The sequence below is a fragment of the Carya illinoinensis genome, chromosome 3 (genome assembly GCF_018687715.1).
Source record: "Carya illinoinensis cultivar Pawnee chromosome 3, C.illinoinensisPawnee_v1, whole genome shotgun sequence".
Taxonomy (NCBI): domain Eukaryota; kingdom Viridiplantae; phylum Streptophyta; class Magnoliopsida; order Fagales; family Juglandaceae; genus Carya; species Carya illinoinensis.
The window spans coordinates 48673278-48817456 of record NC_056754.1 but is presented as its reverse complement, the minus strand read 5'-3'; the positions used below and the strand labels follow the sequence as shown (position 1 = coordinate 48817456).

Here is a 144179-nt window from a genome sequence, read left to right as displayed (position 1 = left end):
GAAATTTACAGCAGTTTTCGAAAATGGTCCTGCATGAGCGCATAAATTAATTTAAACGTACACCTTTTTTTTGGGGGGTAAAATTTCTGAATGAATATAAAATTTCACCAAAAATTAAGAGAAAAAGATCGAATAAGTATGTATAATAATTTCACACCAGTTGTCAAGTAGCATGAAGTGAAAGACCCAACAATGTTCATCAAGCCAAAGGCTATCATCTCCTTATTCCCATCAACTTGTTCATTGTTCATAATGGCAAAGCTTCTTCCAATTGCTATTCCTTCCTGCATGAATTATTTTTACTTATATATATATACCCTTAAATGAAATTATATTAATTTATAGAAGAGATCAGAGTACTTACGGCCATAGCTATAAGGCCAGTTGTGATCCCCGCTTTTATTAACGCTGGTAGATATTTAGAATCAAAGTTTAGCAAATTGATTGAAGGAGGGTTTATTCCTTTCTTCAAATGTCCCACCTAACATATAAAGAAGTAAAAGGTAAAAATTAAAAAAAAAAATCATATATATATATATATATAGAGAGAGAGAGAGAGAGAGAGAGAGAGAGAGAGAGAGAGAGAGAGAGAGAGAGAGAGAGAGAGAGAGAGAGAGAGACTCTAACTGTATCACTGAAAGGATAATCTTAAAACAAAAAAAATAGAGTTGATAAATTAAAAATAAGAAAAAGTAGGGCCCTTACAATTTGAATACCATGGTCCTCCGCATGAGCGAAATAAGCAAACAAACATCCAATCACAACGGTCACCATTGGAGCTATGGCCGACACCCAAAAAAGCTTTGGGTTCTTTTTTCTCTGCAAATTTATGCTTGAACGTCAATGCTATATATTACAAAGTCTCTTTTGTGTGTGTGTGTCACACAGAGAGAGAGAGAGAGAGAGAGAGAGAGAGAGAGAGAGAGAGAGAGAGAGAGAGAGAGCAATACCACATATCTAGTTGTTTGAAGGAAACAAAGGAAAGTCACACCGACCACTGCACTCTGCCATCTCCACTGTCGATGATGAAAAATAACCATCATCATCATTTTTTATAAGACGACTAACTCATGTTTATTAATGGCGCTCGTGTTTAATTCTTCATTTTTTCCAAAAGAACATCATGATGTTTCATTAATAGTATGGAACATGGCTAGGGCTGTCAGAGATCGAGATCGATATCCAACTACAACGACAAAATAATTCCAAATCCTTTTATTATTTATAACATTTCTCTAATGATATTACAACATCAGAAACAGTAAAATTAAAATATCATAGAAATTAGAGCTGTAGTAGTACTTTAGCCGCCTTAGATAGATCACAACTATAAGATATAGTTTAATTCATTACCTTTTATATTTATGGATCATTGACTCAAATGATAACAGATTAGAAACACAAGATAAATAAAATATTACAAAAAACTCACCATCTAAGGTATTTAATTTATGAAATCTAGTACTTATAAAGACCTAATTTTCTTTTACAAAAAAAAAATATATATATATATATATATAACGGATCCGGATTCCTTCAATATTTCTTGAGCATTTAATCTTATCCGAAAAACTCATATGAACAACAAGTTATACAAATGCTACGTACAGGATTCATTTTATGTATCTAATTCTCTAGTACACCTTTCAAAAAGAATTTTTCCAATAACGATCGACATGCAACTTTGTGTTACACATGGCTTATATCTAAGAGAATTTTCACGTGATCTATATGAAAACCTTATTTTAAGAAAAGCTAGCTATCTAGAATTCCTTATTGGAAATACTGTATGCTTATTTATTATTGTCATTTCGGGTAACAAACCACTACATGAATTCATGAGTTCATGCGCGTGGAATCCAACCAGATACAAGGCCCTCAAGCCCTGTTTGGATGATGGGAAAAAAACAGACAAGATTAATTCTTTTACTTTTGTTTTTTTTGTTTTTGTTTTTTTGTTTTTTGTTTTTTTTTTTGCGTACAAACCTCATTTCTGTTCTTGAAGATTGCATGCACTACAGATATGACGTCTGTTTTAGTCGTGAAATGATGCATTCCAAAAAATCCCTTTAACTGTTGCAGGCAGATAATTATCGCCGTTCCTCCCATAAAACCAGTTATCGTCGAATGCGATAAAAAATCCACTAGAATTCCCAACCTGCAGAAATCATCTTTAACTTGTTATCAACGGCCAACATCTAGGTAATTATAATATATATATTTTTCTGTACAGACTTGAAATAGTCCTTAAAAAAAACCTTGAAACAGTCCCTCTTCGATCTTCTCTCTATTCTTACCTCAGAAAACCTAGAGCTGTCTGAAAGATACCAGTGATGAAAGTTGTTGTAAAAAATAAGTGGATATACAATGCCGGATCATCTTTTGGCGATACCACATCTGAAATGGTCGACTGCAGGAGCAATGAGCATGCAGCTACGGTTCCCACTGCAATATGCTTCGAGTTCCCGAAAATAGCGTATATGAGAGGCGGAACAAAGCTAGAATCTACAAAAAATTAATAGCCAAAATCTATCAGTTTTTTTTTTTAATGAGAAGAACTAAATTAATTTCCACTGCATGATCTTGAACCAGTTAAACAAATATATAAATATATATATATAGGTCTTACGTACAGAGGCCAATGATGGGAGGAAGGGATGCGAGTTTGGCGTAGCTGATTCCTTGAGGGATGGCAAGGCTAGTAATGGTGATGCCCGCCAGAATATCATATCGAAGCAAACGTAAATTATATTTGGGAAGCCATTCGAAGATCGGGAGGAAGTATCGTATGGCTTTTTTGGCACAGCGAGAGGGTGTTTCATTTTTGAATTGCTGGAACGGATCGTCGGGGAAGAAAGTTTCTTTCAGATCCGATTTCAAGACGGTGGAAAGGCCTCTAGGTGGAGCAAAGCTTACCGGGTGTTCAGGCTCGTTAGGAGTGCCCATAGTGGCCACAAGCAAAATTGTTAAGTGGAGAGAGAGATCAGAGAGAGAGAGAGAGATAAGAGGGGATTGGCGAGAGTAAAGGATGCATTTGTTATGCATTTATAGGCAAATATAGTGGAGAATGATACAACTGTGACGAATGGATAAGGAAAATTTGACAAACTAGCTAAAATGACGCAGATAATATTAATTTCAATTAAGTCTTTTTCTTTGTTTTCGTTTAAGCGTACTCCAGGAAAGGAAAAGCCGTAGAAACTAAAAATACCTTTCACAAGTCCATGCATATATAGTTATTCAAGTGGAATTATTCGAAAACAGATCGAAGAAGCCATGCATTTGTCTCGAGGAATTAGAGGAAACAAAAAGATAATGAAAAAATATATATATATATTAATAGAGGGAACATCTTTCACCCAACTTTCCTTTCTTCTGAGATATATATATATATATTATATATATTTATATAATATTGTTTCGGAGGAAGGAATGGATCGAAAGAGATGGAACAGATAAAAAAATAATTTATTTGGAAAATTAAATTCTGTCTTATATATTTGGGACTTTATATGTCGAAAAATGCATCCATGGAATGGCAATATTATTACCAGTCATGATAGCCTTCCATGATGGAATTACTTTTCCCCTTCATATCACAAGCTGTAGAGGAATTGAAAAAGAGTTGTTTATAAAATACTCGATCGTCGTCTGTAGAATCATGACGGTTTCGAATAATTTCGAGCTAGATTTCTAATTAATAATGGCAAAGATTTCAGTGGTACAATTTTCCGAAGCCAAACTATTTGGATAATGCGGACCCGTTTTTCATGCTGGCCAGAATAAGCAATATTACATGATATTAATGATTATATATATATATATATATATATTTCAGATTAACCTTGAAGTTTATTGTTTAATTACATGCCGGAGTCAGTTATTAATGACAGCCACATCGGTTTCACGAATAAGATCAGCTAGAACAAGACATGAAATTCTAAGTCCTACGTCGTTTCGTACTCGTTTGGATTTAAAAAATGTTTGATCAAATCTCATCTTATTATTAAATATAATAAATAATTTAATTTTTTTAAATTCTAAAACAATAATAATATTAAAAAAAATTCTAACAATATTTTATTCAATTTTTAACTTTCATATGAAATCATCTTATTTCATTTCTAAATCCAAACCAGATCTTAAAAACGACTGCCTCAAAGATCATGCACGTTCATGTGCTCTATATAAATAAGCAGATCAAGAATATAAATATATATATATGTATAGTTGTTTTTATTTTTAATCCAATTAAACAAATTAAAGGAAAAAAAGAAAAGAAAAAAAAAAGAAGAGGAGATATATAAATGCTGATCATGAGTTTTCTTTCATCTTGGTGCTGGGAAAGGAAAAATAAATCAAGATGATCAGCACTCTGCAGCTGCTAATTTCTAATTCTAGTTGTCTTTTAGTTTATTTTTCTTTTTGGTTAACTTGGCGTGACTTCATTAACGGGCCATTCATCTATCATATTGCATCTCTGCAATCTGCAATCTGCATCATGGAATATGGTTTTATATATGAAACTTAATAACATGCTAGCTAGGTGACAGAACAGCTAGCAGCCGATGAAGATTGATTTATCTGGAATCTTAAAATTCTTTCACAAAAATGAGGAATCCCATCTTAATCTCGCAAAACTCATGATTCTAGTGGTGGGTTCAACCTGGCCCTTCCTGCATGCACCCCCCGCCAAAAAATAAAAAAGGGGGTTACAAAGATACATGACATCATGAGCTAGTATACGTAATTGGTTAATAATGAAGCAATAACGTCGACAGTGATGTATATATGTATATATCATGATCACGGTAAATAAAACTTTGCCAATTCATCGTAAGGTGTAAAAAAAAAAAGAAAAATAAAAAACTTGCATATTATAAATATATATATATATATATATTCATGCATGGATATTAGTACGAATACGTATGGCCGCCCATACTGGATGCATTTGCCTGTAGTACAAGTACTTGCTCTGATCTATAGGTCTGGCAAATAATTTGTTTGAAAAATGCATGCTTATCCGATCGATGGTTCACCCCAGCGATTAAGTTTTTTGTTTATTATTATTATTATTATTTATAATTTTAATTTAATAATTAAGTAAGTGGTTTTTAATAAATTTATAAATTTTAATTTTTTAAAAAATATTTAATGAGTTTTAAAAAATGTTTGAAAAAAAAACACAAAAAAAGGTAAAAAATTTTACCTGTGATTCTCTCGATGGCCTGGTCCCTTTGTGAAAGTAGCACCACCCAATTTGTTTTAGAAGCACTATATTTACCGAAAAAGTGTCCTGAATTTGTGTCCCGGTTTCATTTTTTTTTTTTTTTAACTTAACGATTAAGAAATTTTTTTAAAATAATATTGTGATTTTTTTAAGTATTTATGATGATTAAAAAAATGTATAAAAAAATAAAAATAAAATGCATTGTTCGGGAGCTTTATTCGGGATGGCTTTCTGTGAGTGTAGAAGTACTCAATTTGTTTATATCACAATCACTGTTTTTCAATTCAATTATGCCACATCAATATTTACTATTTATAAATGTATCATCTTAAATTCATTATATATAATATGTTTTATATATATATATATATATATATAAATTTAAATGTGATAAAATATTGTTAGTATTTTTTCACCATAGATCGATACGACCAACAATAATATTGTTGAAGATGCAAATTTATCGTGTTATCAAACTTGTAAATGTGGATGGTACGTACACATGCATATATATATATATATATATTAAGCCTTGAATTAACTAATTAAGCAAATTAATGAAGTTGCACTTAGGTTGGCAAATTAAGGCCGAGCAGGTTGGCAATGATCATTATATATATATATATATATATATATATCTCTCTCTCTCTCTCTCTCTATATATATATTATAGTTATTCGTGTCAGTAACATTTGACGTTATGCATGCATGCAGACCCACATATATACATATATATATATATATACACACACATGCTGCATTTAGTTAGCCGCGCGCATCATGCACAGTATTTATTTATATATTAATTGTCTATAATTATTTATTATAAGATCTTTATTATTATTCTTTAATTGCTAGCTAGCTAACATGCAGATCATAAAATCTTGATAAATAGTACATGATACATGAATTGGCGCTATCTACACGTTCCTTGTTGATCAATATATATGTGGCGTCTCCATCGATCCTTCTATGATTTGTTCACCACAGATTTGGGTGTAGTTGAAGCCGCCATGCAATATTATTGATTTTGTCACTGCCCCAGCACACCATCCCCCACCCAAAAGAAGTACTAATATTTTCAATGCACACCATCGAAGATATTTGAATAAAATGGAGGTACGTAAATATATCATGGCTTTTGTAGTTTTGACTCTTGTAGCTAATATTCTACATTAGTAGTACTTTTGACCCTAATACCTATGATCAAACAACTCAGGAGAGGAAGGATTTAACAGCGATTGTGGATTGAATAATTAAAAAAAAAAAGGATTTTCTAATAATATAAATATATCTCTCTCAGCTCATAGATAACCTTGCAATATTTAGGGATGATTGCCTTAATTTGCCTAGTGTCCCTCGTACTGGCCGGGAAATATATATTGGCTATAATATATTGACCCATATATGGTCTCGTATGATGTGTCCAATGGGCGAGTAGCTAGCTGTCTCCCTTGATTGATTAGCTTGTGGATTTTGACTGGTCTCAACAGTTTTTAGATACAGAGGACCCCCATATATCCGACAAAAAACTAATAAGATGGATTGAATGATCATCTCAACTTCTGGGTATCGATCGTGGTCATGAAATTATCGATCGTAAACAAGTTGTCAGGCAGAATCAATGGATTGAAATCATGCATGCATGGGTACCCACTTACCAAATTAAAAGTCAAAATGTAAAATGTCGCTTCCTCAAATCCTCCAAATTAAAGGAACGTCGGTTTATAGAGTTCAAATTGATGAGGTGTCTCTACTTTCATATAAAACCTCCCTCAGTTAGCATTCGTGCCGCCAAGAAGAGGGAGACAGCATTACGCGTCACGCATGTATAATTGGGACTGTATGTTGGTTTGTTCTGAGCTACAACATGCGGCAATATTAGACCCTGTAAGCTACGAAACGAAAAGAAGAATTCTTATTTTCACCCTACAGAAGTATAAGCTTGCAAATATGAGTCTTAGAATATTTATTTCAGAAAAGAAAGGGCCATTGGTTATTAATTATTTGGCTGCCGCGCCAAGTGTGCTCGTACAATTGGCCGCAATTCGCTTAATTAATTATGGATTTTACTTACAGTAAGAACTCTAGATCAGTCTATTGGACTGATCATATACATACATTCGATTGACAAAAGATATTGAATCGATTGATCTCTACTAGTACTTCAGTAGTTATCATGATAATGAAAATTATTACAAGCAACTTCAAAGACAGAATCAATGGAAAATGAAAGGTAAGAAAATAAAAGAACGAACATTTGTGAATTTGGGTACCCACTTTCTAAAAAACAAGTATATAGCTAGCTAAAAAACAACTTACTTCCACAAAACTTCCAAAATGGAGTGTTCAAATCAGAGTATGCGACTACACTACTGCCATATGAACCTCCCTCAGTTAGCTAGCTAATTTGGAGATCAGGGCTTGCCGGGGGAGGCATTACCTAAGCTAGCTACTTCGAATGTGTGATCATGGTCATGCTGTGCAACACATCAAAAAGATAAATCTGTTCAAATTTGAAACGTAATCACTTATTGGGTTCTGTAGTTTGGTGGTTAATCATGCACCAGCCTTTTCAGTCATTTCAGTGGCGGCCTCAATCATTGCATGCCTTGCCAAATAATTCAAATCTGGATGACAAAATATGGAAAAAAAATGTACATAACAATAGAATAAAAAAAAAAAAACTTAAAAAAATAAATTCTAGTGATCATGGATGACATACCAGCTAGCCTCATGTCCAACCCTTATTTGGAGAAAGCTCCTAGAAGATGTTTGAAACATGCAGGCCGGGGATATTGATCATGTATCAGCGCGCGCGGGAGCTTTTCAAGATTGGTTAAATTACAAAAGTATCATTAATTCACACTGAAATAGTTGGCTCATAATCTCATTCTTCCTGCTCTATATGATGGGGCGGGCTTTGCTTGATTAGAATTGAACTCCATTCACACATATAAAACAAATTAACCCAGTTTGGGTCAATTGATCTTAGACTAGTGGTAGTACTTCTCTTGTTACTTGAAAATAGAAATGACCACACAACTTGTTGTAATTATAATGCAAAGAAATAAAATATTTCCTTCGATGTCGAGGCGGCTAGACATATTGTTCCTTATTACATTTCCAATAACTAGTTTCCTATTTAGGTTCGCTGTATTATTAAATCAGTAATGTTTTTTATCATCTTTTTAAACATCATCATCTCATCATTTTCTAATATGCCAACAATTTATTAATGAACTTTTGCCTTCTTATATATTAGGGTACTGCGGTGGCCAAAGAATGATGGTTAAAATTATGATAATGAATATATACAAATTTTCTTATTGCATTTAGAAGAAAATTCAGTGGATTGATCCTACTTCCTAGTCATTTGAAAACTTTGCATGGCCTGCGCAGCATATTTGACAACCAATAGTGTCTTAATCAAGCTGATTAATTAACATGGTCGACCGGGCAATAGTTATCAAACTATTGATCATGTGGTGCCCTCATCAGCCGATTGATCGACTTTATATGTGACACCTACAAATTAAATAGTTTATTTGTAGAGAAATGATATTTACAGTTATAAAGTGCATAAACGTTGCACAATACTTTTGAAAAAAAAAATGAGTATATAAAGGACCAATCACATTAAAAAAATAATTTTTTAATAGTTAATCCACTCTTTTTTGAAATGATTGCGTGATATTTGTGCACTTTACGACTGTATATAACAATATTATTCTTCTTTGTAAACAGTTGCGTCTCATTCCTTCCTTTTATTTTTTTTTTTGGATTTTCCCTCTATTTTTTCAAGGTAAACTTAAAAAATTGCACTAAATGGAAAATAAAAAATATGACACGTTATAAGTTATTTTTCAAATTCTATTTATATATTTATATTAGAGCCAGACTTTTAAGATAAATTTAGTTACTGGGATTAAATTAATTTTGAGTAAATTATTTAACCCAAACTTAAATTTATTAATTAATTTTTAAACAAATGGTTATATAATTTTTTTCTTCAAAAAAGATTATTTAGGTTCAGTTTAGTAATAGAGAATTTTGAAATGAGAATTTTAAATTTTAAGATGAAATATTATTATTATTTTAAGATTTAAAAAAGTTAAAAAAAATTAAATTATTTATTATATTTTATATAAAAATTTGAAAAATTTTTTATAATAAAATAAAAATTTTTATTTAAATTTAAATTTTAAATAAAAATTTTTATGTGCCAAACTCAATCTTAAAGGGTTCTCAGTTTTTTGTTGGGTGATGGCCTGCCGTTTATTTGATCCACCTGTACTTCTCGATCTCCATGATTTTTTTATTTTATTATTATTGTGATTAATTGATGAAGTACCTTTGAGTCAAAACATCCTTCGAATCATCTCTTTCCACTTATTCCTTGTCAAGACCATTTTCCAAAATACTGTTGCTTCAACTGCACACATTAATTAAATACAATATATTATATATGACATAATGCAATTCAAGTCCAACAAATCCACCTGCATATACATACTTTAATAATGCCAGATTAATTAGTCCCTAAAATGGGAACACACGTGGCCTCCATTACCTGGGTTTGGCTTGAATCCGGTGCCAAAAGAACAGGACAATCTCCTGTTAAAGAATTAATAGTCATAATTATTTGTTAGTAATCCAGCTACTTAATAATTTTCATTTTTTAGATGTGCAACACATTTCATCCCCTTTAAATATTTATTCGTTAAACATATTTATTCATTAAGCATAAAGATTTAGTTTGCATATTTAATCATTAACATACAGGAGACAAGCCAGACGTGAATATAATAACTTGTATCAAATATATTTATATTTTTCAATTTTATAATATTTATAATAAATTATATATTATATACCGGCACTTAGTAAATAATCTAATAAATGCAAGTGCATTCTCATTGGTATTTTTAAACTTATTTTTAAGAAAATTTGGACAAAACTGAGTAATGTTAAGTATATTTTAGAGTGTATAAATTTTACATATTTCTTTTTGTTAAAAATGAGTTTTAAAATTAAAAATATAATATTTTAAATAAATCTCAAATTTATCTTTTATTTTTTCAAAAAAAATGCAAAATTTGCAGGTCTCAAAATTAAAAAGAGATTAAATATGTTGAGTATTTCATATATGAAAGTTATTAAATGATAAAATAAAAGATTTTGATTTGACTGAAATGAATGCAAGTGCATACTCAGAGAAAAGAAAATAGAAAAAAATTTGGTTGGTTAAGATTGTTTGTTGGTAGCCAACCATGCCTATTAATTCTTTAACAGAAGATTTCCTGTTCTATTTGCACAGGAGGCAAGCCAGAACCTTAATCAACATAGATACACTGATATCATGTGGAAGATTTTGCAACCACCAATATCCAATCCACCGTCCAAAAAAGTCAGACTTCAACAAAGCATTTCTTTGAGGCCGCAGAAAATGCCATATAATTAAGCTGGTGAGAGTTAGGGATTGTTTGGCAGCAAACCTGTGAAAAAAGTACTTACTGAGAATATTTAAATGTAGCATTTGTTTTTGGTAGAGGGCCAAGGCATCAAAACTGAACTGAATCGAATCGGACCGATTATATCTCTAGCCATGATCAATCTTCTGTACGTGTTATTATATTTTATTTTGATATCTAATTTTAAATTTTAAGATTATATGTATTTTCAGGTATCTAGATGTAATGATATTCACAATTTTTCTCTATCATAAGTTTGGATATTAAATAAAATTAAAATATCATTATCTAAAAAAAATAAAAAAAGATCAGCCTTGCATATTGGAGCAAGGAAGATCATAATTAGATGATCGAGAAACCATTTCTCAAATTCTTTTCTAAAATTGACAGTCTCATGTAAGAAAGATAATCACGATAAAAAATAGATCTAACAATTTAATATTTATTATTGTCAAAGCGTAAATTTCTCAAGGTCAAACTTAATTTGTATGTTTGTTTCTTTCTCGCTTGAAGCTAGGATCTTGATCCAGATTTGTGGACATTGTAACGAAACAAGTGAAATTACCAGTTTTTTAGGAGCAAAATATTCTGAAAGCTATGCAAGCTTTAAGTTGGTTCCAAACTCGCCCTTGTACGCATCTGACCTTTGGATGCTTTTCTCGAATTCGACCTTTGGTGGGCTGGAAAGTCAAAACTCTTTTTGAGGTGTGCTAGAAAACAGTAGATTCAAAACCGGCTTCTGAAGTCCTACGCCTCAAGCTGAGAAAGCCAACACCAAAAAGAACTCATGTCCTACGTACATATATGCGCGCACCCGTTTCATATGATCAATGGCAACCAGTACATGAGCCACCACGTAATAATCCATTTTGTCTTGCATTCAGAAGCATGGCATGTAAAGCGGCTAAAGCCAAAGTCCATAATATCATGAATGGCAGGCTTTAGTAATCGACGTACGACTCTGCCTTATGTTCTGAAACAAACTCTCAAGCAAGGTCAATAGGCAAATTGAGGGCGTTACCCAATTGTGATGTGATTAATGAGTTTTGCTATTTATAAGTCGGTTAGTAAATACATCATGTTTGTAATTGAGATCGCATTAGCCATAAAAATATCCAAAACATCAATATTCTTTTATGCTAAATAAAGTGGCCGTTTCTATATAGCGATGAGTTAAGTATTGTGTCAATAAATAAACTTGTAAATATTTATTTAAAAATAAATTTATTAACACGCCTCTTTAATATTGATGCACCAAATATAAAGTAAGTTTGCCACATTAGTTTAGATTAAAAAAGAAAAAAGGGAGTAATACTACTACATATAATTTTAGAGTGTACAAATATTATGGAATCGTTTTAAAATAAAGTAAAGTCCATTAATTTAAAAAAAAAAAGTAGAGTTTTACTATATAAAAGTCTGGTACTTGACACACTACTTTACTATAAGATCTATCCAATTATATTCATAACACGCCAAACATGTTGTTTATGTGCATCAACTTACATAAACAAGTATAATACCTTTATTGTTAACAGACATCATCTTATATAAATAAATTTAGAACTTTAAGATTCTTTTTTTTATGGATGTAAGTGATATTATGTTTACAAACAAAGAAACTTACAAATAAATCTGTTCTTGACAACATGTTTCCTAAAACACTGTTTGCTCGAACTTCGGCCCAGCAGAATCAATCAATTCTGGCCCAGTTAAGACTCTATATATATGATAATGGATCGAAAAACGAGATTTTTTTAGGTAAAAACTTGCTGATAACAGTTAAAAAAGGCTTATCAATCTGGACATGTTGCGTTGCATGAAATATTCGGCTTCTCATGCCATTATCAACGAGGGAAATGTTACTAATAATTGTAGAGTAAATAAGGATTATACAGTTATTTTGAAAAAAAATAAAATTTTTTATTAAAAAATTATTTTTTATAAGTTTTATATTTATTTATTTTTAAATAATTATGTAATATTTGCACACTTATAATTGTGAGTTTTATTTCTCTATTAACATTTAAAAAAATATGAGAGGAATGTTACATATAATTGTAGAGTAAATAAGGATTATAAAGTTATTTTAAAAAAATTTATTATTAAAAAATTAAGTTTTTTATAAGTTTTATATTTATTTTATTTTAAATGATTATGTAATACTTGCACACTTATAATTGGAGAGTTTTATTTCTCTATCAACATAAAAAAAATAAAAAAAATTTCATTTTAAAATGAATAAATAAGCTTTTCTTATGAGTTGTATTATTTTTTAACACCGACATAGGCTTTTTTAAGAAGTTTGTGCTTTTTTTTTTTTTCTAAAAAAAAAATCTTTAAATTCAGATTAAATCGTAGACTTTCGTTTAAATATGTTTAGAACTTTAAAATTGAGATTAAATCCTAAAAATGATATTCAATTTAAATTAAACTTTTTTTAGAAGTTTTTTAATTTTTCAACGATTATTTTATTTTGTATTATTTATGTATATCATAATTTTTAAAATATGATATACAGGTGTCAAATATTTATTAGTATTGACTTGGAATTTTTAACAGATGACTAAGGGAATGGTACTTATGGAAGAATTAATTTGACCAAAACCAAAAGACAAATACTCTAGGTACAAAGCGATTACATAAAAATGAATATATAAATTGACGAGATTTAATGTAATATATCAAATTATAAAATTACTTTTAGTGTAAAGTAGATCAAACAAATCATATAAAGTCACATCAATTTATAAATTTACTTTTATGTAATTTATTTATATCTATAGCAGTTCAAAACTAAAAATATAAAGGGTCAAAAGATAAGAATAAAATTTAGGAACTAATTTTTCATAGAGACAAATCACAAGGACAATTTTAGTGAGCTCTTTTAGTAATTAACTCTGAAATAAAATATCGTAGTACAAAAAGTAACAAAATTTACAATTTTATTTTATAACTCTACTTAAAATAAAGTTATGTAAAATCATTTTTTTTAATGAAAAAACACAATTACATTGATTAATTTAAAATGAGTTGTAAAATAAATGGAAAAAAATAGTAGATGTATCATTATCTAAGACGCATTTCATATCTCCATCTTTCTACAAAGTTTTGACACAAAACTTGAATCCAATTTACTCAATAGTTGGACGAGCAATTACATACTTACATATGAATCGGCTGGGCAACCGGGCTAGATTTTTTTTTCGGCCCGATCCGGAATTTGGATAATCGGGTTTCGGTTACGGGCACTTGCCTGGAAAACACCCGGGCTGGTACCGGGTTTCTAAAACCCGGGTGCACCCGGGCTGGGTACCGGATTTAGTATCCGGGTTTTAAATCTGGTACCCGAGTTTTTTTAAAATCCAAACCCAGTGGCAAAACGACGTCGTTTTGACACTGGGTTATACAGCATCCGATTCCCCCCCCTCCCAATCTGACTCTCTCTCTCTCTCTCTCTCTCTCTCTCTCTCTCTGTGATGACCTGTTTTTATGTGTATTTTCACTGAAGGCACTTTTTAATTTATTTAACATAATAGTTCTTTTATTTTAAATTATTGTATTTTAAATTGATTTTAATTTATTTGATGTTGTGTTTAATTTATTTAGTCGTTTTACGGTTTTTAAAATCGTTTTCGACGGATCAGTTTTGATTTCCAGAGTGAGGACTGGACCTCATTTCTTTTCCTTAATCTTTTCTTTTTCTTTTTTCTTTTTCATTTTTCTTTTTTCTTTTTCCTTCTTTTTCTTTCTTTTTCTTTCTTTTCTTCTTCTTTCTTCTCCTTTCTCTCCCGCGTACGCCGAACAACCTCTTTTTCTCCTTTCCGTCGTCGCCCCTTTGACCACCCAGTTCTCCGCCGTCTGGCCACCGTTTAGTGCACCACCACCACCATTCTCTTCCCCTTCCACCATAGATCATCCCCACCAATTTTCAGAGCCATCGAACCAACTGTTAGCCACCGCGAGCCGCCGGAAGTCACTGCACCTGCTCTGTTTTGCCCCTGTCGCCGGTTGCTTTCTCAGCCTAGAACTGCCGCTCGCCGGCGGCGTGGCCTACACCACCCACCCAGTTTTCTTCCCCTCTCACCGGTGAACATTCCCACCAAGTTTCACCTCCATCCGAGCCACCGTTAGCCGCCACGAGCTCCTCCAAGCCATACGGTTTTTCACCTTTTCTGGCGCCGTCGCACCACCTCCGGCCACCATCTCTTCACAGCTTCTTCCCCTACCTCTTGCCGACCTAAACCACCCATTTCTGGCCTCGATCCGTTGCCGGAGCAGCTCCCACGAGTTCAACTTCGTTCAGCCCCTTTTTGGCCTTCGACCGCCGTTTCCACCACCATCCACGGCCAAAACTCATTTCCTTTAGCCTCATAAATATCTCAAGACCATTCCCTATCAATTTCATACCTTGGTTTGTCCCCGTTCGAAAGTGGGTAATTTATTACCCACGGCTACAGTGTAAATTACACTGTTACGTTGCTTTTCCTTCGCCGTTTACAACGCCGCGAGCTTTCAAAAAATACCATATAGCGCTGTAAGTATTTTCCAAACTCTACTTTTAGATTTAAATATATTTTGCTCATTCAATAATTAATTGTTGTTGATTGGCTGATTTCAGACTGAATCCAAGGAGTTCGGGGGTCGGATGGATTGAGAACGGAGTGCTTGGTTTTGCTTGTGTGCGATTGCTTGATTATTTGGGCCATGAGGCGTGAGTTGCATATTGTGTTTATGTGCATTTTATTTTAATCGCGAAAATCCCATTTTATTGGTGTAAATGGTTTTGGGTGCGTGTGTCTCACGAGCCCAAGCCGGGATGGGTTATTATCTCGGTGGAGCTCCTCTGGTCACTCGGGAGTGGATAATACTGAGTGACATCCCCTGGGTTGTCGCAGGGCGACGACCAGATCGCACGATACGGTAACGCTGTCGTGACGACTCCGTGGTCCCTAGAGTGGCGGGGACTAGAGGATGGCCTGGCCAGGTACGCGCGGGGCGCGAGTCTGGGTATTGCTTGTTTAGGTGTCACATGCGTAGTCGTTACCTGCGGTGTGGCACAGAGCCACGGTGTGCGGGTGATCCCTAGGGGAGATCATGGTGCATGCGTAACCGGATTGTTTTTATGGTTTTCGGATGTGGGCCATTTTCTGGGAAAATGACGATGTTTGGTTTTCGAGACTTTTGATCCATTTCTGGGAAAATGGTGGTTTGGGCCATTATCTGGGATAATGGCGAGGCTTGGTTTTAAGGATATGTTTTTGTGGGCCAAATGGGTTTTTGGCGTGCGTGGAAAAATATGATTTTATGGGTTTTGTGCATTGGCATCCTTTCATGCATATTGTTTGAGTTTTATATGTTTTTATCTAGGGGTGTTTGGAGTTTACTTACCTGCGGCACCATTTTTGGTACCGTAGATTTTGGTGCAGAAATCGAGGATGAGAAGGAGGAGGCTGAGCCCGAGGATGCGGCTCCGCCGGGATGTTGATGTTATGTTTTGTATTTATTTTAAAATTATATTTTTGTGTCTTGTAATATTTATTTATTTATGTTTTGAACAGCTTTGTATTAAACAAGAAAAATTTTGGTACTTAGTTATTGACTTGCTTTTTGCTGTGTATTTCTCGTGCACATTCGTCGCTTATACACACACTTGGCACACGTCGATAGGATGATGACCCGTGATGTCATCATCCGGACGTCTCAATTTTTCCGTGTTCGTGCGTGAGGATTTGGGGGTGTCACACACACACACACACACTCTCTCTCTCTCTCTTTCTCAACGAATTTTCCCGAAACCCTAGCCTCATCCAGTCGTCGCCGTCATCCACATTAGGCCTCCCGTCGATCATTTTTTTCATACATTCAAAGGAAACCGCAGCATCATTTAACGAGGCGGGAGAGTGAGGGGAGCTGAAGGGCGGTGCTAGAGATGAGGTCGATAAGCTGGCCTTTGGAGAAGAGCTCCAGGAGGTTGGGGAGGGAGTCAAAGTCAGAATCAGATCCGGAATCAGTGTTTAGGGATTGTTGTTGTGGTGGTGGTGGCCGGGGTTGGGGTTTTCGGGGCTTTTTGGTTTTGGGTTTTTTGTTGGAGGTGGAGGCGATATCGACCTCTTGTTGTAGATCGTCTTTCTTGAATTTTTTTACAAGCCTTCGCTTTTTGGTTTTGGGTGTCTTCGCCATTGGAGAGCGAGATGGAGTCTTGGAGATAAGCCTCTCAGGACCGAACAGAAACCGAGAGGTCAGGTGAGTAGAAGGTTAGGGTTTCAGTGGACCGAAATCGGCAAATCCAAGTAGCAAGTACAACTCATTATGTACTGCACCAGAAAAATTCTCTGATATTAGCCAGACATTTTTAGGTTTTGCCTAGCGATTGAACGGCGGTTTAAGATGGGCCATGAAGAAGCGGAGGAGGTGGTCATGGTGGTTGGGTTTATGGGTGTGGTGCGAAAGAGTGAGAATGGGGAGAGGGGTGAGAGAGTCCAATGGTGGTGAGAGAGTCCGGGTAGAGGCCAGAACCCGGATTTCTGGGTTGTAAAAACCCGGATCAATCTGGGTTCCAGCTCGGGTCATAACCCGGCTATATCCGGGCCAGATTCCGGCCCAGATTTGGAATCCGGGTTCCGGGCCGGGTATACCCGGATACCCGGTCCGGTACCCGGTTGCTCAGCCCTACATATGATCTTCAATGGAGTGGTTATGCCTGGCCACTGAGATTTCTCATATGAGAATTTTGAGTTTTAAGATTAAATATTAAAATATTATATTTTAATATTATTATTGTTTTGAGATTTGAAAAAGTAGAAACAATGTTAAATTGTTTATTATATTTTGTATGGAAATTTAGGAAAGTTATAATAATGAGATGAGAATTTTATGTTTGAGATGAAAATTCTACTTGGCCAAACAGTACCTAGTCAACATGACCATAAATTTATATCGAAATGATTGTCAGTCATTGCAAAGGTGGTACTATTGCACCATGTAATGAACGGTTAGGCATAAGAAATCCAAGCAACATATAAATCAAGAACAACATCTATGCATAAGGAGATATTTTCTACGGACAACATTAGGCGCAAGAGTGAATGGTTCGACCCAATCCTAGTTAGAGTTAACTATACTTCAAGATTTCTTTACTACAACTACGTTAAAAGAGTTATTAGCTCTGCTACCACCACTAATACCACCACAACCACCAAATCTAGTTCCACCACCCAACAATCCTCTTCCTCGTCAATGCCTCCTTCACGATCATCTATACTACCACCAAATCATCCTCATCCAACTCCATCAATCCCTCCTCCTTCACCACCACCAATGCCTCCTCCAAAACTTGCACCTCCTCCACCAATCCTGCCACCACTACTGCCACCTTTAACACTACTGCCACCACTTCCAATTCATTTCCCTCTTTCTCCAGCAAATCCATTACCAACCCTACCACCAATTACTCCACTGAATCATTTGCCAATCCCACCACTTACTCCTCCACCACCAATCCCTTTGCTAATACATTCGCCAACTCCTCACTAGCACCACCATCTCCCATTCCACATCTTGTTCCACCATCAATCCCTTTGCCAATACCTCCGCCACCTTCACCATCTCCACTAGATCCACCAACTCCTAATACTCCTCAAAACCCTTTCCAAATACTTTATGCCAACTCCAACTCCTTCACTTGAACCACCACATGTGCCTCCAATACCTCTTCCAACACCACCCCTACCACCAATCTCTCAACCAACACGATCACCTCCACTGCTTCCACAAATTCCAACACTACCATGATGAAGCTTTTTCTCTATTTTCTTATGTGGGTTTCCAACAGCACCACCAAGCCCATCACCACCACCACCACCAATGCTCATGCTATTGTCACCTCCATCACATTTTTCAAAGAAATCAACCTCTGTAAAAATAATGCTTGGTTTTTGAGAACCAAATCTGAAACTGTATCTCTTACCAAAACTAAATGAATGTCCGAAAGTAAAAACTTTTTGTCCTCACTAAAACCTTTGAAACCCCTTCCTCTTCCACCACTGTCATTGCCAATCCACACTAGGTTACTATTGAGGAATCTCCATCGGCATAAACATCTACCTTTTGCATAAGTCAAAAAATAATAGCACACTTTACTTTTCAAATATTTCAAACAAAAACATCTACCTTTTGCATAAGTCAAAAAATAAGTATCAATCACTTTTGAAAATATTCAAATAAAACATGCACATGTGAAAGATGACAATCAATCATCTTTCAAAATTTTCAAATTTAATTTTCAAAATATTCATGCACATGTGGAAAATGTATTTTAATGCTTTATGATAAAATATTAATTTTGAACCTTAATCCTAATTTCAAATTTTTAAGAGATTTAAAATATTACTCTATGACTTTAATGTGAACTTATTCCCTTATTGCTCATGCTTATTTTCTTGATGTGTTTGACTTCATTGTATAGACAACTTGAGCTTGAGACTTTTTTATTCTTTGAATTCATTTGTTATCATCAAAATCCATGTGTAGATATATAATTATACAAAACTTGAAACCTTGAGTTCAACAATCTCTCCCTTTTTGATGATGACAAATACTTAATAGAACCTGAAACCTGTATTAATACTTAAGCTCCCCTTGAGAATGTGCGTTAGTTTTTCAAGTAAAAGTATAAATATAATTCCAAGCATATATAATAAGTTTAGCAATTCAAACAATGTTAATGTTCTAGTCTAACACTTCTCCCCCTTTTGGCATCATTAAAAAGGATCCGCAACAAGTAAATGGACTAAAGAAAATGGTGCGTTAGTAAAAATTGTAGATAGTTGAAAAAATGGATCCGTCCATGACCCGACAAGTGTGGCTGGAGATTTGAAAAAATCGCCTGATGTTGTTGACAAACGAGATTGAAGGCTCCGAGTTTTTAAAAGAAATGTCATTTTCACCGATCGGAAAAAAAGTCACATTGCTCTTTAACTTAAATGATAGCTCGTTTTGTTCTTTATGCTATCTCTATAAAATTAGTCTTAAAGTTCATCCAATCCGCATCAAGTTTTCTTCTCATCTCTATAACTCATCTGCATTCTTTCAACATTCTCGTTTTAAGCCTTCTATTATTTTCTCAATGGCTCATTCTTCTAACATTTCTCTAGATCCATCCATGAGACATTTTGCACCTCAACCTCTTGTCTTTTCTGCAGCTGCCATTGGTGCCATGTTGCAGCAAGAAAATAATAATTTGGCTAATAAGTCAGATTCTGATGCTATCTATGACATGGTGAGTCTTGGAACTCACTACTCTTCCTCTATTGTTACTTTTTCCCAGCCGCTACAAGTCAGAAATCATGAAATTGAAAAGCTCAAAGAACAAATTGTTGTACTTCAACGAATTGTTTAAGAGTCTCACACAAGGGAATGAATCATTCGGCAGAAGAATAAACAGTTGAAATCTTTATTAGATTCTTCATTCCGCTTGTCGGTTCCCATGGATAAGAATGACATGATATTGTATGAAGAGAATGAGCGTCTCAAACATAAGGTTAAGAATCTCAAGTTTATGTAAAAGTATTTAAAAAATCTATCTCTATTTTTATTGACTATGGTCTATCTTTTAAGAGATATTTATAGCATGAATCATACCTATTTCTCTTTTGATCATACATAATTTATCTTCTAGTAAAAGTTTTGTGAAAATATCTGCTAACTGATCGTGTGTGTTTGTGAATTCTAGTACTATATCGCCTTTCTGCACATGATTTCGAAGAAAATGATATCTTATTTCAATATGCTTAGTTCTAGAATGTTGTATTGAGTTGTTTGAAAGATTTATAGCACTTGTATTATTACATTTGATTTGAATGTGATTATATATGAGTTTAAAATCTTCAAGTTGTTGCTCATCTTTAGCCATAAGATAAAAATTTGTTGATTCTCCATTGCTTACTTCACTATCTGAACTACTTGAATCATTATCCCATGTAACTTTCATTGATTTCTTGCCCTTGTTTCGATCTTTCTTTAGCAGAGGATAATCTGGCTTGATATGGTCAGGCTTATTGCATTTATAATAAATTAAAGTGTCATTTTTACCTGAATCTTTCTTGGAAAACTTTTTGAAGGATTTCATCAGAAGAGTTTTATTTTTCTTTAAAAACTTCTAAATTCTTCTTGTTATCATCGCAACTTCTTCATCTTTGTCTTCATTTTCCTCATCGTCATCACTTTCAGTTTCATGAGGAACAACTTTAAGTGCCAAACTCTTCTTTGGCTTTCCTTCTTCTTTTCATCTTTTCAATGTATGCTTTTGGGTGATAAGTGACCCGATGAATTCATTCACTTCCAGCTTCTTGAGGTCTCTAACTTCAAGAATCGCTGTCACTTTTGATTCCCAGCGTTTTGGTAGAGAGTTGAAAATTTTTCTTACTATCTCCACCTTGAAATAAACTTTGCCAAGAGCTGTCAAGTTATTTATGATATTAGTAAAATGAGTGTGCATACTAGAAATAAATTCATCATCATTCATCTTAAACATTTCATATTCATGAGTAAGAATATAAATTTTTGATTCATTGACTTGCGAAATTCTTTCATAAGTAACTTTCAAGTTATCCCAAATTTCTTTTCCCATAGCACAAGTCATTATTCTATTAAACTCATTTCCATTGAGAGCATTAAATAATAAATTCATAGCAGTTAAATTCAAAGTATAAAGTCTATCGTCTTCAAGATCAAATTCTTCTTCTTTCTTTTTGACCTTTACTCCATCAACCACTTTTGTTGGAATATAAGGTCCATTAACAATGCATTTCTAGATTTCTCAACCTTAAGCCTGAATTAATATTCTCATTCTAACTTTCCAGAATGAGTAATTATCTCCACAAAAGAGTGGAGGCCGACTGCTAGATTAACCTTCACCAAATGAAACTACAATGTTAGCTATAAGATCTTAACTCAAAAGATAGTTAATCTTATAATAGAGCTCTTAGTTCTGATATCAATTGTTGCCCAGATGACTAACACAAGAGGAGGGGTGAATTGAGTTGTATTTAAAAAAAATAACAATTATAAAATAAATATAAAATATAAAATATAAACAAAATACGAAACAGTAATAAATATAAAGAGTAAGGGTAAGAGAGAAACAAACTCAGTATGTTAATAAGGTTCGGCCCCACTGCCTATGTTCTCGCCTCAAGCTACCCCTTGAGGATCCCCAAATTTACTATTCAACCTCATTCAGGTGGAGATAGAAACCTATTACACCTTTGAACAACACTGCTACAAAGGATCCGTGTAGAACACCCTTTACACTTGCAATCACCTTACACGTGGTGATTCAACTATTCCCTATGTAGAACACTTTCTACATGCACAAGGGTTATACACACCCTTTTACTGATACAAGAGCTGATAGTGGGTAGGTTATCAGAAAACACTCATCAATGAATGAAATAAGAACAATACAGCGTAAACTATATCGCTCAAAATGAACAAGGATTAAGGCTCAATGCTTAGAGAAGATAGAATGAAAGCTTTGAATGAATGTTGTATACTCTTAGTGTTGTAAATGTGAACCTCTCAAATGATCTATTTATAGGCATATGAGACTTCATATTCAAATTTAAAAAGATTTACATGTCAAATACAACATCATTCATTTTTTCAAAAAATTCAAATAAAAGGTTCTTCTTTTTCAATTGTCAAAGACAACATCATTCATTTTTCAAAAACTTCAAACCTAATCTTTTACTTTTGACATGTGATAAAAGGAGCACACTTTACTTTTTAAAAAATTCAAACCTAATCTTTTACTTTTTGCATATGACAAAAATAGCACACTTTACTTTTCAAATATTTCAAACAAAAACATCTACCTTTTGCATAAGTCAAAAAATAAGTATCAATCACTTTTGAAAATATTCAAATAAAACATGTACATGTAAAAAATGACAATCAATCATCTTTCAAAATTTTCAAATTTAATTTTCAAAATATTCATGTACATGTGGAAAATGTATTTTAATGCTTTATGATAAAATATTAATTTTGAGCCTTAATCCTAATTTCGAATTTTTAAGAGATTTACAATATTACTCTATGACTTTAATGTGAACTTATTCCCTTCTTACTCATACTTATTTCTTTGATGTGCTTGACTTCATTGTGTAGACAACTTGAGTTGGAGACTTTTTTATTCTTTGAATTCATTTGTTATCATCAAAATCCATGTGTAGATAAATAATTATACAAAACTTGAAACCTTGGGTTCAATAATAGGTCAATCATAATATTGCTTCGCTGCTAGCTTTACAAATGCCATCCAACTTGATCATATTACCATCTACATGAATATTGGTTCATCTACGTTCATACCATCTACGTTGAATAAACTCTAGAATATCCAACTCCCTTTATCTCCCTAATTCTTATCTCTCAAGAAATTCAATTTTAAATGTCTGTTAAACTCATCTAATCACCGCAGGGTAGCCAATGATCAAGGCCACCCCTTGGGCGGCTTGATATATATGTTTGGTTTCTTGAAAAATTTATTCTCAATTTCTTGTTTGGGAAACATTTGATCATTTGATTTATTGAGAGTAATGATGAAGTGATATCTGTAAAAGATGAAGTTTGGAAGAAGGTAAGAATTCGGGTGCAAAAAATATTAATGCAAATGCTTATAATGCATGGTTTGATACAGTAAAATGAGTACTACTTGGAAGAAAGGTTATGGATGCCAATTTATTTGAGGAGTGCAAATTAAGATAGGTACAACATTTTTTAGGTTTTTTTATTGTAAAAGCTTTAGAACATTAAAATAGAATATTGCAAACCTTAAACTTAGATTATTCGAACCTATCTAAGTGGCATTACCCTATTTAGAATGTGAAGCATATCCCACAAGAATGCTCTATGTTATAAAGTGACTAATAAATTACCTTTTGGAAACCTAGCTAGGGATGATGCCTAAGAGGTTGAGTCGATGAAAATCTTATGGAAACCTAACTACACGGGAAAGTATTTTTCTATACTATTTCTTGTAAATAGTACTAGTAGTAATAGCTTTTTACATGTTCCCTGTTAGATTATCTCCTAAACAGGGTGAAGGGCAGCCTATATGCAAACAACCTTACATCATATCAACTCAATCATCTATAGATCATAATGGTCAACTACCAAGATCTTGAGTATCACCATAGTATAGCAAGTTATGTCTTTCCTTTCATCTTATATTCTACTACATGTTTGGTTTCCTTGAATAGTATTATATTGCAAATCCTAAGACAATATATTTCCATTACTTGTACTCTATACAGCTCTATATAATGATATACAATTCATGGTTTTGATCAAGTTGATAAACCATTATGGTATAAACTTTTTAATGGTATCAGAGCACAATCGGCCTCTCTCCACTCCTCTGCTATGCTCAAATGACATCTCATGCTCCTACTATTTTTCCCTCCTTTACATAGTTTTTTGGTTTAAAGTTCAATGGTTGCAACTATCTTTGGAGCAGGTCTCAGATGGTTCTAATTCTGAGAAATCACGACATGCTGGGCATTTTGGATAGTTCCAAGCCACACCCTTATCATTTTCTTACCGATGAACAGGCAAAGAGATCCTTAAGTCAACACATGCTGCTTGGGTGAAAAAGGTCCAACATTTAAAGAAACAACTTCAGTGTCTCTCTCAAGGTAGTAAATCTTGCTCTAAATATCTACAAGAAGCCAAGTCTCTTGCAAACCAGCTTGCAGCAATAAGGAAGCCTACTGATGATGAAGAACTTATTTCTTTCATCATTAGTGGCCTTCATACCTCATTCCATTCCTTTGTAACCTCATTCTCGTTAGCTACTCGAGACAACTCATTATCTTTTGCTGATTTCCAAGAGGAACTACTCAACCATGAAATGTTTCTACAGCAGCAACAGGTTGCAATGCAAGATCCCTCCAACTTTGCATTAATTGTGCAAAAACAAGATTTCTCTTCATCAAATAGGTATCTTCCTCGTGGCAACTCATAATTTTCACAATAAGGGACAAAAATATAGAACAACTCTCGATTTTCACCAAGAAATGGAAACTCCAAATCTTTTGGTAGCCCTTAACATTTGCAGTAGCATCTCCCAAACAGTAGTAACACCACCAAGGCCCCATCTCAGATTTGTGGTAGATCAAATCATCAAGCCTTGGACTGCTTTTACCGTTTGGACTATTCGTATCAAGGGCGCCATCCTCCTCTACAACTGGCTTCAATGGTAGGACAATCTAACCAAGAGTTTAATAGTCAGCCATGGTATGCCAATGCAACTTCAAAACCTCACCATTCAAAAGCCTTACCAATGTCATGAAACATTTTCTATTGGTAATAGAGCTGGTCTCAACATTCAAAACACTTCTTCCTCTACTCTCTACATTCCTCATTTCACAATGGGTTTTCCTGTGATTCTAGACAAATTGGAAAAAGTAAAAGGTTACCCTTCAAACAGTCCACATGAATTACATAATCTCCTGTAGAACTCATCCATACTGATCTCTGGACTTCTCCCATTACCTTCCTTGGAGGCTGCAAATAATATATTGTATTCATATATGACTTATCCTGTTATACTTGGTTGTATCGTCTTCAATTCAAAGCTGCAACTTATAAATATTTTATCAAATTCAAAACCCTTGTTGAAAACCAATTTTGCTAAAAAATCCATAAACTTCAATATGATGGTGGTGAGGGCATACTTACTTTCAGTTTCAATCCTTCTTGACTCACCACGGCATAGTTCATAGGAGGTCATGTCCTCACACCTCACAACAAAATGGTTTTTTTGAAAGACAATTTAGACGTGTAATTAAAATTGGTCTTACCCTCCTTGCTCACTCAGGTCTGTCCAATAAATACTGGGTTGATGTTTTCTTGACTTTAGTGTATGGTATCAACAGATTGTCCTCACTAGTCATTGACAAGCAAACTCTCTATCAAAAATTATTTCTCGAACCACCAGATTACTCGATATTGCATGTCTTTGGATGCAAGTGCTTCCCATTTCTTTAACCATATGCAGGTTATAAACTTGGCTATAGGTACAAAGCTTGCATTCTCTTAGGTGATATCTATACTGGTCACTGCTACCTTGATCCCACTACAACTAAAGTCCATCTGTCCCGACATGTTGTTTTTTATGAGAAGTCTTTTCCTGCTAAGGAACATGCATTGCTAACTTGCATGGCTAAACCTGTCTTCCAAGATCAATGCTACCTTTGATCGTACTTTCCTTTACTTAGTAACACTTCTTCTCTTCCTATGCCTGCACATGACCATTTACCTACTGCATATGTAGGTAGTCTTGAGCCCCTAGAACCCGACCTTACCTCCCCCACCTTTAAGCCTCCTGCCCCTAGCCCCTCACTATTCCCAACATCAACACTCTCCACCCATCTTTGTCGCTTCCTCATGATGCTCATACTCACATACCCTTGACTAATGTTACAAATGTTACCTCCACTACCTTGGCCCATGTACCCTCTCATCCTATGAAAATCGGGTCATATACAGGTTCACTTCGACCCAAAACCTTCCCTGATTATCATTTATATTATGCAACTTGCTATCCTCTCACTTGTCTCCATTCTAACCTCTCTGAAGTTGAGCCAACCAAGTTCTCTATGGCAATAATTGATTTTCATTGGTTGGTAGCCATGAAACAGGAGTTTGAGGCTCTCATCTCCAATGGAACTTGGAGCCTCTACCCTTGAACTCTTAATCAGAATATTATTTGCAACAAATGGGTTTATAAAATTAAACAATGATCTGATGATTCCATTGACAGGCTCAAAGCATGCTTGGTTGCCAAAGGTTTTGATCACAAAAGTGTGGCATTGATTACCATGACACCTTTAGTCTAGTAGTCAAAGCCTCCATTATTCGTATTATCCTTGACATGGCTATTCAATTTCAGTGAAAAATTCTGCAACTTGATTTCTTTAATGTCTTCTTATATGGAGCTTTTATGGAGGATGTTTTTATGGAACAACCACAAGAGTTTATTGATGGCTCTAAACTTGACTTTGTGTGCAAGTTTTATAAGTCCATATGTGGAAGTTGAGTTTCAAGCTTCTATGATTGAACTTCTTTGTTCACTTTCATTCAAGACAACGTTCAAATTTTTGTACTAATCTATGTGGATGATATACTTGTTACATGCTGTTGAACCGAAGGTTTCAAGATTTGTATAATTATATATCTACACATAGATTTTGATGATAACAAATGAATTCAAAGAATAAAGGAGTTTCAAGCTCAAGTTGTCTACACAATGGAGTCAAGCACATCAAGAAAACAAGCATGAGTAAGAAGGGAACAAGTTCACATTAAAATCAGAGTAATGTTGTAAATCTCTTAAAAATTCGAAATTAGGATTAAGACTCAAAATTAATATTTTATCATAAAACATTAAAATACATTTTCTACATGTGGATGAATATTTTGAAAATTAAAATTGAAAATTTTGAAAGATGATTGATTGTCATCTTTCACATGTGCATTACATGATTAAAAGTTTGAATTTTGAAAATATTAAAAATGATTGATTGTCATATTTCACATGTGCATGTTTTATTTGAATATTTTCAAAAGTGATTGATACTTTTTTTAACTTATGCAAAAGGTAGATGTTTTTGTTTGAAATATTTAAAAAGTAAAATGTACTCTTTTTGCCATATGCAAAAAGTAAAAATATTAGGTTTGAAAAATTTGAAAAGTAAAGTGTGCTCCTTTTGTCATATGCAAAAAGTAAAAAAATTAAGTTTGAAATATTTGAAAAGTAAAGTGTATTCCTTTTGTCATATGCCAAAAGTAAAAGATTAGGTTTAAAGTTTTTGAAAAATGAATGATGTTGTCGTTGACAATTGAAAAAGAAGAACCTTTTATTTGAATTTTTTTTAAAAGATGAATGATGTTATCTTTGATATGCGAATCTTTTTAAATTTGAATATGAATTCTCATATGCCTATAAATAGATCATTTGAGAGTTTCACATTTACAACATCCAGAGCATACAACATTCATTCAAAACTTTCATTCTCTCTTCTCTAAGCATTGAGTCTTAATCCTTGTTCATTCTAAGAGAGATATAGTTTACGCTGTATTGTTCTTATTTCACTCATTAAGAAGTGTTTTCTGATAACCTACCCACTATCAGCTCTTGTATCAGTAAAAGAGTATGTATAACCTTTGTACGTTTAGAAAATATTCTACACAGGAAATAGTAAATCACCACGTGTAAGGTGATTGCAAGTGTAAAGAGTATTCTACACGGATTCTTTGTAACGATATTGTTCAAATGTGTAATAGATTTCTATCTCCACCTGAAAGAGGTTGAATAGTGAATTTGGAAATCCTCAAGGGATAGCTCGAGGCGAGGACGTAGGCAATGGGGCCGAACTTCGTTAACATACTGAGTTTGTTTCTCTCTTACCCTTACTCTTTATATTTATTGTTATTTCATATTTTGTTTATATTGTATATTTGATTTATAATTGTTATTTTTTTTAATACAACTCAATTCACTCCCCTCTTGTGTTAGTCATCTGGGTAACAATTGGTATCAGAGTTAAGAGCTCTATTATAAGATTAATTATCTTTTGGCTAACATTGCAGCTTCATTTGGTGAAGGTCAATCTAGCAATCGGCCTCTACTCTTTTGTAGAGACAATTACTCATTCTGAAAAGTTAGAATGAGAATATTCATTCAGGTTCAAGGTAGAGAAATCTAGAAATACATTTTACATGGATCTTATATTCCAATAAAAGTAGTTGATTAAGTAAAGGTCAAAAAGGAAGAAGAATAGTTTGATCGTGAAGACGATAGATTTTATACTTTGAATTTAACTGCTATGAATTTATTATTTAATGCTCTCAATGGAAATAAATTTAATAGAATAATGATTTGCGTTACGGCAAAAGTAATTTAGAATAACTTAAAAGTTACTTATGAAAGAATTTTGCAAGTCAAGGAACCAAAAATTTATATTCTTACTCATAAATATGAAATGTTTAAGATGAATGATAATGAATCTATTTCTAATATGCACACTCATTTTACTAACATCATAAGCAGCTTGACAGCTATTGGCAAAGTTTATTCCAAGATGGAGATAGTAAGAAAAATTATCAACTCTCTACCAAAACGTTAGGAATCAAAAGTGACAGGAATTCTTAAAACTAGAGATCTCAAGAAGCTCGAAGTGAATGAACTCATCAGGTCACTTATCACCCATGAGTACACATTGAAAAGATGAGAAGAAGAAGGAAAGTCAAAGAAGAGTTTGGAACTTAAAGCTGTTCTTCATGAAAGTGAAAGTGATGAAGATGAGGAAAATGATGACAAAGATGAAGAAATTGCGATAATAACAAGAAGAATTCAGAGGTTCCTAAAGAAAAATAAAACTCTTCCGAGAAAATCCTTCAAAAAGTTTTCCAAGAAAGATTCAAGTAAAAATGACACTTTAATTTGTTATAAATGCAATAAGTCTGGTCATATCAAGTCAGATTATCCTCTACTAAAGAAAGATCGAAACAAGGGTAAGAAAACAATGAAAATTACATGGTATGATGATTCAAGTAGCTCAGATAGTGAAACAAGTAATGGAGAATCAGCAAATTTTTGTCTTATGGCTAAAGATGACATTGAGGTAACAAATCTTGATAATATTGAAGATCTTTCATATGAAGAATTGTAAAATATTTTAGAAGAGGTATATGAGGAACTTAAAAAATTGGGTATCAAGTATATTGTTTTGAAAAAGAACAATTTTTCTTTAACAAACGAAATTGATAGTTTAAGAAAAGAAAGCATCGTTTTGAAAGATGAAAATCTTGAGTTGAAGAAGAAGAAAACTGATTTAGAAAATATTGTTGAAAATTTTACGAACGCAAAAAGAAATTTTGAAAAATTTCTTAGTAGTCAAAGATATATTTTTGACAAGGTAGACTTAGGATATATACCAAAACAAAAATAAAAATCTTATAAAAGCTTCTTTGATAATCCTTCTACATCAAAGTCTAACATTCAAAATTTTTTTCATAAAAATAATTTTGTCAAAAAAAGATATTATTATAATTACTCAAGTTCTTCATATATGCCACATGCTATTTGCAATTTTTGTAATAGAAATTGTCATAATTATCATGCTTGTCCTATTAGAAGAAAGCATACAATGATTATTAGGGTCATATGGGTACTTAAAAGTCTTGTTTCTTCTAATACTAATAAATAAAAGACCCAAACAACTTGGGTACCAAGAAAAATTATTTTAATTATTTTTATAAGTATGCATGAAGTTTTCCACAAACAAAAACAAATGGTTTTTAGATAGTGGATGTTCAAGACATATGACGGGAGACAAGACTAAGTTTTTTGATCTTAGATCTAAAGAAGAATGACACGTGACATTTAGAGACAACTCGAAAGGGAAGATCGTGGGAATAGGTAAAATTGGTAATGAATCTTCTCTCATAATTGAAAATGTTCTACTTGTTGAAGGTCTGAAACATAATCTTTTGAGCATAAGTCAATTATGTGATAAAGGATTTACAGTTACTTTCAAAATGAATAAATGCATTGTTTTGAATAATCATGATTGTAATATTTGTTTTATTGCTTTTAGAAGTAACAATGTTTATATAATCGATTTTGAAGAAATTATCTCACAAGATGCAATTTGTTTTTCAGTTCAAAATGAAACTAATTGGTTATGGCATAAAAGACTAGGTCATAGCAACATGGAACTTATTTCCAAACTTTCAAAAAATGATCTTGTGAGAGGTTTACCAAAAACAAATTTTCTTAAAAAAAAAAATTGTGATGCATGCCAATTTGGTAAACAAACAAAATTTCTTTTAAAATTAAGAAACATATTTTCACTACTAGACTATTGTAACTGATACACATGGATCTTTTTGGACCAAATAGAGTTACAAGTTTAGGAGGAAAATATTATGCATTTTTTATTGTTGATGATTTCTCTAGATATACTTAGGTCATCTTTCTTACTCATAAAGATGAGGCACATAATGCATTTACCAAGTTATGCAAGAGAATTCAAAATGAAAAGGGTTATACTATTTCAAATATCTGAAGTGATAGGGGAAAAGAGTTTGTTAATAAAAATATTGAAACATTTTGTGATGAAAATGATTTTGTGTTTAATTTTTCTGCTCCTCGAACTCCTCAACAAGATGGGATAGTAGAGAGGAAAAATAGATCTCTTCAAGAGATGGCAAGAACAATGCTCAATGAAAACAACTTGCCTAGTTATTTTTGGGTCGAAGCGGTAAGTACTGCATGTTATGCTATAAATAGAGTTATGCTAAGGTCTAATTTAGATAAAACCCCCTATGAGCTTTGGAATGAGAAAAAGTCCAATATTGGTTACTTTCATGTATTTGGATGCAAATGTTTTATTTTGAATTATATGGATAATTTAGACAAGTTTAATGTAAAATCTAATGAATGTATCGTTTTTAGGTATTCTACTAATAGTAAAACTTATAGAGTATTCAATAAAAAAAACTTTAACTATACAAGAATCTATGCATGTAGTATTTGATGAATCTAATTATCAACTCTCCAAGAAATCTATTGATGAAGAAACAAGATGTATAAATAATACGGAAAGTCTCAATCTCAACAAAGAGAACACAATAGAGGAAGTTTAACATGCAACCATCATGAAAGATCATCAAAATTTAATACAAAATGCAACCAAACAATGAAAATTTATGAAAGATCATCCAGTAGAACAAATTTTGGGAGAACCTTCACGAGGTGTAAGTACTCGATCATCTCTTAGAAATATTTACAATCATATTGCTTTTCTATCTCAGATTGAACCCAAAAATATTGATGAAACACTTCTTGATGAATCTTGGATTCTAGCCATGCAAAAAGAGTTGAATCAATTTGAAAGAAATGATGTTTGGACACTTATTCCTAGACTCAAAAATCATACTATTATTGGAATAAAATGGGTTTTTATAAATAAAAAATTTGCTTCCAGAATCATTAATAGAAATAAGACTCGACTTGTAACTCAAGATTTCAATCAAGAAGAAGGAATTGATTATGATGAGACATATGCACCAGTCGCAAGATTAGAAACTATTCGAATGCTAATTGTATATGCTTGTTATAAAGATTTCAAATTTTTTCAAATGGATGTTAAAAGTGTTTTCTTAAATGGTTTTATAAATGAAGATGTATATGTTGAGCAATTTCCAGGTTTTGAAAATCATATTTTTCCAAATCATGTTTTCAAACTCACAAAAGCACTATATGGACTCAAACAAGTTCTTAGAGCTTGGTACGAAAGACTCAATAGTTTCTTGATTGAAAAAGGTTTTTCAAGAAGAAAAATCGATACAACTCTTTTCATTAAATATGAAAATGATGACATTCTTTTTATTCAGATTTATGTTGATGATATAATATTCGGTGCTACTAATGAAAATATGTGCCAAATTTTTGCTAAGACTATGCAAAAAGAATTTGAAATGAGCATAATGAGAGAAGTTACATTTTTTCTTGGATTGCAAATTAAGCAAGCAAAAAGTGAGACATTCATCAATCAATCAAAATATATTAAGGAATTACTGAAAAAGTTTGGGATGGAAGGTGCTAAGGAAATTGGAACACCAATGAGCCTATCAACTAAACTTGATAAAGATGAAACCGGTAAACTAGTTGACTCAAAAGTATATCGAGGTATGATTGGTAGCTTATTATATATAACAGCCAGTAGACCAAATATTTATGTTTAGTGTGTGCTTGTGTGCACGTTTTCAATCATCTCCAAAAGAATCACATTTAATTACAGTTAAGCGCATTCTTAGATATCTTAGTGGTACAATTAATTTAGGGTTATGGTACCCTAAGCACACATCTTTCAATCTAATCAGCTACACAGATGCAGATTATGCTGCCTATAAAATAGATCAAAAAAGCACTAGTGGAGCATGTCATTTCTTAGATCATGTACTAGTTTCCTGGTTTAGTAAAAAATAAAATTTTGTTGTACTATCTATTGCTGAGGTAGAATATGTTGCTGCGGGTAGTTGTGCTCAAGTTCTCTACATGAAGCAACAACTTGAAGATTTTAAACTTATATATAATCACATTCCAATCAAATGTGATAATACAAGTGCTATAAATCTTTCAAAGAACCCAATACAACATTCTAGAACTAATCATATTGAAATAAGATATCATTTTCTTCGAAATCATGTGCAGAATGGCGATATAGTACTAGAGTTCACAAACACACATGATCAGTTAGCAGATATTTTCACAAAACCTTTACCAGAAGATAGATTATGTATGATTAGAAGAGAAATAGGTATGATGCATGTTATGAATATCTCTTAAAAGATAGACCAGAGTCAATAAAAATAGAAAGATTTTTTAAATACTTTTACATAAATTTGAGATTCTTAACCTCATGTTTGAGAAGCTCATTCTCTTCATACAATATCATGTCATCCTTATCCATGGAATCTGGCAAGCGGAATGAAAAATCTAATAGAGATTTCAACTATTTATTCTTCTGCCGAATGATTCATTCCCTTATATGAGATTTTTGAACAATTCGCTGAAGTACAATAATTTATTCTTTAAGCTTTTCAACCTCATGGTTTCTGACTTGTAGCCACTGGAAAAAAAAAGCAACTATAAAGGAGGAGTAAGGAGTTTCAAGACTCACTGTAACAGCCCGCTAGAAATTCAATTGTGAAATTTTTATTAACTTTAGGAATCTCGTGAAAACCTCATAAGTTTTCACGAATCTATTAATCGTATAGGTTTTTGTCTAACTACATAGTTAGTGTTATTATTTATTATGGTATCAGAAGTGTATTTTTGATTATTGGAGATAGTTAGAAGTGTCAAAATGTATTATGATTTGTGCCATTAGACTCGGAGGGTTATTTAAAGTCTTATGGCGCAATAACATTTTTTCATATTTTCGGACAAAACGTCTGTTCAAAACTGTAGATATTATTGGATAAAAAGAAATATCTTGAAATAATTTTCGTGAATATTATTGGGTAAAAATATTTTGAGTTGATTTTTATAGATATTATTAGATAAAAATATCTTAAGTTGATTTTTGTAGATATTATTGGATAGAATATTATGAGATAATCTTTTATAGATATTTTGGGTAGGAGAAAACCACACTCAACTCTCAACTCCAGCCTTATCACCTCCCTTATCTCGTCCATAAATGTGTCCAGCCAGCACCCATGAACTTATCTTCAATTACACTTTCTAATAAAAGATTATCAAACACTCTCTCTCGGACAGATTTTAGGAGATCTTTTGCACTCCCATTTCGAAGCTGTTGTAAGTGTTTTATCATAAAGTCTCCTTCATATAAGTTGTTCCTTTTTTAGTCTAGTTTACATATATATATTATTTGCCCCATTTGAAGATCATTTGGTCAGTCAAATATTGTGTAAACTATAAAAAGGTCATTCTGGGAGATAAACTGGAGAATATGTTATAGTTTGGAGTTTTTGACCAAGCTAATGGATAGATATTGGTCCGAAATTTTTATGGAGTATTGTTAACATGTATATGTGACTATTGGTTGAGGATTTTTGCATGATTAAAGGTTTTGATGAAAGATTTTCTTAGATTTAGAAACTTAGAAACTGGAAGAAGAAAAACAGTTTCTGTTTTGAGAAAGTTTAACTCTTTGGTGGTCTAAACCTATTCTAATGAGTTTAATAATTTTATTGGAAGATCCTAAGTATCTTATATACATGTTATATTATTATTTTGAAGATATTTGATGTTAGTTTCAAAGATATGAAATTTTATGCAAAGAGATATTCAAATAAGCCAAAGTGTGGATATTCTTGGCTAAATTTATGTTTTGGTTCATTTCTAACCATGTGATCTTGAATTAGAAGCTTATATATGTTTTAGGACATCTTTTTAAATCATGTGATGGTTTGGTTTGAAGATCATATATTTATAAGTCATAGATCAAGAGATTTATCAAAACTAGTTGAGGAAAAAGTTTCTGTTTTTGGACTAAGTGTAAAACCAAAAACTCCAAATGTTATTTTGTGATTTTGGTGACTTTGGTTTGATGATTTAAAGCATGGTTGATGTTAGGATGATATTATGAATATGTTAGAAGTAAGATTTGATTTTTGAAACTCTTAGAGATGTTTTGATTTAAGGTCAAAACTTATGATTCAAGTGCTTGGATCTTTTTACAAAAAACGTTTGGTGTTGATTATTAGCTTTTTCTAAATGGATGTTTTAAGTATGGTTTTGAACTTAGGATTGGAAGATGTTTGTTGTAAAATTTTGGTTTAAGCATGAGTTTTGAAGTTGAAAAGAATTGCAACAAAAAAAAATAATAAAGGGAAATGGCCTATGGATGTTTCGGCCATAGTGTGTTTTCCATAGTTGTGTTTTGTTTTAAATTTTTCTGAGTTGATATTTAAGTTTAGGACAAAATTTACATGAGGAATGTAAATTTTGGAAACTTTTGGAGTTAGTATGCAAAATCCTTAAGTTATGGGTAAAACGGTCATTTTCCCACATGTAGAGAGTAAAATGAAAATTTTACTCTTTAAGTTAGTATTTTCCATATTTCAAATTATTAGTGATTTAGTTCTAACTTTTAGAATCACTAATTACAGTTCCTCGTGATCGCACTTGAAGTTTTATAAGAAACGCAGAGATCGAGGTAAGTTAGCTTTTAACTTACTAGCAGTCTACTGTGTATGTGTGCTAAGTAAAGGAACTATAGTGTATGTATGTATGTTATGATATATGTCATGCCATGCCAAGTTATCACGTAATTATCTATTATACAGAATTTATTCTGTCATCAATTTTTATCTGTTACATAATATATTCTGTCATGTATTACTGTACATTACAAGTATGTCATGTTAAATATGTTGTCTATTATATGTTATGCCATGTTACGAAATGTTTCTATCTCAAGTTGGTCATGTATTTCAACTTATGTTCAAATCACGTTATGTTACGTCAGGGCTCCAGTCCTTTAGTTTTCTAGTCACGTTTCATCTTGAGTACATTCAGTTTGTGTAGAATACATGGGGCCACAACAACTGTGGAGTATGTATTTAACAGCATTGTGATGTGTAGAATACATGGGGCCACAACAACTGTGGAGTATGTATTTACACGTAGAATACATGGGGCCACAACAACTGTGGAGTATGTATTTTTCATGTTAAGTCAAGTTTGCGTAGAATACATGGGGCCACAACAACTGTGGAGTATGTATCTACACGTAGAATACATGGGGCCACAACAACTGTGGAGTATGTATTTTTCATATTAATTCAAGTTTCAGAGTAAGTTCATACTAAGTCAAGTTTCAGATCAAGTTCATGTCAAGTTAAGTTCAGTTCATGTTTCAATTTAAGTTATGTCAATTATGCTATGTTGTACGCTAAGTTATGCTTTAATTATTTATGAATTTGATTATACATTTATGCTTTTACTGTCATCAATGCATCATTAGCATGTGTGGAAGCTTTTTGTTAACTTGCTGAGATTTGAAATCAAATCTCACTGTGGTAGTCCCAACTACCATTCCCCTCGAATGGTAGATCTTGTTACAGGACCTGAAGGAGGATCAGGAGCTGACCAACTAGACACAGTCGATTGAACGACGGTGCGTCGTTAATGTTAATATAGTAGTTAAATTACTACTTGTACGATGGAGTTGCATCTCCAGTACTTTTAGATCATAACTATTTTGGACTAGTGTTGTGATTTTAGTTGTTCAATAGGTTTTTATGTATGGAGTATGTTTTAAGCATTTGGGATATTTTCAATTTGGTGCATAGTATTGCTAAAGAAAAAAAAAATTATCCGCTGCGAATATTGCATATTGTTAGATGCATGTTAGGAACATTGCATCTTATATGTCATGAACGGGGGCAGGTAACCTTGTGTTGCATGTCTCGACGCTTCAAATTTCCGTTCGATCCCAAATGGAATTTGGGGGCGTCACAGGGTGGTATCAGAGCAATACGTCTCTGGGCAGTAAATCCACATGTCCTTAGGAAATGCACCAAATATTAGGTTTGAAATTTAGTTGTCATTAGGCTTGAATTTCTTAAAGGTATGAGATGTATTATATGATTGTAATATGTATACTCGTGTGTTACAGGAAGAGACAAATGACTCATGGTAGAATACCTCAAAACCCTGAAGGTGGTATCAATCAGGAGAATCATGATTCCCCGATGGATGGAGGATTAGCTGAAGCTGTGCGTATGCTGACTGACGTGCTTAGACATCAGCAACAGCAACAAGTGAACGCACCTAGACCCGAAGTTAGGGGTTGTCCATATGAGAAGTTTATGCTTTACCGTTACCCAAATTTTTTTGGTAATGAAGGACCACTGAGAGCCGAGAAATGGATTATAGATCTCGAGAGAACGTACGAGATTTGTGGATGTCTTGAGGACCAAAAGATTCTATATGCTGGATACCTATTCCAAGGAGAAGCTGGAATATGGTGGGATACACGTAGGCAACTTCTAGTTAGGGAACTAGGTAGTATGGCTGCATTGTCTTGGGAGAGGTTCAAGGAAGAGTTTGACAACAGATTCTTCCCAGACTCTGTCAAACAATTGAAAGCCCTGGAATTTGCGTCCTTAAAACAAGGTAGTTTGACTGTAGAGCAGTATGCCGCTAAATTCATGGCATTGGGAAGGTTTGCACCACACTTGATTTCAACTCAAAAGATGCAGGCACAAAAGTTTCAAGCAGGACTTCTGCCTAGAATCCGAAGTCAAGTAGCTTGCCTTAGAATAGAGAATTACCAAGAGTTGGTAAATGTAGCGACAATAGCAGAGGCTGAGCAGAAGGAATTGGCGATCCAGAACATGACCGATCGAAAGAGGGCCATGCCATTTACTACAAGCAGTAGTGTTGAGAAAAAGAGGCCTTTTTCTAGTCCGGAGAAAGGCAAGGGAATAATGATTGGAGGACAGAAGCCGTCCTTTTATTCACCATGCCCTAAGTGTGGTAAGCTTCATTCTGGAGAATGTTACAAAGGATATGGAGTCTGTTACCGATGTGGAAAACCAGGACATATGATTAGAGATTGTCCTAACGCCAAACAAGGTAGTGATGTTGGTGATCGCAAGCCAAGGCCCCACATCCCGGCACGAGTGTATGCAGTAACACCCGGTGATTTTGATGTTGACGCACCTGAAACTGATGAAGCTGGCGTCATGACTGGTATTTTTTTATTTTATATATTTTTTTCTTTCCTTTTAGTATTTATGATGTTACAGGTATTATGAATGTGTTAGAATTAGTATTAATATTGGTGTATATATTTTTTTTTAGGAAGGGTTAATTTGTTTAGGTTCTCGGCTTGTGCACTATTCGATTCAGGTGCGTCGCAGTCTTTTGTGTCTGCAGCGTTTGCACGAATTTGTAGTTTGCAGACTGAACTATTACCACGACGGGTTGTAGTATTAATTCTCGATGGGAATACAGTATCTTGTACCCGTTTAGTTAATGATTGTCCGTTAGAGCTAGAAGGAAGGACACTGAAGGCTAACTTGTTAGTATTCGGTCAGATGGAATTCAACCTGATTTTGGGGATGGACTGGCTTTTCAAGCACTACGCTAAGATAGACTGTCGGAAACGAGAGGTTGTGTTTGAACCTCCAACTGAAGACAGGATAAGTTACGCAGGAACATCAGTTAAGGCCACCCCACATTTAATCTCGGCGTTGCAAGCTAGGAAGTGTATCGATGATGGAGCCTCAACATTTCTATTGATAACTGTAGAGGAGACAACCAAAACTATAGGAATCCAAGGGATACCTGTGGTTGAAGACTTTCCTGAAGTTTTCGTTGATGAGTTACCTGGTTTACCACCAGATAGAGAAGTAGAATTCCAAATAGAGTTGGAGCCGGCAACAACTCCGACTCACAAGGCGCCATATCGTATGGCCCCTACCGAGTTGAAGGAGCTCAAGCTACAATTGGAAGAACTTTTGGAGAAGGGTTTTATCCGCCCTAGTTCTTCGCCATGGGGAGCACCTGTGTTATTTGTGAAGAAAAAAGATGGATCTATGAGGATGTGTATAGACTATAGAGAGTTGAATAAGGTGACGATTAAGAATAGATACCCATTACCCAGAATCGATGATTTGTTGGATCAATTGCAAGGAGCAGCAGTGTTTTCAAAGATTGACCTGAGATCCGGGTATCATCAGCTAAAAGTCAAGGATCAAGATGTGCTGAAAACTGCCTTTAGGACAAGGTATGGCCACTTCGAGTTTTTAGTGATGCCTTTTGGGTTAACCAATGCTCCAGCCGCATTCATGGACATGATGAACAAAATATTCAGATCTTATTTGGATAATTTTGTTGTCGTATTCATTGATGACATCTTAATCTACTCTAAGAACAAGGAGGAACACAGACATCATCTAAGCATGGCTTTAACTATACTTAAGGATCAGAAACTTTATGCCAAACTTAGTAAGTGTGAGTTCTGGCTGGAAGAAGTAAAATTTCTAGGTCATGTGATCTCTAGTAGAGGAGTAGCAGTAGACCCGAGCAAGATTGAAGCCGTAACGAACTGGCAGAGACCGACCAGTGTGCATGAGATCCGAAGTTTCTTAGGACTGGCTGGTTACTATAGGAGATTTGTGGAAGGATTCTCCCGTTTGTCTGGACCACTCACCACCCTGACTAAGAAAAATGTGAAATTTACTTGGAATGATAAGTGCGAAACAAGTTTTCTTGAGTTGAAGAAAAGATTTACCACCGCACCGGTACTTACACTGCCGGAACCTCTTAAATCTTTTGTGGTATATAGCGATGCATCTAAGGCAGGACTTGGATGTGTGCTAATGCAAGAAGGGAAAGTGGTTGCTTATGCTTCACGACAACTGAAGAATCACGAACAGAATTATCCTACTCATGATTTGGAATTAGCTGCAGTAGTTTTTGCTCTTAAGATTTGGAGACATTATTTGTATGGCGAGAAGTGTGAAGTCTTCACGGATCACAAAAGCCTAAAGTACCTGTTTGAGCAGAAGAATCTTAATATGAGGCAAAGAAGATGGCTGGAATTAATCAGCGACTATCAGTGCGACATCAAGTATCATCCTGGAAAGGCCAACGTGGTAGCTGATGCTTTAAGCCGCAAGAGCAGACAAGAAGCTTCATCAGTTCCTTCATCAGAAGTAAATTCCCTCTTATGTAGTATGAGAAAACTGTTGATTAGAAACCGTAGTCAGGAAACCATGTTGACTACAATCCAAGAATTCATTCCATTGGACTGGGAAGAACTGAAAGACCGTCAAAAGAAGGACAGTAAACTTGCGGAAGTTGTAAAAAAGATCGAAAAGTCAAAAGGACCAGTGGACTTTAGCCTCAGAGAGGATGAGACTCTGTATTACAAGGACCGAAGAGTCATTCCAGCAGATGAAGAGTTAAAGGAAAAAGTACTAAAGGAAGCTCATAACACACCTTACACTGCTCATCCTGGTAGTACAAAAATGTATCAGGATTTGAAACAGTCTTTTTGGTGGGAAGGAATGAAGAAGGACGTAGCAGAATTTGTGAACAAATGTTCTGTCTGTAGATTAGTAAAAGCAGAGGACCAAAAGCCAGCCGGTAAATTGCAGTCATTGCCAATCCCAGAATGGAAATGGGAGGATATTTCCATGGATTTTATAGTAGGCTTTCCAAGGACCTCAGCCGGAAATAATACTATCTGGGTAATAGTTGATCGTCTGACAAAAAGTGCTCACTTCATACCCATTAAGAATACAGATTCTCTAGAAAGATTGACGAGAATTTATATAGCAGAGATTGTCAGATTGCATGGAGTGCCTAAGACGATCGTATCAGATAGAGACTCTCGTTTTACGTCACGCTTCTGGAAAAGTTTACAAGAATCGATGGGCTCTAGTCTGAGGTTTAGTAGTGCATACCACCCACAAACAGATGGACAGACAGAAAGGACGATTCAAACTTTGGAAGATATACTAAGAGCTTGTGTTTTGGATTACGAAGGGAATTGAGAGAAACAATTACCTTTGGTAGAATTTGCTTATAACAATAGTTTCCAGGCCACTATTCAAATGGCACCATATGAAGCCTTATATGGTAGAAAGTGTAGATCACCTCTGTATTGGGATGAAGTAGGGGAAATGTGACGCCCCCAAATCCCCACGTCCGAACATGGGAAAATCGAGACGTCCGGATGGTGACAACCTGGGTCACCATCCCATCGACGGGTGCCAAGTGTGTGCAAAGGCAACAAATGTGCACGAAAGAACACGCAGCGGATAACGAAAGTCATAACTAAGTACCAGAATTTTTCTTAACGTAATACAAACTGTTAAAACGTACATAGATAAAATATTACAAAAAACACAAATACAGTTTTAAAAAAATATAAAGCATAGCATCAGCAACCCGGTGGAGCCGCATCCTCGGGCTCAGCCTCCTCCTCTTCGTCCTCCAACTCTGCACCAAAAGCTATGGAACCAAAAATGGTACCGCAGGTAAGTAAAACCCAAACACTACTAGATAAAAACACATATAGAACTCAAACAATATGCATGAAACATGCCCAATGCACAAAGCCCATAAAACATGATTTTCCACACACGCCAAAAAAACCATTTGGCCCAAAAACACACCCTTTCCGAAAAACACGCCAAAAGTCACATTTGGCCTTTAATCGTCTCAAACCATTATTCATTTTATCCGTATGCACCATGACCTCCCCTAGGGGTCATCCGCACACCTTGGCTCCAGTGCCACACCGCAGAGTACCACCACGCATGTGACACCTAACAAGCGATGCCCAGTTCCGTGCCCCGCACGTTCGTAGCCAAGCATCCTCTAGCCCTCACCAGCGAAGGGCCACGGAGTCGGTGCGTAGAGCGATGCCCGGTTCCGCGCCCGGCGCGTTCGTAGCCAAGCAACCCCTAGCCCCCGCTCCCGTCGTCTAGCGACAACTCATGGGACATCACTCAGTTTATTCCGCTCCCGAGTGACCAGAGGAGCTCCACCGGGATAATACCCCATCTCGGCTTGGGGTCGTGATACACACGCACCCGTAAGACCACTTACGCCAATACACAGGCTTTTCACACATAAACAAAATCACACGTGCATGCACCATGTAATGCCATATCAATGCATAATAAAATAATCCAACACCATAAAACAATAAAACAAGCAACTCCGTCCTCCATCCATCCGACCCCCAAACTCCTCGGACTCAGTCCGGAATCAACCAACCAGCAGAATTAATTAATTGAAAGAGCAATATATATTTAAATCTGAAAATAGGGTTTTGAAAATACTTACAGCGCTATATGGCAATTTTAGAAAACTCGCGGCGTTGCAAAAGGCGGCAAAAAAAGCAACGTCACAGTAAAAATTCACTGTGGCTGTGGGTTGTGAAAAACCCACTTTTGAACGGGGACAAGCTAGGGCTTGGGATTGATAGGGAATGGTCTAGGGATGGTTGTGAAGCTATTGGAAGTGGTGGTTGGCCGTGGGTGGCGGCGGAATCGCCGGAAAGAGGCCGGATTTCCCAAAAAGGAAAGTTAGCTCGTAGGAGCTGTTCCGGTGGTCGTTGGAGGCCAGAAATAGGTGGGTTAGGATGGCAAGGGACCGGTGATGAAGTGGTGAAGAAATGGTGGCCGGAGGTGGAGCGACGGCGGCGGATCGGGGCAAAATCCGTGCAGCCTTTGGAGAGCTTTTCCGGATGGGGGTGGAAATCGGTGGGGTGGTGCGCCGGAGGGAGACGAAGAGAATGGTGTCGGCGGTGAGCCACACGGTGGCCGGACGGCGGTACACCGGGGGTAAGAAGTTTCCAACGTGAGGGAGAGAGAAGAGAGAGAGAGAGACCGGGGGGGAGGGGGTCGACGCGGGGGAGAGGAGAAAAAAAAAAAAAGAAAGAAAAAAAAGAAAAGAAAGGAAAAAAGAAGGAATGAAAAAGAAAAAAAAAAAAGAAAAAGAAAAAAAGAAGAGAAAAAGGAAAAGAGATGTAGGGAAAAGATGAGGTCTAATCCTCATTCCGGGAAACGAAACTAAACCGCCAAAAAGAGATTAAAAACTATAAACAACCAAAAGAAATAAAACAAAACATTAATTAAATTAAAAGCAATTTTAAAACGCAAATAAATTAAAATAAATAACTAAAATATTAATTAAAATAAAAACAACTATTTCAGCGAAAATACACTCAAAAGCGGGTCATCACATCCTCCCTTCCTTAAAAACAAATTTCGTCCTCGAAATTTGCAGATCAACCACCAACTTAAAGCAAGCCACAAGAAAGCCCATAAACCAACTGTGATGACCCATACCTTCTCTATTCGAACAAATACGGGTACTGCTCCCTCATGTCCGCTACTCGCTCCCAAGAGAAGTCTTGAGCTAACGGATCTCCCCAAGCCACTTTAACCAAAGGTATCGTCTTGGACCTCAACTGTTGCTCCTTCCAATCCAAAATCTGCGACGGAACAACTTCATAAGTGAGATCTGGTTGCAACCGAATACCCGCTGGGTCGACGAAGCGTGGTTCTTGCTGTCCAAAGCTCTTCTTCAGGGATGATACGTGGAAGACATCATGAACATCCCCAAAATAATCTGGCAAAGCAACTCTATAGGCGACGGACCCTACTTTCTCCAGAATCTGAAAAGGGCCGACGTACCTCGGATCTAGCTTCCTTTTCTTACCAAAACGCTTAACACCTCTCATGGGAGAGACTTTAAAGTAAACCCAATCACCAACTTCAAACGACAACTCTCTCCTCCTGGTATCAGCGTAACTCTTCTGGCGACTCTAAGCTGCCGCCATTTTATCTCTGATGATCCGGACTTGGCTTTGCATCTCTTGAATTATTTCGGGTCCAATTATCCTACTCTCTCCAACTTCATCCCAACACAAGGGTGACCTGCACTTTCTCCCATAAAGAGCTTCATAGGGAGCCATCTGAATGGTCGCATGGAAGCTGTTATTGTATGCAAACTCGATGAGCGGCAAATGGTTTTCCCAACTTCCTTGGAATTCCATGACACATGCCCGCAACATGTCTTCCAGGGTCTGAATGGTGCGCTCTGACTGGCCGTCTGTCTGCGGGTGATAAGCAGTACTGAACTTCAACTTAGTACCCAAAGCTGCCTGCAAACTCTTCCAGAACTATGACGTAAACCTCGGGTCTCGATCCGACACTATACTCTTTGGTACGCCGTGTAGCCGCACTATCTCTCTGACATACAAACGGGTCAACTTACCCAAAGAGTCGGTGTTATTAACAGGCAGAAAATGAGCACTCTTCGTTAACCGATCCACAATCACCCAAACAGAATTCTTCCCACTAGGCGTTCTTGGCAAACCCACTACGAAGTTCATCGTGATGTCATCACACTTCCACTCAGGAATAGGGAGGGGTTGGAGCATGCCTGCAGGTCTCTGATGCTCGGCCTTCACCTGACGGCATGTGTGGCATTTCTCCACATATAAGGCAACGTCCTTCTTCATTCCATCCCACCAGTAATTTTTCTTCAAGTCTAGATACATCTTTGTACTGCAGGGATGAACTGAATACGGGGCCGCATGAGCTTCCGCCATGATCCGTTCTTTGAAATCTGAGTCCTTTGGGACCACTCTGCCATCTCGGAACCGAAGTATCCCATCATTATCCATGCTATAATGCAACGGCCCTCGAGATTTTCGGACTCTTTTCCTGATGTTCAGCAGCTTCGGATCCTTTCTTTGGAGAGTTTTCAATTCTTCAAAATCAGTTACCCGAATATCAAGAACTGAAGACAAAATCTCTACTTGCTGCGAACTCTCTATAAGGAGCCTTCTCATCCCACAAAGCAACGACTCCAATTCTGACGGCTCGGCTTCATCTTCCAAATGTGACTTCCGGCTCAAAGCATCAGCAACTATATTAGCCTTCCCCGGATGGTACTTGATCTCACACTGATAGTCACTGATTAGCTCCAGCCATCGCCTCTGCCTCATATTCAGATTTTTCTAGGAAAACAAATGCTTCAAACTCTTGTGATCGGTAAAAACCTCGCAAGCTTCCCCATACAAGAAGTGCCGCCAGATTTTGAGGGCAAAAACAATCGCAGCCAATTCTAGATCGTGCGTCGGATAATTCTTCTCATGGTCCTTTAGCTGACGAGATGCATAAGCTACAACCCGTCCTTCCTGCATAAGGACACAACCCAAACCAAACTTAGACACATCACTGAAGACTACGAATGGCTTATGCGGTTCTGGGAGCGCTAACACTGGTGCCGTCGTCAACCTGTTCTTTAATTCTTGGAAGCTTCTCTCACATTTCTCTGACCAAACAAATTTTGTATTCTTCCGAGTCAAAGCTGTGAGAGGTTCGGATAGGCGAGCAAAACCCTCTACAAATCTTCGATAGTAACCGGCGAGCCCCAAGAAACTCCTGACCTCGCGCACTGTTGTCGGGCGCTGCCATGACAAAATGGCTTCTACCTTACTAGGGTCAACAGCCACTCCGCCCCGGGAAATTACGTGCCCAAGAAATTTAACTTCTTCCAACCAGAATTCACACTTGCTGAGCTTGGCGTATAGCTGGTGTTCTCTCAATCTCTCAAGTACCAGACTAAGATGATACACATGCTCTTCAACATCTCGGGAATAAATCAGTATATCATCAATGAACACTACCACAAAGGAATCCAGATAAGGTTGAAACACTCGATTCATCAAATCCATGAAAGCTGCAGGGGCATTAGCTAACCCAAACGGCATCACCTTAAATTCATAATGCCCATACCTCGACCTGAAAGCAGTTTTAGGCACATCCTGGTCTCTGATTCTCAGCTGGTAGTATCCCGACCTCAGATCAATTTTTGAGAACACGGCTGCTCCTTGAAGCTGGTCAAATAAATCATCAATCTGCGGGAGAGGATATTTATTTTTGATGATCACCTTGTTCAATTCCCGATAATCAATGCACATACGGAGGGTTCCATCTTTCTTTTTAACAAATAAAACTGGTGCACTCCACGGCGACGTACTAGGCTGAATAAATCCCTTCTCTACCAGTTCTTGCAACTGAGTCTTCAACTCTTTCAATTCAGCCGGTGCCATGCGATAAGGAACTTTATGCACAGGAGCCGCTCCAGGTTCCAAGTTTATAACAAACTCCATCTCCCGAACAGGGGGTAGTCCGGGCAAGTCATCCACAAACATATCGGGGAACTCTTCCGCAACTGGAATGTCTGCTAAAGATTTCTTCTCAGACGGCGTGGACACCATCTGCACCAAGAATGCATCCGCTCCCCATGCAATCTCTCGTCTTGCCTGAATCGCCGATATAATTATCGGTTTTTCTTTTGATCTACTCCCCACAAATTCCAGACAATCACCATCTGGAAGCTGAAAACTAATTATCCGACTTCTGCAATTAATACTCGCGGAATATCGGTATAGCCAATCCATCCCGAGGATGATATCAAAGCCCAACAGCTTGAACACCACCAAATCAGCATCCAAGAACCTTCCCTCAAAATTTAACGGACATCCCAAAGCAACCTTGGAACACCACACCATCTCACCATCGGGTAGAGCCACTACCATAGACTTCAGTAATGGTTCCGTGACCAAATTACACACCCGAGCAAACGTGGAAGATACAAACGACCGTGAAGCACCGGAATCAAACAAAGTGCAAGCATAAAACTCATACAAACGGACTCTTCCTGAACCAATCACATCAACCCATGAAATCCAAAAAGCAAAGAATAAACCACATACACCAAGAATTAAATCCAACTTAAAATTAAATTAAACCATACCTGTAATTACTCCAGCATCATGGGTCGCTGGTGCCTCATCATCCACCTCTCCGGGTGTGACAGCATAAACCCGGGCTTGCACTGCTTGTCTCGGGTTGGTTCTTCCATCGTGTCTACCTCCACGGCTTCCTTGAACTCTGACGGAGCAATCCCGAGCGATATGTCCCACTTGGCCGCACCGGTAACACTGGGGTCCGCTACTCATCCGACACTCACCCTCATGAGCTCTATTACAAGCTCCACAAATATGCACCCGTCCTCCCATACGAACACCTGAGGACGTTGGAGGTCGAGTTCCGGTCTGCTGAACAAACTTCTGGGGCGAACCCGAGTTGCTTCCTTCACCAGAAAAACTCCGCCTCTTATGCCCTGGAGGGCAGCCCACACTCAGATTATTTTCCCGCTCCACGAGGGTGGCCACATCCACTAATTCCTGAAAAGTGGATATCCGATGGCTGACCACCATACGGCGTATGTCATGACGTAGCCCCTCCTGGAAACGATCTGCTCGCATCTCCTCAGTGGCGACAAGATGAGGAGCAAATCGCTCAAGTTCTATGAACCTCCGGGCGTACTGTTCCACTGTCGCGCCCCCTTGGACCAGATTGGAGAACTCTCTTGCCTTTTGCTTCCTTACCGATGCGGGAAAGAAGCGGTCATTGAACTCCTTCTTGAAACGCTGCCAGGTCACCGCAGCGAAAGATCCCAGTTCAGATTCCAACAGCACCCTCTTGGTATCCCACCAATCAGAAGCGGTACCTTGCAAGAGATAGTTGGCGTAGAGTACTTGCTGTGCCTCAGTGCATCCACACACCTCAAAAGTTTTCTCCAGATCTTTGATCCATTTTCTAGCCTGAAGTGGATCCTCATTTCCAGTGAAGTGTGGAGTCCTATGCGCCAGGAAGCGCTCATAGGTGCATCCGGCTTGCACCAAGCTACTGGACCCTCCTGGATACATCCAAGGCCCTCCCTGATATGGCCAAGGACCTCCTAGTTGTGGCCAAAACCCTCCTTGTTGCGGACAAGGCTCTCCTGACGGTGGATAAGGCCCTCCTGATGGTGGCCAAGGACCACCTGTGACCCCCCCAAATCCCCACGCCCGAACACGGGGAAATCGAGACGTCCGGATGGTGACAGGAAAGCAAAATAGTTGGACCAGAAGTCTTACAAGAGATTAAGGACCAAGTACACTTGATTAAAGAAATGATGAAAACAGCACAGAGTCGACAGAAGAGCTACGCTGATAATCGAAGGAGGAGCATAGATTTTAAAGTTGGAGATTGGGTCTATGTGAAGGTATCTCCTATGAGAGGAGTAAGTCATTTCGGAGTGAAAAACAAGTTAAGTCCGAGATATGTGGGATCCTATGAGATAGTGGAGAAAGTGGGAGTAGTTACATATCGTTTGGAATTGCCAACTGAGTTCCATGGAATTCATAATGTTTTCCACGTGTCTTCTTTAAAAAAGAGTTTTGGGAATCAGACACCAATGATAGTGGATCCCGATAGCATACCTTTACAACCCAACTTGACCTATGAAGAGAAGCCAATGCAAATTCTTGACTGGAAAGATAAAGAGTTGCGGAACCATAAGATCCCATTGGTCAAAGTACTTTGGCAAAATCATAATATTCAAGAGGCGACTTGGGAGAAGGAAGTTGATATGCGAGCCAAGTACCCCCAGTTGTTTGACATCTAAATTCAGTCTTGCAGAGTTGTTTTGGGCTTTTGCTTAATTGATACTTTGTGGTTCACTTGTACAGGACTGACAATATCAGACGTTGTACTTCGTTATTCGAATATCAATAAAGTATATGTGTTTCCTTAACTTTTGAATTGTTATTTCTTACTTACTTCAATTTTGAGGACGAAATCTTTTTTTTAGGAGGGGAGATTGTAACAGCCCGCTAGAAATTCAATTGTGAAATTTCTATTAACTTTAGGAATCTCGTGAAAACCCCATAAGTTTTCACGAATCCATTAATCGTATAGATTTTTGTCTAACTACATAGTTAGTGTTATTATTTACTATGGTATCATAAGTGTATTTTTGATTATTGGAGATAGTTAGAAGTGTCAAAATGTATTATAATTTGTGCCATTAGACTCGGAGGGTTATTTAAAGTCTTATGGCGCAATAACATTTTTTCATATTTTCGGACAAAACGTCTGTTCAAAATTGTAGATATTATTGGATAAAAAGAAATATCTTGAGGTAATTTTCGTGAATATTATTGGGTAAAAATATTTTGAGTTGATTTTTATAGATATTATTAGATAAAAATATCTTAAGTTGATTTTTGTAGATATTATTGAATAGAATATTATGAGATAATCTTTTATAGATATTTTGGGTAGGAGAAAACCACACTCAACTCTCAACTCCAGCCTTATCACCTCCCTTATCTCGTTCATAAATGTGTCCAGCCAGCACCCATGAACTTATCTTCAATTACATTTTCTAATAAAAGATTATCAAACACTCTCTCTCGGATAGATTTTAGGAGATCTTTTGCACGCCCATTTCGAAGCCGTTGTAAATATTTTATCATAAAGTCTCCTTCATATAAGTTGTTCCTTTTTTAGTCTAGTTTACATGAATATCTTATTTGCCCCATTTGAAAATCATTTGGTCAGTCAAATATTGTGTAAACTATAGAAAGGTCATTCTGGGAGATAAACTGGAGAATATGTTATAGTTTGGAGTTTTTGACCAAGCTAATGGATAGATATTGGTCCGAAATTTTTATGGAGTATTGTTAACATGTATATGTGACTATTGGTTGAGGATTTTTGCATGATTAAAGGTTTTGATGAAAGATTTTCTTAGATTTAGAAACTTAGAAACTGGAAGAAGAAAAACAGTTTCTGTTTTGAGAAAGTTTAACTCTTTGGTGGTCTAAACCTATTCTAATGACTTTAATAATTTTATTGGAAGATCCTAAGTATCTTATATACATGTTATATTATTATTTTGAAGATATTTGATGTTAGTTTCAAAGATATGAAATTTTATGCAAAGAGATATTCAAATAAGCCAAAGTGTGGATATTCTTGGCTAAATTTATGTTTTGGTTAATTTCTAACCATGTGATCTTGAATTAGAAGCTTATATATGTTTTAGGACATCTTTTTAAATCATGTGATGTTTTGGTTTGAAGATCATATATTTATAAGTCATAGATCAAGAGATTTATCAAAACTAGTTGAGGAAAAAGTTTCTGTTTTTGGACTAAGTGTAAAACCAAAAACTCCAAATGTTATTTTGTGATTTTGGTGACTTTGGTTTGATGATTTAAAGCATGGTTGATGTTAGGATGATATTATGAATATGTTAGAAGTAAGATTTGATTTTTGAAACTCTTGGAGATGTTTTGATTTAAGGTCAAAACTTATGATTCAAGTACTTGGATCTTTTTACAAAAAAAGTTTGGTGTTGATTATTAACTTTTTCTAAATGGATGTTTTAAGTATGGTTTTGAACTTAGGATTGGAAGATGTTTGTTGTAAAATTTTGGTTTAAGCATGAGTTTTGAAGTTGAAAAGAATTGCAACAAAAAAAATAAATAAATAAAGGGAAATGGCCTATGGATGTTTCGGCCATAGTGTGTTTTCCATAGTTGTGTTTTGTTTTAAATTTTTCTGAGTTGATATTTAAGTTTAGGACAAAATTTACATGAGGAATGTAAATTTTGGAAACTTTTGGAGTTAGTATGCAAAATCCTTAAGTTATGGGTAAAACGGTCATTTTCTCACATGTAGAGAGTAAAATGAAAATTTTACTCTTTAAGTTAGTATTTTCCATATTTCAAATTATTGGTGATTTAGTTCTAACTTTTAGAATCACTAATTACAGTTCATCGTGATCGCACTTGAAGTTTTATAAGAAACGCGGAGATCGAGGTAAGTTAGCTTTTAACTTACTAGCAGTCTACTGTGTATGTGTGCTAAGTAAAGGAACTATAGTGTATGTATGTATGTTATCATATATGTCATGCCATGCCAAGTTATCACGTAATTATCTATTATACAGAACTTATTCTGTCATCAATTTTTATCTGTTACATAATATATTCTGTCATGTATTACTGTACATTACAAGTATGTCATGTTAAATATGTTGTCTATTATATGTTATGCCATGTTACGAAATGTTTCTATCTCAAGTTGGTTATGTATTTCAACTCATGTTCAAATCACGTTATGTTACGTCAGGGCTCCAGTCCTTTAGTTTTCTAGTCACGTTTCATCTGGAGTACATTCAGTTTGTGTAGAATACATGGGGCCACAACAACTGTGGAGTATGTATTTAACAGCATTGTGATGTGTAGAATACATGGGGCCACAACAACTGTGGAGTATGTATTTACACGTAGAATACATGGGGCCACAACAACTGTGGAGTATGTATTTTTCATGTTAATTCAAGTTTCAGAGTAAGTTCATACTAAGTCAAGTTTCAGATCAAGTTCATGTCAAGTCAAGTTTAGTTCATGTTTCAATTTAAGTTATGTCAATTATGCTATGTTGTACGCTAAGTTATGCTTTAATTATTTATGAATTTGATTATACATTTATGCTTTTACTGCCATCCATGCATCATTAGCATGTGTGGAAGCTTTTTGTTAACTTGCTGAGATTTGAAATCAAATCTCACTGTGGTAGTCCCAACTACCATTCCCCTTGAATGGTAGATCTTGTTACAGGACCTGAAGGAGGATCAGGAGCTGACCAACTAGACACAGTCGATTGAACGACGGTGCGTCGTTAATGTTAATATAGTAGTTAAATTACTACTTGTACGATGGAGTTGCATCTCCAGTACTTTTAGATCATAACTATTTTGGACTAGTGTTGTGATTTTAGTTGTTCAATAGGTTTTTATGTATGGAGTATGTTTTAAACATTTGGGATATTTTCAATTTGGTGCATAGTATTGCTAAAGAAAAAAAAAATTATCCGCTGCGAATATTGCATATTGTTAGATGCATGTTAGGAACATTGCATCTCATATGTCATGAACGGGAGCAGGTAACCTTGTGTTGCATGTCTCGACGATTCAAATTTCCGTTCGATCCCAAATGGAATTTGAGGGCGTCACACTCACCAAGTCGTAGATAGTATTAGAATTTGACTTATTAGCCAAATTATTATTTTCTTGCTGCAACATGGCACCAATGGCAGCTACAGAAAGGGCAGGAGGTTGAGGTGCAGAATACCTCGTGGATAAATTTAAAGAAATGTTAGAAGAATGAGCCATTGAGAAAAAAATTGATGGATTAAAGCAAGGATGTTGAAGGAATGCAGATGAATTATAGAGATGAGAAGAAAATTTGATACGGATTAGATGAACTTTAAGACTGATTTTATAGAGATAGGATAAAGAATAAGACGAGCTATCATCCAAGTCAAAGAGCAATGTGATTTTTTTTTACCGATTGGTGAAAATGACATTTTTTTAGAAACTCGGAGCTCTTAATCTCGTTTGTCAACAATATCAAGCGATTTTTTCAAATCTCCAGCCACATTTGTCGGGTCACGGATGAATCTATTTTTTCAACTATTTACAGTTTCTACTAACGCACCGTTTTCTTCAATCCATTTACTTGTTGCGGATCCTTTTTAATGATGCCAAAAGGAGGATAAGTGTTAGTCTAGAACATTAATATTGTTTAAATTGCGAAACTTGTTATATATGCTTGGAATTATATTTATACTTTTACTTGAAAAACTAATGCACATTCTCAGTGGGAGCTTGAGTATTAATACAAGTTTCAGGTTCTATCAAGTATTTGTCGTCATCAAAAAGGGGGAGATTATTGAACTCAAGGTTTCAAACTTTGTGTAATTATATATCTACACATAGATTTTGATGATAACAAATGAATTCAAAGAATAAAGGAGTTTCAAGCTCAAGTTGTTTACACAATAGAGTCAAGCATATTAAGGAAACAAGCATGAGCAAGAAAGGAACAAGTTCACATTAAAATCATAGAGTAATATTGTAAATCTCTTAAAAATTTAAAATTAGGATTAAGACTCAAAATTAATATTTTATCATAAAGCATTAAAATACATTTTCCACATGTGCATGAATATTTTGAAAATTAAAATTGAAAATTTTGAAAGATGATTGATTGTCATATTTCACATGCATTACATGATTAAAGGTTTGAACTTTAAAAATATTAAAGATGATTGATTGTCATCTTTCACGTGTGTATGTTTTATTTGAATATTTTCAAAAGTAATTGATGTTTTTTTTTACTTATGCAAAAGGTAGATGTTTTTATTTGAAATATTTAAAAAGTAAAGTGTGTTCCTTTTATCATATGCAAAAAGTAAAAATATTATGTTTGAAAATTTTGAAAAGTAAAGTGTGCTCTTTTTATCATATGCCAAAAGTAAAAGATTAGGTTTGAAGTTTTTAAAAAATGAATGATGTTGTCTTTGATAATTGAAAAAGAAGAACCTTTTATTTGAATTTTTTTGAAAAAATGAATAATGTTATCTTTGACATGTGAATCTTTTTAAATCTGAATATGAATTCTCATATGCTTATAAATATATCATTTGAGAGCTTCACATTTACAACATCCAGAGCATACAACATTCATTCAAAACTTTCATTCTCTCTTCTATAAGCATTGAGGCTTAATCCTTATTCATTTTAAAAGAGATATAGTTTACGCTGTATTGTTCTTATTTCACTCATTGAGAAGTGTTTTCTGATAACCTATCCACTATCAGCTCTTGTATCAGTAAAAGGGTGTGTATAACCCTTGTGCTTGTAAAAAGTGTTCTAAACAGGAAATAGTTGAATCACCACGTATAAGGTGATTGCAAGTGTAGAGGGGGTTCTGCACAGATCCTTTGTAGCGGTGTTGTTCAAAGGTATAATAGGTTTCTATCTCCACCTGAAAGATGTTGAATAATGAATTTGAAAATTTTCAAGGGGTAGCTTGAGGCAAGAATGTAGGCAGTGGGGCTGAACCTCATTAACATACTGAGTTTGCTTCTCTCTTACCCTTACTCTTTATATTTATTGTTATTTCGTATTTTGTTTATATTTTATATTGTATATTTGATTTATAATTGTTATTTTTTTAATACAACTCAATTCACCCCCCCTCTTGTGTTAGTCATCTGGGCAACACATGCACTATCCCTATTGAGATAAATTCTCTTATTTCTAAGTTCGAACAACATTTCCCTCTTAGTGGATGCTTGGAGAATAATATGAGATGAGAATTTTGTGAATAGTAGTAAGGTGGTTTATGAATAGTAGAAATAGTTTAAGTTAAGTATTTTTTAGATTTTGAAAAATGAAAGAAAAAAAATTGAATAAAAAATATTGTAAATGTTAGAAATCAATCAGAAAAACAAAGATTTGTAAGGATAAAACTTTAATTAACAACTTGTTTGATTTATTATTAATGTTCTACCCTTTATACTTACAAGGTTACAGGTTTATATAGACACCTTGTAAATAACATAGCACTAATAAAAAGCAATTGCCAAGATAGGCCAATTAACAGCATAGTGTACATTTAACAAACTAGACAATTAATAGAGTTTATTGGAAAACTGCATCAGCTCCAATATGCATCAACTTCAATACTCATCCTTGATGTATTTATCTGAAACTCCAAACATCATTCTTAGGAACTGAAACTTGTCTTTAGGAAAATTTTTTGTGAAAATGTATGCAACTTGTTCTTCAGAGTTGTAGAATTTTAGTTCGACTTCTTCTCTTGCTTCAACTTCTCTCTCTTAAGAAATGGTACTTGATTGCAATGTGTTTAATTCAACTATGATAAACTGGATTCTTAGCCATAGTAATGGTAGATTTATTATCACAATAGATCTCCACTGGACCTTGTTGTTTTTCTCCCATATCTTCAAGAATTCTATTCAACCAAATAGCTTGATTCACAGCTCCAGCAGCTACAACGTACTCCGCTCTTGCAATTGACTGAGCAACAGTAGCTTACTTCTTTGATCTCTAGGAAAACACTCCTGATCCCAGATTAAAACAAAATCCTGAAGTGCTTCTCATGTTATGAACTGAGCCAGCCTAATGAATGTCAATAAAGCTAGTTAATTTTGAGTGGGAACATGACTTGAACCATATGCCAAAATCCATAGTATCTTGCACATATCTAAGAACTCTTTTAACAAAACCAAAATGAATTTGGCTTGGACTTTGCATAAACCTGGACAACAAATTAGTAACATACATAATGTTAGGTCGAGTGGCAGTTAAGTATAGCAAACTGCCAACCAAACTCATGTAAGCTGAAGCATCTACTTTCTTAACCCCATCTTCCTTTTTCAGCTTTTCATTTGCAACCAAAGGTGTTGCCACTGTTTTGCATCCTAACATTTTGAGTTTCTTCAACAAGTCTTCTGCATATTTTCTCTGTGATATGAAGATGTCCTCTGGACAAACTTCCATTTCAAGAAAGTAATGTATTAGCCGCAAGTCACTCATTTCGAAGGTTCTTATAATATCTTGCTTGAACTCTTCTATCACTTCTAAGTTATTTCCAGTGAAAATCAAATCATCAACATACTATGAAACTATAAGCAAAGCTTTATCCTTGATTTTCACATAGTGTAGGCTCACTCGTGCTTCTACAAAAGCCTTAATCACTGAAATAACTGTTTATTTTTCCATACCATGCTCTAGGTGCTTGTTTAAGCCCGTATAAAGCCTTCTTCAATCGAAGACTTTTCCTTCTTCTCTTATGAAGCCTTCTGGTTGATCAACATAGACTTATTCTTCTAAAATTCCATTGAGAAAAGCTGACTTGACATCAAGTTGAAAAATCTTCCAACTTTTTTTAGCTGCAAGTGCACAAAGAGTTCGAATTGTATCTAACCTTACAACTGGTGCAAAAGTCTCATTATACTCAATTCCTGACTGTTGTGAATAGTCTTTAGCAACAAGGCTTGCTTTGCATTTTTTTAAGGATCCATCAGAGTTAAGTTTTCTTTTGAAAATCCACTTAACCCTCATAACTTCTTTGTTGTCAAGACATGAGACCAGCTCTCATGTATCATTTTTTTTATCATTCTGATCTCCTCCTCCATTGCATTTGCTCAAATTTTTTCTTTTCCAACTGTTGCAAAATTCTCAGGTTCTACAGAGGAGTAATTGCAAGATTCTTAAACCTCACTTAAGGACCTTAAACTTCTAGGTGGAGATTCTGGTGAAGAATTTTCTGTTGGAAAAGTTTCATCGAGTCTATCTTCTAATCCATGTGATGAAGTTGGATTCATTGGCAGATCTTCATACCCTTCATTTTGAATTTTAGAATAGGAAACTAAGATTCTCTTATTTATGGTATATTGACAGATTGATTTGACATCTTTTCTTCATCCCAATTCCAAGTGGCTTGTTCATTAAACTCGACATCTCTACTTATGACAAGTTGTTTTGACTCTAAGTTATAGAGTCTATACCCCTTTAATTGAGTGCTATATCCAAGAGAAACTCATTTATTAGATTTTCCTTCAAACTTGTGTCTTTTCTGTGAAGGTTGATGAATATAGCAAATGCAGCCAAAAATCTTCAAATGACTTGCAGTAGGTTTTTGACCACTCCAAGCCTCTGTAGGAGTTTGATTAGGAATTGCTCTTGTTGGACTTCTATTAAGCAAATAAATTGCTGTGTTAATATCCTCTACCCAGAACCTTTTTGTAAGTCATTTCTCTAGCATCATTGATCTGGCCATCTCAATTACAGTCTTATTTTTTCTTTCAGAAACTCTATTTTGTTGTGGAGTGTAAGCTACGGTCAATTGATGCTCTAACCCTTCTTCTTCACAAAAATCATCAAATTTCTTTGAGTTAAATTCAGTACCTCTGTCACTTATCAAAGTCTTAATCTTACAACCACTTTAATCCTCAACTAACAGCTTATACTTTTTAAAAATCCAAAAAACTTCAGAGTGAACAAACTCAAGAGGTTTTGTGGCTCTCCATGCACCGTCAGAGGGAAAAGATTGTCTATGTTGTTTGCCTAGCATACATCCTTCACAAACAACATTATTAGCTTCTGCTAGAGGTAAGTCACTAATCATACCTTTCTGATTAAGAAGCCTCAAGGCACTATAGTGGTAATACTCAAATCTTTGGTGCTAAAGTATTGAATCATCAACCGTAGCTGCCATAGCTTTAGGATAGTGCCAAACAATGGAAAAAATTCTACTTCCTCTCATGTTTGCCTCGGCAATCTCCACATCATGTTTCTCATCAAAGATTCCACACAAATTTCCCTCAAAGTGCAAAAAATACTCATGTTGCATCATCTAACCAACACTTAATAGTTTTTGCTCTAAATAAGGAACTAGAAGAACATCTTTAATGAATCTAGTACCTTCCTTTGTTTGAACAACTACTATGCCTTTGCCTTTGGACTTCACCAGGTCACCATTCCCTAACTTGACCTTAGTTTTGACATAAAGATCTAGGTCAATGAAGATGCTCTCCTTAACTTCCATATGATTGCGACAACCACTATCAATGAACCAAGTATTATCATTGACTTCTTCTACTACAACTTGGCAAATAAAGAACAAATGCGGTAAAGAACAAATGCTCATGATCTTCTTCAAAATAGTTAGCCTGATGCTCTTTTTCCTTATATCAGCAATCTTTTTCTCTATGACCAAACTTCTTACAGTTTGTACATTGGGGCTTCACTTTGTGAAAACAATCTTTCTCCAAATGATTGGTCTTTTGCAGGTACCGTAAGGTGGATATTCATCATTTTTAGCCTTCTATTTATCTTTCTTCTGAGAAGTTTCACACTTGAACTTACTTTTATTCTTCTTTTTGTAGTCGCCTGATTTTGGATTCTTCAGATTGACTTTGGATTGGAAGACATTCTCTAGAGACTCTCCACTCCTTCGGCTTAATCTCTGCTAATGTGCCTGCAAACATCCCATAAGTTCTGTAATGGTTAAAGTAGACAAATCATTGGATTCTTCAATAGCTACCACTACGTGATCATATTTTTCAGTGAGGCTAATTAAGAATTTCTAAATAATCCTTTGCTTAGTAATATCTTCTCCATATACTCTCATATGATTCACAAGCTCGATCACTCTGGTGCTATACTCTGTAGCATTCTCAAAGTCCTTCATCTTGAGATTCTCCATTTCTCTTTTCAAGTTTTGAAGTTTGATGGTCTTGATCTTTGAATTTCCTTAGAATTCCTACTGTAAAATCTCCTAGGCCTGCTTTTAAGTTGTTGCTCTCATTAGTCTTATAAAGATTGCTTCACTAATAGTCTGTTGTAGAGTAAACAAAGCTTTAGCATCTCTTTGCTTGTCAATCTTGTTTTGGGTTGACTCTGAAGTTCCTTCTACTGGAGCAGAGACTCCACTTTCAACAACATCCCAAAGATCAAGGTCTTCATCTCAATACTCCAATAATCATAGTTCTCACCATCAAATAACTGGATTAGTGGTAGATGAACCAAGAGCTGCCATAATGCCCTTTTCAGATCGAATAGGCTCTGATACCAATTGTTAGAAATCAATTAGAAAAACAAAGAATTGTAAGGAGAAAACTTCAATCAACGATATGTTTGATTGATTCTTAATGTTCTACCCTTTACACTTCCAAGGTTCCAGGTATATATAGACACCATGTAAATAACATAGCATTAATAAAAAAATAACTTCCAAGATAGGTCAATTAACAGCATAGTCTAAATGTAACAAACTCGACTATTAATAGAGTTTATTGAAAAACTACATCAGCTCCAATACGCATCGACTTTAATAAAAAAAATTAAAATATTATTTGAATATAATTTTTAATATCATTTTTGTTTAGGAATTTGAAAAAGTTAAATTATTTTTTATTTAAAAATTTGATAAAGTTGTAATGATTAGTTTGAAAAAATTGTATTGATTAGTTTAAAAATGTTCGTATTTTAGTGATATTTGGAAAGAAAATAAGATGAGATGAGATGGGATGAGATGTGATAAAAATGATTTTCAAACATTCCCTTAAAGATCTCGGCCTCTTGAACTATGTCCATGGCATTCAAGCCACACACATTACTGCAGGTCTTCGTTTGTGTTAGTCCAAGTATATCCAAGATTTGTTGCGTCGCACTCGCATGGTTGAAGCCAAACCAACCCAATCTCCTTGCCCCTCATGTCCGAAAATGTCCTGCAATGATGGTGACCCCTAGCTGATCCTATTGAGTAGCGGAAAGTGGTTGGCTCCCTCCAATACACTAGGCCTGATGTTGCCTTCTCTGTGAACCAACTATGGCAACACATGCTCTCTCTCTCTCTCTACTGCCCTCAAAAGAGTCATTCGCTTCGTCAAGCACACTGTTGACCATGGGTTGTTCTACTCCAAAGGAGGTATTATTTTGCAAGACTTTTGTGACTCCGATTGGCTGACAACCCGCATGATAGGCACTCTACTTCAGGGGTTTGGTGTTTTTCTTAGCAATTGTTTGGTCTCTTGGAGTGCAAATAAGCAAGCAGTGGTGTCTCAGTCTAGCACTGAAGTTGAGTACCGAGCTCCGACATCTAGATCTACTAGAAGGATTTTGGAGAAAGGAGCATATTTTAAATTCTTGAGGCTTTTGTATCAAGACAAGGGTAGCAACGGGACCAAATTCTTTTTGAATTTTTAGCTTTTATGCATTTTTTATGGTTTTTGTATCCATAGTAATACTTTTCTAATTTAATATGCAACAAAGTCATGCTTGAACTCTTATAATTCTCAATGATCTGGATTTGTCCCTAATTTTTGCCCCGTCTCGGACGTCTGTGGTTCTTAAATTTAGATTTCGTGGCTAATGGATTCCAAGTAAATGCTGTCTGATTCTACAGCTTCCCCACAAACAAGTCGTTTTATCTACCAAAAGAAAGATTTGTAACTGGCAGTTGCATATGAGCAATTGAAGTATCACAGGAAAATAATTTAGTGGCTGTTGTGTACGTGGGATTAAGACTACCACGGCATGTCACATCCCTCTGATAGTCTGATGGGGGAAAAATGGAAAAAGAAAGTAGATACAAACGAAAACCAAAATTGTAAGGAGAAGGAAAGGGGCAATATTCTTTCAACTCTGTTGTTGCCCATAACTCAGACTTTACCAGAACTGTCTTATCACTTTGTTTTCACTAAAACATTTCTTCAGGAAATAGTTCATCCTTGAGTGATGGAGCTATCCATTGTATCTGAATATAGGTAATCTCCCAGAGATCCTCACCTTCCTTCCGCGCTAAAATCTCCTTTTCCTTCATCTGTGTGATCATCTTTCTCAAAAGGTCGGGAATTAGCTCTTGAACTGTTGATTTACCAAACTCTCCTAAATCAGCTTTCACACACGTATCCATTCGTCTTAACACCCCTAACCAGAATGTCCGAAACCCAGGACTCGCTGATATCTGTTTCAAGAACTGCAAGTACACATCTGTCAAGAGCTCCATTGAAATCTTTAGGGTCCCTTCCATACTTCTCATCTCCCTCTCTGAGTTCTCCCTTCTTGAGTATTCCAACATCTTTTCATGTAAATCATCAACCATGGCAAATAGGACAAGGTTAAAACAGTTAATACAGTTGGTTGATGTGAGATCCAATTCCTCAGCCAGTGTGAAGCTTCTTTTAAGAGATAGGATTGCATGGTTTCTCATCTCTTCTCGCCGGGCTAAGCTGGTCTTTCTAAGTGCTTCCCCAAGTTTAAGAAATAAATTCATGGCAAAGTTTAAAGAGCCAATACCTTTTGAATTGTCCTCCATAGAGGAGTTACTTGTATTGCTCGCAACACTAAAACTGTTCCCTGATTCTGAGAATTGATTCCTATACCATTGGATCAACAAATTCACAGAATCCGCCATTAGGTCCAGAATCTTCAAATTCTTATCCAATGGACTGTTCTTGAGTGCAATAAAACCAAACGCACAATCTATACAGTAAGCATAGTTTGTCCGGGAAACATGGGTCCCGTCTGACAACAACATGATCAATGTCTCGACTCCCTGATCATAGGTTTCTGGGTGCCGCCCAGTGATTGATAGCAAATGAAGCACTGATTTCCATCCCAATTGGGTTTGCAAATTTGCAGGATACTCTGTAAGAATCTTGCTAGCTGATTGTGTTATCAACTCACAACATGAGTCCAGGATTTCTTTGTCCAGCTTCCACATTAAATTGATGGACTTGAAAATGAGCTCCTCTGGGAACTTCTCATGTCGGTACGTACTAAGGAGCCTAAGACATACCTTGAAAAGGCCTATAATGGCCTTCTCTGCGAATGGAATGGGGGAGAACATAGGAAACTGAGCAACTGCTAGCATATAATCATGAAAATTAGGCCAAAATTCCTGGAACCTTTGAATATTGGCCAAAGCAATGGCAATCACCAAATCCCAACAGAATCCAACTGTTTCTTCTTCTTCAATGGGGGTGCTGAACTTTTGTCCTTTTCCAGCAGCTGCAAATATTAGAGAGCGACCAAGGTTGAACAAAGCTTCATCCGGTAAGTTTGAACTATTGCTGAAGATATTCCCGATATGGCACTGTTTAATGATCTTCAAATTCTGTTCAAATTCACTAATGTTTAGGGACACAGAGTCTTCCGTACTGTCTAGAGATAGAAAATGTGAAAATCGACTAATTGTGCTAGAAGTCTGGCGGCTACCAAATTTAGGATTGCGAGCAGGGAAGATTATGGCTGATTCAGATTCTTTTGGGATGTCAGATGAAGAGGGGGAAGCAGTATCAAATTCAATGACAGATTGGGGAAGTAGTTTTAGCCTTTTAAGTTTCAATAAGCAGTCCACAATATTTCCCCATCCCCCACGAATTGATTCCCCGAAGTTATTGGCAATGGTGAAAACAGCTAGTGTGGCCATTTTTGGCTTTATATCATTGCTGAATACAAATAAGGTTTCTTCCGCAGAGGCATAAGGATTTAGCAGTGTAGTGTATTTGCAGAATGAGGCGAGGAGCTCATCTAGAGTGTCTTCCAATCCATACTGTGCTATCCTGGCAATTGAGAACAGCACTTCAACGCATTCATGTAGGAATTCTTCTTCATCAGTATGTTCAAAGAATGCAGAGAGAGAAGCAACCGATGGCCCAGCAATGCAAGCAAACATGTCTCTTCCCAGTCGACGATCAAAATTACTTTGTACCAAGGGTTGTGTATAGTTGGATCGATTCATCAGCTCAATCCATCTGCTTGGATTCATATCTACTTGTACGCCAGGCTGACCGAAAAGGGTGATAGCATTGTTTGAAATAGAACAAAAAAGCTCAGAAAGGTACTCCCGAGGAAGATCCTGCCCTCCATTGATTGCTCTATTGTTCCTGATGAACTCCTCTTCTGTCATCTTCTTCCTTACCTGCGGATTGTGTTGATCAGTGTTGAGCATAATAAGGGAGTAGCAAAGAATGAAGACTGCATCCTTGGTTGCAAAAGTATCTGAGGGTTGTTGATCATAAAATTTCTCTGAGAATGATTCTAGAATCCGCTGTATCTTTTGGGACTCTCCTGGCAATCGGAAAGTCTCTAGAAAAGTTCGTAGAGCAGTGTCAAGAATCATGCCTGAAAAATTGAAGGTATCCGTGAATTCCTTAAGAACGAGAACGTGAAACTGATCGGGGTCGCCAAGATAATCCCCAATCATGTTCTTGTCTAGTCCAGGAGCATAGCGGAAGAAGAAAGCATGGGCTTTTGGATCTGGGGGATCAGAAACCAACTTGGATAGTTTAAGGTAATCCAATCCCTTCTTTTCATCTCTGTTGAAATGGTTTGCTGCAATCAATATTTTCTTTTTCTGTGCTTTCCTTACCCTTACAAATTCCACCCAAGACTCGAGTTCATCTTGGGATTTCTCCTCCCAAAAGGGTCTATACTCTGTGATCTCAACTGGGTACGGATCAAAAGGGCTCAAATCATCTTCTCTATCAATATTATCCGCAATGTTGTGAATCATGGTTGCTAATCCTTCGAAGGCTTGTACCTGTGAAGCAGTCACAGGGCTAGCCACCGGAAACGTGTTCTTGCAAAGTAGCTTCCCGGTGTCCTCAAATATGCTTCGACAAAGTGGATCACAATCATAGTTCACAAAGGCTTCAATTATGAACGTTGGTTGCCTGCAGAAATTTATAATTCCTTCAAGTGCAACTTCTTGGAGTGGCAATGGGCTTCCAAGAGCGGCAACTCTAAGCAATACATACACAAAAAAGGCTTCGAGTTGGAGACGGATAAACCTGCGAAGAAAAAAAAAACCATTTACGGGTTCTCTTAAAAGATCTTGGTTTCAAATCTAAGAAAATTAAGTTTTGAGCTATCGGATTTTTAACCTGCGAAGAAAGTGGTAGATGTTCAAAACAGTGCTGCAAATCATGGACAAAACAAGAGGGCTTGATCGCATTCCGTAATGGATTAAATGGTGAAATAGATCATCCCTGATCATCCTCAAAAGCTTCGGGTGCCTCCCGATTTCATCTCCGCTCCATTCTATTGCGGAGTTGATCAAAACCAAAGCAAAAAGCTGCACATCTTCGTCCGCAGCTTGAAAACTAGAACTCTCCGTCTCCACCACTTGAACTACATTTAGCAGAGAGCACAAGAAGTGAAAGATATCGACTGCACATCGAACGCCATACCCGGAATCCAAATTGCCACCAACGTCAACATCGTGGCTATCCGACTCAGACTCTGAATCCTCCCCTTCCTTAACCTCAATCTCGGGCAGTCGGGAGAATATAATCTGGATTAGTTCATGCATTGTGTACCGCGCACTGCGCTGAAGCAAATCCCCTCTGCTCGCTGATTGCTGCACCACCTGAAAGCAGGTGTTGACAACAGTGCAGACAGCGTGATCGGTGAGCAAAACCGAGGTGCGGTGCTTCATAACACCGGTTAGGACCTGTAAGATTTTCAGCATAACTGCATCCTCAGAAGCAGAATCGATCTTCTCTAACCGACAGGTCGTGATCCCAATAACAATGGAATTGATACCTTCTTTCACTCCCGGGGTCTTCTCGTCGAAGATTTCGAGCGTAAGCACTTTCAAAATGGCGGAAAGAGCGATACCTGTGGCGGCGGCTGGGATGTCATCGCCTTGAATCACTTGGAGGAATGGGTTGAGATAGATAGAGGGATCGACCGTACGCCATTCTTGTTGGGTATTGAAGAGGAGGGCTCGAAGCGATTTCAAGGATTGCAGGATCGTGGGATCGACATTCTCCTCAGGAACGAAGAATTGGGAAGTTGGGTCGAGAGGAGGACGACGGATCACTGCCATAATAGCGCCCAATTCGGTGTTGAGCATGCACGAGATTCCGAGATCTTTCCTTCTGGATCTGGCCGCCGGGTCTTTCTTTGTTTCTCGGCTCGGCGTGGAGTCGTTTTCGTCTGTGTCTTGATATTGATCTCTTGCCATGTCCATAGAGTAGAGGAAGAAAGTGGAAAAGCCAAGAGAAGAAAAAACATTTGCAGAAGTTCAAAAAACGGTTAGGAACGGACAGCGGATGTTTTGGAGGGAGAGACTTTCGGAATCTTTGTGGTTATGAAATGAGCCTTTTAGGGGTTTGTTTACCAACGCGGACACGGAGAAAAGTTGTCGGTTTAATTATTATTATTTTATTTAATCGCCTTTTATTTTTAACTCATTTGTTTGGTTCCAAATTGAACGTTTGAAGATTTCTACCGTTAATAACTCCTAATTTTTTTCATTCCGGTTACTGTTAGTGATCTTAGTGGAAATTGGAAATTCGACACACGTCAAAGATGCTTTGGCTGCCATTTCCCTTTCCTCAAATTACAAATTCAGGTTTAAAAACTTATCAGATGTTGATACTTACAGACTCGACACATAAATTCCATGCGATCCATATGAGCTCTTTAGCTCATGCCACAAGCAAAACAGCGTATCAAAAGCATCGCTGTCGTCAAAATTACAATCTCCGGTTTGAGAGACACCCATCAGCATCTTCAACCACTCTTCATGTAGGGTCGAGAACTCTGATCTCCGTTCACATGACCTGAAACTTTCGCCAACTGATTTTCTCATCACTTGGCCAGCCTTTGATGCAGCTTCAACCACCTGTTCCGGGATTCCAGCCATTGTTGCCACTTGCAATCCATAGCTCTCTGGGCATGCTCCAGAGGTTAGCCGGTACAGAAAAACCAACTCCTGGTCACCTTTAGAATTGCAGTCTGATTTTGACTTGAAAGTGCAGGCCATGTGTTGCAGGGTGACATGAGGATGAGAAGCAAATTCCTTTGTAAGTGGGTGGTAATGTGTAGCAAATAGCAGTCGGCAGTTAACCTTTTCGATCAAATTGCGAAATACCTGGACGATATTCAAGGTTGGTTTCATTTTCATCGAAATGGACAACACATGTTAAAAATAAAACATAGTGAACCATGGCACATACAATACGTCTGAACAAAAAGGTTAATAACTTAATAGTATGTAATTACCCTAAATTATAAGTGGCCTAGATCATTCTTTTGTTTTTTTTTTTCCAGAACATTCTCAACACTGCCTTCGAAAGTACCATATTCCTTATGTCAATAATGCAAAATTTTTGTACCTAAAAATTGTTTTTCTTTCAAAGTAGGTCATATTTATGTTTCCTTTTTTTTTTCAGAGTTGCCACCACTAGTTTAGAATAAACCAGTACAGAGATTTTTACATTTCAATATGTTTAATGCGTTAGACCACATGGATCAGGAAGTACACAATCAAAGTGTGACAGAGTACATGTGGCGTGAGCAGATATATATATCAGGTCAACCAGCAAAACATACATACTTACATAGATATATACACTTATGTATATATATATATACACACACACTGCTGCAGTGCCATATCTATAAAATAGTTTAAAAATTAAATATGAGAATATTGTTATTAGAATTTAGAAATTTATATACTAGCTGCAATGAGTGGATGAAAGGAAGACAAAGGCAGCAAAAACTAGTTAAAAAGCAAAGTCTCACCGCATATGCAATGGCGTATCCATCAAAAGTGCTTGTTCCTCGACCCAGTTCATCAAGAATAACCAAAGAATCTTGAGTTGCATTTTGAAGAACCGATGCTGTTTCCATGCACTCAACGAAGAAGGTACCTACAAAAGATTGAAATTCGAAGTCCATCACATGCAAACTAAGTAGATGTGTGTCTGAGACTGAGTTTCAATCCATGTCAGAATGTGTTTGCTAGAACACGAGATTTAGCTTTAACATCCAATACTGTAATTAGTAATACAGTAAAAGGAAGCATGCATACATTTTACTTGGTGTAAGAAGACTGTCAAGTGATGGCCCATTTATATGCGTACAAGCCACTTCACTTGAGTTCAGCAATTGATTAAGTTTTCCAGGATGAATTATTGTGAAGCACAAATATCAAATTACCAGTAGAAGTTATCTTATTTTAATAGTGTTGGATGGTCATACTAGAAAGGGTCATTCAAAATATTACTGAGAGTAATTAATTAAGCGTCCATCAGTTTTTTCAATTAAACCTAGCAAAAACCACCACTGTAACACCACCGCATACAACCACTGAAGGGCATGACAGGATCTACTGGAACACCTACTACCTGACTGCAGTGGCTTTATGATCACTGTACCATCAAAACCCAAATCCCCCACATTCCACTGGTGCCACGATTACAATATTGTGAAGTATTGCATGCACTTTTTCATTTCCCCTTTTATTTTCTAATTCTGAATTTGGATAGCTATGCAGAACTAACACTCTTGTCTTTGTTTTCTCATTTTATTTTTTTCTTCCCTTATTACTTGGCTGTTAAATGGTTCGGCATGCCAACTTCTCGGTTGTCACACAAAACAAGGGGGCTTCAGATAACAGAGTGAAGCAACCAGTAAATTAAATTATTTTTTTCAAAATAATTGATGGTTACTTTGCTACTAATAATTTTTCCTTTTTGGTGCTAGATAAAACTTACTCTCCCCGGTCATGATTCGATCAGTAGCACCAAGCCGTGTGAAGATAATATCCACAAGCGAGAGAACACACAACTCACAGGGCACATAGCAGCCCAGCTGCAAGTCATGGCAGATTAACAAATGTAAATGAGATGACCGCAAACAGAACATCAAGGGGTTTAAAATCTAAGAGAGATTAATTCATTTCTAGGTCTTAAACAACAAAATAAATTACACAGAGGGAGAAAAAGAACCTGTGCCAATATGACAGCTAGACATGTTGCACGCAAGAGAGTTGATTTTCCACCCATATTAGGTCCAGTCAATAGCAAAGTTCGAGCATGATAACCATCTATATCCTTACCAAGGATAATGTCATTTGGGACAGGCAATCCTCCATTCTCTCCAAGGGCAAATGGATGCCATAGCCCTTTAACTTTAAGTGTGGGTCCCGTTTCTTCCCCCATAGTCATATTTTCAGATTGAGGCAAAAAAACAGGTCTAGACATTGCCCCGCATGATAAAGTAGCAGTGACTCCAAAAGATCTTAGTACATCGATACAGTTGATGGCATAAATGACTTCAACCCATTGAGTAGCTTTTTCAATAAATAACTCAATAAGAATGGAGAGTCTTTCAGCATCTGAATCTATTATATTGTGATTCTGGAACCAAATAAAACAGTGAGCCACAACACTAGAAACTAAAATCACCACTCAAAGATAATAAATTAAGAGAAATGTACTCGTGCTGATTGTAATGCTTTAGAAAATACCGAACAGATTTGATGCACAACTGGCTAAACAGATCAGAAAACAAGCCAATTCACAAGACAGTAAGGTGGTTTGAACGAAGAAATGTATTGGATCAAAGATACAAGACCTGGTAATTCGGGAACTCGCTATCTACAGCTGCTTCAAATTGGGCAAGGAATTGGTCCAGCCCATCACTACCGCTTAGCATTGGAATTCTACATACTTTTGCTAAAGACTTGATTATATGCCCCTCATTCTGTATTAGTGTTAAGAGATCAAATCCAACACGCAGGCCTTTCACAAGTGACCCAAACATTTTAACCTGTATCATGCTAAAAACATCAGATATTTTCATCTATAAAAATAGAAGTGATTCAAACTAGATAATTCTATTAACCTTCTTCTTCTTCTTCTGGTAGATAATTCTATTAACCTTCAAGCAGGAAGTATTATTAATTATTCAAGAAAAAGGTAGAAAAGACTTACTCGCTGTTTCAATACTTTTTTTCCAAATGAGGGCAGTAACAGAGAAGCTGATGACTGAACACTAGCTTTAACCCGTCCAAGCAACCTTTCTAAATCAGGAAGCTTGTGAAGATATTGAGCAACAAGCGACATAATTTCTGAATGTGCAACTAAATCTTCAACCACATTAAGCCTATTATTAATGTCTTCAATATCTTTTAGCGGATGGCAGATCCAATTCCTTAAAAGCCGCTTACCAGATGATGTCATACAATTATCAAGATATTTGTACAAAGTACCTGAAATTCAATCAGCATTAAACTTTTGAGCGATTACATAACTAAGAATGAAATCAAAATATAGAACACATTATGTCAGTCTTTTCTTAAAGATAAGGAGATTAATGAACTTGCCTGATGGACCACCATCAGCATTATTACTGAAAATCTCAAGATTGACCAGTGTCTGTCCATCCATTTTGAGGCAACCCCTATAAACTTGATATGGCAGTATGTCTCCATTCCGTAAGACATCATCTAACTGCAATTTTGTTTCATAAGTCAAGTCAATTACTATAAACAACAGACACCCTTGCAGTAGATTTTCCTTACTCTTAATGCTTTAAGAAAAGGTAAGCTTACCATCAACCTGGATAGATGACTTATTAGTCCACCAAGAGCAGATAAGGCAATATCATGGTGCGTCACACTATCAAGGACATGATTCCACAAAGTAGAAAACCCTTTAAAGTATCCCTTCAATTGCACCAAATTTCTAACTTCAGAAGCTTCCAGGAAATCTGTAATCAGCTGCACTGGACTCAATTCCAGTGTAACAGGACCTGCAAGATAAACAAAACTTGATAATTTGAACCTACTTATTGGGAGATTCTAAACTCATGATAAGGTAACCATTTGGTTTCTTATCATATAAACTTGCATGTATATAATAAAATCTTAAATAACTAAATATAAACTCCCAGCCAAAACTGTGCCGTGCAATAACTGAATAGAAAATCTCTGGTTTGAAATCCGTGCTCTGATTCCATTTTTGTCACTCCAAATTGCAATATCTCCTATTTAGAAATTGCACGTACACAATTCATGATTCTCTCTAGGTTTTAGAGCACGGTAGCCAAAGCATCTGCCATGCTGAATTCAAAGCTGAACCTTTGCTTCATACATAAAGCTCAGAATAAATCCACCGAGATACATAATCTAACCTAATTTCAAATTCAGTGTGTTGAAATCAATGTCAATTATATTGCAGAACTCTGGCTAAAAATGTTGTTCTTCCCAAGTTGTATTTGTATTGCACACATAGTAGTTGAACTGATTTAGTAAGACATAACGTGTGAAAAACCAATGCAATACTTGTAAAGTATGCGTAGGTTCAGAGCATTTAATGTAAACTTTTTGTTTATAATCTTCCATTCAGAAAAGTTATCAGTATTCTGACCTGTTAATGAGTACTTTCTGAGTGCTTTATGAGCTCCCTTGGACAGCCCTGCAGTAGTTGAATATTTAAGTGCCGAAAGTATGAAATTCTTGTCGCATAAAGGTTCCATTTCTGGAACTCTGCTCAAACCAAAAATGTTGGAGTTGGGGAAGAAAGCTCACCTCTACTCTCATATATAACTTCTTTTGGCGACACCTAAAACCAAATCCACGACAAGAGAATTAAGCTTTAGTTTTCAAATTTGATGGTTATCCATAAAAACATATTGCAAAAAGCAAACTGTACATTAACCCATACCTGCATCAGCAAAGCCCCAAGGGCAGCACAGGACGCATCATCCTTGATTGAACCAACCCAAATTTTTAAAGCAGCACAATCCACGAAAGCAAAGCCATATACAATCGAACCATTATCCAAGCCAGAATGCTCCTACAAGCAAAATTCAACAAAAAATAATGTTAACATATCAGAACAAATTTTTCCGTTTGGTAATAGCCAGAAGATAAGTACATAGAACCATTAGTGGTTCATGCAGCAGAACCCTTTTCAGGAAATGATGTAGGAGCATGAAAGTTAACTACCTTATTAAATACAATAAACAGTGCTGGTGAAAAAAAATGTCACTTCAAGGTGCTCATAAAGATGAAAAAAGTGACAAATAAGGAGAAAATCACAGTGCATTGTTCTAATGCAATAATAAACCAAGCCTAATCTACAAAAATTTTCCCAAAGCATAGAGATAAAAAAAACAGAAACATTTCTTGAGGAAGAATCTTTTTCCCACCGGCAGACCATCTTTACTGATGAGATCATAAGATGAGCTTGAACTAAGACAACAATTTCAGAAATGTGTACTGAAAGATAAATGACAAGCTTATTCTGTCATGCAAACAGCAGACAAATTCAGGATATATCCCAAAGGTTGAGATTGGGTGAGTATATAAGGGAACATAATTAAGTAGTGACAGTGAAGACCTCTTTTATTGCAAGAAGATGAACAGCATCAGGCCCAATATTACCATCAGTTGTGGTTGATGGGGTGACTACCTGAACCAATTTTCTTGGAATTACCTGAATCAAATTTTTTTAGTCAAACCAAGAAACCTAATGTTAACTCAAGCACCGATATAAAATTATAAACCCAGAAAGACAAGATGCAAAAGAACTCAAAGGTACTACTGATATATTAAAGTTTCAGAGTACAACAAGTATAAATATAAAATTCATATTATGTGCATGCATAAAACAAGAGAAAAACTGATGGTAACAATATAACAGTCGTTAGGTGTGGCTAACAGCTTTTATCATAGAAACTTACCATTCATTAGCAGATACCTACATTTTTGGCACCAGATGAGGAAATAGATAACAATCAATGTTAAGGCTAGAAAGCCAAACACTATGTTCCATTGTAACAAGTGGCAAACCCAGGATAGATATCGTGTGACAAAGCATAGACCTAATAAATAAAACTCTAATGAATTCATTTGAAGCGCCCATCATGCAGCATGCATAACTCACAGAATTTGAACCTCTGGCTTTTGCTTGATCAGATGTCTCCAACTGCTCTATTCGTCCAACTTTATATCTTCAGAAAGAACAAAGCAAAACCAACAACTCAGAAATAGCAACAGTTGTGGCTAGATCAAACAAGTGTTTGTGATAAACTCTGTGTGTGTGTGTGTGTGTGGGGGGGGGGGGGGGGGGGGGGGGGGGGGGTGGGTGGTAAAATTAGCAGATGCAGCGGATGAAAACACAGAAAATGCCCAGTAAAAGATTTCATTTCAGCAAACATGCTGAGCTTTACCCTTTACAGAAAGCCTTAACAGGAGTTTGTGCATACCAGGCTGCCTTCTACCAGAGAAGAACTTAGCTACAAAATGTAGTTAAAAGCAGTAGAGACAACTGCAATTTCCTTACTCTTTCAGTTTTTTTCTAGTAAGTGATCAAATATTTTACTAAAAAAATGCAAAAGGAGCAGCGCAAGTACATAGGAAATATACAAGAGGAACACCTAAATTGCAACAAATAATTTCCTCACTCTTCCTTAAAAGGCATAATTCAACAAAGAATACACAGATAGGGTAAGACTAATACAAGTTTGTTCACCCTCTTACCCACGAGCAACAAGCTTTTGAACAGCATCATCTATCCCACTTTCAGATATACCGACCTGATAGAAAGGAGAGATTTTATCGAGTACAAAATCATGCTTCAATATATGAAAAACTAGCTCAAGTGAGCTATTGAAAAAGGAAACAAGAACCAAAATTATGTCAACATGTAGTCACCTGCCGACATTTCCCCACACCACTAAATGTCATTTTCCAATCAAGCTCCTTATGGCCAATTTCAGCATCTAATTCATAAAGCTCGTAAAACTTTCCCTATATCACAATTTGAGACACTAGGTAAATATATTCCAAAACCATAAATTACAATTAAAAAAATCACAGCAGCAAACAATTCAGCACATGTAAATCAAGTTTTTTAGTGTAATTCTCAAATGTAGAAAGATAAAACATGGACAGCGTCCAATGACCCAAACAACCAAACTAGGATGAGAATATTTCGCCTTTTAGACAATTGGAGGCCGCTTGAGCCTAAGGGCAGAAGGAGGATTTAATCCCATAACCCATAAATCTTGCAGTCACCTTCATGTAGGAAAGCATCAAGACAATGAGCCCACCTAATGGCCTCCGTGTCCCAAAAAAAAAAAAAAAAAAAAAAAACCAAATAGAACAAAAGAAAAGGGTATATTTTTTTTTCCTATGACCAGAATGGATTGCTTTGCTCACAGTGCATCTGTCATGTTATAGCATTCAATCTTTCCACCAAGTCTCCAACAGAAGAGGGTTTGCATCATCTTAGTAGCCATTGATTAAAATCAATTGACAAGAGAAAATTAAATATAAAATGACTTTCAGGCCTATTCATGCTCTAATGCACAAGGATGGGTAGAAACATATGCTGTCAATGAAATTATCAAGATTTGATGCAACATTGACTAACCACTTTAAAGAAAAGCACAACATCCATATATTGACATTTGACACTCCAATATTGTTTCTGAGATGCTGACATTTTCTTCAAAGCATCTGGTGGTATATAAAGTGTCTTCTTGTCATAAAGAGGATCACCAGGCCTTCGGCCCTTGGCATCTTTGATTCGAGCAGGGTCAAGCCACTCAAACTTGCTCATTGTATCAGATACTTCCGTATGATTCTTGTTTAAAGCTGTTGAATCCTGGAGTAGTTTCAGCCTTTTGCTCGAATCCATCAAGGAAGTGTCATTCTTAACCCTACACTTTGCAACATCCTCTTGAAATCGCTTCAAACGAGAAGCAAGAGGTCTCATACCAGGCGTTTCAGGCCCAGGAATATTGTCATCAATTTCAATATGCAAGGCGCATCGTTGATCAACTATCCCGTTAGAATTGACTACATCACCCCTTTTGGGACGTTGGGAAGCCATATCTTGTTTATGCAATCCTTCCGGCTCAACATATCTACCAGATATTGTAGAAACATTAGAGAAACCACCATCACCCAACTTACTGCAAATTTCACACAAAGCTTACAACAAGACGTGACACGAGCATATAAGTGCAAAGTTAGTCAGATATAACATCAGATACTTTGCAGTCAGGTATAAACTTCAGACTGACAGTTGTTTATACTAGTCATGACATATGCTATCCATGTCGTAATTTGTGTATGTGACAACATCATAAAGCTACAGGTATCATTAACAACTATAAGCTTGAATTTCAAAACTTGAGTTACTAGATTTGTGAATAAAGTTGTAAGAGACATGTGCCATTCAACTATGTCTCTTAAGATATTTCAAAATGTTCTCCTTTATAAGTTTAGAGCTGCAGGCTCGAAATTATCATTGATTTACTTTTGACATAGCCTTCTAATCAGTGCCATCATATTGTAGTTGACTATACTATGAATAATCAATTAATATCTTCAAAAGGCAAATGCCTGAGTTAATCTAATCTCTACACTTCTCGAGCAACACCATGAAGTGTAAGCCATAATATTTACATTTCCTTTTCATTTCTCTCAGCAGCCAGATGGTAGGTAATATTTCACAGTAAAAAGGTTGACAATTCAAAATCCACTTAAACTCAGATACTAGAGATGGATATAAATACTTACAGTACTTTTCAAACATGCAGCCAAATAAAACTTAAATTTTCCAAATAACAACTACCAGCAAGTTAAAACAGTACCTCTCGCTAGCCTTTTCTCCATCATCAACCTTCACAAACTTATGCATTATACTCGAGAACAAGGAAGAATCTCTGTCGTTCTCGTTTGTGGCGAACTTCACCGGCAAAACCTGCCGCGGCACCTTCTCCGGCGGTGTGTCGGCTCCCCTGATTTCAAAAGACGAGTCCATGGCAGCATCATTCGTGGCCTGATTGAGAGCGGAACCTTTCTGCTTCTCCTGTTTAGAAGGAAACTGCGGTACTCGCCGGCATCCGATCGCATTTCCAGCACCGGAGCCATTGGTCTCCGACGAGGGTTTCTGAAAAAATGAGAGTATCGATTTTTGGCGCTGCATTTTTCAGATCTTCGGGGGGAGAGATAGAGAGAGAGAGAGAGAGGAGGAGGAGAGGGATAGGTCAGGGAAGCGGTATGTATTAGAATGTGAAAAAATGGCGCCAAATTTTTTGCCCCCCTACTTGGCAAAGAAATGCTAGGGCAACAGAAAACTCGGTACCGAATGGATGCGGAATACAAATTGTTTTTTTTTTTTTTTTTTTGTCTTTCTTTTTTCTTCAATTATTTTTTAAACTTCTTTAAACAATTTTAAAAAATCACAAAATTATTAAAAAACATTTCCTTATCCACTTAAAAAAACAAAAAAATTGGCACAAAATATGCGTACAAGTTTTCGGTGGCTCTATCATTTTTTCAAAAAAATGCGTTGTAAACATTTTTGCTTTCATGTAGCCCAAACTCAACTCATCTCAAATTAATTATGGATAGAATTTACTATTTTTTCAACTTCATAAATAAAAAATTAAACTCATCTCAACCTATTTCATACATTTTAACTTAAAAAGTTAAATTCATCACAATAAGATCCAAAAAATGTTAATATTTACAACTCATCTAAATATCCAAACATACTTTTACCCTTTTCATGAAAGGGAATTTTAGAATTAGTTGCAGTTAGAGGTGTAACCGGTTTAGTTAGATAAGTTTTGGACAAATTTTAGAATTGAAGTGATATAAATTGGTTTTGAAAATCTGAAAATCGTATGAACCAATTCATCCCATAAAATCGAAACTTCTAATTTTTCAATCCAATTCGGTTCAATTCAATTTACAAATATGATTCGATTCAATTAATAATAATTATTACTTCACCAGTGTCTAACTATACTAATATAGTATAAGTACTAAGTAGTGCCTAATTTATTAGTTATTAGCTAGATTAACATAGTATAGTATAATTAGTGAGATTAACTTATTATACCATATTTATTTTGATACTTGTAAGTAGTGTCTAATTTATTTATATATTAGACTTATACTAATGTCTAATTAAATATAATTATTCTAATGTTTAGCTTATTTATATACTTGATTATGTATGGTAATAATACTATATAGTATAGTATTGAATTTGACTGTAATTTATATAAGTTCTAGATTTTTATATGAATTTATATGATCAAATGTGTAAAAAATTATTTATCAAATATATATTATAATTTATTATACCAAAAATATATTTATCCTTAATATATATATTTTTATATATATCAAAAGTAAGTTTATCTGTAAAAAAAAAAAAAAAAAAAAAGTAAGTTTATATTAATAACTTATTATAAATATTCAAGTTTAAGATTAAAATTTTATATTATATTAATTTTATGTTATAAAAACTTCTAAGATTGATTTTACGTAATAAGATTAATATTATGTTATAAGATTAATTTTATATTATAAGATTAAAGTTTTATATTATATTAATTAGCAATGATATAATAACAACTATATCACAATCTATATACAACTAAGGTTAAATAATTATTTTCTATGTACTTTAAATTATTGATATGACAATAATTTTAAATTAAAGTAAAAATAAATATTTTTATAACATGAAGTTGTTGACAAACTGTAGATTAATTGGTGTTATATCACTGTCTTTAATTAGCATATAATATATGTATATAGTAATAATATAAAACGATTCTATATAATATAAAAATTTAAAAAATATATATTTGGGTTCAATTTGGTCCAAATCGGTTTTCATGTTTTGAAAATTGGTACCAAACTTGTGTGCATATTAAATTTATAAATTTAAATTTTATGTGCATATTAAAAATTGTAAATTGGTAATATGCATAACACTCCTATATTCAATAAAGTAATTTTATAATCTAATGTACCGCATCAAAATATGTACATTTATAGATTTATTTTTAAAATTTCTTTGTAGCTAAAATATTTTCTTTATTAAATTTACTAGTCTGTTTACTAAACCGAATAAGTACAATCTATGTGGAACAAATCTTAGGTCAGATTAAAAATTCTATAGGAACAAAGAGACAATCATTTGGATTTTTATTTTTATTTTCAAAAAACATACACGAGACTTATATATTTTAAACTTATATTTAGCATTACTGATTATTGGCTAACCACCTAGTCATTAAGCAAACCATCCCATGGAATGGTAAATTTGCGAGTTTAGACTTTGTTGTGTTTGAATGCTAAGTTGAGTTGAGATGAAAGTTGAATAAAATATTGTTAGAATATTAATTTTTAATATTATTATTATTTTAGAATTTAAAAAAGTTGAATTGTTTATTATATTTTGTATTAAGATTTGAAAAAGTTATTATAATTAGATGAAATAAGTTGAAAAGAGTTGAATAACCAAACTGGGTGACTGGTTTTGAGGCATGTTTAGACATTTGGAATATCTCAAAATTTTTTTAAATAGTAAAAAAATAGTTTAAGTGAAAATGTATTATTAGGTTTTAGAAAAGGAAAAGGCTATGCTTTCCGCTGGAGGCTCCTACTGGGAAATTTTTTTTTTCTCTTAGGTTTTTTATTTTTTATTTTTTATTTACATCATGATTAAGTAAGTGTTTTTTAACAATTTTGTATTTTTTTTTTAACAAAATGTTTAGAGATGTTAAAAAATCATGTAAAAAAAGCAAAGAAAAAAAAGGCAAAATGCATTAGCAGGTGATCCAGCGGTGGGCGTAGTCCCACCTTTTAGAAAATAATAAAGAAAAATTTAAATAAAAATGTTATAAAGTTAAAAAAAAAATTGTTTGAGTTTAATTTGTTAATATTATTTTTGTTTTGAGTTTTTAAAAAGTTGTATTGATTTTTGTGTATAAATAATTATTAGTTAATGATTAGATAAAAAATTAAAAATTAAAAAATAATTTTTATTTAAGTGATATTTGTGAATGAAATTATGAGAAGTTTTAAGAATTCTAATAGTGTCCAATCATGCCTTTAAAATATAGATATTATACACACATGGTTGTAATTAAGTCGGATTCGAGTAAAAATATATATTCAAATCTTATGTGTTTAATTTTAATTGAATACAAGTCGAATTTGAATTTATTGATATCTTATCTTTATAAACAACTGCACAAGCTACTCAGTTAATTTAAACATTTTCCTTTGCCATAATAATTATAAACATTTGTTTTATATATAAATCTTATATAAAAACACTCATACACTGATTTGATTTGATAGGATCTTTCAAATTGTAAAACTCTTTTGATTTGTTACATATATACTTGAATTCCAGCCAGTCCTTACATCATTGTTCCACTTAGAGCACTCTTATTGGAATATCTAAATGTAAAAATATTGTACTTTTTAACTATTAGGATAATAAAATTATCCACATTGAATTAGGCAAATGGTAGCTATAGTAACTTTTAGCTACAGTAATTATAAAACAAAAATCAAATTTGATAGTTACTGTACACACATTAAATATTTATTTTATTATTTTTTTATAACACTTTCTCTCTTCTCTTCATCTACATCTACATCTACAAACTTTCCTAAGTTTCTTTAAATTAAATAGTAAAACATGATAAAATAAAATAAAATCATAATTGATAATTAAAATATGATAAAATAAATTAAATTAAAAATTAAAAAAATTAAATAATTTTAAATTATCAATTACTCATTACTATATAATAAATAAATAAATAATCTAATGTAGAGATGCAATGTGAAGAACTAAATTTAAATTCATCTTATATTATTTTATTATTATACAATACAAAAATAGTTATTTCAATGTGGAGACTTATATAAATAGAATAGTCAAAATTTAAATTTATTTTATATTCATCAAAAGTCTCATTTACATATGGATAATCTAATAACAATGTTATTAATGAAGAGAGACGGGAGGGTTCAAAGCTATCTATTGCAAATTGATAGTACAAAGTTATCTAAAAAGTAATCGGTGCAAACTCTTACCACTATAAATTCATGCTGATCAAAAAGCAAATTAATTCAGCAATTCTACATATATTTACTCTATTATATAAGTGGTTATTGATGTTTTTTCTTGTTTTTCTGTTAACCTTCATTACTTTTCCGTTAATTTCTATTTTTCTGTTAATTTACTCTCTCGCTCTCATCTTCTAATTAATTACGTCAGTGCAATAGTCTCTCATTTCTCTCATCTCTCTATTTCTTTCTTTCTTTCTCCGACAGTGCAAAAGTCTCTCATCTCTCTCATTTCTCTCACTCTTTCTTTCTTTCTCCATTAGCCTGTTCTCTTGATCTGCTTCAGATCCGTAAGGGCGAATGGGTAAAAATAAGTATGATCGAATCAAAAACAGAAAGAAATCGTAAAACTGGCCATAGAATGACCTTTAGTGTGAAGTAGAGGAAGTTGATGGAGCAGAGTGGTTGTGGTGAGAAGAGGAACGAGCATGGAGTATGTCGTACACTTGTTCACCAACGAGGTAGATGCCAATGGCAATAAGGGCGATGGCGAGGCCAAGAGTGGTATGGCGGAGTGGATTCGTCAGCATTGGGTGCTTTCTCCACTCGTTTCGGTATCATGGCTCCTTGTCTGTATTTTTCAAGGTAGATCATACTGTATCCGGCACTCCAGGCGCCTTAACGGCAAACTAGGTTTAAAGCTTGTAATAATAAAACTGGGTTTGAAAAGAATCAATCAAGCTTAAAGCTTGTAATTTACAAATGGGTTTGAAGGGTTTAAGAAGCAAATGAACGAGGTAGGAAGAAATAGCGCAGATAAGAGCTGGACAGACACAAAGAAAGAGTGAGAGATGGGGTGGGAAGGATGGGGGTGGGAGCAGAACTGACAGCACCAGGTGATGGTGGATTGTTTCTCTGGCTATAGTTGGCTTTTCTTGTATTTATATATACTTTTTTTTTTCTCGATTTCTCTACCTTCTATCGCCTCCACACAAACCGACACAACCTCTAATTTCTATTTTGCTTTATTTGATTTCGTTATTTCTCATTCTCTATTTTGATTTTATTAACTTTGAAAAAACAAATATAATCAAATGAATGAAATTACTATAATGGGTCCCCTGCATCATTAATTAATGCCACCCGCTACTTCCCAACTCACAAGTAAAAATTTTTGCGTGTAGCAGTAGAATCCCTTGTTTTTTGCTTTTATGAATGTGAAATGTCTATTTCCATGGCTTCGCTCTTGCTCTGTGTGTGTTTTTTTTTCCTTAAGCAAGCTTTAGTTTATTATACTAAAAAGATGATACATGAGGAAGATGTGAGATTTTTCAACAAATACTTCAAAGCAATAAATAACAATACATATTAGTAGTAATAAATCTTACTATGTGTATTTGATATGATATGGGTTGGGTTTGGAGATGGTAATAATATTTTGGATTTATCTCTCATCTCTCTCATTTCTCTCTTTCTTTCTTTCTTTCCCCATTAACATGTTCTCTTGATATGCTTCAGATCCGTACCGAAGAAAGCCAGGCAACAATTCTTCTTAAAGGAGCAGGAGAAACCGTAAAGATAAACACAAGTGGGTCAGTATAAAAAATAAGTACGATCGAATCGAAAACTGAAGGAAATTGTAAAATTGGCCAGAGAATAACCTTCAATGTGAAGCAGAGGAAGTTGATGGAGCAGAGTGGTTGTAGTGAGAAGAGAAAGGAGCGTGGAGCCTGTTGTACACTTGTTCACTGACGAGATAGATGCCAATGGCAATGAGGGCAATGCCAAGGCCAGGAGTGGCGTGGTGGAGTTGATTCGTTAGCATCAGGTGCTTTCTCCACTCGTCCCTGTACCGTGGCTCTTTTCTTGTATTTCTCAAGGCAGATCCTATTGTATCCGGCACTCCGAGCACCTCAATAGGAAACTGGGTTTAAAGCTTGTAATAATAAAATTGAGTTTGAAAAGAATCAATCAAGTTTAAAGATTGTAATTTACAAACTGGGTTTTGAAGGGTTTAAGAAGAAAATGACAGATAAGAGCTGGACAGACACAGAGAAAGAGAGAGACGGGGTGGGAAGGATTGGGGTGTGAGGATAACTGGATGGCACCAGGTGGATTGTTTTTGAGGCTGTAGTTGGCTTTGCTTGTCTTTATATTTATATTTTTTATTTTTTTTCTTTCTCAATTTCTCTACTTTCTGTCACCCACACACAAACCGATGTGGCCTCCAATTTATCTGCTGCTTTATTTGATTTCTTTATTTCTCTTTCTCTATTTTGATTTTTATTAACTTCGAAAAAAAAATAATAATCAAATGAATGAAATTACTATAATGGGTCCCCTGCATCATTAATTAATGCCACCCACTACTTCACAACTCACGAGTAAAATTTTTCGTGTGTAGCAGTAGAATCCCTTATTTTTTGCTTTTATCAATGTGAAATGTCTCCTTCCTTGGCTTCACTCTTGCTGTGTGTATTTTTTATTTTTTTTTTAAAGTAAATTTTACTTCATTATACTAAAAAGATATATGAGAAGATGATGGGATTTTCCAATAAATACTTCAAAGTAATAAATAACAGTATATAATGGTAGCAATAAATCTTGTTGTGTGTGTTTGATATGATATGGGTTGGGTTTGGAGATGGTAATAATATTACGGATTTATGGCTCTTTCGTGTTTATAATTTTCAACACACACCAGTAAGATTCTTTTTTTTTTTTTTTTTTATCCTCTCATCTGTAATTTTCAACACACACCATTAAGATACCTTTAAAAAAAAACGATTCCGGGCAAGCCAACCGCAACCTGATCTCTATCTGTCTGAATAATATTTTGCATTTTCTCATTTTTGTACTGCTTAGGAAATTAATAGAATGATTAACTCATACAAGTTGCTGGAATTTAGGTCCTGACGCCTTCGATATGCTGAAATTGAGAAAGTTGACGAGTCAATTTAACAATAACAAAGTCAAAGGATTCAAGAAAAAGAAAAGGGCTAAAGCAGAATATAAGCGGTGCATTTTATTTGCTCTCGAGTTCCACTTTTTTTTTTCTCTATGCATAAATTATTAAATTAAATTAATTTTTTTTTATAAAATATATATGATTATTTTTTAAAATAATCATATCACCTAACTAGATAAATATACTTTACACGTTGATCTATTCTAATATATATATATTACGCACATCTTTTTTATATACCTCTACTGAAATAAAGGTAATGAAATATACAACCAATAGAGAAGAAAGAGAAGAGGTCATGAGCAAACACAATTGGAGGGACCAAAGTTCTCCCTTGCCTATGGTCCTACTCACACTCCACAAGGCCTATGGGCCCAATAGAACAAGCCCATAACAGTCGGCCCCAATTAGCTAACCCGAAATGATAACCGTAAGCCCAAAACTGTTTAGCACAACTAGTAGATAAGATGATCACATAGCCGTTTTCGAATAGCATGGGAACTCAAATGCTCTCGCAAATAACCACCTAGGATCAGATAATGAGAAGTTCAAACAGTGACAAATTTGGACCCAATTTGAATAAAGAGATTAGGTTGTTGTGCTAACCTAAACAAGTCCTCTCCACTATATATATATATTAGAGGAAATTCACCACCAAAATACATTGATTTAAGTCTTGAATTCATAAAGATATCATACAGACGTTCTGACTTAGGCATCAGAGGCATTTAATATCCTTCAAGCCTTCTCTAGTTCTTCTAATACAGGTTTGTTGAGGGTGTTCACGAGGGTGCAAAACACGTTCATAACAGTTGGCACCGTCTATGGAATATTTGCATCTCAATATGCCTTTCACATGCCTATGACAACGAGCTCTTGAACAAGTTGAGACCAGAAAGCCACTTCTACAAACATAGAGGGAAGGTTAATGGAAACAGGGGAAACGTTGAGAAGAATGACAATGGAAATGGAGGCTCTCCAACGTGAGAAAGAGTCCTTGAAGTGTAGGAACGTTGCCTTGGGGGAATACGCCGCACCAAGCCATGTTGGTCTGATAGAGGTGGGTTTGCAGAGTATAGACAAGTACCACGACGACGGTGAGGAGAAGAAAAAAATCCACCATGATTTACGCAGTCTCATGAACAAATATAAGGAAATGGCCTGGAAGATAGGAGCACATTCGTCCGTCAACTAGTTGCTTACCAGAAATGACCTACCATATAGCACGAAGATCATGGCAATACCACTCCCACCAAAGTTTAAGGTTCTATAGGTCGAGATGTATGATGGATCCACGGATCTTGTTGAACATTTGGAAATGTTCAAAACCCATATCTCCAAGGTTTTCCTGGGGAGATCGCATGCCAAGCATTTCTTTTAATCCTGAAAGGAGCCGCATGGGGATGGTTTAGAGCGCTACAACTAAGCTCTATAGACAGTTTTGAAGAGTTGGATAGGCAATTCCTGACCCAATTTATGGCGAGTAGAAGGAGAAGGAAGCTCGCTGCATATCTCTTCAATATAAAGCAAAGGGAGGATGAGAGCTTGAAGGCTTACCTTGCCTGTTTCAACAGATTCAATAAAGAATGTGTGATGGCAGACATCCGAGATGAAGAGATTAGATTAGTAGCCTTAATGGGAGGCATTTGGCCCAAAAACCCATTCTTGGCAAAGTTGGCGAGGAAGACCCCAACCACTCTACGCGAATTCATGAATAGAGTAGATGACTCTGTCAATACTGAAAACACCTTACGGCCCTTGACTACACCAAGAAAGTTAGAAATGGGGTAGTTGGAGGACCAAGCAAAGAAAGGCACCCAAGGAAGAGACCGAGAGAGGGATTCGAGGGCAACAAGGAACTCGGGTGAGGGAAGGCGAGAAACGAGTGTTCCAACACAAATGGTAAATCCCAAGATCCAATACTACAACATGATTGTCCAAAACATGACCAAGGAGTAAATTCAAGGCAACAATAGCCGCGCTCAAAGGACCCAACGATTTGCACCTATCATAAGGAGGCAGAGTCTCGGATTTGTTTAGCAGTTCTTTGACCCTTAGAACTGTAAAGGCTCTTGTGAGCGTACAAAATTAATTGAAGTTCACTTCTATATGCTTGAGTCAGAATTATTCAGATACCATTGATGATGCAGAGAGCTATAAGTTAGATTTATGTAATGTATTTAGAATTTTTTTTAGTTGTTATATATGTTGATTTTGTTATTTTGTGATACTAATCTCTTATAGTTTAACATCATAATATAGAATTAATCACTGGTATGGCAAGCTTATTTCGTGAAGATGATTGATAGATTGTGTGACGCCCCCAAATTCCGTTTGGGATCGGACGGACATTTGAAGCGTCGAGACATGCAACACAAGGTTGCCTGCCCCCGTTCATGACATATAAGATGCAATGTTCCTAACATGCATCTAACATTATGCAATATTCGCAGCGGATAATTTTTTTTTTCTTTAGCAATACTATGCACCAAATTGAAAATATCCCAAATGCTTAAAACATACTTCATACATAAAGACCCATTCAATAGATCACAACATTATTCCAAAATGGTTATGATCCAAAAAGTACTAAAGATGCAACTCCATTGTACAAGTAGTAATTTACGTTAACTACTATATTAACATTGACGTCGCACCGTCGCTTAGTCAACTGTGTCTAGTTGATCAGCTCCTGATTCTCCTTCAGGTCCTGTAACAAGATCTACCATTCGGGGGGAATGGTAGTTGGGACTACCAAAGTGAGATTTGATTACAAATCTCAGTAAGTTAACAAAAAAAATTTCCACACAAGTTAATGATGCATGCATGACAGTAAAAGCATAAATGCATAATCAAATTCATAAATAATTAAAACATAACTTGGCGTGCAACATAGTATAATTGACATAACTTAAATTGAAATATAAACTGAACTTGACTTGACATGAATTTGATCTGAAACTTGACTTAACATGAAAAATACATACTCCATAGTTGTTGTGATCCCATGTATTCTACGTGTAAATATATACTCCACAGTTGTTGTGGCCCCATGTATTCTACACAAACTTGACTTAACATGAAAAATACATACTCCACAGTTGTTGTGGCCCCATGTATTCTACGTGTAAATACATACTCCACAGTTGTTATGGCCCCATGTATTCTACACAAACTTGACTTAATATGAAAAATACATACTCTACAGTTGTTGTGGCCCCATGTATTCTACGTGTAAATACATACTCCACAGTTGTTGTGGCCCCATGTATTCTACGTGTCACAATTGCTGTGACCCCATACATAAGTAATCAAGATGAAACGTGACTGGAATACGAAATGACTGAAGCCCTGACGTAACATAACGTGACTTGAATATAACTTGAAATACATGACCAACTTGAGATAGAAATATTTCGTAACATTGCATAACATATAATAGACAACATATTTAACATGACATACTTGCAACAGTGAATATTACATGACTTGACATACATATAATAGATGGCATACTTAGCATGACGTACTTGTAAGGTACAGTAATACATGACAGAATATATTATGTAACAGATAAAAATTTGATGACAGAATAAATTATGTATAATAGACAATTACGTGATAACTTGGCATGGCATGACATATATGATAACACACATACATACACTGTAGTTCCTTTACTTAGCACACATACACAGTAGACTGCTAGTAAGTTAAAAGCTAACTTACCTCGATTTCCGCGTTTCTTATAAAACTTCAAGTGCGACCATGAGGAACTGTAATTAGTGATTCTAAAAGTTAGAACTAAATCACTAATAATTTGAAATATGGAAAATACTAACTTAAGGAGTAAAATTTTCATTTTACTCTCTACATGTGGGAAAATGACCGTTTTAACACAACTATAAAGAACACGCTATGGCCGAAACATCCATAGGTCATTTCCCTTGATTTTTGTTGCAATTCCTTCCAACTTCAAAACTCATGCTTAAACTAAAATTTTGCAACAAACATCTTCCAATCCTAAGTTCAAAACCATACTTAAAACATCCATTTAGAAAAAGCTAATAATTAACACCAATTTTTTTTTTTTTAAAAGATCCAAGCACTTGAATCACAAGTTTTGACCTTAAATCAAAACATCTCCAATAATTTCAAAAATCAAATCTTACTTCTAACATATTCATAATATCATCTTAATATCAACCATGCTTTAAATCATCAAACTAAAGTCACCAAAATCACAAAATAACATTTGGAGTTTTTGGTTTTACACTTAGTCTAAAAACAGAAACTTTTTCCTCAAGTAGTTTTGATAAATCTCTTGATCTATGACTTATAAATATATGATCTTCAAACCAAACCATCACATGGTTTAAAAAGATGTCCTAAAACATATATAAGCTTCTAATTCAAGATCACATGGTTAGAAATTAACCAAAACATAAATTTAGCCAAAAATATCCACACTTTGGCTTATTTGAATATCTCTTTACATAAAATTTCATATCTTTGAAACTAACATCAAATATCTTCAAAATAATAATATAACATGTATATAAGATACTTAGGATCCTCCAATAAAATTATTAAAGTCATTAGAATAGGTTTATACCACCAAAGAGTTAAACTTTCTCAAAACAGAAACTGTTTTTCTTCTTCCAGTTTCTAAGTTTCTAAATCTAAGAAAATATTTCATCAAAACTTTTAATCATGCAAAAATCCTCAACCAATAGTCACATATACATGTTAACAATACTCCATAAAAATTTCGGACCAATATCCATCCATTAGCTTGGTCAAAAACTCCAAACTATAATATATTCTCCAGTTTATCTCCCAGAATGACCTTTCTATAGTTTACAAAATATTTGACTGACCAAATGATCTTCAAATGGGGAAAATAAGATATCCATGTAAACTAGACTAAAAAATGAACAACTTATATGAAGTATACTTTATGATAAAACACTTATAAAAGCTTCAAAATGGGTGTGTAAAAGACCTCCTAAAAGCTGTCCGAGAGAGAGTGTTTGATATTCTTTCAATGGAAAGTGTAAATGGAAATAATTTTGTGGGGAGAGGTGGCTGGAGATACTTATGGATGAGATATGGAAGAGATGAGGCTGGAGTTGAGAGTTGAGTGTAGTTTTCTCCTACCCAAAATATCTATAAAAGATTATCTCATAATATTCTATCCAATAGTATCTACAAAAAATCAACTTAAGATATTTTTATCTAATAATATCTATAAAAATCAACTCAAAATATTTTTACCCAATAATATTCATGAAAATTACCTCAAGATATTTCTTTTTATCCAATAATATCTACAGTTTTGAGCAGACATTTTGTCTGAAAATATGAAAAAATGTTATTGCGCCATAAGACTTTAAATAACCCTCCGAGTCTAATGGCACAAATCATAATACATTTTGACACTTCTAACTATCTCTAATAATAAAAAACACACTTCTGATATCATAATAAATAATAACACTAACTATGTAGTTAGACAAAAACCTATACGATTAATGGATTCGTGAAAACTTATGGGGTTTTTACGAGGTTCTTAAAGTTAATAGAAATTTCACAATTGAATTTCTAGCGGGCTGTTACAGATTGAGGTTTAAGTTACTTACTGGCAATAACACTATTAGATTTATTAGTATAAATTATATATGCTACTATATTTTTGTCATTGAGTTGTGCTGTTTTGTTTGAACTTCACTGAAGTAGTCACCCTTTGACACACATTTTAATTAATTGATAGACGCCTTGGCGAATGATGAATCTGTGTTGGTAGAGACTTTGGGGATTGATAGATTTTTGTTGGAAAATGAATCTGTGTAATGTGTAGAGGCTTTGGAAAATGTGAATTTGTTGGAAAATTTGTTGGTGAAAATGAGTTTGGTCATTAACTTTGTAATTTGGTGATGAATCTGTGTAGCTTACTAACATGATAAAATGATGAATTTTGTAATCTGGTCATGAATATGTGTAACTTACTAACTTGGGATTGTTTTGAATGATTAATCTAGTCACCCTTTGACTTTGTAATTTTCCTTATTAATATGGTTTGTTTTGAATGATTTTGATTATAAATTAAAGTTGAGATTGTTTTCCGTATTAATATGATGCAAAAGTTGGGACTGCCTACGGTCCTACTCACACACTACAAAAGGCCTATGGACCCAATAGAGCAAGCCCATAATAGTCGGCCCCAGTTAGCTAACGTAGGCTAATAACCATAAGCTCGAAACTGCTTAGCACAACCAGTAGATGAGGTGATCACACAATCGTCCCCGAATAGCATGGGGACTCAAATGCTCTTCCAGATAACCCACCTGGGATCAAATAATGAGAAGTTCAAACAGTAACAAACCTGGACAATTTGAATAAAGAGATTAGGTTGTTGTGCGGACCTGAACAAGTCCTCTCCTACTCTATATATATTAGAGGAAATTCACAATCCAGGTACATTTATTTAAGTCTCGAATTCACAAAGATATTGTACAGACGGTTTCAATTAGGCATCGGAGGCGTTTGATATCCTTCAAGCCTTCTATAGTTCTTCTGTGCAGGTTTAACGAGGGTGTTCACTGGGGTGCGAAACACATCCATAAGAATACATCAAAAATAAACAAATGCATCATCAAATCCCCACACCAAAATGGAGATAAAACTCAAGTTAAAAACTACCACTCTAACCTGTATTTTTTCCTCCGGCTGTAAACTCCCTTCAGTAATTTTTAAAAAATAAAAAAATCTAATAAGAATTTCATCAAGCTCGCAGAAACTCTGGCATAGATCTACAAACTAAACTACTACAAGATATGAACCCAAAATAACCACATCACGATGAGCTCAATAAACCAAGGCTACAAGCTGGGTTAAAACTGATGTGCAACGAAAATCTTTTCAATGCAAAGTGGGTTAAACTCGGGCTTTAGTTGCTCCAACGCCTCCAACCTTCTATGCGAACAAACAAATTTCAAACAAATTCTAAACTTGGGCTTGCTTCAAACATGCTAATGGGACAGAGAGACACATACTGAGATGCTGGCAACGAGAGAGATGGCAGTGGAAGAAGTTTCGGCATGGGGGGAGAGAGAGTAGAGAGATAGAGAGATATAAGAGAGATCGTGGGATTTTATTGTAAGTACTAACTTAAAATTTTTTAAATAGAAGCCTGGTACTGAGTTTTGGGTTGGAACATGTGTTTTTGAATGTTGATATCATACTTTATTATTATTTATTATCTATTTTTTATTACTATTTGATATTTTATTATTAAATTTTACTTACTTTTTTACTACTACTCACAACATATTTCACAATATCTCAACCTCAACATGTTGAGATACGTTGTGAATAGTAATAAAAAAATAAGTTAAAAGTAATTACAGAAATTAAATAATAGTAAAAAATAATAAATAATAATAAAAAATAATAAAATAATAATAAATAATATTAAAATATATTGAGATACTCTCGACACCAAAATACACCCTTAAACTCGATACCCGGGTCAAGTGATGCCGCATTTGAAACCGTGGCTGAGAAACAACCCAGCCCGAGTGTCCAGGCCTAATAATATCCATATTATTCTGAAAGTTTTAATAATTTATTAATAATTCTTTAATACTTTTTTACTTATAAAAATTCAGACAATAAAAATATCTCATGTATTTATTATGATGATTTAAGATCTTGTATGATTATACAGATAAAATGAGATTAAAATTAAAAGTTAAATAAAATAAAATATTTTATATTATTGTTATTTTAGAATTTGAATTGTATTTGTTTGAGAGTTTAAAAAAATTATAATGATTAGATAAATATTGTTATAACATAATATCAATTCTTAGTTTCTTTGTAAAAATTTCTAATTTTCTTAATTTATTAAACAACTTATTGATTTTAAATATCCAACCTATTGAATTCTAAAAGCTTATACCTGTTGGATTTTTAATACATTCTTAATTTTATGAATATTACTTTTGTATTGAGGTATGTACTATATAGCTAGATGAGTGGCCGAGCAAATGAGTAAATGGTTTGTGAAAAATAGAAAATACTGATGTAATTGAAGTATATTTGTTAGAAAATGTGCTTACAATTATGAAAAATGATATAAAGAGAGTTAATTGAACATGAAATTTAGTGACGCATATAGTCATTAGACAGTTCTATGGAAATTGATAGCTCTGTCGACAGAACTGACGATCACTTTACAATACTTTTTTTCTTAAATATTAAGAAAAATATTTCTTAACAATTAAGGAAAAAAATTAATTAAATATATTTCTTAATACCTAAGGAACAAAAAAGAAAAAAGAAAAAAAAAAAAAAAAAAAAGCGCCTATCGGTACAGATGTTTCGGTAGACCGGAGCATAAAGTTGGATGCATGACTCGACATAAATTATTTCCGCTATGGACTTGGTAGAGCCCACAATCCTATGGTGGTGGAAAGTCACGGGGAATCTCCATGGTTAAATTTTTATTTTTATTTTCTAATTTGTCAAAAATATTTGTTTGTTTTTTTTTTTTAAAATTGATTTGAATGAAATACTTGATATACAAAAATATCCTATTAAAAAAATTAACAAGCTAATATAATTTGTTACGGTACTTTAAATATAAATTATTTTTATTATAAAATAAATACGATATCTCTCTCTAGATTGCGTTAGTATATAAACTTGTTTTTGTAATATATCAAGTACTATAAAAATGACGATGAAAAGAATGAGTAATACAATTCTTTTATGAAAAAATTTACTTATTATTTATTTTCTTGTTATTGAATGACGTGATATTAAATTATATATTTATAAATAAAATATAATAAATAATCTTTAATAATATAATATCATATTATAAAATAATAAAAAAATAATAAAAATTAAGATAATAAATAATATTACTCTTTTTTATAATTATATTTTAAAATAATCATACTTATGTAAGTGATTTTAATTTTATAAATTATTTTATAAAAATATCACTCATTTAAAATATAATAAAATATAATTATAAAAATAATTATACTCCTGTCATTTTTCATCAAAGAAAAGAAAGCCGACAACAAATAGTTACCACGTCAGCAACGAGGACCATATACAAGGAACTAAGGAAGCCAAACCGACCAAGAACTCTCCAGAGATAACATTGGATCAGGAATCCCTGAGAACTTTCCAGATCTTCATCTCCAATATAAAATTCCCCATTTCTTCCTCTACTCTACGCAACAAAGTTCTCTGTTATATTCCTCTCTGCTCTCATCGCTTGTGGTTGTTAAGATGCCGAGCCGATATCCAGGATCCATTACCCAGGACTGGGAGCCCGTGGTACTCAACAAGTCGAGGACCAAGGCGCAGGACCTCCGCGACCCGAAGGCGGTGAACCAGGCCTTGCGTTCCGGGGCTCCGATACAGACAATCAGGAAGGCCGATGCTGGTTCCAACAAGAAGGCTGCTCCGGTCGTCAACGCGAGAAAACTGGACGAGGCGGCCGAGCCGGCGGCCCTGGATCGAGTGTCAACCGAGGTGAGGCAGGCGATTCAGAAGGCGCGGCTGCAGAAGAAGATGAGCCAGGCAGACCTGGCGAAGCAGATAAACGAGCGGACGCAGGTGGTCCAGGAGTACGAGAACGGGAAGGCCGTGCCGAACCAGGCGGTGTTGGGGAAGATGGAGAAGGTTTTAGGCGTGAAGCTCAGAGGAAAGGTTGGAAAGTAATCACGTTGCATGGCTGTGGAAGGGACGGTGTGTTTGGTGGTGTGAGTAATGGACATATGTGTGCTGGTTCTTGGGTCTTGGGGTTGTTTAGCCCGCCCTTGTTTGTAATAGAACGGTAGGGTTTCCATTTTGCCTACAGAGAGGCTGGTGAAGACTGTCAGTGGAAGAGGTAGAAACTACTACGCTTGTACAAATATATGAAAATGAAATATGCAACTTCAAATGATCAATTGTTGATCTTCTCTCTCGGCTTTTAGATCATTCTAATTTCTTGAAGATCGATGTATGAACTGCGATGAATCCTTTTGGCCTTTGTATTCAATATAAATAACTTCTGGCTTAATATCGTGGTGCGTTGAATTCACTTTGGTTATAAATGAGATGATTTGTGTTTGGATTTAAATTTCGAAAACTAAGTTAATGATGTAAAGATATTAAGGATGAGACTGTTTTAAAAAGGAAGATACTTTACGGATAACATTTTTCATAATATTATTTTATAAACATATCTTTTATCTTATAACATTATTATAAAATGTGTTGTATCTATCGTTACTTTTTAAAAAATGTGTTCACGAGATCAAGCTAAAAATGTTGGGCATTTTCTTTTCTGGAAAAGCAATTGAGTAACATCAATTTAGTGTTTTTTTTTTTTCATTAAATTTCTTTTTTCGTTTATTTATTTATTTATTGTTTTTAAAAAGACTGGGCAATCTCAATCAGAGGTGGCATAAAGATACAAGGAATAAATCGATAAAAGTGGAAAATGTGAATCCTTTAAAAAGCAGAGGTGACATTTATCTTAAGGTAACCCTGTAGGTAGGGTAGACCAGCTTAACACCTTCTGTACCGCCTTGCTATGGCCGTAAAAAATCTGCATTTTTTCAAAAATCTAACTGCAAAGATAGCACACCATTAATCACATAGGTAAGACAATATTCTCATAAATAAATTAAATTGATTTCGCCTGTATTACATTCCCCAAGCCATTGCAATAAATTTAATAAGAATTTCCTCACCCCCTTTTCCTCCATCCACATTTCTTCTTGTATTCACATAGTTGAAAAAGTTACAGGCTTAAATAACTTATAATAAATTTAATTAACCTCTTCCATAAGGAGAGTTTTAAAAAAATGAGTCTCACGTATGTATGTTTAGGGGTATTGTAACCGGATCGGTTGGGTCTAATTTATATAGTTTTTAGAATCGAATTGGTATGCACTAATTTAAAAAATTTAAGAATCGATATCGGATTGATTCACTATTAAAATTGAAACTTTCAATTTTCTTGGTTTTGGTCATGTCCAGTTCAATTTTTCTTGTTTTATAGATAATCTATGTTAGTAATAATATGATGTATATATATATTAAACTATTAGTCTATTTATATTATAATATAAGTACATTATTTTATAATAATGAACACATATTAGTACAGTATTGAATTTAAGTATTATCTATATAAGTTTTAGAGTTTTTATATGAATATACAAGATCAAATGTGTAAAAATATATTTTAAAAAAATATATTAGAATTTATTATGATAAAAATATATTTATCCTTTATATATATTTATATGTAAAAAATAAGTTTATATTAATAATTTAATATTAATGTTTATGCTTAAGACTAATTTATATGTTATATCAATTGTTATATTAAAAATTATAAGATTAATTTTATGTTATATTACATGTTATATTAATTTTATGTTATAAGATTAATAAACTTGAATAATCATTTTATTACTATTTACAAAATTTTCATTTTATCTTATTATCCAAACCTGTGCCGTCTTTTATTTTTCAATCCTTTTGTTTTTGTTTGTTTTTCGTCCAAAGTATGGAGAAACGTTGATTTGTTATTTTTAGAAGCCCAACGACCACCATGCATCCCACAATAGGATTTCCATGTTGCGATTCTCTAAATGGCCAAAGATTTTCGTTGAACGGAGCGGCGTGTGAGTTATATGCGTGGGTCAAAGCGTGCGTGAGATCTACGGGCAATCGTATCGGAAAGCTCCTTTTGCCACCACGCATGGCGGTTCTGAGGTCAGGAAACTCAATTTCTTTATACTCGATTGTTCACCACACTCCTAGCATGACGTGTATCCCTCATGCACCGCCACAGTCTCTTTACTTCATGGATTTTGTTCTTCTTCAAGCTAAAAATGTGGATCTACAATTTTCTCGTATACCAAAAGAGTCCGAAGCTATATCGCTGATTTTGAAGTCTACCGGAGTAGATCTAAGTTGCAATTCGTCATTTTCACGTCTATCTTTATATTTATTGTCATTTCCTTTTGTTTGGATAAAAATAAAAAAGAAATAGTCTATCAAACATTTTATCTATAGAATATAAGTCCTCTCCTTTCATGGAGAGTGGGGTACGAATTCTTTGTTTTAGGCAAAATACTATCTCTCATATGGTTTTTCTGTAGAGAGGTACAGAAATTTAAGACTATATCAGCGATAAAGGAATTTGTGTACTAAAGAGTTTTGAACGTAATAGTTGGCTTGTAATCTAGAAATTTTCCTATATGTATGATGCCAAAACTGTAATTACGCTTTCATGAATGAATGAAGTCTATTTCTTATAAAAAAACTTTGATCTTATTTGTATGCACTATTTTTAGAGTTGTGATATGTTAAGATATAAATTAAATAATACCATTTACATATTTTTATCGGTTTAAATTTTTAGAAAAAATTATGATTTTATATGGTATCAAAACATATATCTTGAGTTTAAATTCTGACTCATTAAATATTCTATATATTGAGTCTACTCATTAAGGGAAAATCTGACACTAAATAAGAGTGTTAATATATAAATTAGATAATAAAATCAATTTTTTTTTATAAATTTAAACTTTTAAAATAATTGATAATTCCACGATATGGGATTAGTCCGGCCATCTTTAAATATGACAATATAGAGTTTGCAATCTTCCCAAAACCCTATGTAATAAATAGCACACACTTTCTTGAGGTGGTATGTTACTACAGTAAACAATTTAAAATAGGGCTGAGCACCGATGAATCGGAGTCGGTATTGGAGTCATCCGACTCCGACTCCGATTTTATCGGAGGCCGAATCCGGCCTCCGACTCCGCCTCCGAAGGTGTTAGACTCCGCTTCGACTCCGCCTCCGACTTGTCGGAGCGGAGTCGGAACGGAGTCGGAGTTGGGCGACGGCGTTGATGGCGTCGGACTTGGCTGGCTGCGATGACTGATGACCCAGGTCTACGATGGCACTGGCGTCGGACTTGGCACCGTGGCCCGTGCGATGACTTGGTTTGCCGATTTGGGAAGTTGGGAACTGGGTATGGGGGAGGGAAGAAGGGAAGAAGGGAAGAAGGGAAGGGGAGGGGAGAATCGATTTCTGAAGAGTGAGAGAGAGAATCGATTCGGCGCAGGGGGAGGGGAGGGAAGAAGGGAAGAAGGCTTCGGTGAAGGTGAGGGGAAGGGAATCGAGGGGGGAGGGTGAAAACCCTAATGGGCTGCACAGAAACGGCACCGTTTGGGGTTATTTTAACTCCAAACGGCGCCGTTTGTGGGGGTGGGGGGAAGTGAAAACCGCACAGAAACGGCGCCGTTTGAGGTTATTTTAACCCCCAACGACGCCGCTTGTTGTTGGGGGGGGGGGAAGTGAAAACCCATTAATAATAAAAACATATTAATAAGTTAGTAAAAATAAATTAATAAGTTAGTAAAACTATATTTAACAAGTTAGTAAAAATATATTTAAGTAAGTAAAAATATATTTAAGTTAGTAAAAATATATACTATTATATATATTATATATTAGTAATACACTAATACTAATACTAATACTATTAGTCTATTAATATATAGTAAATTAGTAATATTTAGTAATTTATATACTATAGTCTAATAACTAGATAGTCATCATAGTCTAGATGTAATAACTAGTAACTAATAATATCTAATAACACTAGTTAGACTAGTACTAATAGATAATAACTTAAATATACTAATTTAATATACATATAACTAATATTAATATTTATTAATTTATTTACTATAGTCTAATAACTAGATAGTCTAGATGTAATAACTAGTAACTAATAATATGTCTATAACACTAGTTACACTAGTTACACTAATACTAATAGATAATAACTTAGAAGATATTAATTTAATATATATTAACTAATAGTATACTATTATATATATATATATTATATATTAGTAATACACTAATACTAATACTATTAGTCTATTAATATATAGTAATATTTATTAACTTATTTACTATAGTCTAATAACTTATAACTAGATAGTCTAGATGTAATAACTAGTAACTAATAATATGTGATAACACTACACTAGTACTAAATTACTAATAGATAATAACTTAAAGATATTAATTTAATATATACAACTAATAGTATACTATTATATATATTAGTAATTTACTATATACTAATAGACTAATAGTATTAGACTATTAGTATATAGTAAATTACTAATATTTATTAACTTATTTACTATAAGTTTATAACTAATAACTAGTGCTAATTGCTAGTATATTATTGGATTTAACTAATGATGTTACTATATTTATATTTATATGATTACTATATAGAAAAACACATATATTTTTTATAAAATATGTACACTAGCGGAGCGGAGTCGGATGCGGAGTCGGAGTCGGAGTCGGAATAGGAAGTCGGAGTCGGAGTCGGAGTCGGATCGGAGCGGAGTTGGAGTCGGATCCGCCTGGACTCCGACTCCGACTCCGACTTTTCATGGGAAAAAAACTCCGACTCCGACTCCGACAAGTCGGAGTCGGAGCGGAGTCGGAGCGGAGTCGGAGTCGGAGTCGGATTTTCGGATTTCTGCTCAGCCCTAATTTAAAATAGTCTACAATCTTTCGTAACTATTTCAGGGAGTGCCATACCTATAAAATTATTATATAAAAATAATTTTATAAATTGATGTAACTCTATATAAATTATATATGAATTATAATAAAAATAATTTTACAATTTAATAAATTATATCAAGATACATGACTTTATAAAATTACTTTTATATAATTACTTTTCATAACTAGAATATTTTTCTTTCAACAAAATACCAAAGAAAATTGGACCATAGCAAATTCCAACTAGCTAGAGTTAGCTATTTTGAAAGGAGGATAATAACAGCTGACAAAGTAGAATCAGCTGACAAATCGTGTCCATCAAGGAATTGTTTTATGGGTCGGATTTTTTTTCCGCTCAGCTCTTACGCCGCCCAGTTCAGTTTTTTTTTTTTTTTATTAAAATTATTTTTAGCATATTTTAATATTTTTAAATCATAAAAAAATATATCAATATATTTAAAATTATTTTTTTAATCATTAAATAAGAAAAAAAAACATTTTACCGAACGGTACACTTGAACAGTATCGCTTGAACGGTATCGCTCGGGTGGCACAATAGGTTTTATTATGCCATGTACGTAACATTAATTGTGCATGCATATTATATTGCACCCAAGTCAGTAACTTTGATGAATATTTTTTATTCTGGGCACGTTCAAATTTTATTGAACCAATATATTATTACACAAAGCAAACGAATTAAACAGTACTAATTGGCTGCTATGCAAACACGTATATATATAATTAATAGCTCAGAGTTTATAATATAATGGGGTCGATTTATTAAAAGAATACAGACCTTAAATAAGATACTAATACACGCAAACACTTAATTATTCGAGCCCAAAAACAAAAAAGAAAAAAGAAAAAAAAAAAGGAATAAGTACTTCTATTGTTTGCTCATTATTATAACTTTCTTTTTGGTAAGCGCCACATGACCTTTTAATTATTTGGTAAAACGTATGATCTAAGTTTCCATCATGTTTGACGTGGAATTAGAAGGGATGATCATGATCTTCAATTCGATTATTCAAAGCCAGGGAGTGTTATAAAGGGGAGTAACAACCGATTTAACTTGAAGATACTTGTGAAGGGCTTCCAATCCATGATCTCTTCCAAATCCACTCATCTTATACCCTCCAAAAGGGCAGTCATTGTCGAAAGCGAAATAACAATTGATCCAAATGGTGCCGGCACGGATTGATCTTGAGACAGTGTTAGCCACGTTTATGTCCTTGGTTAAGATGCCCGCTGCTAGGCCATATCTAGTGCTGTTGGCTCTCTCTATCGCCTCCTCGATTGTTCTGTCGTTATTAATTGTTCATGGGATAATTAGTATAAATAGTGAGCATTTCTATCTGCAAGTACTAGAATATTGCATCAAGGACAAGTATATATATATATATATATAGAACTTTTGTACTCACTTGAACTTCGCAAGAGCCATTACAGGTCCAAATATTTCATCTTGTGCTATAAGCATTTCTTCCTGTGCATGTCATGGACCGGAGAATAATATGACAGATGAAGGGAAAACGACTAGCCTTTAATTCCACTAAAATAAACTAAGTACATCTATATATACTTAATTACCTTTACTTCAGAGAAAATTGTAGGCTCAATGAAATATCCCTTCCCACCCAATGGCTTGCCCCCTGTTAAAAGGGTGGCTCCTTCTCTCTTTCCATGCTCAATGTATGACAGAATTTTTTCAAACTGCTTCTTGTCGACCTGCACATCATACCAAAACACTTCCTTTAATGGGATCGATTATGGGCCCAATACACTTCCCTGTTCATGACTTCTTGGATTTCCTTTCATTAATTATATATATATTCCTCTTCTCCCAGCAGCTTGTTCGTGTCTGTTAGTTGCTTGTACCCCACGGGAAATGATATATACACAATTATTTTTCAATTCTTATACAACTTTTTAATAAAATATTTTTAGTTTCGAATTCAAATGGGTGAAAGTGAAAAAAAATTCAAATAAATTTTAAAAAATAGTATTTTGTTGAAGAATTGTGTAAAAGTTGTAAAATAGTCTATGTCACCTTAAAAAACATTTGTATGAAAGCCTCAATTCATACCTGGGGTCCATGTTGAACTTTAGGATCAAAAGGATTCCCAACAACCCAAGCTTTTGCCTTCTCAACTAATTTCTTCACAAGTTCGTCATATATCCCTTCTTGAACATAAACACGAGAACTTGCCACACATATTTCTCCCTGATAAAAGTACAAATATTAGTAAAGAAAATTGTCATTTTAAGGTACAATTTTTAACAAAATTAATTTTCTAAAATGCAACTTTATTTAAAATAATAAAGAAGCAAAGAACACATGAAATTTACCTTGTTATATAGGATGCCAAAAATGGCTAGCTCAGCAGCCATATCTACATCGACATCGTCAAAGATTATGAGGGGTGACTTGCCTCCTAATTCAAGTGAAACCACTTTCAAATTACTTGCTGCTGCGGCCTGCATTACCTTGCGTCCAACTTCTGGAGAGCCAGTAAAACTAACCTGAAAACACCATCACTCTAGATTCAAGAGCACAGCAGTACCCCAAAGCAATGAACTTATTGGCCAAGACATTTTTGCAAAAGAACATAAACAAGGGAAACACTCAATTAAAAGCTAGAAATTACGGCATCAATATCCATGTGAGAGCTAATTGCAGCACCAGCAGTTGGTCCAAATCCAGTTACAACATTGAGCACTCCATCAGGGATACCAGCCTTGAACAAGAAAAGATAAATGGGAAAAATATCAGGAGGAACTCGTATAAATGAAAGCTAGAAAAGGCAACTATTATATTGAATATGGATAAGGATAATGCATGCATGGAAAATGACTTCACTGCACTACTAGTTAAGGACTGGATTTGAAGCCAGTTGAGGAGTCACTCAACAAACCAGAAGAGATGAAGGGTCTATGAAACATCATACTATGATGCATATGAAATTTCCCTTTCTCAAAATCTTGATTTTAGGACACTTAATTCATGATACAAGATGTGAGAAGATCTGAAAAATCAAGAATTGTATAATTCATAGATAGCTATATATGACTTCGCCAATGAGTTTTGTATTTAAGAGAAAAAAAAGACTGACTTCGCCGTATTAAATATATATATATATATATATATATATATATGACTACTAAGTAATAACAGCCTGACATTTTGAATTGTATATAAGGATTGATACAAACTTACTAGCTTAGCAAGATGAGCACAGTAAAGAGCCGAGAGAGGAGTTTGTTCCGCGGGCTTGACAACCATAGTGCACCCTGCTGCTAAAGCAGGGCTAATCTTCAGCAAGAACATCCCCATAGGGAAGTTCCAGGGGATGATGTGTCCCACGACACCAATGGGTTCTAGCAATGTGTATCCATGAAACTCACGTGACATCTTCAATACCTGCCCATGAATTTTGTCAGCTGCACCTGCATAGTATCGGAGAGTACATGATGCTTGAGGAATGTCCACGGCCTTGCCCATACTGTACAATTTCCCAGCATCAATTGTATCCAAGGAAGCCAATTCTTCTACATTTTCATCAATCAAGTCTGCGAATTTCATCATTATCCTTGCTCTCTCCTGCAACAATTTCCCATTAATTAGCTGTTGCAAATTGTATATTAATGGTCCTTATATATAATGAACTGCGCGCTTGCAAAAAGGGGTTGAGAATTAAAGCAATAATCTGATCATCAAATGGCACTTGTCATCCAATTCTGATCGTTGAGTTGGATAAAAAAAAACAAAAAACTCGTTAGAATTTTTGAGTTTTAATGATCATATCCTAGATCTTTCCAGTATATGCAATAAGACTCATGTTCGATTATATATGGGATTGATCTTTTAATCTTAAATACTATAAGAAAACTTATCTCCCAATATCATGTCTAATATCTAGATCTCTATGATCATTTTCTCCTTCAATGAAGCTATCCTCGTTGACATAAGCGAGGCGAAGAGGCTGCCGCACCTCTTTTGGAGCGGCTTGCCGCCTAACACTCTGCTAATTTATCACTCCTAAATATAAATTTTAAGTTAATTTATATTTTTGGGACTACTATTAAGTTAATTATTTTCTTTAATTTGTGTGAAAATACATTTATTTATTTATATAATGGCTTAAGTTTTAAAAGGGTTCTCATGAGCCATTATAATTGACTCCATATTAATTCTGTTGTGGGTACTGTGACTATAAAATGGACTTTCATATTAAAATAATTAATAAAAAGTTTCCAAGATTTGATCATATATTTGCATAAAATTTTCCCAAAATTTCAGTGGGGCCGCGTACATATATATATGCACAATGTGACTGTGCTGTTGAGACCTCTGACTTTCGCTTTCTTGTCATTAATTAGGCTCAAGTCCTGGTGCATGCACGTGCTTTACCTCACGAAAGCTCAATGAAAAGTCGCGGCTACCTCCCGATCGAATAATCGAATTAAGCATTTTCTTGAAGGTATAACCCAAGTTTTTCTTCTGTCAGAAAAATACGTAATGTTTTGACGCTTGACTATAAAATTTGTCAAATATTGACTGACAATCCATAGATAGCTTTTGTCTTCCAAGCTATTTGCTTAAATATTATTCAGGGTACATCATGAACCCTGCAGTAATTCCTTTGATTAATATATATACATATCTCTAAAACAAAAAACTGGACCAACTTAAAAAATTTCAATTTTTATGGAGTTTCAATTTTTTTATTTTTATTTTTTTGAAGGACTCGCACACTATAGATCTATGGACCGGAAAATGCTAGTGGATTGAGCTGATCCTTAAGTTAGCTTTTAATTATTTTAATTTTTTATTTAATAATTAAAAAAGTGATTATTAGTAAGATTATATATATTTTTTCTTAATAATTAAGAATATTAAAGATTTGTTAAAAAAAATGAAAGGAAAAAAAATAAATTAAACAGACTAGCGGCGGTAGCACTAGTACTCTAGATCTATATCGGGGTAACTTTTTTTAAATAAAGAAAAATAATAAGTTAATAATCAGCGTATAAGATAAAAATAATCAAAGAATATTAATTGAGTTAGAGTTATATTATATACAATTATTTTTATATATTATTTATATATTTTATAAATGTGATTATTTAAAATAATTATTTTATATTTTAAAAATGATAAAATCAATCATATTAATAAAATATATAATTAAAATACGTAAAATAACTCTACAATTTTTATAATCATATATAGAGAGATCGAGTACATACAGAGCCAGGCAAGCGAGGCCATGGACCATGATCGAAAGCCTGTCGGGCAGCTTTCACCGCCAAATCGACATCCTTTTTATCTCCTTCTGCAATTCTCGCTATAGTTTCCGTTGTTCTTGGATCTATGGTCTCGAACGTCTTTCCTGCATATTATTACCAAAGAACAAAATTAATGGTACGAAATTTACACTTACAATAAAAAACTTTATTGACGTTGGACCCGGCCAGTGGTACTGTAATAAATGATATAAAGTTGATACGTGGCTTTCATACTTGCATTACCTCAGACGTCGCAGGCACCATTGGCCGAAATGCAGTTATAGATCGTACATCATGAACCTCGCGACGGTCGAAAACTTGATTTTAGGTACTGTACTAGTTTTTTCAAACTACCAAGTCTTACTTGATCTTAACTTACGATGGGCCGACAGACTTATTTGATCTTCAATTAAGAAGTTTTCCAACCAGAGGAGGTTAGTTACCCTTCTGCAACTTACTACGTACAGACGGTACGGTACTTTCGGTGCTTTATATTTTCGTACGTAATTAACAGCCAGAACCCTCCGCTGTTCTATATATGTACGTACTTTGTAGGTTGGCTGCTACATATATATATGACATATATATGCTTTTACGTAATTAAATTCGTGAAAGAAACAAGCGAAGTAGCCAGTGGCATGCGTATATTAATGTAATTGTATATATAATGTAAATATAGATAGATCATGAACAAACGAAGATGAATTCTTCTTCTCTCTCTTGTAGTTTGTTTAGATCCTTTCAGGCCTTCGGCCTTTTGGCTTTAGCATAAACTGCTTGTCATATAATATATATTATATCATAAGTGAAACTAACCAAAAAGTTGGAAAAACAAAAGGGGAAGTCCTGAATATATAATCCGGAAAAATTTACAAACGTACGTAGTAATTAGTTTGATAGAGAGAGATCTAGATCATGGAAAGTAATGAAAACCTGAAATGGAATCAATGAACTCTCCATTGATGAACAGCTTGGTGAACTTGATCGTCGGGTTCTTGACAAAAGAGGCTGAGCTATCATCAATATCGCAATGACTCCCCATCTCTCTCTCTCTCTCTCTCTCTCTCTCTCTCTCTCTCTCTCTCTCTCTCACTTAATTTTCTCTTTCACGTTTGCGAAGGTTGAGACTATATATATATATATATATATAGAACCAGTACTGGCTCGTTCCACTCTTCCCGATTGGGGTTTGGTGCCAACCTCCTAATTAAAGGCACCCAGCTTAATGAACCCAACTGGGTCACAATATGCAAGTCTCCTGCACTAAGTCTGGCTTTTTTTTTTCATAAACATTTACGCAAGTCTCGTACAAGCGAAACCGTGTATAATGTGTAGTCGTTGTAGCTGTCATCTGGGTTACCGTGGGCTCTTTGAATCGTGCAGATTATCCGTGCAGACAATTAGTCAATAATATCTCGTTTCTCTCTTGGGGTAATCGAGATGCATGGACCGTATCAAGGATCAGTTCACACACGAGTAAAGAATATATATATATATATATATATGAATTTTGCTACATACAAGCACAGTCGCGCATTAATCTGTGTACTAATACTGATTTATTCATACTTAAAATTTAAATTAACACTATTTTTAATAAAATTTACTTTTTAATCAATCATATCACATTGGTGTACAGATTAGTACACAATTATGCTGGTAATTATATTTTTCCTATATATATATATATTTCCTGGCCGCCATCATGAAAGCGGAGTTATAATTGACTAATTGTCTGAGATGAGGACATGCATGATGCATATATGAATACATATATATACACTAGTAGTTGGGTACCGTCCAATGGACGTTTGCCCCGTGTATAGAAATATTCTTTTTATTAAGAAAAAATTTTTGATTAATAATGTAATATCTTTTAAAAAAATGTATAATTTTTAACATCAAACAGTAAGATAGACTTAAATTGATTTTAAAGTATTTAAAATTAAAATCCTATTATTTATTACTTCATGTGCTCTTGGGTATGGGTAGAAACAATAAATATGTGAAACAAAAAAAAAAAATAAAAGAATCTTAAACCAAAACTGTGCAGTGCAGGAAACAAATCGTTAACAGTAAAGTAACGTGTAGATCACATTTTTTAAGTTTAATAAAGCGATTATTTTTAAAAAGTGATATAATTTTTATAAAAAAATAAAATACTAAAGTTTTTATAAGATATTATTATTTGATTTTAATGTTTCATAATGAATTTAAATTGATAAATAAATAATATTTTATTGAAATAATTGTATTCGTAAATGTAGTTGATAAAGAGATTTAAACTTAATTATTTTACATTTCTCTTTGTGTATATAAGGAATGAATAGAAATTTTAAATAACATATATAAATTTATATATAATTTATATAGATATATACAATAGAATATATATATATATATATATCTAATAGACCTCCTAATAAATGATCATCAATGCATGGATTGTAGGATCGATGCATGATGTATGAATTTTAATAACTATGAATTTATTCATAAGTTGATTGGAGAGAGAGATTAAAAAAATAAGAACTTTTAAGAAGAGATAGAGTCACTTTAATTTATTCATATAATTAACGACGATAATTTTAACGATAAAACAACAAAAACCGTTAAACTAACAATATCTAACGAAATCCCATTAGATAGTCACTTTATATATATAAATTTATATAGAGGATGGCTGGAAAATTAGAAAATAAATAAGATAAGAAAAATATATATGATGCCCCGGCCGTCGCCGGTACTGGTGCCCAAATTGGAGAGGATTAGCTCTAACAAATGAGCTTTGTAAATTGCTTGGCTGCTTGGCTATAAATTAATATTAATTATTCATATATATGTGCATTAATATGATAAAATAACATTTTGTTGACTGATTAGCTTTGAATTCTTCGTTAACTTGTCAATTACCACGAAATGTGTAGGCCAATTGGCTAGATGCATGGGACTAGCTACTATATATATATATATATATTTCCCCCCTGTTACGTACGTAATCTTTGAATATATAATATGGACATGTTTTATATATATATATAGGATTAGCGAATTAGTCAAATTAACCGATTAATTTAGATCATGTTAATAACGGAGGAAAAGTTAACATTTGACTAAATATTAAAAACCATGTATATATATATATATATGTGTCGCGTACTTAAAAAATACGTGACATTTTAAGAGAGTGAATTGAAGGAATTTTATATATATATATATATATATATATCTTGATCTATCTATCCGGCCTATACGGAGGAATAATACTTTACTTGTCTTCTAGGTATTATATATATGTTACACTAGTCTCTAGGGCCTAGGGTCCGTAGAGTTTTGTACTCCACTCCTTGGGAGGGGGAGTTGTGTGGGCTGTCTTAGACGGTGGTCTAAGACAGAGGTTTGTCTCTCAGACTGTTTAGTCTGGAGGGCTGTCTCTTAGACGACTTAGTCTGGAGGAATTGGGCAAGACCATGTCAACTACAAAGAAATTTGTGGGTTGGGGGGCGAGTAAATGTTATAATTTGACTTGTATTTTTCAAGTCAGAAGTTGTAATTGTCCGTTATATGAATGAATGAAACACTGTTTCACTATCAAAAAAAAAAAAAATATATATATATATATATATGTTACACACCCCCGCTAGCTAAACTTTGTTAATTACCTCATAAAAAACATTTTGCTCAACAAGATCAATAAGATCCTAATTAAGATTAATTGAAGTTGTATAGGCTTAAAGAAAGCTAGGCTAGGATGGAGATTATTATTTTGTAAAATTTAAACAATATTTAAAAAACTATTGATCGATCGATCATCTAATTGCATGTGAATTCATGTAAATCACTCTTGATCTAAATTAATTTACTACATCATGAATATCTTTTTATTTAATATGGTTTTGCCCACATGCGATCGATTGTACCACGACGTTATATATATATATATATATATATATTTATATAAAAGCTGGTTTGGTGTGCAAGTGTGCCATTCTTGATCAGTGAGATGCAACTTTTTGGTCATCAGTGCGCGCGTAGATCTAAGCATATAATTTTGCCAGATCATAAAAAAATACGAGTGCGCTACATTCACATAGATGCAGCACGAGTTCATGAGTATTGAAAAAGAACAAAATCTCTTTTCTAATTTTTTAAAAGTATTTTCTCATTTAGTTTTTTTTTTTTTTATATTTTAAATATATTTTTTTTTTTTAAATTCACAATATCACTGAAAACATATTTCTTTAATTACTAAGTAAAAAAAAAAAAAAAAAGGAACCCAATCGGAACCATTCATCCGTGAGCGCAGCATTTTTTTAAAAAATATTAGTAATGTATTTTATCACGTGATGATCATGATGTCTGTTATAATTTTGTCTTGATCAATTTGCCAGAATATATAAATTCCGTCGCATGTTCTGTTCAAACAAATAAAGTAGAAGCTGTCTGATGCTAATTCCGACCAAATGATTCGATTAAGTCAAATAAAATTATATATATGTCATTATAACAACAAATAATAATAATAATAATAAATTAATAATAATAATTATAATACCTAATTGATCAACAAGTAGCTGTTCTCCGATTAGGAAATAAAATGTAGAACTATGTACCTGTTTATTATTTATATATATATATATATATATATATGAATAATGCTATTTACAGTCGTGGAATCTGTAAATGCTGCGCAATCATTTTGAAAAAAAATGAGATTCACGATTAAAAGTTAGTTTTTTTTTTTCATGTGGATTTCATATTAATTCATTTTTTTTTTAAAAAACTGTGCGATATTTATACAACAACAATTATAAATATCATTTATATATATATATGTATACATGATCGATCATGTGATCTTAATTGGAATAGTTAGCGTACCTGTCGTATGCGAATTGAGAATTTTCTCTTAAGAATGGTACTCATTATTATATTTATATATGGTTCAATCAAGTGTATATGAATTAGTTGTAATTCTAATTGGAAAATGCTATTTGGCCGCTTCAATATTATCGTTGTTCCTTACCGTTGGATGTGGATATGCCACGTGTTAAATAATTTAAAAACTAAAACAAAACTTCCTAAAACTATCTCTGAGCTCTGTAGGAAACAAAAATGCAAAATGCCCAATGCCCTCTGTAGGAAGCCCTTGTCCCCCATCCAGAATTGTCATTTTCCTTCTCCAAATCGACCTCAAGTGGAATCCTAGAGTCTTTCCATCTATTTTGTTCTTTCCACCGACCATTTTCTTATTTCTATTTTGTTTATAATTACAGAGCTTGGTGTATGAGCAATTTGTTATCAGAGTATTTTGTTCTTGTGGAATCCATGGTAGAAGCCACAAGGAAGATCCTATAAAGATTTGCAAAAATGGGTGATCTTTGTGAAAGCCATGACATAATGCCATAAGCCAAAGGAATATCGCAAAAATGGGTATCAAAGTATTTTGGTCGATCATCATGGCAGCCCTCTTCTCTCAATTATATCTCCAATGTCTAAAACGAAAAAAAATATGAACCTAGATCTCAAAACCGCTAGTTAGTGTGTCTGATGATATTTTGATGGAATGTTTCACTTTGGACATGAGAATGGTCAAGGGTTTTCTTGTACCATTTGATTAATTTTTCCCAAACATTAAAAGAAAACAGAAATAAGAGGAAATGACAAAACACAGATCTAAGAGCTCTCTTGAATCCTTGATAAGTAGACGAGGTAACTTGGACGGAAAAAATTATTCTTCATTTCGCTCGAGGTCAATTTGGGAAAGAAAAATGAATATGCAAACATTGCAGAGGGCAGTTGCTTGGATGATAATTGAGACTGATTTGCTTCTTCATTTTCGTTTACTTTAAATGAACTGAGAGAGGAATATATGAAAATCGGTTTTTTTAATATAAATATATGGCTACCACATTGTGACGCCACATCATGCGGTATAAGGGAGCGGTAACAAGTAGGCGGCCGAGTAGCTTGACCCATTCTAATTATATAGGAGCTGATTAATAATTATACATAAAAAAAAAAAAAAAAGATTAGTTAGAGGTGTACATAAAAAAATGAATAACATTAACTCCAATTATGATAATTAAATCCATAAAGATTAATAAAGCTCATCAATTATTAATTAATCATTATTTTTTTAAAGGAAAATATCATCATTCATTTATTTATCAAGAGAAATTTATATTTATGACCAAATACATGCGGAGAATTCCCATATCAAATATTTGGAGCTCTACCAGTATATTATTGAATTGATCTAGACTTCACTATTGCTAGGGCTGTTCATCCGGGTTCCGACCCGGGAATCTGGGTACACCCAAACCGGAACCCGGATTTGAAATCCGGGCCGGAAACCGGACCGGGTTAACCCGGGTCAGATCCGGGCCGGAACCCGGATGAATCCGGATTTTGTAAAACCCGGATTCCGGGTTCCGAATTGAACCCGGTTTTTTTTTTTTTTTGATAAAAACCTATATTATAGCCCAAGGCTAGAAAGTTATCGAGTCTTCGGCTCATTTTGTCAAAGAATAAAAAGGCAAGGCTGGAAAGTTCAAAGAAATCAGATGTTAGTGCTATGCATTCAGCTTCTCCAGTATCTTTGTGTTTAAAATCTGGATATTTTGAGTTTTTCTGTCAACAAAATAAAATCTCAATAATATACTTTGGAAGCAAACATGAACAAGAAATTAGTTCAATGATACTAAAATTTCAGGTCCACATAGAATACGTTCAGGAATTTTCCAATATTGTTATTTAGTAGAATGAACTATGTCATTATAATATGGTTCAAAGAATTATATTTAACATAACATTTGAATCATTATTCATCTAAGATAACAACACAAGTTTCTTAACTCACAAACCAAGTTATCGATTACAATATTTTATATTACCGTCTGGTAGGAACAAGCAAGATCTTAAAAGACCCATTCCCCTGTTCCCCATAGATCTTGGGTAGGCAATAGTTGTTACTCCCATTAGAAGATAATAAGCACTATAAAACGTTCTGTATCTCAATCACTTCTTTTTTTACGGGAATTTATACAAATCTTTGAAGCAAACCAAACAACCTTTCTTGCCTTCCTAGTTGAAAAACTTCATTTTCTGTACAATAGTCTACTGCAAGATCATTGGTGGCAGATGAATCTCATGTTTGTAGATATCAACTTCGTATGTGCTCCACCGTGTGCTCTAAATAACGAATATTTCCTACAAGTTTGGGCATATGAAGTAGTATTGAAACAAGTTGCGTGTTTTATAGAAGCAGTAATCTGTAAAGAACATTAAGTTGACAATATAAGTTGTATACCACTCACACTCTTAATCCATGAATTGAAGTCCTTCTAAGTTCTAACTAACATAATTCTCTCCCATGTATGAGAATTAATTAGATTTGCAATATTTTGACATGAAGCTATTCTTCAGTAGCAGTAAAAATTCTCAAAACTATGGTTTTTATCCAAGTTAAGAAACTTGGTTTCATAATTGCTGAAGAATTATCAAACCAGTACATAGCCGAAAAAATATATATCCACACTTTTCAAGCTAAGAAAAACAACCTATTGTTTATGCTGTTTATTGATCCATTATGCTTTCTGTCTTATATTATTCACCCATTGTATTTTCTCATTATAAAAACACCTGTTGTATTTTTCATTTGGCCATGTAAATTATTTCTTTCCCAGCAACCAAACAAATAAACAAAAAATTATTTATTTCCCCTCGTTTTTCCAGCAACCAAACAGATAAACAAAATTATTTCTTTCCCCTCGTTTTCCCAGCAACCAAACAGATAAACAAAATTATTTCTTTCCCAGCAACCAAACAGATAAACAAAAAATTATTTCTATCCCCTCGTTTTCTCAGCAACCAAACAGGTAAACAAAAAACTATTTTTTCCCCTCGTTTTTCCAGCAACCAAACAGATAAACAAAAAATTATTTCTTTCCCCTTGTTTTCCCAACAACCAAACAGATAAACAAAAAATTATTTATTTCCCCTCGTTTTCCCAGCAACCAAACAGATAAACAAAATTATTTCTTTCCCAGCAACCAAACAGATAAACAAAAAACTATTTCTATCCCCTCGTTTTCCCAGCAACCAAACAAATAAACAAAATTATTTCTTTCCCCTCGTTTTCCCAGCAACCAAACAGATAAACAAAAACCTATTTTTTCCCCTCGTTTTCCCAACAACCAAACAGATAAACAAAAAATTATTTCTTTCCCCTCGTTTTCCCAACAACCAAACAGATAAACAAAAACAGATCTGAAATTGAACAGAGATACTAGCGCATACTTGACCATAAAAAACCCATAAAAAAAAAAGGATACATTCAGATCTAACGTGAATAGCAGATCTAAAAAACTTGAAAAAACAAAAACCACCCCATGTTTAATAAAAAATAGCAGATCTACATTTTTTGTTGGATCGATCGAGAGAGAGAGAGAGAGAAGAGAGACTACCTATCTAAAGTCTGCCGGCGACGGCGAGAGGGATAGATAGCGGCAAAGCTTGAAGGCGAAGGCTAGGGTTACGTTCGTTGGGCTCAGACGAGAGAGAGAGAGAGAGAGAGAGAGAGAGAGAGAGAGAGAGAGAGAGAGAGAGAGAGAGAGAGAGAGAGAGAGAGAGAGAGAGAGAGATGAGGATCACAAATTTTTTTTTTTTATATATAAATCGGGTACCGGGGTTTAAATCCGGTACCCGGGTATAATACCCATAACCGGCCCGGATTGGGCCGGTTTTAATAATGCGGGTTTCGGCCCGGATCAAATCCGGGCTGAAACCCATAACCAGACACCCGGTTATCCGGGTTCCGGGTCGGGCCGGATTTTATCCGGCCCGTATGAACAATCCTAACTGCTGTTGATACTCCCTACAGATAAATATCTAAGAGATAACATTTATTTAAATAAATACTCAATCTCACCCTTTATAGAAAGGAATGACTGAACCTTTATGGACACAACCATCCAATAGACAAAATTCTTTTTTATTTTTACCTCCGTTAGTAATTACAAACAAAAACGAAAAATAATGGATTATAATTTTACCTCCGTTAGTAATTACAATTTTATTGGCCCCAATGTCCCTCAGCTTGTCCCCAAGCTCCTCCCCACGTTGCTCCTCTCTTTTCGACGCCTTTGCCGGTAAGTCCCTCTCTCTCACTCTCTTTCTCTCGCTTCTCTCTGTCTTTTGTTTGTTTCCGCCACTTCCCACGTTGAAAGAATTTTTTCCAACTGCTTCTTGTCGACCTGCACATCATACCAAAACAAAAAACTCAATCAAGTTAAATAAACCGGTTGTTTACAAAGAATAATGCCATGTATTTTTGTTGTTATTTCGGACCATATCATGTAGCTTTAATGGGATTATGGGCCTAATACACTTCCCAGTTTGTTCATGACTTGTTGGATTTCCTTGATTAATTATTCCTCTTCTTCTCCCTGCTTGTTCGCGTTTGTTAGTTGCTTGTACCCCACGTCGATAGCAGAGAAAAAAATTATGGGAAATTACATCTGCATAATTATTTTTCAATTCTTATACAACTTTTTAATAAAATATTTTTAGTTTTCAATTCAAATCAGTGAAAGTTAAAAAAAAAAAAAAAAAATTCAAATAAATTTTTAAAAATAGTATTTGATTGAAGAATTGTGTAAAAGTAGTTCATGTAAAATATTTGTCTATATCACCTTTAAAAACATATGTATGGATGAAAGCCTCAATTCATACCTGGGGTCCTTGTTGAACTTTAGGATCAAAAGGATCCCCAACTACCCAAGCGTTTGCCTTCTCAACTAATTTCTTCTCAAGTTCGTTATATATCCCTTCTTGAACATAAACACGAGAACTTGCAACACATATTTCTCCCTGATAAAAGTACAAATATTAGTAAAGAAAATTGTCATTTTAAGGTACAATCTTTAACTAAATTAATTTCTAAAATCATAAAATGCAACTTTATTTAAAATAATAAAGAAGCAAAGAACACATGAAATTTACCTTGTTACATAGTATGCCGAAAATGGCTAGCTCAGCAGCCATATCTACATCGACATCATCAAAGATTATGAGGGGTGATTTGCCACCTAATTCAAGTGAAACCACTTTCAAATTACTTGTTGCTGCGGCCTGCATTACCTTGAGTCCAACTTCTGGAGAGCCAGTAAAACTAACCTGAAAAGACCATCACTCTAGATTCAAGAGCACAGCAGTACCCCAAAGCAATGAACTTATTGGCCAAGACATTTTTACAAAAAAGAACATAAACAAGGGAAACACTCAATTAAAAGCCAGAAATTACGGCATCAATATCCATGTGATCAGAGCTAATTGCAGCACCAGCAGTTGGTCCAAATCCGGTTACAACATTGAGCACTCCATCAGGGATACCAGCCTTGAACATGAAGAAAAGATCAATGGGAAAAATATCAGGAGGAACTCGTATATATGAAAGCTAGAAAAGGCAACTATTGTATTGAATATGGATAAGGATAATGTATGCGTGGAAAATGACTTCACCACATTACTAGTTAAGGACAGGGTTTGAGCCAGTTGAGGAGTTACTGGACAAACCAGAAGAAGATGAAGGGTCAATGAAACATCATACTATGATGCATATGAGATTTCCCTTTCTCAAAGTCTTGATTTTACCCTTAATTCATGATACAAGATGTGAGAAAATATGAAAAATCAAGAATTGCATAATTCATAGATAGCTATGACTTCGCCAATGAGTTTTGTATTTGAGAGAAAAAAAGAATAACTTCACCATATGAAATATATATATATATGTGTGTGTGTGTGTGTAAATGAAGCGTGTGTCCTACCATCGAACGTAGCCATTCACCGACAAAGTATCAAGGGATGTCAGCGTTGTACGCTTACAACAATTCCGATGCTTAAGTTAGTGATGAATCACATATAATTATTCGAGTATATCAAAATAGGGAGTACCCTTAGGGTTATTTGTTATCCATATATATATATATAAGTGTTAGGTGGAGTTACATCACTACCTAGTAGTTAGATCACGCTCATGTGATACTTCCCTTTCATGACGCTTATCAACTTGGATTACCCCTAAATAATAGGAGTGATCTAATTGCCATGGTAGTGTTTATCTGTTATATTGGATGGAGGAAGACCAGGCTTTCACAGGCATTTATCTCGTGGTTTGGGCTTGGTCCATCATAACTTGGAGTTGGGCTATCGAGTGCACTATTTTGACCCCTCCAATTACCCTGCTAATTCCCTTTGCTCATGTACGTGGGGAATTCTCATTTTAATGAAATCATTTTTGCAACTGTGACATCTTGATTTGGAGTGGGAATTTATTTTTCATGCTATGGATGACTTTGATTGGGCTTCATAGTTTTAAAAGTAATGCTACATATAGTCGTGGAATTGCAAACGCCGCGCAATCGCTTTGAAAAAAAGTGAGGTCCACGATTAAAAAGTTAGTTTTTTTTTCATGTGGGTCCCATATTAATTTATTTTTATCAAAGCGACTGCACGCCGCTTGCACAACCACGACTATAATTATCATTTCTCTAGTTTTAAATACCCCGTTAGCCTTTTACTAAAATGGTGACTCAAACTGGGCATGGACTTTTCAATTAACTTGCTATTCTTTACGTTGGAGTAGATGAAACTTTTTATTCCCTGCCAGCTTTATCTTTTGAAAATTAAAAGGCTAGTGATTGATCTATGACGTGGCGGCAGTTACTAAATTGCGTGTAAATGTTCCCATTCTGCCATGCTTTGCTACCAGATCATGATGCTTAATGCTACAGGCCCTTCGTATCCCTGACTTGACTTATATACTGCCTTCTGACCTCCTCTTCTTCCTCTATTTGATTCTTCCCTTTCTGCTCGTGTTTCCTTGCAATTTCTTGTTATTTCCTTCCTTGCCTTGTTACTACTCTCCGCTTCAAGTTCCCATGGCTGAATAGGCTACAACATTTCTACCCGCACCTCTGATGTGCAATCTTCCCATGTACTGGATGTTCCAACCTACAAGGGGTATGAGTGGCATTCAGGCCTTAAGGAACGGGACATGGGAACTTTGCAAGAAAAGTACCGCATTCCAGATACAGCTTTGTTAGAGGTTCCCCCCCATGTATGCATAGATGATGAAGGCTTCATAGGTAAGGTTGCTTTGACTATTTCTTCATTGGTTCATGGGTTAAGGCTTCCTTTCTATTGCCCCTTTCATGATATTTTGGATCTCGTTTGCCTTGCTTCTGCTCAGCTTCACCCATTTGCTCCGAGGGCCTTTCTCTGCGCATGTATTGTGTTTCGCATGACTTTAAAGCCGATTGGGGAGTTTTACCTTGACCTAACTGCTTGAGAGTTTTTATATTTTTACCACCTGCGACATCTGAGGGTAACATTCTTAGCTTTCCTGAAAAGGACAAAGGGCAAACATTGGCCCAATTTGAATCTTGCCACTCTAATGCGAAGCACTGGATTGGATGGAATGAATTATTGATGAATAGAAAATTTTCACATATTTAAAAAAGGCTTAGCAAATTGTAGAGACATCCGATTTAGATTGTAAAGTAAACATCCATATATATTTAGAAAATTCATCAATGATGAAAAGATAAAACCTACAACCATTAGAGGGGGGCACATGAGCGGGTCCCCAAACATCTAAAAACAGTAAAAAGAAAGGCTTAAGTGACCTAGATGGTGGGGGGGGGGGGGGGGAAGAACATGGGATTTTGCTTGTGGACAAGCTTGACATGATGAAATACGGGATTTAGACATTACAGGAAGATTAAAGCTATTGATAGTGAAGGATGTTGTCCTAGGAGATGGGTGACCAAGTAGATTATGCCAAGTTTGAGAAGAGGTCAGTTGACCAATGGATGCTTGAGGAGTTGCCGTGACATCCGATGGAAGTTCATACAATCCATTTCTAACATGGGCTTGAAGTAGAGCCGTCCGAGTGTGCAAATTCTTCACAAAAAAAAAAGAAAAATTATCTAAACAAAATTGACGAACGGAAAGGAGATTTCTAGTAATAGAGGGAACATGAAGTAATTGAGAGAGAAGAAATTTGCCCGAAGCTGAGTGAAGATGAGCTGTTCCAATATTCTATATTGGTAAGGTTGACTCATCACCAATACTAAATTGATCAGGTCCTTGATAGGCCGTAGAGTCCAAGTTTAGATTGGAGAACTCAGATGTAAAGTGGTTCATGGCGACAATGTCGAGAAATCAAGTATGTGAAGGTGGTGCGAAGGGAGAGATTTGAGGTGACGTGTGAGATAAAACTATGTAGTTGGCTGTAAATGAGGAGGGTGGTGGGGCTTGATAAGCCTGATCAAATCGGTCATAGCATGTTAAGGCAGAATGACCAGGTTTCTAGCATAATGGACATTGCTGTAAGGATCGATTGGAAAATGGTTGAGAACCTCCTCTAGTGGGACCACGACCTCGACGTCCTCTAGAAGGATTTCCTCTACCATGGTTTGGTTGGAAACCAGGTGGGCGAACTGCAGTAGCGTGTGCTGCAAGAGATGTTCCTGAAAGCAAAGTGATAATTTGGTGTGACAAACAAGGCTTATGATTCAACAAATAATTGTATATCTATGGAGTGGAAAGAGGATCTGGTCGAGTGGTAAGGGATGTAATCAGAGATTCATAATCAGAACCAAGGCCAGTAAAAAGGTAAATGGTGAATTCAAATAGGGAGAGAGGTTGACCAGCGGCATCAAGCGTAGAGGAGAGGGACGTAGCTTGGTTAAATTATTCTATGATGGAGGGAGTAGTATGTTGGTACTTGGTTTGCATGGTGTGCTGTGGATTGTGCAGCAAACGATGTTTGCAGAGTAGACCAAACCTCGTGAGAGGTAGTGTAAGAGAAAACTTGGGCAAGCACTGAATAAGAAAGAGAAGCATTGATTGCTAGGATTATGAGTTGGTCTTGTAAGACCCACTTGGAAGACGCTGGGTTGGGTAGATTCTTAAGCATGGATGGGGGCATAGGAAGAAAACCATCAACGTATTCATACAGTTGATGTCCTATAAGAAACAACACAATTTGCGCCTTCCAAAGTAGATAGTTATATAGGGTAAGTTTTATAGTGACAAAATGAGAAGAGGAATTAAGAATTGAAGGAGGGGGTGGGTGGGATGAAGAAGAGATATTTGAGTTTTTAGGAGAGGCCATGGCTGAGATTCGAAGCAAAAGGGGATGATGAGTCTTTTCAAAGCTCTGATACCGTGATAAATCAAGCTAGAAAGAGTATAAAAGAAAATGCACATAAACTGTTTGAAGAAAGGCATAGTTGAAAAGCCTTTGATTTCATTCTCTGCTTTTCATTCTCTATCGCTCTACTTTACAATGTATTTTGCACATATATATATATATTTGTTAGCAAGAAAGCCTCTTTACACAGATCACACAAACTACTCATATGTTTACACATCAGCAGGTTGGTTATTGAAATATTCTAGAGAGTGCTAGGTGTCGAGATTCCCCTCATTGGCTGCTACTATTCTCTTCGCTGGCTGCTGTTGGCAGAGGCTGTGCCAGAGTATTCTATTGCCTGCAGTATAGTAGTGGAGCATGGTGCAGGGGCATCATTGTCATCGTTGTAGTTGGAGGCCTGCAGCATTGCAGAGGGACGTAGTACGTTTTTGTCGTCCTTGTGGCTGGAGGCCTTAGTAGTCTTTAAGTGAAATGTTATACCCTTTAAACTAACGGCTGCCAGTTGAAAAGCTACAAGTTAAAAAGTTGTGATCTTTCACAACGTGCCACTTCATTCTCTGTAAATAGAGAATGTAATCCACGAATATGATTAATTCTATTCTCACATATTTTCAGTTTCATACACAATTTTGTAAAAAAATTTTAAAGAAAAAACTTCATAATTAATATTTATAGTTAGTGACTTTGTTGTATCTTAAAAGTGAATTGCTTGTAACTAAATAGCTAACTCTTTCAAATATGGGCAATTATTACTTTAAAAATAGTATACTACATATCTCAAAGTAACATTTATTTTTTCAGATTACTGTATTCGCTCATCTTTCTTCAACATTCTAACCACCTTTGTTTCCATAGGTGGCCTAGGCGACCCCAAAAACCAAAGGAATGATTGCACCACCTAGAAAGATTATACAGGGTAGGTGCGGCTACTCGACTTTTAGAGGTGGTCTAGCCATTCTTAATGGAAGTGGCCGAGATGGTCTTAACTTTTATGCATAGAGGCTAGACACCCAAAACTAATTTTTAAATATTTTGCTTTTAATAATTTTAATTTTAATTTTTGAAAAAAATGTTCCAAGACTGCTTGTAAAAATTGATTCAAACGGTGCCCACACAAATTGATGTAATTAACACCGTGTTTGCCACATTCAAATTCCCTGCGTGTCATAATTGATAAACACCTACTGATCATGATCAGAAATCAAAGGCCGGGGATGGAAAAAAGAAAAGAAAAAACAAACACAAAAATAACAGATCAGAGGAGAAGAAAAAATGGACTAGTGCAAACCACCCTGCTAATTCTATGAGCAATTTTCTATAATATTAATAATTAAGAGTACTTCAATAATAATCATTAAAGTACTGCAATCTTTTATTTGATCATGTTTGCATTATTTCAAAGATATAATACAATATCCTACCCATCAAGTTTCACATGCAAGAAACTGAAATTACGTACCCTATAGGATCGGCCAGTACTGTAAGGCATCGAGGCATCGATCCATAATATGCTTGAATTTATTCTTCCACATATATATTGCAGTCACAATGTTTCTCTTCAATCACGAAAAAGATTAGGAAAAAAAAAAAATCAAAATCTTTTGATTATCTGCAAGCTGTGTGTTATGGCCATTTGCCAAACCGAATTAGCCACACTGATTCAAAGCCAAGGAGAGTTGTAAATGGGTGTCACAACTGATTTAACTTGAAGATACTTGTGAAGGGCTTCTAAACCATTATCTCTTCCAAACCCACTCATCTTGTACCCTCCATAAGGGCAGTCTCTGTCGAAAGCAAAATAGCAATTGATCCAAACGACCCCGGCACGGATTGATCTTGACACTGTGTTAGCCACGTCTAAGTTCTTGGTCACGATACCTGCTGCAAGTCCATATTTTGTGTTGTTGGCCTTTTTAATCGCCTCATCAATTGTTCTGCATGCATGTAAGCGTTCAAAATACTATTGTACTTAGACAGCACTTATAGTCGTTCTAGTGAGTTTCTCTAAAAGCATAGTAAATATTTTAAAAACACAGTATAAATATAGAAAAGGAAGACTGAAATAAATACTCACTTGAACTTCATGAGAGCCATCACAGGTCCAAATATTTCATCTTTCACTATTAGCATGTCTTCCTGAGCAAGTTTCAAAGGATTCTTTTTTATTATTTTTGGCAGGTACGACCAAAAAGGAACGAGATTTTGAAATCGAATACACATGCACCTTAACATCTGTGAAAATGGTTGGCTCAATATAGTAGCCCTTGCCCCCCACGGGCTTACCACCGGTTAACAAGGTTGCTCCTTCTCTCTTTCCATGATCTATATAGAAAAGGATCTTTTCAAACTGCTTCTTGTCAACCTGCACATAGAAAGATGCATTGCCTCGTTTTACTGACCTATATATACAAGTCGCACGACCGCCCATGCAATATTGCGTTGAAACGATTCTTAATTACCTGGGGTCCCTGATTTACTTTAGGATCAAAAGGATCCCCAACTACCCAATCTTTTGCCTTTTCCACTAACTTCTTCACAAATTCATCGTAAATTCCTTCTTGAACAAAAACGCGAGAACTTGCCACACATATTTCTCCCTGAAAAAAACATATATAGGAAGAAAAAGAAACAATCATGCAAGCCACATTTTTCTAGACTTACTAGTTTTCTAATTAAAATGCAATAAATTTAAAGTGAAAAGATTAAAGGAAACCCAATTCACCTTATTAAATAGAATGCCCAACAGAGCAAGTTGAGCAGCTTTTTCTACATCAGCATCGTCAAAAATTACAAGGGGTGACTTGCCTCCCAATTCAAGTGAAACCACTTTTAAATTGCTTTTTGCTGCAGCCTGCATTATTTCACGTCCTATTTTCGTGGAACCAGTGAAACTGACCTAAATAATGAGAAAAAGTAGTACTAGATTAATGAAGATGCAACTGAAGTACAAATATAGAAGTACATGGCCCTAGACTTTTCCAAAATATTTAATAATTAATTAACACAGATATCAAAGTAATTAAATACTAAAAATTACCCCATCAATGTCCATATGAGAGCTAATGGAAGCACCAGCAGTCGGTCCAAATCCCGTGATAACATTTAGAACTCCATTTGGGATACCGGCCTTAATTAACCAAGAAAGTTATTTATACAAATTAATGTAAAAGGAGAAAAATGATCAAGAATTGAACAAGGTATATGGACATATTAGTTACAACCATGCAACAAGGTATATGGACATATTAGTCACAAACATGCATGTTGCATCGATGATTCTTGATCTAAATTAATTGGGAACATATATACGTACCAGCTTAGCCAGATGAGCATAGTAAAGAGCTGAAAGGGGTGTTTGCTCGGCGGGCTTGACGACCATAGTGCAGCCGGCAGCTAAGGCAGGGCTAACCTTGCTAAATAATATGGTAGTTGGGAAGTTCCAGGGAATGATGAGTCCTACGACACCAATCGGCTCACGCAATGTATAAGCATGAAACTCTCGAGACATTTTCAACACCTCCCCATGAATTTTATCAGCTGCACCCGCATAGTATCGTAGGGTTTTTGCTCCCGAAGGAACGTCTACTAACTTAGCTAGACCAAACAATTTCCCAGCATCAATAGTCTCCAAGGCAGCTAATTCTTCTACATGTTCATCAATCAAATCTGCAAATTTCATCATAATCCTTCCTCTCTCCTAAAATTCATTAAAAAAAAGCTGCAATTATTAGTTTTCTTTTTCTCTAATTTGAACAAATAAAAACAAAAAAGAACTGTTTACACGACATTCTTACGTGTTATGAGCCCATTATGAGCCAGTAGGGATGTACTAATATATATACATGATATATATATATATATATAGGTTAAGTATACTACTTATAAGTACGTTATACGTATCCATATGTACGTTAAAAATATAAAGATAGAGTTAATTAGCTATATGGTACATCTCTACTACTCTTATCCCATTATGATTATGTTAATTTGGTATTGCTCATCGACCATCAATTAGTTTATTATATTAAAGAATAAGAGCAGGATTCATGGATACATATATATTTCCAAAATAATCTTCATTATATATATAGAATCATAGAATATTACAATGACTATTGGTTAATTTACGAGATCTAAACCAGACCTATACATGGTGTGTATATATATATATATACACACTAAGATGTTCAAGAACAGGCCACTAGGAAAAAGTAAGTAAATAAATGACCATTTAAGTCTGTGGGCGGGTAGACGACCGCGCGAGTACGCTAGCTCAGAACATCTTTATATTATCCAATATGACAGGAAAGTTTTTTCGTCACATGCATTCACGTGGAATGTTTTAATCTTTTCCTCAATATGGTTTCTCCTCATGTGACAACATCGCCCCAAATCACTGTACTTAAAAATGGTAGAAGGACACCAATTTACTTCTAATTATTTATCATGGAGGTCACCTACCCATAAATATATTAATTAATTTATAAGACGAGTAATATTATTTGCAACTATTTTGATCAACTTTTCATTGTATTTTAACTTTTAATCCCGCATTAAATAATTAATAAATAAATAAAATATTTTCAATTGTTTAAATGTTTTCACAAAAAATTGGTCAAAGGATGATAATCAAATATCTGGTTTATAAATAAAAATCTTGAGTATATAAATATTCATCCAGTCATAATTAGCTAATTAGAGAGAATGAAATGTCTACACGGCAGTACTGGAATCAGTTTAGATATTCTCCGTGAGCCGTCTAAAAATTAATACTTATACGGACACGGACAGATTGCTAGCTAGCTAGGGAACTTTGAACACAGAGAGAGACTAGGGTATTTTCCATGATTCGATAATTGATAAAAGTCAGAGGTGAATGAGATCTGTATTATTATTAAGAGAATAAGAAGTGTGCCAACTAGACGAACCAGCTCGACAAGGATGTAAGAATTCAAGGAGACTCTGGGGCGTTAGACCGTCCCTATGTCATTAGTTTATAAGCAACATTTGCCAAAAATTAAATGCCGCCTCTGTTCAGTACTGTTCTTTATCTCTTTTAAACTTTAAACGTAAGTTGACTTCAGATGCAAAGGAAAAATGCAATTGTGGAAAGGAATAATGTGATTTTTTTTTATTTTTTAAAAATGTCTAAATAGTTTTTAAAAATGGTGAAAGAAAAAGCTATTTAAAAAAAAAAAAAAAAAAAGGTTTTGACTGATCGGTAGAGGAATTCTGAATCTGTGGATGTAGCAACTTCCTCGTGGAAAATAAATGTAAAGTAAAAGTACTAAACCCCGGTTTAGGGGTTAACTTGGACGAGGACTTTAAGCAATAGACTGAGGGCTACAGAATTAAGCCACGGGCCCACTAATATTTAATCCAAAATCTCACCTTTGACTAAAAATAATCTCTCTCTCCCTCTAATATCTTTGCTCGGGGAGTTGCGTTCCCGTGTCCACCACGCCCGTGACACCAGAAGACTTCTTTCCGAAGACTAATCAATATCTATTATCAACCGCGTTATGTAAAGAAAATCGATAGACAAACTTGGAGAATTCCAAACGTTTAACGAGTAATTCAAACATAACATTGTCTACAGTAAAGTACTAAACGACAAATATTGACCCAAGAGAGGGAAACGTACAGAGCCGGGCAAACGGGGCCATGGACCATGATCGAAAGCTCCACGCGCAGCCTCCACGGCCAAATTGACATCCTCCTTGTCCCCTTCCGCCACCCTCGCAATCACCTCCTCGGTTCTTGGATCTATAGTCTCGAAAGTCTTTCCTGTTTTTGTTTTGTTTTTGGTTGGAAGAGTTTCCCACAGATAAATTCAATTACTATAGTACTCTAGCTAACATATATGTTCCTCCATACATCATCATCCTTGAAAACACAACTAAATGAAGTAAGTTTCATGGCCCATCAGTACTGTGTAATGTAAAGTGAAATGAAATGACAATTAAACATGCGGTACTCTGGTAATTTTGCTGCCGACTGGTTTTTCTATCGGTTGGGTTGGGTGGTTTGTAATATTATATCGAACACTCTATTAATCCTTCAAAAATAAAGGGGCTCTCTTAAGTACAGTCCAGAAAATTGGATCAATCTTCTTTTCTTTTTAAGGCAAGATTGATTGAGATTATCTTCGCAATGAAACCAAACTTCTCAGATCTCAGCATTATGACAACTCTTTTTACGCATACATACATCAGACACAAAAATATTCAGGAATAGTTCAATTCAAGACGTATTTATCCAAGACTAACTAAGATCGATGCTGAAAAAGTTGGGGAAAAGAGATGAAACGAATATGGTTCGCCTGGTGCAGAGTACTTTTATTTTTTTCTTTGAAATGGGTGCAGAGGAGTACTGTCAACAAATAAAGTTGGGAAATCTGCGAATACGATCGAAGTAAACACAAGACAAGAGTATATGACTTAGAGAAACTGAGTGCGTTTGAACTATCTAGCTAGGAGATAGAGAACTGAGAAACCTGAAACAGAGTCAACAAATTCTCCATCGATGAACAGCTTCGTGAACTTTATGGTTGGCATCTTGACAAAAGAGTCCGAGCTGCCATTGCTGGGAGTTGCCATCTCTCTCCTCTCTCGGTCAGGCTGCGTCTTTGTTGCTTTCACCGCTTATTTAAAACAACTGAACCCCCCTCCCACACACACACACGATCCATATATATAGACACAGAGAGAATCAAAGCATCAGACGGTCATGTGAGAACGGCAATCTTTCATGAAGTGGTCCTCTGATTCGAGCTTGGCTCTGATTAGAACACATGGATATATAATCAAGTTAATTAATGGGTTTTTTTTTGGCAGCTAATCAATATAATATTTAAAACCAAAGTGTCTGAATATGGAAAATTCTATATACTATACTATTATTTCACTTGCATCTTACTAAATAAGATGTGTCACATATACTATCATGAATGGTTATTTATTACATACTTCTTTATTATTAAATACTGATAAATGTGTCACATCATATATAATAGAATTTAAGTAAGATGTAGTGTGATGTATAACATTATTCGTTTGATACGGATAGCATATAGTTGAAAATCATCAATTAATTATGCATGCTTCCAATTAATTCCATGATGAGAAACAATTTAGATCTATTATTGGCTTGATATCTCATTCAAGCATCCTTGTAACATGTTTGTATATATATATATATATATTTAATATAATAAGTTCAATTTAATATTTGTTTATTATAAAATAAATATGATGCATATGTTATAAAATTAAAAAAGAAATGATATTACAAAAGAAAAAAGATATTGCAAGAGAAAGAGTTGTTATTCAATATAAAAACTTGATCATATACAGGTGAATGATACCCATATATATAAGAGTACAAATGAGTAGGTATAGCTTAAATCTTAATTGATGGCTAAAGATATGTCTTAATTGATGGCTCAATGGTCTTAATTAATAGCTAAAAATTGGTCTTAATTGGTAGCTAAAGATGGTCATACAAATAGGTTTGTAACATGACCATACATAAAGAATATGTCTCGTTAAAACTTTACCAAAGAAAAAACCAGTGGGAAAAAAACTAATGGCGAAGGAAAAAGAGTAAAATATTCATGTATTATAAAAGAAATATTCAGCTCATCTTTATTCGCATCCCATCTTCTTTACTTTTCTGTAATTAGTCTGCATTCTTACTCTGCAATCTCTTTATACATTCTTACTCTGCAATGGCCCAACAATCTTCTCGTAACCAATATATGGGGTATTTTACACCTCGTTCATCAGTTATTTCTGCTTCTATCGTAGGTACTATAATGCTATACAATAATGATATGACTAATAAGTTAGATAATGATGTTATCTACAAGCTTGTGAATCTCGGTACCCGATATTCATCAATCATTGTCGCATTTTCTCAACGACTACAATCTAAAACTTGTGAGGTTGACAAACTCAACGAGAAAATTTCTATTTTTTAGCGATTTCTTCTAGAGTCCTACATGAAGATAAGAGCAATAAAACAAGAGAATAGGAATTTAAAATCCTTACTTGACTCTTCTTTTCGATTGCCTACTTCTTTAGATATAGATTCTATGCAAATTTTTAAAGAGCGAGATCGTTTAAAGAATGAGACGAAGAGTTTCAAATTTCTGTAATTTTATTTCGAGATAATAAAATAATATTTCACAAATATTCATATTGTATTTCTATCTTCTGGTATATGTTCTGTGTGCTCCATTTTATTTCTCATTTAATAATGCACATTTCTTACAAAACCGTAATATGAATCTGAAATACTAATTGCATTTAAGAGATGATATTTCAGAACTAATAATTTTATTCATCTCCCATTTGAAGCTGAAAGGGTTTCTGATTTATATTTTTAATATGTGCAGTTTTCATAAGCTCTTCTGGAACTTTAATGACATTTAAATCATCTATATAAACTGCAATAAAAACTAATATAAATACTGAAAATATATAGAAAATAGCTTGTTCCACATGCATTTAGATTGTTTTAGATCATATAAGGATTTTTAAAACTTGATAGAATAAGTACTTCAGGACTATATGCTTCATGCATTTCATATCTAGTGATCTATATAAATATGCAATTAATCATGTATACCTAAACTCTCGGTAACTATCTAGTTAATAAAAACCTTAATATAATTTCATAAACTTAAAAAACATATCAATTTTATTTCTATGGAAAACCAACTTGTGATTTATATATCACATTTTTCATTTCTTTTGTACAAATACCTACTGATATTCAACAAGTATCACCTCTTAGGTGTTTGAACTACATGTCTATATGTATCACATTTTATTAGTGATATCAATTCTGCAGGAATTGTTTCTTTCAATTTTGGCCAATATTTTTACGTCTGTATATTCTTCAACGGTTCTTAACTCACTTTCTTCATTACTTCTGATAATGTCAAGTGACATTTTATATAAAAATATGTTATCGATAACGGTTTTATTTCTATCCAGAATTTCTCCAATATTCATGAAATGTATCGAGATCTCATTATTTTCAGGTATTTGTACCTCTTCAAGGAAAGACATTTCATGAAAAATCTCTTCAGAAGGTACTCTTCAAAAGGATTATACTTTTCAGGAGTTTTTATTATGAGATAATTTTGTTCAGAAAGTTTGGATGGATCTTATTGTTTATTTTGTTGGTACGGCTTCTTCAGAAGCATCAATTTCTTTTCTTTGTGCTTTTTTCTTTTGGGATGCTTTATCTTTTGTATCAATATGTCTCCCACGCTTTTAGACACATTTTATATTCATTAGACTGCTAAATTTCTTAATTGTCTTACGAGAACTTCAATCCTCGTTAGGATTTTAGCAGCTAGAATATGAGACATTTTTATCTTATTGCATCCATAAATTAATTATCATCTGAACTTCCAGTTCACCTATGATAATTAAGACAACGTCGAATTATTTCATTTTATTTGTTTCAAGCAAAATTTTCTTTCCGCTCATGGTGGAAAGATTTTATAGTAAAATAATTTTTTGGTTCTTTTATAGACGTTCATATGAAAATTATTCGACTTATTGTAATTGATTTCGGATGATCAAATTAATCATGAAAAACATACAAATATTTTGAATCATATCACTTTTGAAGCATCATATCACTTTGATGTATCATAATATTTGATTCAATAGTTGTATAATATCATCTCAAAGAGAAAGCTAATAGTTTTTCCAATATGAGTTTTTGGTTCGAAATCATAGAAGTACTATAAAGATATTCATTTCTACGTCCAAGCTCTTGTTTTTTTGAAAAAATGCACAATTCTCTTCTAACAATGATATAAAATCAATACCATTCACTTCAAGGAATAATATGGAACTAGTAGGATGTGACTAATGATTTCTTAACAAAAATTCATTATTTTGCTTAGCCACTAGAAGACCATATATAAATTTAGAATATATTGTGAACTTTTATACTCGATATTACTACTTCAGGAACACATTCGAGACATTCATTTTAAACATATATTCTTTATTAGCTTTTTTTCACACAATTTCAATTATGAAATTTCAGGTGTATTAATCATAATGAGCTTTTGATACACGTATCACTCATTTAAACTATTTCACAGAATCAATAGATCCTTTATTATGAGATAATCAATAAAATTATTAGTTTAGAGCGATTATTTAGGGATGCTCAATTTTTATTCTAAGATGAATCTTAATATAAGATACTCAATAAAATTATTAGTTTATGGTGATCTTTCAGGGATGCTCAATTTCTATTCTAAGATAAATTTTATTATTAATAATTCATAACAAGTATAAAAAATAAATATAACTTGTATATAAACTATGTGAATAAATATAAAATTTTATCAAGTAATAATAAAGAATATAATTTCTAATACTCACTTTGGAGATTGCAAATAATATATTGAAAAACTTACTTGAAGTAGAAGACCACTAGCTTCAGAATCAATAGAAACCCGTGCTGATAACGCATTATGAAACTAAAAAAGAAATGATATTACAAGAGAAAGAGGATATTGTAAAAAAAAGAGTTGTTATTCAATATAAAAATTTGATCATATATAAGTGAATGATACCCATATATATAGGAGTATAAAAGAATAAGTATAGTTTAAATCTTAATTAATGACTAAAGATAAGTCTTAATTAATGACTCAATAGTTTTAATTAATAGTTAAAGATTAGTCTTAATTGATAATTAAAAATAGTTATACAAATAGATTTATAACAACCTCACATTTAATTATATTTATTTATAAAATAATTTGCTTACGCACAAGGACTGTTGCATCACAGAAGTCATTTTTAATGACACAGTGGCACCGCAAATTGTGTACAGCCAATGAGTGTAATAACCAAACGGGAAGCCCGTGGTTTTTCACATTTGGAAAATGACGAAAATAAATAAAATAAATAAACAGAAATGCTATATACAGGAGAGTTGGCGCAGGAATTGTACACACCTCCCACTGTTGTATTTTTCACTTCTTTTTTCGCGCACAATTCCTGCGCCAAATCACTTGCATCAATTATTTTTCTGGAATGATTTGCACTATTTGCGCAGACAGTAGCTGACGCCGTGGTGTCCCATTCTGGATACGTAATCCTAAAAGCCTGCCTCGTATTGGGAAGAACATGATTGGACGGATTTCTCTCTTTTCTACGTTTCTTCGCGATAATATATTTTTAAAAAAAATCTAATTTTAAACAATTTAATATGATCAGTTAAAAATTAAATTAAAAATAATATTAATTTAAATTTTAAATATAAATAAATTAATATTAATATACAGATTTATACGCAACTTTACTTATACATAAAAACCTCTCACCAATGTTGCAATGCCAATTTTCTCCAAATAACACTATTTAATGATGGCCTACTACATAGATACCACATTCTCTTAGAGCATCCGCATCAGTCTCGCCAAAGCCTTGTCTAAGTTTAAAATAGCCAAGATTTTAACTATTTTTCATCTGCAATGGCCTAGTCAAACTTTAAAAGTTTGACATAAAAGTTACAGTAAATCTTGGATCCTCGTCAGACTTGAAGAGCTACTGTACCGAGTCTATTGTATAATTTATATTATTTTTCGTGTACCGGTTTCTCTTCTTTCTCTCGGTTTACCGTTTTCCCCCAAAATCACTACTTTTCTCTGCAGCTTCTCCCGAACGAAGCTCTCCCCCCATTCGGCCTTCTTCTCTTCGTCCAGCTCACTCGAATCAAATCCACCAGTTGCATTCTCTAGCAGACGTCGTCGTCTCCGAGCTGTCGACGGTAAGTTTCTCTTCCTCTCTCTTCCTCGCCCTTCTCTCCCTCTTCTTCGATTTACTGAGCATTTTTTCCTGCCCTATTTTGGCCAGCCATTATCGAATCACTTGACCGAATATCAACAAAATACCCCACGATTGGAAGGCATCGGTTCGCTCCACCATGCACGCCGGCGGTTCAAAAACCCACGAATCCGACGCTACCGTCGCCCCCGTTTGGGTAATCATCATATTTTTTTTTTTTTTTGTTTTTTTGTTTTGAAGATGAAATTGTATACGGTAGTCCACATTGCTTGTATTTTTTCTTGCGTTTGGGCGAGAAATTGGTGGCATAGTGTAATCTGGAAGTGCTTGGTGTCTTATGAGATATGTTTGATGTTGCTTGATCATGTTGTTTGGGGTTTTTGCTTGATAATGTTGAAGATGTTCTGTTGTTTGGCTCTTTTATTTTTCTTCAATGTGTTGGGAAATTTGAAAGTCTGTAGTTGTTGGCAAGAACTCGTGTTGGTAGACCTAACAGTCCTGAAATGGCAGTGAAAAATTGTTGACATGCACGAGTAAATGAATCTGTTTTTTACAACTCTCTTGAATTAATTTGCAGTTTCAACTCTCCAATCCTCTTCTTAGCTTGCGTCTTTTGTCTAATTAGTGTAAATTCTGGTTGCTAGGTAGAATCAAGCCTTGAGGATGTTTTACCACTTTTAAGGTATACTACAAGTTAACTTACTTATAAGAAAATGTTTGTTAATCTTCAAAGCTTAAGGCTTGAATTAGTGGAGATAACGTTTGATTAAAGGTTCATGTAGTTTATTAATGTTTAATTAAAGGTTCATGTATTTTATTTATGTTTTATCTATATGATTATTGGGTTTATGGTTGGTAAAATATATTTATTGAATAATTAAGTCAATTATAAAAATAGTATATTCATAATAATTTGAAGTTAAATAGTTCAATAATAATTTATTTAATAAAGTTATTAATTAATATATTAAGTGTATTTGTAAAATATAAAAAAAATTATATTATTAAAATATATAATATTTTATTATTATTTAGACTTCAAGATAGCTAGTCCAATGTGGACTAGTCTATCTAAAAATCTATTTTGAATAGATTTGTTGACATTTTAGCTAAATTATGGACTTGGCAATGGCTAGGCCATTGCCCATGCTCTTAAGAGTGATTATTTAGGCTCTCTTTCATTTTGTATAAATTTTACTGCATACAAATAAAATATACTAATCTACATACCACTATTGATTCCATCATATTCAAAATTTAAATTAACATTATTTTTAATAAAATCTACTTTTTGATTAATCATATTAAATTAATGTACATATTAATATGTAATTATACTTACAACTAAATTTTTCATATGTTAAATTGTATGAAAAGAGTAGGGATTTGTTGTTTAATGGTTAGATTGAGGATTAATGGTGACATTGTTCAAGAAAAGATGCGTGCATATCTCCGGTAGAAGGGAGAGATCATTTGGGTAATCCCTACAGCTCGATCTCAATGTCAAAAGAGTCCACAGCAAACCCACCGACAGGGATTCGCCATTCAGCACCTACTTTCCAACCAAACTGGAAATGTTCAATTTCACCGGGAAAAGTAAGGCAAAAAAAATAAAAAAAAATTCCACAAAAATCTGTGGACTCATGATAATCAAATCCACCTTTACTTCATTTAAGGTATATAATCCATGGGGAGCCTTGAGTTATTCCCGGTCAAGCCACCAAGGAGGGCAGCCGAAAACAAAGGAAAAAAAGAAGATAAAACGGCATTCTCAAACGGGGAGCCCCTCTGCAACTAACAAATAAAAAAACCAACCTCTAATATCTAGCTATTCCTGCTTCTGAATTATTGTGTATATGATGAAGGTTGGTAAGAGGGTGGAGCAGCATTGCCGTAATCATAACCACCATAGCTAGTCTGGGCTCCATAAGAACCACCAGCCCGATACCCAGCAGCGCTTATACCGTCAACAGGAAGTGAGTAGTGTTGTCTGGGAATTGCAGGACTTTGACTGTGGGGCACACCGTAGCTGGAAGCATAAGGGGTTGCACTGGGACCCTCGTACACACTATGGCTAGGATAGTTATATGGCCCAGTATATCTTGCAGTCGGGCTTTGTGCAGGAGGAGCTGGGTTCCTCCGGCTGAAGGAGGAAGGGTAGGTATTACTAAATTTGGCTGCTTTGGATGGACGGAAAGAAGGTGGTCCGCTGCCCCGGCCACCACTGGCACCATAAGCTCGCTTATTTTGAGGCTTACCAGCTGCTGACGAACTCTTCTTACGTTCTGCCTTGGCTTTCTCCAGATGAGTAACCCGCTTCCTCAAGCTATCGAGGGAAAACTCTGATTCAAGCTTGTGGTCTTCAACACATTTGATGATTGCTCTAATGGAATTCAACTCCAGAGTGCTCGACTCCTCCTAAAAGGTTGATTTATAGTAAGGAATCGTGTAACAAGTACATAAACTCTAATGTGACAACATAAATTATTGGAAAACTTAAATTTGCGAGTGTTACACATACTGTTGCAGCCATGCTGTTATTGCCATTCTTCAATATGGTGCTAGCATTCTTTTTGGAGTTCTTGAGGTGCAACTTGATCAGAGAAACCGGAGGAAATCTTTCAGTCAAACCAGCCTCATAAGCAAAATACACAGCCTCTATCTCTTTACCACTCTTCACCAGTTCATCAATAATCTCTGTAGCGAAAAGTATTTCTTTAACAAAGAGGATGCAACAGAAATAATTATTGAAATTTGGGCATCCAGAAAAATGAATTAGGAAGGAAGCAACTCGTATTTTATTTGGATACGTAGCTTATCTCAGGAGTCACTATATAAAGGAGATACAGTCAAATGAAAAGAAGCATATGGAAAAGATAACATTACGGCCTATCACAAACAAGTAAAAAATAAAGGTCCAATCAATCCTACACTCATACATTCACTTTTTATTTAATTAAAAGCCTTGTTTCTACATTGTAACTTCACTAAATATAATTTTATATTTTAGTAGAGAACTTTTTTTTTTTGGATAGGTTATTTTAGAAGAGAACTAGGGACTTATCACACCACAATATTCACAACAATGTACAATGATAGCATATTTCTTCAAGACTCCATGGAGGATTACATTTCGTTTTTATGGAAGAGGGAGGAAATAGATTTCGTATCTATGAACATAGCAAAAGGTTAGCTAAGTTTATGTGTCTAGGTGGGACAGCAATTTCGAGGGTGGCAAAGGGGATAGAGGATTGTTTAGAACTTAAATGTCAAGAAGGATTCTTCAGAGAGCTAAGAATCAGTAATGGAGTTCTCATTATTCAATATCAGTTTAATGCAAGGGGTAGCTTTCTGCAACTCTCAGATTTCCAAAATGGTAGGAGGAAAGGGTTTTTGGTGATTCTAGAAGGTGTTAATGGCAATGGATGGAAAGGCTTTCTTTAGTCCATTCAAAGCGTTAATAGGTACAAAGCCACTATTCTGAAGCATGTAAACAACAATGGGGAGTTTGTTGATGGAAAGATAGTGGGAAGGTGTTACTCAGTCAAAGGTGCTTCGTACACTGTGGTGTTGAGGTCACAGGTGGGTAGTCTAGTCAAGATCAGCTCCACGGTAGAAGGAAAGGGTAAGGCGTTTGTTGGAGACAAAGACCGTCAGGTGATATTGGGAGAATTTGAGGGGATCTTGTGGGACGTCAAAGCTCAATCGACGGGAGTTATGGAGTATGTGAGAGATTTGATGATTCAAGGGGATAAGGAGTTGGACCTAGGAGTAGGTTTCGGTGGTGGGTCAAAAAAGGACGAGGGAGGGAGGGGTAGATCCTATAGGTTCGAAGGCCTCAAGTGAGTTGGTAAAGGGCTTTTCTACACTGTCACAGATAGGGGTCGTTGGACGCCGGCATCTTTTAGTGCTTTCCCTACCTGTTCTATTCCTGTGGGAGCAATAGGATCTGACAAAGTAGAACTACAATGATTGTCGGGGGGTGAAACAATTTTCAGCAATGACATCATCAATGGAGGGGAGGAACCTCTTATGGTGACAGAAACAATGGACATCAACCATTTAGTTGTCGAGGAGACTCAGGATTTGTCGTTGGTGCCTAGTGTGGAGAAAGGCTTAGAGTTGGGAGTGTAGTTGGGTACTGGGTCTAGGGATAATGTTGCTCCACTGGTTTCTCTTCCTCTGTTAAATGATATAGCAGGTTCACCATCGGATTGGGTTCTTAATAAAGTTAACGGGTTTAAGCAAATCGTGGGGATTTCAAATGATGCATATGAAGATCAAATTAAAGCTCTATTCACTGTGATTGAGGCGAGCCACGCGCTTGAAATCAAATCAAATTTCAAGAAAAGCAGGGAGTTAAAGCATCTTTCATGGACAATTAACTACGACACTAAGGGAGGTAATTCAAGTTGAGGGAAGGCTAAAGGGAGGGCATTGTGAAGACGGTCTTGTAGAAGGTCTGGTGTACGGGAAACAAGGGGCTGGAGTTGGGGAGGTGTGTTCCATTCCAATTCGGGTTTGGTGTATTTAGGGTAGTTTTCACGAGCTTTTGGGTGATTCGGGGCACTCTAGTATGGGCTAGGTGTTTTCTTGTATACGTCTAGTGTACTTGGTTACTTCTATTGATATATATAATATTTTTACTTAAAAAAAAAATTATTACATTTCGTTTTCACCTACAAATTTAAAAGAGATCTCATCTGAAACCATACAAGCCAAGTTATTTCTACAGTAAGTGATTCTCATATCAACTTGATATTTCAATGTATAATGAAATCTATTACAATTGCATGACAATACTCGTTTGTAACAATATAATTCTCCCAGTAACTTCAAAATGGTTAGATGATTATCTTTATCATAATGAGAATAAGACATTGAGAGCTATTTCATTTAACTATTCAAGTACAGTAAAGCAAATGTTGGTCAACTCACAAATATATAGTTTGATTGCATCTTACATTTTTTTTTTAACTAAGAAATTTATTGAAATCACGTAATTAGGTATAGCCCAAGTATACATGAAGTATACAAGAGAAAACACCTAATTACAAGCTAAAGCTGAAAAACAGAACGAAAGTCATTGGGACTGAACCCATCCACTACAATGACTGAAGCCCAAAGCAACAAAGGATGAAAAAAATCCCATCCACCGAGTGTTCTCTATTGTTAAAACAACGGCCATTCCTCTCATTCCAAATACACCACATAAGACAAAGAGGAACCATCTTCCATACAACCGCTATTTGATGATTTCCTTGAACCCCTCTCCAACAAGCCAAAAGATTCACCACACTCTTGGACATCACCCAAACAATGCCAAGCTTGGTAAAAACCTCATCCCACAAAGCCTTCGACACATTACAATGAAGAAGAATGTGATCCACTAATTCTCCACACTAAGAAGCCCGAGATAAAACCTCTATCCACCGCCACCTTCAACATTCTACTCAACACATCCATAACTAAAACAACGAGAAAAGGGGACAACAGATCCCCTTATCTCAGTCCCCGAGAGATATTAAAAAAACCAGCTGGGGTGCAATTCCCCATGACTGAAAATCTAGCTGAAGATATGCAATGCTTCATCCATATTCCACTTACACCATTTATCTCCAAAACCAGACCTATCAAGGATATATATAAAAAAAACCTCAATTGACGTGGTCAAAAATCTTCTCCATATCCAATTTGCAAAGGATGCCTAGAACACTGCCTCTAATTCCACTCTCCAAGCATACATTAGCAATGAGAACAGAGTCAAGTATTTGTCTTCCCTTGATAAAGGCATTTTGGGACTTTGTGATAATCTTCCCCATAATCACACTCAAACATTTAGCAAGCACCTTTGAGATAATCTTGTACATGCCACTTACAAGACTGATGGGTCGAAAATCCTTCACCTCCAAGGAACCAACTTTTTTAGGGATAAGCTCAATGAACTTAGCATTAAGGCTTAGTTTGGATACGGAGACGGTTTCATCTCATCATTACAACTTTTCCAAATTCCCACACAAAATATAATAAATAATTTAATTTTTTCAAATTTCAAAACAATAATAATATTAAAAAATAATATGTTAACAATATTTTATTCAACTTTCATCTAAAATCATCTCATCTCATCTAAAATCATACAGAGGGAGTTTCTGGTCTGAGCTAGGGCTTGAGGGGGCTTGTGTGCCCACAATCTGTGCAAATGGGGGCTTGTGAGCCTGTGGGCCTTAGGCCCGAGACCACTAGGCCCGATCCTTCCTAGAGAGCCGAGGGGCTCGCTCAAGCCCGAGACACCCAATGCTTGGGCCATAAAGACCCTTCCCCCTCGGCGGTCGGCCCAACTGCCTCTCCGGCGGCACAGAACCCACCGATAGTCACCAGCAAACCCACGGCAACCTCGAGGGTGCATCTCATACCCTTGCAGAGAAGCACAACCCCCTGAAGCAAAAGGCGTTAGCTGTCGCTTGCTCCTAGGCCTCGAGGACCTTGCTGGTGACACAGAAAGAGCCGGCGAGCTCACCTGTGTTTCAAAAAGTGCTGATGGCCTCCCCTAGGGCCTCTGGCTCTTATTTTGGGCTCATCCCTGACTTCAGATGGGAGAAATTTTTGCATGGAGGCTTCGACCTCCATTGGGTTCCCTTGGGTTGAGGGCTACAAGCACCTTTCTGGTCCCTCTCATGGATTGCCTTCTCCTTCTGGTGTTTTGAAGACCCCTTCAATGGTTTTGTGCACTGTGGAAGAAGGGGATGATGAGCTATTGATTAAAGGGACCCTCTCAGATGATGAGTCTTCACACGGGTCTGATCTACATTTAGTTTGCAAGGAGGTTGGAGTGGACATGGATTTGGGGGATTTCGAAGACGCACCTAGTCCTCTATCAGAGGGGTTGCTGGAATTGGAAGGGGGGCTAGAGGGAGGTACTGGGGTATCATCAGAAGCGTTGAAGGAGGCTGAATTCATGGATCATCCTACAGATATTGTGACCAGCAGTGCAGAGGGAGATAAGGATGAGATGGATAGCCCTATCCCCCCCTATGTACTCTCTCTCCAAAGCCAGCTTATAGTTTAACAATGAATTGGGTGTTAAAAGAAGTAGAGAAACTTCATGAGTGTGGGGATATCGTGTGTTGGGTTTGAAGATCAGTTTAAGGCCCTTCTAATTGTGATAAGGGGCAGGGAGAACTACAGTCCTGAAATCAGCAGTGAAACAAGATAGGGAGTTGAAACGCCTAAAAAGTTCTATTAACTACGATAACAAGGAGGGAAGTGCAGGGAGGGAGAGGTTGAAGGGAAGGGGGTCATCGTCTTTTAATGAAGCCCAAAATCCTTTCTTGGAATGTAAGGGGGATCAATGATGTGAATAAACGTCTTCACATTAGATCCCTTCTCCGTAGTTGGAAGGTTGACATTGTTTGCCTTCAAGAGACTACGTTGTGTGGTATTGATAGATACATAATTCGTAGCTTGTGGGATCTCTCTTTTGTGGGGTGGTGTTATTTAGCTTCATCGGAGGCTTCGGGAGGTGTGCTGGTGATGTGGAATAAGAGAGTAGTGGAGATGGTTGAGGATTGTATTGGGTTGTTTTCTATAGCTGTAACTTTTAAAAACATTGAGGATGGGTGGATGTGGGCTTTAGCAGGTGTGTATAGGCCCGATGTGGATAGAGAGAGAAGTTATTTGTGGGAGGAATTTGCGGGTCTATATTCCTCATGGAATTTACCTTGGGTTTTTGTGGAGATTTTAATATTGTTCAGTTCCCTAGTGAAAGGGCGGGGGCTTCTAGGTCGACAGGTGCAATGGAAACCTTTTCTGAGCTGATATTTGACTTGAATCTTGTGGAAATTCCGTTGATAGGGGGGCCTATACTTGGTCCAATAGTCGAGGGGGGTCCCGGCTGGATAGATTTCTAGTCTCTTCTTCTTAGGAGACACTTTCTGGATCTATGTCAGAAAAGGTTGCCACATGTATGTTCCGATCACTTCCCAATTTTGCTTGATTGTGGTGGCTTTCATGGGGGTAGGCGTTCCTTCAAATTTGAGAATATGTGGCTGAAAGTTGAAGGATTTGTGGAGAAGGTAAGAGCTTGGTGGGATGGTTATTCTTTTGGTGGTACCCCTAGCTTCATAGTGGCGAGTAAACTTAAAGCCCTTAAGTCCGATGTAAAGAAGTGGGATAAAGCAGTATTTAGACATACGGAAGTGCAGAAAAATATCCTTTGGGATGAGTTGCATACATTGGAGGAAGGGGAAGTTAATGAGATCTCTTTGTTAAGGAAGAATGAGGTGGTGACCGAAATTGAGAAAGTTTTGTTGATGGAAGAAATATCTTGAGGCAAAAATCAAGGTCGCTTTGGTTGAAGGAGGAGGATAAATGCACTTAAGTTCTATCACAAGGTGGCTAATTCACATAGGCGCAACAACACTATTGAAGTCCTCCATTCCGGCTCAAATGTGTTACATTCTCCCGAAGAAATCCAAGATCATATAGTGCAGTATTATGAGGATCTCCTTGCTGAAAAAGTAGAATGGCATCCCAAACTTGATGGTTTAATTTTTGACTAGCTGGATTCGGATGTAGCAGGTTGGTTGGAGAGGCCGTTTGATGAAGAGGAAGTGCATCTTGTGGTGAAAGGTATGTGCAAAGATAAAGCCCCGGGCCCGGATGGTTTTTCTGTGGCTTTCTTTCAAGAGTGTTGGGATATAGTGAAGGAGGAAATGATGCAGATTTTTCATGCTTTTCATTTTAGTCATAAGTTTGAGAAGTCACTAAATGCTACTCATGGCTCTTATTCCGAAGATAGTTGGTGCCTATGAATTGAAAGACTTCAGGCCTATCAGTTTGGTAGGTGAGATTTATAAAATCATATCTAAGGTGTTAGCTAATCGTATGAGTTTGGTTATGGACAATCTCATTTCCAAACCTCAAAATGCTTTCGTTCGGGGCTGGCAAATTTTGGATTCAGTTTTGATAGCAAATTAGTGTTTGCACAGCCGGTTAAGAGAAGTAATCCTGGGGTTGCTTTGCAAGCTAGACATAGAAAAGGCTTATGACCATGTGCGTTGGGACTTTCTTCTCTATATGCTTAGAAGATGTGGTTTAAGGGATAGATGGTGTGAATGGATTAAACATTGTGTCTCGACCCCTCGGTTTTCAGTTTTAGTCAATGGAAGATCATGTAGATTTTTTCAGACTTCTAGGGGTTTGAGTCAAGGAGACCCGCTCCCGCTTTCCTTTTTGTTGTTGTAATGAAGGCATTGAGTCGCATGATGGAGGCTGCCGTAAAGGGGGGTTTTCTTGCTGGTTTTTCAGTGGGCAGCAATAGTAATGTTAGTTCCATTCCTCACTTACATTTTGTGGATGATACTCTCATTTTTTGTAATGCTGTTAGTGGCCAGAATCAAGCTCTAAGGGCAGTTTTGTTATGTTTTCAAGCTGTTTCGGGACTCAAGGTGAACTTGGGAAAGTCGGAGTTGGATCCGGCGGGGTATGTGAGTAATATAGCCTCTTTAGCAGAGTTATTGGGTTGTAAAATTGCCTCTCTTCCTATGAAATATCTTGGACTTCCCTTGGGGGCATCATTCAAAGCAAAGAGTATTTGGGATGGAGTGGTAGAGAAGATTGAGAAAAGATTATCGAATTGGAAGCGGTTATACCTATCAAAAGGGGGGAGATTAACCCTCATCAAAAGCACCCTTTCCAATCTTCCAACTTACTATCTTTCTCTCTTCCCACTACTGGTGGGTGTGGCAAACCGGATAGAAAAGTTGTTTAGAGCTTTTTTGTGGGGTGGTATGGGGGAGAAATTCAAATTTCACCTTGTCAGTTGGCAAAGGGTGAGATGTCCGATTGCGAATGGGGGGTTAGGGGTGTGAAATTTGTGTGTTTTTAGCAAGGCACTATTAGGGAAGTGGCTGTGGAGTTACCAAATGGAAGGGAACTCGTTGTGGAGAAAGGTTATTGATCACAAATATGGTTGTGCGTGGAGGGGGTGGTGTTCTAAAGAGGGTAGGGGGTCTTATGGAGTAAGCCTATGGAAATTCATAAGAGAGGGGTGGACCACTTTTGAAAAATATCTCAGAGGTGGGTGATGGAGCACGAATCCACTTTTGGTTCGACATATGGAGTGGGGAGAGTACTCTTTGCACTGTTTTTCCAGTTGTTTATAACTTGGCTGAAAATAAGCAGGCTCCAATTTCAGAAGTACTTTGTCGTGCCAATGGGACAGTGACTTGGAATGTCACCTTTACAAGAAATGCTCAGAACCGGGAACTTGAAGAGCTAGCAGACTTTTACAGTTATTTGTATTCAGCAAAGTTAGGAAGCAATGGGGGTGACAGTATGTTGTGGACTCACATGGAGAAAAAAGTTTACTGTTAAATCTTTTTACAAGGTTTTGACAATCCAACAACCCACTTTCTTTCTGTGGAAGAGTATATGGAAGGTTTTAGTACCATCTAAAGTTGCTTTCTTTACCTGGACAGCTGCACATGGGAAGATTTTAACAGTTGATAATCTACGAAAGCGAGGTATGATTGTCATGGAGTGGTGCTATATGTGTAAAAGGAGTGGGGAATCGATATATCATTTGCTTTTACATTGTGAGGTGTCTGGGAGTTATGGGCTGGAATCCTTAGTAGAGCTGGGCTGAGTTGGGTTATGCCTAAGAGTATGGTGGATCTACTAGCATGCTCGAATAGGCCTCACAATAGCACTCAACTCGCAGCAGTGTAGCAGATGATAGGTGGAATAAAATAAATAAATAAATAAAAAACAATGTCCCAACATGCCTGAAAAAATGCCACGAAAACCCATCTGGACCCGGTGCTTTATCTTTGTCCATTCCTCTTATCACATTGCATCTTACATAGCATTTGTCAAGCAAGATTGCGAGACATTAGTCATCTTGCATTGCCTCCATAACTACCATCACCCAAAATAGGTTTTCCAGGAAGGAAAAGGAAGCCATCCACATAAAACAATGGTTATAGTGATTCAAGATTTCACTATATCACTGGTTCTAATTTTCATCGTTTGTTATATCACTCAGTGCAACAATGTTTGTGACAGCTCCAGTTAGGTCATATATGACATAGAAAATGAAACACAAAAAAGCTATAAAATGTTCAAATGCACTATAATGCTATCACGTTATAAGATGCAAACACCCATTCTAAAGCAATGGCTTCTGAATTAAAGGTTCACCTTATGCACGAATTAGTCTTCACCCAATAAGGACTTTGAAACACAAAGGGCAAGTAAATGGTAAATCACGAAAAAAGTAAGTTATCATGTAGTTCTAATATAAAACAAACAAATGAAAATTTAAAAAGATGGTGTGTTTTGGGTAGTTTTCACGGGCTTTTGAGTCATTCGGGGCACTCTAGTATAGGCTAAGTGTTTTCTTGTCTACATCCAGTGTACTTGGTTACTCCTATTGATATATATAATATTTTTACTTATAAAAATAAAACATAAAAAATAAAATAAAAATAAATAACAATTAGCCATAAGCAAGTCAATACCAACCTCCCAATTTCTCTCCAAATCCTAACGCAGCCGCGAGCTTTGCCATATCCCTCCTGGCGGCAAACTCCACCACCAGCTTTTTCAAATACTCCTCATCGAAAGTCGACCTCAACCCGAACCCAACAATCATTTGCAAAAGCATGACAGCCTCGGCCGCGCCCAATGCCCCACCTTCTTCGTCCATTTGTCCCTTCCACAGCTCCAAAATCCCCGCCACCCTCTCCACCACACTGCTCGAAAACTCCGGGCCGTTATTCTTTTTTCCCTTCCAAAAACTGTCCGGAAACAGCGCCTGAACCAGCATTCCACAAGCCCATCGCCTATCCGCCGATTTCTTACCCAGAAACTCTTCCATGGCATCCAAAACCAGTGTCGGCGGGTCCACTGCCTCAGCTATCGCCTTCGAAATCTCCGCCCGCAACGACACCGACTCTTTCCGCTTCGACACAATGAACCTCAACAGCCCCGAGGAATCCATTTTCCGGGAAAGGGATTTCAGGGTTTCGGACAACTCAGCGGTCCCGGAAACGGTTTTATCGAACTCTGCCAGGGCGGCCTCCCGCTGCTCCTCGACGCGGGCGGCTGCCGCGGACTCGCGCTCCATAATTGAATCCTCGCGGTGGGAGAGGGATTCGAGCGTTTCCCGAGAAGTGGATTCCAGGGCTTGGATTTTGGATTCCAAGGATTGCGATTTCAGGGAGAGGGAATCCTTGAGGGAGGCGAAGCGATTGGACAGGGTTGTGAATAGCTGGGTGCAGGAGGACAGAATAGTCTTTTGGGCTTCTAGGTCATCGAAGAACTTCCGGACTCCGTCTGTACTGATAACTAGCTCTGTCGCCATTGATGGGAAATTTAGGTAAAACTGTGAGTTCGTGGAGGTTATAGATATTAGATTTGGGAAAATCTAGAGGGAACGAACCCTAAAGTCCCAGTTGGCAGGAAGGAGAGTGTCAGTGTGTGTTTTTGAGGAAGAAGGTAGAGCCTTGTTGGAATTTGGATTACGTACATGTATACGATATCATTATTATTATTATTATCATTATTTAATGAATGTAAAATAAATTTAGGTTTTGATTATTTTATTTATATTAATTTTTATTTTTTATTATTAGTAAAGGGACGTTCGACCTGTACGTAGAAATGTTATTTTTAAGAATTAATATTATTTTTATTAAGAAAAAGATTTTGATTAATAATATAATACTTTAAAAAAAATATATAATTTCTAACATTAAATCATAAGATAAACTTAACTCGGTTTTAAAACATTTAGAATTAAAATTTTATTACTTACTATTGCATGTGCTTTTGAATGCAGTTGAAAATAACAAATATGTGAAACAAAAAAAAAACGAACTTTGAATTAAAATTATGCAGTGCAGAAGACAAATTGTTAACAGTAAAGTAACGTATAGAGTACGCTTTCTTAATTTAATAAAGCGATTATTTTTAAAAAATGATAATTTTTATAAAGAAATCAATGTTAAGATTTTTATAAGATATTATTATTTGATTTTAATGTTTGATAATGAATTTAAATTGATAAATAAATAATATTTTGTTGGAATAATTGTATTCATAAATGTAGTTGGTAAATAGATTTAAACTTAATTATTTTATATTTCTATTTGTTTATATAAGGAATGAATAGAAATTTTAAATCACATATATAAATTTATATATAAATTATAATTTACATAAAATATCATATATATAATATAATATAGAATATATATTTATATAATTTATATAGATATATATAATATATATCTAATATACCTCCTAAATAAATTATCATCAATGCATTAGTTTTAAGATCGATGTATGTTGTATGAACTTTGATAACTATGAATTTATTCATAAGTGATTGGAAAGATTAAAAAAAAAAAAAAACAGAACTTTTAAGAAGAGAGAGAGTCACTTTAATTTATTTATGCAACTAACAGCGTTAATTTTAACGGTAAAACAACAAAAACCGTTAAACCAACAAAATTTCATTAGATAGCCACTTTATATATAATGATATAATAATTAAATAATATATGATGAATTTAGTTTTGACTATTTATATTAAATCTTCATATTGCATTATCCATTTATTCATTATATAAAAATGAGTAATTTATAATTTATAAAATTAAATATTTTATTTAATCATATTTTACTGTTTTACCTATTATATGTTAATTAGTAATCATATTCTAATTAAATTATAGGTTAAAAATTAAATTTTTCAACTACATGTATTTTATTTTTCAATCTAACCATATTTTATTTTACCAAATGTTTTGAAAATATCTAAAGGAGAAATGGAGAGTTGCATAAAAATAATAAAATAAAGATTTGCTCCCAATACAGTAACAACTAAATTTGATTGAGAACTGTTACATACATAAAAATATTATATAAAGTAAACTTACAAACTAATGTTGTTTCATAGAATACGTTAAATCTATTTTATATTAAAGTAACTTTACAATCTGATGTACCACATTAAATTATATCAATTTATAAGTTTACTTTTACATAATCTTTTTATGGTTAAAGTATTTTTCATTTGATTTTATTTTTACATTTATTGTATCTAAAAGCTAAAGAATTTGATTATAGCTAATCTGTTAACAATGCTCTTAGTTTTGGCTGATTTGCATAATCGCCCTTTAACTAATATGTATTATAACTTTACCTCAAAACTTCTTCGTTTCTGCCCTTTATCGAAGACTTCTCTTTGATTTTTCGCTTAAACCTCCCTTTGCGTATATTTGTATTTGTAGATTCTAATTAAAATTTTGTATCCTTGACCATTCGTCCATTACTGAACTATACTCGTTAAAATTAAATAAAAATTTTAAATTTAATAGTTCCTTAGAATAACTGTTAGTTAATTAAATGAGTAAAGTTAGATATTAGATTTGTGTTCCTTTTTTTTTTTCTTCGTTTTTTTTTTTTTTTTAAATAAATGTGTAGGGGATTTTTTCCCTTGGGCCTTAGGCACAGGAGTGTAAGTCTAGATATAAGGAGCCTGGGCTGGCTAGGCAATCCCTCTGCCCACACGGAGCCCCCGGCCCAAAAGGAAGGAGAGCAAGTGACGCCACTCTGGCCTCCCCCTACGCCGCCTAGTTCCAGGGAGTCTGTATAAGCAGGTAGGTGGTAAACGCATGAAACCTTTAATCTCCTAACAACGGGTAGGAGAAAACTAGTTGAGTGCACCTCCTTCTGGGTAGAAGGGATAGAAGGTCACGTTGCGTTTATGACACCTAACTAAGAGCACTAACATTGATTTCTCTATATGCATCTTCAAAATCATAACTTTTGAAGATTGATTTTGCATATAAAGAAAAACTCTCACATTGAATTATGCATTTTTGAACCAAATAATAATAAAATATTATTATTATTTTATTCTTTTCTTAAAATTATTATTTTTATATATTTTACAATTAACACAATGTACTCAAAAATACAAATTTCATATATCTAAATATTATCAATTTTATATATCAAAATAACCACTTTTATCAATAAATATTAATATATACTAAAAAAACACTTTATATCATCAACTTAATATAAATTTGATATATTAAAATCATCTTAATACAAATTTTACAAAATTGATTTTAATAAGTAGGAGAGAGAAAAAATAATAAAATAATGTTTGAAGAGTGAATTGTAGTTCTTCAAACATGAATAAATACTATTCATAGTTCTTCAAAATTTTGAAGATACATAATCCAATGTAGATTAATTTAGAGGGATATTATGTAAATATGAAGATGAATATGAAGATGCATAGGTCATTGCCAATGCTCTAAGGGGTAGCTAAGGTAAGATGTACATCTGACACGGGAAATGGGTAGTTGGCCTCAGAAATTAGATATATAAGACGATCATTAGGTACTATGAGCTCTCTCTGAACTCTCAATACTCACATACTAAACTCTAAGGCAATAATAACTTTAGCATTAGAGACTCTCTGGGCACCGTCATAGCCCCTATCTCACAGTGTTTTCTTTGTGTTCGTAGGCCTAAGGTCGAATATCCGAATTGTTAAGAGTCTAGCCCAAAGGCGTGTGAAACACGGCATTAATAAAATGATTGTGAGCAACTTGCATACTTTAGAACCTGATAAATTATTTTCTTAAAATAAGTGTGGCCGAAGTGTATGTGAAAGGATTATATAATCCCAATAAATTTATCAAGCTTCAAAACAATGATGATGGTAGAGACATGCGAGAGAAGTTTATTGAGTTTTGTAATACAGTAAGGTAATCTAACCAATCTACCAATCAACAGAAAAACGACACATACTGCGAAGGAGCTCATCTTCTTTTTTGAATAGAAGCTTGAACTCATGACATAAACTTCACATTTTTTTAATTGCCGGGACCGATAACGACGTATTTGGCTTTGACCCACAGCATTAATTAATAGAGATACCTCTTTGACAATGTGATCGAAGAGAATGGTTTTAATAAAAAATTAATAAATTTTATATCTAGTGGGGCATGTATAGCCTAAAATATATAAGATTCTATGCGAAGTATCAAGCTGATACAGAAGTACTACATATTAAGGTTGTCATTTCTCATGCATGATAGCTAGCTTGCTCCCTTTGCCCTCATCGTCAGGCTACCTCAATTAATAATTATTCGATCTGTTGTTAGTTGCCTTGCATTTATGGTTGGACCTAACTAACATGGTTACCTTGCTCCAGGTCATCCATCGACTAGCTGTCGTGCTGATCAAGGAATTAAGCAAATATTGATGCAGAACCATTCAGCATATTCTTTCTAAGCATCCTCAAAGACGTGAACTTTATTTATAACTATGGAACCTCTTTAAATTTTTATGGATGTGGGCTAGTCTCTTAATTTTGTGTGGATTAAGTACTGTCTGCAAATTCATTAGGTGGGCTAGCAGCCCTTTGCGGAGTTTGCGCCTGTCGTCAGTTGCTATGTTTGTCAAACCCTTGTTTCTAATTTTCTGGATCAATATGTCAGAAGATAAGGATGCTGCTTGCTATACAGCTGGTTAAGTCTTGGAGCTTTTTTCAAAGATGAAGAATAATTCAACGAGAATGACTTCAATTTCTAGCAGTTTCGGCAGCAGATGGAGCATCCAGCTATAAGCCACCATGATTAAAAAACCATTGGGTCAAATTGAATGATTACGAATTTATATATTATTCATCCCAGTTAATAATACCTAAGCAGCAGTAATTTCCAGATGCCTATGAATTATCATGAAATCCGCCGCTATCTCCCCTCTACAATTTGAGATGCTTGTTTGACGATTCTACGTTACCTATGCTCGTGATCCAATTAATAGAAGGCGAATCCTTTTATTTTTTCTTATCATTTTCTTTTTGAGAAATCAGTACCAAACCAGCTCTCAACCTCATGGCAAAAATGCTTGAAGATTCCTTTCTGATATCAATGAATAGTCTACCACAGAACATGAGAAGTTGATCTGATAGAAGAACAAAGTTCTCCTAAAGCATCTCAACTTGGTGCAGAATAAAGTAAAAGGAACTAACCGATGGCCGTTTCTATCCTATATTCTATTTGAGTGGTTGCAAATGAAAGATGTTCCATGGTAACATTTCTGTCTCTCCAACAGGTTTAGCATTTGCTAATGTATTTTATTTCGGTAGTTATCAGTCAAAACCTTCAGCCTGGTCAACCATTAATAAACATGCTTAGATCCTACTAACAAGGGAAATATAGTTGCAGGACCAATAACAATAATTAGATTCTTACAAACTTTAGAAAATGGGGGAAGGAGGGTGGCCTCTCTCCTCTACAAGCTCCTCAAGATAGGGGAAGATGGAAAAGAAGCAAATTTTGGCAATAAACTGATCATGATAGAAGGCAAGGACTAGCATGTTCAATAACAATATCCCACAAATGCCTAAGAAACACATAAATACAGGCAGCCATACATATACAGAGAGAATAAAAGTTTG

General features: G+C 35.0%; 8 protein-coding genes across 12 annotated transcripts in view; 1 reads left to right on the top strand and 7 right to left on the bottom strand.

Annotated features, from left to right (window-relative positions):
• The window catches only part of LOC122305038 (probable sulfate transporter 3.5), a 5396-nt gene extending 2366 nt beyond the window's left edge, over positions 1-3030 (bottom strand). The window contains exons 1-8 of the mRNA XM_043117308.1: positions 2634-3030; positions 2298-2505; positions 1987-2158; positions 951-1016; positions 706-819; positions 365-481; positions 158-284; positions 1-29 (exon numbers count right to left, since the gene is read on the bottom strand). The exon at positions 1-29 is cut by the window's left edge and continues 258 nt beyond it. Coding sequence (XP_042973242.1) covers positions 1-29; positions 158-284; positions 365-481; positions 706-819; positions 951-1016; positions 1987-2158; positions 2298-2505; positions 2634-2946 — 1146 coding nt within the window. The 5' untranslated portion in view covers positions 2947-3030. The remainder of the gene's footprint in view (positions 30-157; positions 285-364; positions 482-705; positions 820-950; positions 1017-1986; positions 2159-2297; positions 2506-2633) is intronic.
• Positions 3031-59521: 56491 nt separating this feature from the next.
• Positions 59522-64276, bottom strand: LOC122305036 (ARF guanine-nucleotide exchange factor GNL2). The gene is made up of 2 exons (XM_043117304.1): positions 62968-64276; positions 59522-62874 (listed from the first exon to the last, which is right to left on the bottom strand). The coding sequence occupies exons 1-2, from the start codon at positions 64056-64058 to the stop codon at positions 59778-59780; spliced, it is 4188 nt and encodes a 1395-aa protein (XP_042973238.1). The 5' UTR covers positions 64059-64276; the 3' UTR covers positions 59522-59777.
• A 106-nt stretch (positions 64277-64382) lies between these two features.
• Positions 64383-73977, bottom strand: LOC122305037 (DNA mismatch repair protein MSH7). 2 transcript variants are annotated; one of them, XM_043117305.1, is made up of 17 exons: positions 73493-73977; positions 72265-72808; positions 71544-71639; positions 71370-71425; positions 70774-70840; positions 70228-70323; positions 69550-69681; positions 69414-69447; positions 69253-69300; positions 68436-68635; positions 68208-68334; positions 67816-68093; positions 67457-67651; positions 66829-67239; positions 66595-66691; positions 65621-65748; positions 64383-64964 (listed from the first exon to the last, which is right to left on the bottom strand). In XM_043117305.1, the coding sequence occupies exons 1-17, from the start codon at positions 73825-73827 to the stop codon at positions 64470-64472; spliced, it is 3339 nt and encodes a 1112-aa protein (XP_042973239.1). In that variant the 5' UTR covers positions 73828-73977; the 3' UTR covers positions 64383-64469. The 2 variants fall into 2 exon arrangements, with proteins under 2 accessions (XP_042973239.1, XP_042973240.1); XM_043117306.1 differs by having other exon boundaries at positions 72265-72760; positions 73493-73976.
• Positions 73978-89865: 15888 nt separating this feature from the next.
• LOC122305035 (multiprotein-bridging factor 1c) lies at positions 89866-90784 on the top strand. The gene has a single exon (XM_043117303.1). The coding sequence runs from the start codon at positions 90007-90009 to the stop codon at positions 90439-90441; it is 435 nt and encodes a 144-aa protein (XP_042973237.1). The 5' UTR covers positions 89866-90006; the 3' UTR covers positions 90442-90784.
• Positions 90785-96048: 5264 nt separating this feature from the next.
• LOC122305736 (aldehyde dehydrogenase family 2 member C4-like) lies at positions 96049-101726 on the bottom strand. The gene is made up of 9 exons (XM_043118296.1): positions 101561-101726; positions 100589-100731; positions 98556-98939; positions 97987-98076; positions 97688-97861; positions 97425-97562; positions 96929-97066; positions 96763-96824; positions 96049-96639 (listed from the first exon to the last, which is right to left on the bottom strand). The coding sequence occupies exons 1-9, from the start codon at positions 101667-101669 to the stop codon at positions 96366-96368; spliced, it is 1512 nt and encodes a 503-aa protein (XP_042974230.1). The 5' UTR covers positions 101670-101726; the 3' UTR covers positions 96049-96365.
• Positions 101727-109794: 8068 nt separating this feature from the next.
• On the bottom strand, positions 109795-111035 carry LOC122304895 (aldehyde dehydrogenase family 2 member C4-like). The gene is made up of 4 exons (XM_043117159.1): positions 110934-111035; positions 110633-110806; positions 110363-110500; positions 109795-109884 (listed from the first exon to the last, which is right to left on the bottom strand). The coding sequence occupies exons 1-4, from the start codon at positions 111033-111035 to the stop codon at positions 109795-109797; spliced, it is 504 nt and encodes a 167-aa protein (XP_042973093.1).
• Positions 111036-116177: 5142 nt separating this feature from the next.
• LOC122305033 (aldehyde dehydrogenase family 2 member C4-like) lies at positions 116178-121602 on the bottom strand. 4 transcript variants are annotated; one of them, XM_043117302.1, is made up of 10 exons: positions 121351-121501; positions 120499-120740; positions 120246-120359; positions 118168-118551; positions 117892-117981; positions 117577-117750; positions 117314-117451; positions 117079-117216; positions 116929-116990; positions 116178-116788 (listed from the first exon to the last, which is right to left on the bottom strand). In XM_043117302.1, exons 4-10 carry the CDS (start codon positions 118534-118536, stop codon positions 116515-116517), a joined length of 1245 nt encoding a protein of 414 aa, XP_042973236.1. In that variant the 5' UTR covers positions 118537-118551; positions 120246-120359; positions 120499-120740; positions 121351-121501; the 3' UTR covers positions 116178-116514. The 4 variants fall into 4 exon arrangements, with proteins under 4 accessions (XP_042973236.1, XP_042973233.1, XP_042973235.1 ...); XM_043117299.1 differs by lacking the exon at positions 120246-120359 and having other exon boundaries at positions 120499-120641; positions 121351-121602; XM_043117301.1 differs by lacking the exon at positions 120246-120359.
• Positions 121603-128332: 6730 nt separating this feature from the next.
• On the bottom strand, positions 128333-139210 carry LOC122305032 (FRIGIDA-like protein 4a). Its single transcript, XM_043117298.1, has 3 exons — positions 138212-139210; positions 129207-129382; positions 128333-129103 (listed from the first exon to the last, which is right to left on the bottom strand). Exons 1-3 carry the CDS (start codon positions 139050-139052, stop codon positions 128531-128533), a joined length of 1590 nt encoding a protein of 529 aa, XP_042973232.1. The 5' UTR covers positions 139053-139210; the 3' UTR covers positions 128333-128530.
• Positions 139211-144179: the final 4969 nt, after the last annotated feature.

What these genes read in the sequence shown, in the direction of transcription:
- LOC122305033 (XM_043117299.1), bottom strand. Translation starts at nt 121,453, where the DNA reads ATGGCAACTCCCAGCAATGGCAGCTCGGACTCTTTTGTCAAGATGCCA. An exon ending in CTCATATGGACATTGATGGG is followed by an intron (nt 117,751 to 117,891) that starts GTAATTTTTAGT and finishes CTCATTATTTAG; the next exon opens with GTCAGTTTCACTGGTTCCAC. An exon ending in ATGGCTCTCATGAAGTTCAA is followed by an intron (nt 116,789 to 116,928) that starts GTGAGTATTTAT and finishes ACATGCATGCAG; the next exon opens with AACAATTGATGAGGCGATTA.
- LOC122305035 (XM_043117303.1), top strand. Translation starts at nt 90,007, where the DNA reads ATGCCGAGCCGATATCCAGGATCCATTACCCAGGACTGGGAGCCCGTG.
- LOC122305037 (XM_043117305.1), bottom strand. Translation starts at nt 73,827, where the DNA reads ATGCAGCGCCAAAAATCGATACTCTCATTTTTTCAGAAACCCTCGTCG. An exon ending in TTGTGCTTTTCTTTAAAGTG is followed by an intron (nt 71,640 to 72,264) that starts GTTAGTCAATGT and finishes ATTGTGATATAG; the next exon opens with GGAAAGTTTTACGAGCTTTA. An exon ending in TGCTGATGGTGGTCCATCAG is followed by an intron (nt 68,094 to 68,207) that starts GCAAGTTCATTA and finishes ATTGAATTTCAG; the next exon opens with GTACTTTGTACAAATATCTT.
- LOC122305736 (XM_043118296.1), bottom strand. Translation starts at nt 101,669, where the DNA reads ATGGGGAGTCATTGCGATATTGATGATAGCTCAGCCTCTTTTGTCAAG. An exon ending in GTGCTCATCTTGCTAAGCTA is followed by an intron (nt 98,077 to 98,555) that starts GTAAGTTTGTAT and finishes TTCTTGTTCAAG; the next exon opens with GCTGGTATCCCTGATGGAGT. An exon ending in TTGGCATCCTATATAACAAG is followed by an intron (nt 97,563 to 97,687) that starts GTAAATTTCATG and finishes TACTTTTATCAG; the next exon opens with GGAGAAATATGTGTGGCAAG.
- LOC122305036 (XM_043117304.1), bottom strand. Translation starts at nt 64,058, where the DNA reads ATGGACATGGCAAGAGATCAATATCAAGACACAGACGAAAACGACTCC. An exon ending in ATCTACCACTTTCTTCGCAG is followed by an intron (nt 62,875 to 62,967) that starts GTTAAAAATCCG and finishes TTTTCTTCGCAG; the next exon opens with GTTTATCCGTCTCCAACTCG.
- LOC122305032 (XM_043117298.1), bottom strand. Translation starts at nt 139,052, where the DNA reads ATGGCGACAGAGCTAGTTATCAGTACAGACGGAGTCCGGAAGTTCTTC. An exon ending in ATTTGGAGAGAAATTGGGAG is followed by an intron (nt 129,383 to 138,211) that starts GTTGGTATTGAC and finishes TTTTCGCTACAG; the next exon opens with AGATTATTGATGAACTGGTG. An exon ending in ATAACAGCATGGCTGCAACA is followed by an intron (nt 129,104 to 129,206) that starts GTATGTGTAACA and finishes TCAACCTTTTAG; the next exon opens with GAGGAGTCGAGCACTCTGGA.
- LOC122304895 (XM_043117159.1), bottom strand. Translation starts at nt 111,035, where the DNA reads ATGTTCAAGGCTGGTATCCCTGATGGAGTGCTCAATGTTGTAACCGGA. An exon ending in TCGGCATACTATGTAACAAG is followed by an intron (nt 110,501 to 110,632) that starts GTAAATTTCATG and finishes TACTTTTATCAG; the next exon opens with GGAGAAATATGTGTTGCAAG. An exon ending in AAGTTCAACAAGGACCCCAG is followed by an intron (nt 109,885 to 110,362) that starts GTATGAATTGAG and finishes TATGATGTGCAG; the next exon opens with GTCGACAAGAAGCAGTTGGA.